Source organism: Lytechinus pictus, chromosome 4 (assembly GCF_037042905.1).
Source record: "Lytechinus pictus isolate F3 Inbred chromosome 4, Lp3.0, whole genome shotgun sequence".
Taxonomy (NCBI): Eukaryota; Metazoa; Echinodermata; class Echinoidea; order Temnopleuroida; family Toxopneustidae; genus Lytechinus; species Lytechinus pictus.
The window spans coordinates 5,480,580-5,590,700 of record NC_087248.1 but is presented as its reverse complement, the minus strand read 5'-3'; the positions used below and the strand labels follow the sequence as shown (position 1 = coordinate 5,590,700).

The following is a 110,121-nucleotide window of genomic DNA, read 5'->3' as shown; positions in this document are numbered from 1 at the left end:
AATCAAGCCTTAAAACTTTCACTGATTTTATTAGTATTGTATTATTTAGCAAAAATATGCAATTGTGCCGGAGTGAATAGATGCGTCATGCCGTCACAGCATGAAAAATTATCCCCTAGCCTCCCAGATATATGAATCATACATCATGTTTTTATAATGAAACAGGAAAAATTAGCTAGGTTTAATGACTGCATTACCTTAGGCTAGTCGTCACCCCCCTCCCATTCCCCACCCATATAGGGATGACGACTAGCTAGGATCGGTCGTGATCTTTCTTTGTAAATAAATATAGTTATTACAGTGCGCAGATACTTTTAACTGCATGTATATAGTCATGCTCGCTAACTTTTCGTACCTCCTCATCCTCCCCCCTTTCTTAACACCCCTTTACCTGTTTTGCCCGGATATGCCTCTAAAAATCGTTCCTAGTTGTGACTAGTATGGAATGCAGGCCAGTTAAAGGAAGTTGAAGCTGATTTGAAGTGATGATAGCTCATAGCGTGGGTTGCTGTATAGTTCTCCCCCTTCAGGGATTGGAGCAGTAACATAACAAACTTTCACTCATATAGAAATGAAAACAATCTGAACTGATTTTAAGGTCAAATTTTACCAAACTGATTATAACGTTCATTATTCGTAGATTCGTAGTTCATGTCATTTAAAAATATAGATATTAGAGAAATCAAGTCCCGCGCAAGAAAAAAAAATATTTTAAAGGAGAATGAAACTCTCGGAGCAAGTTAGCTTGTGTGAAAGCAGAAAAATCAAAGAATAAGATCAACAAAAGTTTGAGTGAAATAGGACTAGCAATAGAAGAGTTATGAGCATTTGAATGTCGAGATCACTAATGCTATGAAGATCCTCCCATTGGCAATGCGACCATGATCTATGAGGTCACAGATGAACAACTCTCCCCTTTTGGACACTGAAAATATACCCCAAAACATCTCTTTTTGCTCATTCTAATCATATGACAAACGATTCATCAATGATATAATGTTGTGAAACGTCTGTACTTGTCCTCTCATAAAGAGAACATCTCACCTTGTGATAGACTCTATAAAAGTGAGAATATAAGTGAAATAAGTACTAAAGTAATGAGGGAGTTGTACGTGTGTGACATCACAGATCTTGGTCGCATTGCCAATAGGAGGATCTACATGGCATTAGTGATCTCAATATTCAAATGCTCATAACTTTCTTATTATTCGTTCAATCTTCCTCAAACTTTCAACAATATGTGTCTTTGATTTTTCTCTTTGATATGGATTCAGCTGGTTTCAAGGGTTTCATTCTCCTTTAATAGAAGGGGAGCTAATAGTGATAGAATAATGTCTGAGTGAACTCATTTGAGATAAGCAAAAAGCTCATTGTTAATATATTTATTTCGTTCTCCAATATACGTCATGATGTAATTATATTTGTGGACGTCTGTATTGTAGCTTTAGTATCCTCACAACAGGATATGGGAAATTTGAGGGACTTTCCCCAAAAATGTATCGTTCTTCATCAAACCAAACATTTCGCCACGATTATACAGTATATGAATGTTGTCGAAGCATAAATCTATAAATGATTTTTTTTTTCATTTCATTCAATTACAGAATGAATACGATCGATGACAATTAATTTTTTAAAAATTAAGAGAAAAGGAGAAGATGAGAAGAGACTAGGAGGCAGAAGAATACACAGGAGAAGGAGGGAAAGGGGTGCAATGGTGCATACGATGTAAAATAGGGAAAGGGAAGAGAAGGAGGAGGAAGAAGAAGAAGAAGAAGGAGGAGGAGGAGGAAGACGAAGAAGAAAGAGAAGGAGGAGGAAGAAGAAGAAGAAGAAGAAGAAGAAGAAGGAGGAGGAGGAGGAAGACGAAGAAGAAAGAGAAGGAGGAGGAAGAAGAAGAAAAAGAAGAAGAAGAAGAAGGAGGAGGAGGAGGAAGACGAAGAAGAAAGAGAAGGAGGAGGAAGAAGAAGAAGAAGGAGGAGGAGAAGGAATCCGAAGAAGAAAGAGAAGGAGGAGGAAGAAGAAGAAGCAGAAGAAGAAGGAGGAGGAGCAGGAGGAGGAAGATGAAGAAGAAGAAGAAGAGGGAGGAAGAGGAGTAAGACGACAAAAAATAAGAAGGAGGAGGAGAAGGTCCCCAGTGACCACATCGCCTTCAGGAAAGCCATTGAGGGGGCAGTTTATAATCACTCGCGTCGCGTTCTGGTTCGTAATCACTCGCGTTTTGAATTTTTGGCGATTTTTTTTATTTCGGTGCGATTTTTTTTTAACGGTGTCTTCAATGGGACAGACATGCAGGGAAATTTGAGTTTCGTTTTAAGCCGGCAATTAAAGAATAGAAAACAAGCTTGATCCGCCCCAGACAGCTGGCAGCAGTCTGTTTCGAGGAGTTTTTTTCAAACATTTTTTTTTTTGGGGGAATTTCTCTGTATTTGGTGAGTGGAGCCAACGGAGTTCAGCGGAACAACCAACATAATAATTAATAGACACAAAGACCGAAGCTTTTGGTCAAGATCCGCCCCTGTGGCTGTGCGCGCTCTCACGGTAAAAATTCGCGCGACGATCAAAGCCAAGGTACCGTACCGTCCCGGTGCCTTCCTGAAAACAGAAGTTGTCGGCTACGTCATTTATCCAGGCCCCTTAAACAACTCCAAGCACGAGGTAACTCAGATTGAGTCAGAAATAATGGATTGGAAAACAGAAGACATGGCTTCAGGGAGTCACAGTAGGCTGGATACATAAACATAAATAAAACATTGTGATCAACAACAAATATACACTTGTAAATACATTACAATACAAATTACAATACAGTGTAGATTTCTTGTCCTTGATAACCCCCAAATTTTTTCATATTTTTCACCCTGCAACGTCCTGCAAGATTAATGAAAATCCATTTTACCATTTTTAAATTTTGTTCAGTGCACCATCATTATATGAAAAAAACTTATATCACACACACACACGATTATTTGTATAAAGGAACAATTTTGTTGGTCCCTCGGACTTCTTTATAACCAGAGTGCACTTTACTCCCCCTCCTACTTCTCAGTCTTCTTTTTATTCCCATTATTATGTCATCTTATTCTTCTCCCTGTTCTTCTACTTCTCAATTTCTTCCCTTTCTCCTTATTGTTCATCTCCCTTCTCACTTCTTCCTTTTCTCTTCTCAGTCTTCCCCTTATTTTATCTTCTCTTTCTCTTCTACATCCTCCCCTCAATTTTTTCTTTTTAGTTTCATTTTTACCCCCTTATGTCCTCCATCTTCTTTTTTCTTCTTCTTCTTCTCCTCCTCCTTCCTTCTTGCTTTTCTTCTTCAGCACTTTTTTCCTCCCTGATTTTTACGTTAGTGTAGAATAATTCACAAAGAAAGGGAGAAGCAAATAAATAGTGATATTATGAAATTGTAGCACCTCGCTATGCTTTATAAAGAATACCACAGACTTCAGGAAAATCCTCCAAAGGCAAAGCTAAATCGAGAGTAGCCTTTCCTCCTTTTTCTTCTTTATTCCTTTTCTCCTTTCTTTCTCCTTTTTTCCTTGCTTCTTTCTTTCTGTCTGTCTTTTTTTTCTTTCTCTTTTCTCCCTCTTTCCCTTCCTTTCTCCCCCCTCTCTCTTTTTTTAGGGGGAGCCCCCCCCCCGCTTCCGCCGCCTATGGCTCTAAGATTTAAGATGTGGAATGTGATTATGTTAAAACAGTAGTCAAAATTTGCTTGTTATCTTAAAACAGTGGTCGAGAACGTTTTATTTAAGGCACTTACCAGCTTAAAATAAAACGAAACTCGAATTTCAATTTCATTTTATTTTTCCAGTACGTTTGTCCCATTGAAGACACCGTTAGAAAAAAAATCGCACCGAAAAAAAAAAAATCGCCAAAAATAAAAAACGCGTGTGATTACCAACCCGACGCGAGTGATTACGAACGCGAGTGAATATAATAAGCCATTGAGGGCGAGGTGATGCTACTCGGTTACTATCCGGAACCGTCACGGTTAACCTCAACCGGGGTTGAAACCACCTTCCCTTGTTGAAATACTGAATAAACCTTGACCAGATAGACATCGTCATGGTTAATACAAGAACATATACCGTGACAGTTTTCACCTTAAAGGGGAATCCAGCCTTGGCCATAAAATGTTGTGTTGGGAAGGAGAAAAATAAATTAAACAGAATGGTGAAAGTTTGAAAGAAATCGGACAAGCAATAAGAAAGTTATAGCTGCTTTAAAATTGAGATCACTAATAGTATGTAGATTTCAAATTGGCAACTGGGCAAGTAAATTATGACAAGGGGCAAGGACAACTTTCCCATAGGCCATGTACTTTATTATCAGGGATTTGTGGTTTTCTCCCAAGTGCCCATTCCCCTGGGGCAGTAATCTAAATATAACCCAGGTAGTGTATTGTTTAATGTCCTCATGAAAGAAAAAATATAATTTGAAATAAAACTTTTGGGAAAAATGACAATTTAGCCATAATATGTATTGGAGTACATGGAAGAGTAGTCCTTGCCTTACATCACTATGACATCCCATATGCGGCCAATTTTTGAAGTCCCCATGAGTATAGTGATTACCAATATTTACATATTTTAAAAATTCATAACTTTCTTGTTGTTTGTCCAATATTGTTCAAACTTTCACCTATCAACTTGTCTGATTTTTCTTTTTCTTATAAAAACAAGTTTTTCTTTGGGTTGGATTCCCCTGGGAAAAGCATTGCCTGAAGATCGATTGGCGAAATTAGGAGGAAATGTACTTGTCATAAGCCTGCACCATCGGTTATATATTATATACACCAAGACCGCCTATTCTTTTGTTTATACTTAATTTTTCTCCCTTCCTTTCTTCATTCTGTGAATTTTAGTATGTCCAGGTATCTTTTTATCTCACTTTTCTTGATCTAGTTTCCTGCACTTTCTGCATGCACTTTCCTTTTCAGGGTGGATTCTCTCAGAATTCTGCAATGTTTCACTGAACCATCATCCAGAACTATGGAGTGCGAAACCGACTTACAAACGATAGAGATGTATCATTGTTGATACATGTCATAAAGATAATGATACATTTATATCTCTGTGCTCGACCGACCAAAGTTTTATTTTTTTTACATTATTTCCAATGGCATACAATCTTGAGTCGTCCTCATTGGTATTATTGTAGTATGACACTTCAGTTATGATGATTGCACGTCTGTATTGATTATGATCATTGTCAGATTTAGAAGGTTGCGATTTTTGCACTTGTTATCATGTCTTACACAACAGAGATGACAAGGATAAAAACGATGTCCCTCAAGATTACTCATATTACCATGTAGAAATAGGTGGTGTAGGCCAAGTCGCCGGTATAAGTCTCAGGAGTATGCGCAGAATACGTCATCGTGCTTCTATGCCTTTATTCATGTACATAATTATACAGCAAGGACATGTTGGACTTGACGAATATTGGCACAGACCCCCCACCCCCCCCCCCCACAGACCATTGTAATTTTGTGGCCAACATTACATGACGATATTTCCAGGGGCACTTTATGTAAGATTCATTCCTAGCTATCACTTCGTGGGGTTTTTTGGCCTGACGACGCACAATATGGGAAGAATATTATGAGAAATCAACTAAATGGAAGTTTCAGTAGACTGATATAATATTGCTAATGTTCATAACACTATAATGCTAGGCATAGTAGAGGTTAGATGAGACTCCAAAGAAATTTGGTCGTCAAATATAGCGAGAGGATTTAATTTTTCATTGGATATAAACACACTACAATCCGACCTCAAACTTTGGTCAGTTTTTCCAAAATTGCAAATTCCTGATCTAATGCAAAATTTGATTTTATAGAACTTGGGAGATTTTGGAGATATTACTCTTCTTTCATGGACTTAGCATTATCATATATGCAAAAAAAAATTAAAAAGATAGACAGCCGAGTATTCCTTGTAGAAAATTTTGATTACAGTATTAGACTCTCGTGTTTTCTTTTATCTTCTCTTTTTTTTTTGGACCATTACGACCAAGTTGACGGGATGTTATATATTTCCGCCTATCCAGGGTTCCATAACAAAATGGCGCCACAACTTGAGTCGTGGTGCATTACACTTTCTCGTGTAGGCTTACTTCTCTTGTTTATGATCTAGGGAGATATTGGCCCTTGTTTCCATTGCATGTATCTTGTAAGCCAAAGTTTGGGCAGATATCTGCGATGATAAGGAAACGGAGTAAATTGATGTAGTCCCATCTGTTTCAGAAGTTTGACGTGCCTAAATTGCTACTTGTTTCCTGGATAAGCATCTCTGCATCTGATCGCAATAGACCTCATTCCGGTATATGTTCACACTATTTTACTGGAGATATTGGAAACATGATTTGGATTAATATAGCCCCATAAACATGCTAAACCCTCGGAGAAACATCGGCGAAATTCAGGGGCCGCAAAAATATTGTGAAACGAGGAGGGGGGCTGAATCTACAGAAGAGAGCTTGCAGTTTCTGATGGCCAAGATTTTTTAGAAATGTCACCAAACACAATCGAGTTTAAGCATATTATAAATAAGCAAAATAAAAATTGTTTCTTCTGTACCGCTATACATGCAAATAACATTTCTCTGAGACCAATATCATGAGCAAATCAGGAACCCGTTGGAACTCCATGACGCATTTCAGAAATCTTAATCAAACATTACCTGTCGTTTATTGGATACTTGGCTTGATAGTAAACTCGGTCATGGCCAGGTTGGCCGTTTCATCCTTCCGATGACTGGCGTACATATGAGGGGGGGACGGGTCTGCCCCTTCCCAGTGGGCCAGTGGCCGTACACAGCAGGGGGGAAGTTACCCCTCCCCCTGAAATTTTAAAAACTTTTTTTTTTTTTTCTATTCCTTCTCCATTTATATATCCCTCCATTTTGTGGCTGTAGAATGTAGAATTTGCCTTTTGGCACCGAGACTGATCAGAATCGACAGATAAAGGTCCCTCCAAATTCCCCTTTTTTTTCTTTCAAAAACATTGATGGGTGATTAATGTGAAACAAAAATATCTTTAAAATTGTCAGTCAATCCATTCATTATAGATGATACACATTTCATGACGTATACGTCACCATGGCAACGCCTTAAAATCATGGTCAGACAGCAAAATAAAAAGTGTTAAAATTGGTTAGTCGTTTTCTTCTCCTTTTCTTTCTCTGAGCAGAAAATGCTGCAGACAGTGGGGGTGTTGAATATTTTATTTATTGGCATATAGCGCATGTTAATCTACCCACGATCCTATCAACATGTTGTTATTTTCTCATTGCTACGTGATCTTATTGATAATAATGGCAAAGATCCCACAAAACTGGGAGGACAAAACCACAGTCCCACTGGTTGGTTAGATGGACCGATTTCACTAATGAAAGGATTTCCTGGTTTTAACACATGAAGGGCACAAAAATGAGATATGATATGAGCAGAGAGATTGAAGAGGGCTCCAGAATTTGACACTTTGATCTTGTTTTGATGTATCGATTCCTTTCTCTTTTCTCTCTCTTTTTATTCTGCTTCAATGAATGTTTTATGCAACACGATCGGAGCAATTATTGTCGCCCGAAGTAATGTCATAGAACCTATTTTACAGTTACATGGCCCATGCCTCTTCTAATTATATCATTTTCTTTCCTTCAATCTTCCCTTTTGGCTATTTTTTTTTGGGGGGGTTATATTTTTCTTCTCACTATACTTTAAAAACCATGGTGTGGTTACCCCCTACCCCCCCCCCCCCCCCGTAACAAAATAAGTTAACAATGGAATTTCTAATCTTATTTAGATGTATCAACCCAATGACTGTCGTTCTATCAGACTGTCATGTTTGTCTCCCTATCTCTTCAATGTTTGCTGCCAAGATGTCTTATACTTATATTTTCTCCTTATTTTTTTTTCTTATGCAGCATCTTCCACGTACATGACGTCTTCACTCAAAGTCCATTACAACGAAGTAAAGTCGATAATGAGACTCGCCTTACTTCGAACCAGCAATGTCACGACTGTGTTCATAAAAAATACTTAATACGTGTAATGTAGCTTTCCAAATGATAACGAGAAAGCTTTGCATGCATTTCTATCTTTAATTAGTGCGTTAATGAGCGATGTGTGCCAATATAAAGGTTATGGAACGAACAGGACAAAACAGACCCAATATAGCGCGTTGCCTTCAAGGAAAGGAAAGACTTCGTTAGTAGACGATATCCGTCCGCACGTATCTTGATTGAAAATCAAAGGATTTGTATTTTTACATTCATGTTAACCATTTGTAACTGGAGAAGGTGCACGTTGCCTGACATATAAAATGAAGTATTTTGTGGCGAGACTAAGTAATGTAAGCTGTACGTGGAGGCTACACTTCCAAGGAAACGCAGTTATTTTTAAACATCATGCTAACTTCATGAAAATATAAAGAACAAGAAAATCACCCTTTAACTGTTGCTTACAGTCTATGTTTGAAAACGAATGATCTTGTAAAAGCTTCAACTATGTGTCTTGTCCACCCCCCCCCCTCGTGATCCAAAAAGTTTGAGGAGCCGCGGGCATGGTGTATGGGGTAAAATTTCTATTTAAAATTCAATATTGAATTTTTATTTTAAAAAGTTGCAAATGAGCGAAGCGAGCGAGCAAATCTTTTACCAGTTTGATACAAAATTATATTTTGTGAAAGATTTTGACATAATATTCAAAATATTATTTCGTATTTTACCATTCTTCCTAACTGCTCTTCGTTTTGTTTTGTTTTTTATTAGTCATGAAACCTTTAGGGGTCCATGGCCCCAGCCTCCCCCCCCCCCCATCTAGTCGGACACATCACCATTTTGACCAATTCTTTTAAGTAGTGTATCCAGTGGCGTACCTAGGATTTTCCACAGGGGGGGCAAATTCGTCCCCCAAAAAATTTGACAAGCAAAAAAAAAACAGGTCTTCAACCACAAATATAGGATTTCGTACCAGAAAAACAATTGACAAGCAAAAAAAAAGAAGAAAAAAAGGTATTCAAGCTCGTCAGGGGGGGCAGGGATACGTCCCTTTCATGGGTTGTGACTCGTCAGGGGGGCAGACTGTCCCCTTGCCCCCCCCCCCCCCCCCTCCGTAGGTACGCTAGTGAGTGTATCACGTGGCTAAATCTGGCTTTTGTCATTTTTATCATGATTGTCCCTTTGAAAACGCAGATAAACAGCTTTACAAGTTAAGTGTTAAAGAAATATGCCTTTTATTCTTTTTGTTTATTCAGCTGACGGCAAGTTTCAACCGGCTAAGGATCGCTACCATCTGTATGTCTCCTTGGCCTGTCCGTTTGCTCATCGCACCATCATCACGAGGAAGCTAAAAGGCCTAGAAGATGTGATAGGGATGACCATCGTAGACTACCTTCGAGATGACAACGGATGGGCATTCACTGATCAGGTATAAGAAGTGTTTGTTCTGGCTATTGAAATCTAATCAAGATATGAATTGATATCACATCACGCATGCAGTCATATAGTTCAAACATGGTGAAGTCACCGGCCCGTGGCAAAGCTCATTGTCACTGGCGTTCAAACTCGAGGCTTGGGGACATGTCCTCCACCCTTCCCAAAAATGATAATAATAAATAGATAAATAATAATGATAACAATAGTAGTAGAAGTAATAGTAGTAGAAGTAATAGTAGTAGTAGTAGTAGTACACTCTAAATTACAGGGATTTAAAACAAGTCCACATGGACTGTAGTTAGGGACCAATCGAATTCCGGATTTAGTTTGAATCCTTAAGATTCATTTTTAAATCTCGAAAGATTTAAATTTAAATCATTTGAGATTTAAATTTAAGTCGTTAGGATTAAAACTAAATTCAGAAATCGATTGGTCCCTAGCTACAGTCCATCTGGACTTATTTTAAATCCCTGTAATTTAGAGTGTAGTAGTAGTAGTAGTAGTAGTAGTAGTAGTAGTAGTAGTAGTAGTAGTAGTAGACGTAATAATAAGAATAATAATAATAATAATTTATAATAATAATGATGATAATAATAATAATAAGATTTTTAAAAATAAGTTAATAGGTAAGTAGGTAGGTAAACAAATACATAAAGTAAATAAATTAATGAATAAAAGGTTCCACGAGAAAGGAAAAGGAGAAAACAGAAGAGAAGAGGGAATGGGTAAGATGTGAAAAAAAACTATCAAAAAATTACATTCTCATTTGACAAAGGTAAAAAAAATGTTGCTCTCTCGCTTCGCTTTCTCTGGAATTTGTGCCCCCTCTTATTGTGTGCTCATTACGCCCTTGCTCACTGTTGGTTTCCTGTGTCATCATGCATAGTTTTTAAGTCTTTGAAAAGGACTTAAGTTATTTTTTTTCTATTAACCCTTTAGGTTCATTTATTCAATATCAACACAGTGATATGTTTAAATAATGTATAATTGAAGAAACATATTTCTTTTCACGTTTGATAGACATAGGTCTGTACGCTATTTCTTGAATTGTTATATATCTATAAATCAATTTTATATAAAATATTTCATTTGCAGGAAATATTGTGAAGCCTAACAATATCGCCTTTTATCAAGGCTGTATAGCACATTGGCTTATTTGAGTGGTATTTATTTTCAGAAATGATTGCAAATTCGTGACAAACAGAAACCCCAGAAGAGAGAGCGAGGTCAGGGATATCAATATCGCATGAAATTATTGCCAGTATTGTTAAAATTTTCAATTTTTGTGAAGATGATTAAAGAAACCTGACGACTGTGATGAAACCGTATAAAGATACCATTTCCAAGAGCACATTAGTAGAAAGAATATTGACCAAATTCTACATTTTTTGCATTATTGAACGGAACATGCTGATTACGTTTACGACAGTGGTCAGATGGTGCAGCCCCACACCGTATTCTTGTTTAGAATGTACCCTTAATATACATGAATATCATCAAAAAGAAATGTATCATTTAGAGGGTGGTTTTGCTTCGTTTGTCATGTTTGTTGTAATATTAGTCAATTTAGATTGGTTCGAGAGCATATTTATATTAGGTACATGAAAGGGATCATTTTCATTTTAATAGCTTGGACTCGAGGGGGCCAGTGGGGCATACTGACACCCTGCAACATGCGGCATGTTGTATCACCTTCATGCACAATTTCATATTGAGTCATGGAGATGTTGAGCCTTTGGCGGGAAAACTTGGAATCGTCGAGCTATCAACTGCAAAATATATGAGAGGGGATTTGGTGAAAGGATGTGTTAAAGGGAATCATGGGAAGGGAAATAATAGAAAATGAAAAAAAAAACAGTTAATTGAGAGAGTGGCAGGGAAGAGAAGAAGAGCTGACTACAAAGGGTTGCGATCTCAATGGACGTCCCCCCCCCCCTTCCTTCGAATTTCAATTTTTTTATAGCAGCCTGTAAGGGAAAGGGTCGCCCCCCCCCCCCCCCGAGGGATCGAGCTTTACACTGGCCTTACGAGTCACTGCCAATGCTGACTACTACCACTATGACTACTATGACTACTATGACTACTATGACTACTATACTACTACTACTACTACTACTACTACTACTACTACTACTACTTCTATTACTACTACTACTACTTCTACTACTACTACTACAACTACTAATTCCACTACTAATACCACCATTACTACTACTACTAGTAGTACTACTACTACTATACTACTGCTACTACTACTACTTCTTCTACTACTATACCACTACCTTTACCATCAAGTAAGAGGAAGAATAGAATAAGATAAAGAAAAGTTGTGCAATGGATTCTTGTTTTCCCCTTTTATTCATCTAATCCTGCAGCGCCCAAAGACTTCACTAGACACTGTCAATAACTGCAAGTACCTCCGAGAGGTGTACAGAATCGCAGAACCGGGTAAGATTCAGTAAACAATCTCTATAAACAAATCTATTACTTGTAGAAGGTAGAAAATGAGTTAAATTGGATTTTGAATATTTATTAGTGCTATTTTATATTGATTAGTAATTTGTATAAATTTGTCGTACCGCAATTGTCCTGGCATTTGCAACGTTAAAATCAATTAACTACAGTCATGTATAGTATTAAAATTAAATTGTTGTAAAAAGTAATAACGGTTTGGATTCGATTCCATCGAAATGTGTTTATTAAAGTTTCGTCTTAGTTACAATAGAACACACAACTATTGCCCCGTATAACAGTCCTAACGATTTTCCCCCCTTTCCATTCTAAACGATTCGGTTCCGTTTATTCCGTTCAGGTTACGATGGTCGCGTGACCGTACCGGTCTTATGGGACAAGCAGAACAGGACTATCGTGAACAACGAATCCGCTGAGGTCCTTCGTATACTCAACAAGCAGTTCAATGCCTTCTCAGCTACGGAGGAGCAGCGAAATCTAGATCTTTCTCCAGATGACCTGATGGGAGCCATTGAGGATATCAACTCCTGGATTGCTCAGTGCGTGTACTAGTGTTGCTCATTATTATGACAAGTTTGAATGAAAATTATGTCCCTTTTTACAACTTGCCATATTTTTCTATTTTTTAATGGTGTGAGAGGACCGTGACATTGACGGCTTGCCGTGGTTTCTATATTATTTTTGGTCCTGTAGCAACTTCTCCAAAGGGCTGAACCGGGATGCGGAAAAGGAAAGAGGGTGAGAGAGAGAGAATGATACAAAAATCAGCTGCTTCTGTAAAATCCTAGTCGATAAATAGATTACAAATTGCAACGTAGATGAAAGAAATCAGATTGGTCACTACACATTTCTGACAAGACCTTTAAAGAAAACAAATATAACGAAGGAAATAGAAACAGTTTTGAGAGAGGGGAAAGGAAATGAGACAGGGAGACAAAAGAAGCTGAAATAGACAGTAAAAGATGAAACCGTTGAAAAATTCAGGAAGGGAAAAATCATTGTCTCATCGTAATTGAAAACTTTTCCAAACTTACAATCCTGCACTAATTGACGAGATTTGATTTGGAACGGAAGTGATCAATGAAAAGACCTAATGAAGCAGATAAATTAATTGCGGTTTGGGACATCCCATTGATATACATATGTACGTTCTAATTTGTTTTCATTGAAAATAGAACGCGCCGTCTGAAGGGGGAATGGGGAGACAGATAATCTAGAATCCCCAAGGTTATAAATGCTATTGAGTGAATGTCATGAATGATGATAGGAATTATTTCCTGTGAGTATATAGACTATACAAAATCTATTAATATATACATAGTGATTTTTTTCAAAGAGAAGTAAAGATCTATCATTATACAAATTTGTGACTTCATTATTTTTTTCATAAATCATGAAAGAACTATATACCCACGGTGAATTGTTGTGTTTAGAAATATATTAGAAATTGAGCCATATCATTATATCATAATATTTATTAAGATAAACTGAGGGAACATTAAAAAAAAGGGAAATACAGATTTTATATGGAATGTATTTTCAACAAGTTTCCATGGCATTTGAAAGAGACGCCATGCAGATAGAAAGATGTTTTAACTTTAATCATGGGTCGCCTCGTATATTTATTTTCAAGTAGGAGCTCGTGTCAATTAGACCTTAATTACATATAATTGGTGAATACCCTTTGTTGATTTCGACTCCAATTTCTCCTAAGAGTTAGTTTAATGTCTGTCATTTGCTTTTAGCAGCTGCGATATGAAAACTGTTGCATATGCCTGTTTTGGTGTTACTATTGCTTCGTAGTATATGATTTTAATTGTTTTTCTTTTGATTCAGCTCCGTACTAATGAGGACATCTAAAAACAAATGAATAAAGTTGATTTCGGATGACCAGATGTAATCAAATTATTTTTGTCAATCCTTCGTTTTGACTATTGATTGTGAATTTGTTTTAATGGTTTTCGGTCAGCTATGGTCATTTTATAACTGGTTGTTATCCCCGGGGTAATTATATCAATAATTATATTGATTATATTGATTTAAAATTGATATACACGTTAATCTATATTTGAATTACTTATTGAATGTTGAATCTTGTTCATGCTTTTGTTTAAATTGAATCAATTATCTTGTACATATTTATATTATGTTGAAGAATGAAAAATAAATTTGAATTGAATTGAATTGAATAGTTCAGTCATCCATCTGCTATAAATTATTGCCTTTTTTTTTTACATTTAATTTCAAGTATAGTTCCATAGTGAGGAAAATCATATTTAATTCTGTCTTTCTTTGGTTGAAGCCGATAGAGGAAAAGAGGAAAATGAAATTTCCACCTTTGTCCTTATCTCTGTGTTGTTTTCTCTCGCTGAAAATTTTCGCGTGATCCCATTCTGACTGTCCTCTCTCCATCTACGTCTATCTCTTACTCCTTTTTATATCCTTAGCCGCCCCCCTCACTCCCCTTCTCTCTAACCCCCCTCTCTCTCTTTGCCCATCACACTCTTTCGATATGCTCTTTAACTCATTCACCCCTCTCTCTTTCAGAGATATTAACATAGGTGTATACAGTGCTGGTTTCGCCACCACTCAAGAAGCCTATGACCAAGGCGTGATCAAACTCTTCAAAGCTCTGGACAGGGTAAGTCATCATATTATCATCAAGTTCAAAATACTTTTATCTCTCCTCAAGAGATCAACAGACAACAAAACACACCAAAAAATAATTATGTAGCAATGTACATAATATTTACAGAAAGTGAATAAGATAATGGCCAACAAGGAATAAACCTTGAAAGAGTTCTACTGAAGGAAAAAAAATACATGTTATACCTCAAAACGACTGCTTTAGGTTTTGATATTCATCTTGCATTCAACTCCATCTAACTCGTGTTATATGAATAGAAAAACAAGGAAAATAACAAAATGAAATACGTATTAGAAGTTTTCAGTTCTCTCGCTAGTTCAAAACTTTGATGTATAATGGTAGGCCTATTATGTAATAAATTATGTGCATGTACGTGAATGAAAGTTGTAATAATATGTAAACAAAATATACATATTTGCATATTGCTCCAATAAATTACCAAGTATTTTATAATCTATTTTATTGCATGAATAAAAGATTGTTTTTATAAATGAATTATTCATAAATACTCGTTTGTAGGTAGATGATGTATTGTCTAGGTCTCGTTATCTATGCGGAGATCGTTTGACCGAGGCCGACATCCGTCTCTTCACGACACTGATACGTTTCGATGTCGTTTACGCTCATCATTTCAAGGTATGTCAGATCTTATGAAACAATGCCGCCATCATCATCATCATTATCTTCACCCTTACACCATTACCATCACCATCATCATCATCATCATCACATCATTACCATCTTCATCATCATCTTCATCATCATCACCATCATCATCATCATCATCACATCATTACCATCTTCATCATCATCTTCATCATCATCATCATCATCATCATCATCACCACCATCATCATCATCATCTTCTTCATTATCATCATCATCATCATCATCACCACCACCACCATCATCATCATCATCATCATAACCGGTGTGTTGGCTCATTTGGTAGAGCGTCCGTCTCACTATCGGAAGGTCGAGAGTTCAAATCCCGGCCGCGTCAGACCAAAAGACGTTTAAAGATGGAAATTGCTGCTACCCTGTTTGGCTCAGGGTAGAGCAACGTCGATATGGCGCTGCACAGTGGCTGCTAGGCCCACGATTGATTGGGCAAATGAATTTTCGGAGTATTTCTCTTTCAGATTTCTATTTCGAACAATAAATGATGGCTTTTTATTTTCATTTTCATCATCATCATCATCATCATCATCATCACCACCACCACCATCATCACCACCACCATCATCATCATCTTCACCAATGCCACCACCACCACCAATGCCTCTCTTATCGGCAAGTCATCCCCGACACTATATAGTACCATAATCTCCATCGCCACAACCATCATCATCTTCACCAATACCACCACCAACACCAATGCCTCTCTTATCGTCAAGTCATCCCCGACACTATATAGTACCATAATCTCCATCACCACAACCATCATCACCATCATTACCACCACCACCACCATCATCATCAACATCATCATCACCACCACCACCATCATTATCAACATCATCACCACCACCATCATCATCATCTTCACCAATACCACGACCACCACCAATGCCTCTCTTCCTCTCTTATCGTCAAGTCATCCCCGACACTGTATAGTACCATGATCTCCATCGCCACAACCATCATCAGTATCATCACCAACATCAGCCACAACTATACCACCATAACCTCTCTTATCACCATCATCGGCACCATTATTATCATTATACCATCACCAAATCAAAATCACTCTCATCATAACCATTGTCATCATCATCGTCATCGCCATCACTCACCATTATCCTCATAGTCATCTTCACTATCATCATCCTCATCATCGTCGTCGTCGCCATCATCGTCATCATTATCACTATTATCATCACCTACATTAATTTTCCTCATCAATGAACTGCGTCTCCTTTGTCTATCAAAACAGACCCGTCAGGTCAACAGCCGGTACAAGAAGACTGGAGAGGAACACATAAGATAGGTTGCCAAAATATTATAGGAGTGAGGATAAAGGGTTGGTTAGATGTGAGTGAGAGTTCCTCCTCCCCTTTTACATGTACAAAGACAGAAGTATACATTTACTAAAAGAACTCCCAGATGGTCTAAATAATTATTTTTAAAAAGTTTATATGTATATGCTAATACGAATATCATCAATTATTACGGTTGTTTGTACTTATATCCATCTGGTATGATGTTGTCAAAGAAGAACTATAACGTGATTAGGGGTGTGTAGGCCTATTCCTATTCCAATTTGCTATCTCAATTCTGGCTCCTCATCCCGCCGTTCGTTACCCTGATAACTCGACTGTGAAATTCCCGAACGTGTAATGATCCAGTCTCGAGTGGCTGCTCAAAATTCATTTTGCATAGGAAAGGTGATTGTCATTTTAATGATACATATCCCATCCAGCGTCATGCCGTCATGTAAGCAATGAATGATGGATGAGGAATAGGGTAAATACGGTAAAAGAAGGGTCAGGGATGCGATCATGTGGGCGTCAGAAGGGCGTTACCACCATGCGTTGTGTATGGGCTAACGTCCTAATGGCTTTGAATGGATGCATGTGTATGGTAATATCTAATTTGCTTGTTGCTCATTATGATGACGTAAGGGGAGCAGATCACAAGGTGTCTAGTCTCTCGAAGTGATGTTCCCATGTGACCCATTTAATATAGGAGGATGAAGAACGGGAGCGGGATACGACAGAGGCACCATCGAAGAGACAGATGGTGTCGGGATGAGGTGGGCGTGGTTGTTTGGTAGACTGGTGTCATGACATTTGAGATGGAGATAATGGGGGAGCAATCGGATATCCATCAGGTCGGGAAAAGGGTGCGGCAATGCACAAAATGTTGCTAACATTGAAATGGTATCCTATTGCAAGCCTCATTCCGTATAGCAATTATATTTCCTAAATTACTACATTAATGAATTCCCGGGTTGAAGATAATTACTGCACATAAACTTTATGCAGAGCCCACTGGGAGTGCAATTCATAAGAGCTGAAGTGGGTACACTGGGTAAATACGAATTATAATTCATATTTTTAAAGGCCGAGTCCGCCTCAGATGAAGATCTAACAATCTTTGTTTGTTTGTTTTTAATTTGTTTAGTGTAACAAGAAGCGGATCGTAGACTATCCCAACCTGTGGGGTTTCACACGTGATCTTTATCAGACGCCTGGTATCGGAGAAACTGTAGACCAAGAACATATCCAGAAACACTACCAGGTAAATCGACATCTTTTAGATCGAATTTGAATGACACTTTCTAACTTCTTATGTTTCTTTTGCTTTCTACACAAACTTTGTTTTCGTATCGTTTAACGAAAAATAGAGACATTGTGACTAAGTCACAATGTCTATATAAGATTTATATTCTTGTCATTCATTCCTCTCTGCATCTTTCTTTGATTCTGTCTATTCTTGTATACTCTTTCGATTTTAACTCCGGTCCGTACAAGCTTGTAATTTTGTTCTCAATCATTGTGTTGTTACAGTATGAGTTATTCGGGAAAAAAGACTTGAAGGTTTGGAACATTAATTGAAATCATTGTGTCTGATGTTTCGAATATACTCCACTTGACTGGATGATTCATTTTGTTTATAACTGTCATGTTTGGTACATATGCATTTTGATAATGTTTATAATTTGACATAACGAATTTTATGACAAAAATAATTATTTTCAATCAAATCTGTTCTCTCTCATTTTCATCTTCGTTTGTTATTCAGATGGTTCACCGACACATCAATCCTAACGGCATCGTCGCAATCGGGCCCGATCTCGACTTCGATTCTCCACACGGCAGGGGTGCTAAATTCCAAAAGTAGAAGGATTGGAATAAGGAATATCCCAAAACCATGGAGCAAACAAAATTTCCTAACAAAAGAGAAACAGATTGCCATTGGGGGTCAAAAGTAGATGTTCTCTGTGCCCCCATATAGAGTATAGATTCGATACATTTTGGTCATCACATTACAATGATACAGCTTATTTGAAATGTCTTTTTCTCTTCTGTCTAATAAGAAATAAGTAAAGAAAAAATGTATTCATGTTATGTAGTGCCTTGTTTGTGTTTTTTTTTGTGTGGTAGATGATAATGTGAACCAAGTAAGACCAACTTTTCCTCTGAATGCAACCTACGGTATCCCTGTTAGTTATTTTACTTTTATTATTTTCGCTTGTTTATTATTTTTTCTTGTATACTTGTCTAATGTCATCATGCATGTCATGAATTATTATGAACTATTTGTAATTATTACAATTTTGATGATTTGATTTAACAAAACGTATACAAATATATTATTTTCCTCTGAACATTAGTTAACTTTAAAAAAGGGGGGTTCATAACTCTACAACGATCGCCCATGGAGGTCCCTGGACAATCAATGATTTAGGATAATGTAATGTAAATGAAGATGTCATAATTTTTCCATTATATTTGTTTTCATCCAATATTTTACATGAGTGTAAGAGAACCGTACAAACATATTTTGGTCAATATTCGTTTTGTCTGCATTTTTATAAACTTGCTTCAAATTATCTTGTAGAGTTGTAGGTCTAAAAAAGTAAAACACGATTTCCACAAAAAAAAACTATCTCATAACACTGTGTATGGTAAACTGAAGGCCAATGTTTATGTGCATGTTGTGTAGATAATAAAACACATTCCTTCCTATTCTTCGGACCAACATCTAAATCAGAAGACGCATCTGAAGCACAATATGTCACTCTGGTAGTACCAGAACATTCATTTACAGAGGATACGGGAAGGGACAGGGGGAGACCAACCCTACTTTTTCAAGAATAGAGTAAAATGAAGACATGGTGACAAAAAAGAGAAGTGGGAAGAAAAAAATATAAAATGAATCCTGGCTCCTGTACCTCTATAGAAGAAAAAACAACATAATCTTTAGGTCGCCTTTCCCCCTCCCCTATCGAAATATACTGGCGCCCCCCCCTATAAGTTCATATGGTGATAAAGCATTTGCTAATTTTGTGCCCAAATTATGGAAAATAAACTGCCTGTAACACTAAGATCTGCTGACAAGTTCAAAACGACTAAATCTCTGCTTAAAACACATTTATATGGTCATTGAAACCTTTTCTCCTTATATGATATTTTGGTTTAACTAGTGGTTTAACTATTCATGTTAAGTTCTTTTTTTTTAGGATGGGGTGCTTTTGTGAGTTGGTTTTGAATTAGGGTTAAGCCGGATTGCCTTTTGGGCAAGTTCCTTAAACTGTGGGTGAACAGGGCATTAAGATCAGGCACCTGGCTGCCCCCAGGCCCCCATAGATACATTTTTAAGTGCTGTTCAATGTAATTTCATTATTATGTAGTTGTTCATAGTAAAGCGTTTTGATCACATTTTGATAAAGCGCTATAGAAGCGCCTGTTATGTATGCATGTATCATAACCATCTTCCATAGTTTCATTATACCAATACAGGATTTTATATATATGTCAGGGAAGCGTTTCATGAAAGAAGTTGTCAGACAAGTCCCCTTTTTATCTGACAGGTACTCTAGTAACAAGTTGTCGGATCTGGAAACTTCCCTGATTTTGATTATCAGCCAATCAGAATTAAGCAAGTTGTCAGATCCGACAACTTGTCCGACAAGATGTTGATGAAACACTCCCCGTCTCACCTATTGTGGTAGGACAGAAACTGACATTCTTATTTTTTCAACGTTACAAATATCTGTCATTTTAGTGCGAATTGTATACCAATACTCAATCGATATTTTTATAGAACTTGTGGTTATTACATGTCGAGGAATTGTGTAGGCTTCGATTGTAGAGGGCGCAAATGCAAATCGACACCAGTCCTTTCCTCTGAACTCGATAGCACACAGACATCACTGATTGGCATTGAACTCCGGGATTGAACTTGGTCATCTATAAAGTTCTTCCAGTTCAGGGCCGCAATAAAAGTGGATGTAGTAAGCCATAGACGGCGGAGGAAGAAAGAAAGAACGTAAGAAAGAAGGAAGGAAGGAATGAAGGAAAGAAAGAAGGAATCGGAATGAAAGAAAGAAAGAAAGAAAGAAAGAAAGAAAGAAAGAAAGAAAGAAAGAAAGAAAGAAAGAAAGAAAGAAAGAAAGAAAGAAAGAAAGAAAGAAAGAAAGAAAGAAAGAAAGAAAGAAAGAAAGAAAGAAAGAAAGAAAGAAAGAAAGAAAGAAAGAAAGAAAGAAAGAAAGAAAGAAAGAAAGAAAGAAAGAAAGAAAGAAAGAAAGAAAGAAAGAAAGAAAGGAAAATGAAAAAAGATAACAAGTATATAATACTGAACCGGCTGAAATATAAATCTATTGAAACCTACATTATATAGAATAGCGAAAATGACAGTTTTTACTTCGGAAAATACACAAATTTTAAACTAGCTCCCAATGGGATTTTGTTCAGAAAAAATGACAAGCAAAGTAAGTAGTTTTTGCACCGAAATGACGAATATCTTGGTCAAATCTCTCCACAATTTGGAAAATCATTATTTAGAAACGTTGGTGACATCAATAAATTAACAAATTCCTTTCCTTCTAATATTTTACTTAGTTTATATAATAATCTCATACTCCCATACTTGAACTATGGGATATTAGCTTGGGGTAACTCCTCTGCATAGAATTTATTTCGACAGAGTATTGCTAATTCAAAAGCGTATTATAAGGATTATAAGTCATGAAGATTGATTAGCCCACACCGATGAACTTATTTTTATCTCTAATACAATTTTGAAAATAAATAACCTATACCACCTTCGTCTTGGTTGTTTTATGGATCAATTAAATCGCGGCGAATTGCCCTGCCTACTAAGTTTTATTTACAAAAAAAACGATCATTTCCATAGATATTCCACAAGACTATTATCATCATTTCACCTCCCTGTATTGAGAACATTATTTAAACAGAAAACTATCATTTATACTGGTCCTCATTTATTCAATTCTCTGGATGAAACTCACCAAGCTTATTTACTTTCAAACGCAAACTCAAATTTAACCAAATTAATCGTTACAATCTAAAACTTAATTGCAGGATGATTTTGTTGTCTGTCTAAGTGTTTCCTGTTCCGTGTTGTTTTGTATAGTGTATCTTTTCAAATTATGAATAATGATACCATTATATAAGTTAACTGGAACCTGTTTCACAAGCTCTGCTTTCTCAAGGTTTCCTCCAAATGGCAGTTGTTTTTTTTAATGAACATTTCACTCTCTCTTCGCGCTCACATTCCCTGTTCAGAGAGATAATCTGCTCACGAGGATAATTATGGAGCTTTAAATATCCCATTTTAAAGTAAATATGCACAGATTATTTGCTTGCGATTCGAGTTTTCATTGCATTCTGTTCATGCTTAAAAAAAGGACTGAATATAAGAATAATCAGCTGGCGCTACGCGATCGCATTGTTTGAAAGGCAAATTTAGGAAGATACGTAATCTCTTCATAAATTTCAGCAAACGGTGTACACTGGCGTAAATCCGGTCCGAGCAGTCGGGGTGAAAGCAATATATTGACCTAAGAATTATAAATTGGGGGACACCCCACACCTAATGCTATGTATATATCAGAAGCGGATCTAGAGGGGGGGTTGGGGGGTTGCAACCCCCCCAAAAAAAAAAAATCCGGGGACCATTTTTTTAAATCTTATCTTTTTTTTAAACTTGTAATTTTATTTTATTCTATTTCTATGTATTTATTTTTCAAAAATTTTCCCTACTGTGGGAGGGGGGACACCCCCTCCCACACCCTCCCCCCTCGCTCGCTCCGCTCGCTTGGACTCGGTCGCTACGCTCCCTCGCATACCACCCCAACCCCCCCCCCTTTATAAAAAGCTGGATCCGCCCCTGTATATGGGGGTATATAACCATGTACATAACCATATTATCTTTCAGTTAAAGGCCTCTGAGGATTTTTTTTAATGGCTATTATAATGAATTTGTTGTGTTGTCAACTACTTAAAGTGATTGGTTAACATTGGTTTGACTTTTAAAAAATCCGAGCTAGAAGGTCACACTTGTCACCTGTGTCTGTGATATGTTACAAAAATGAAGCCCAAAAAATAATTATTTAGTGCTTCAAAAATTGAAATATAAAGTGACCGAAAACACCATCTTAATTTCATCCCATACACTTATGTGTACTATTTAGGCGTCTATAAGACGCCTTTTTACAAAATCGGGGTTTGCCTTGTAGTTTTAGCTTTTCATTCTCAATAATGGTTGTTTTCAGGGTTTATTAGTTCTAATACATGCACTTGTACACATGTTTCATCTTGGTTTGATAATTTTTTTAATCGGCTGCTCACAAAGTTAAACAATACCTTTAAATGCCTAGGTTTATGATTACCAAAAGAGCTTAGAATGTCCAAATTTAAGGTCAGAATATCACTTTTTTCCAGCTAGCGCTCCGCGCTCGTATCAATTGTTTACATAACCTCGATACCCATCCTCTTCATGGTCACAAGAATCCAAAGTTTTGGGTCGGAATATCAAAAATTTTCAATTCGCACTCGCATGAAAAAAAAAGTTTATTTAGATACCTATCCTGGGTCAGAGGGTGTGCCATTTTTCGAAGCACCAAAGTCAGGTCGGGCCACGGGGCGCAAAATCCTGGATACCCGCCTGCCTTATTAGATATCTCATCTTGTTTGTAAGAAAAAAATAGATGTACATAAGATTTCATACTTAAGTGGGGACTAACCCCTAAACAAAAATCTAAAAATCAGCTTTTAGAAGCTGACTTGGAAATATGTCGGTAAAAATATTTGTTCCACCCCCCCCCCTAAATTTTGATACTTCCGTCGCCAATATAATAAGCAATAGGATTATATTCAGGAATCTCTCATGATCAAGATTGGTTTTTTCTGGTAAATTCTCATACATGTGTACTTGAATGAATTTTCTCCACATGTTTTAATTTACCATTTTAATCTCCTGAAGATGGGCCTAGAGCACAAACATTAACATTAAATGTTATTGTTTTGCATGCGATTGGGGATTAACTAGGTTAAAATGTAATAATTATATGTTTCTTGACACTTGGAATGTATTTTGTTTTATTATTTTATTCATACGTATCTTTTTTATTTTGTATTGTGGCCAATAAACAATATTCTTATTACCTCATAAATTCAAGATGGTGTTGTTGTCGCTGTCATCTTTAAAACTACTTCCCCATCTTTCTCTGCCCTCTTACCTCCAATTTCCAGCATAGAGAGACAAAGAGAGAGGGAGAGAGAGAGAAAGAGAGGGGAGAGGGAGGAGGAAGGAGGGGATGAAAAGGGGAGGGGCAAGACTCGCGCGTTCCAAAATAACAATTTTTACCTGCTGTCATCTTATTTCCAGTCTCGAGTTTATTTTCCTCATTCATTTAGGACCTCATCTCTTCATGTTCTTCCCATTCTTTATTTTATGGCCCCTTATATCATGTAAAGTTATAAACAGGTATTCAGGTCGAAAATGATATGATTTGAAAAAGTAGAGTAAAATGAAATGAGCAAACAATCTGAGTTATTTCATTTTCAAATTTTCATTATTTCGCAGATAATAGTTAATACATGTATGTTTGTCTTCATGAATATGCAATGAACAAACTGATAATGTTAACGCCCCTGCTTTCTTTTTTCTTATTTTTGGGGTACGAATATCTTTGTGAATTTCTTCTCTCGTCTTTTTTACGTGTATGAAATTCTTTTTAAAATAATTTAGTAATAATACGATTTGAATAATTTAATACCATTTGATAAAATACCAACGAAACAGTGGGGAGAAAAATGACATAATCAGCTAACTCATTGTATATTCTATTCAGGACATCATGCATAGATGACACGTTTCAGCGAAATAACGCAAAACTTGATACACCATGACTTCATTTTCGTCCAATTTTGAAGTAAGTTTCTTCTTCTTTTTTTTGAGGGGGGGGGGGGGGCTTAGGCCTACTCATATTATTCAGAGAAGCTGGGAGGATACTTCTATCGATATTCACCCAACTACCCCCCTCCCTCCTTTTGTCTTTTTCACTTGGTATCATTTATATACGTGTATTATTCACCCCCACCTCCCTCTATCTCTTTCATTCATGCTCTTATAGTTGTCTTTTAGCACATCCCTCTCTTTCATGCTTTTTTCCACTTTCCCGTCTCTCTTAATTTCTCTTAATCTTTCCTTCTCTGTCTCTCCTAGTTATCTTTTATCACATATCCCTCTATTTCGTCTGTTATTTCGCTTTCCCGTCTCTCTTTAATTACTTCCCTCTCTTTTATCCTCTTACTCTCTCTCTCCCACTTTAAACTTTCGTTTCCCATAACACCTTTCTCTCTTTCTACTTCAAGGACGTTTGTTGAATGTCACATTAACCCATTTCAGTAGCTGATATTTTCATTTTTCACATTTTATTCATATTCCAGTGCTAATGTAACATGATTCAACATAAATGATTTATTTACCGTAGTAGCAACATCAGCTTCAAAACTGTTCTTCCATTGGCCCCTGCATACTAACACAATGCTATTATTAACCTTCTCTCAACTTAATGATGGCTAAACTAGAAGGCAGAACGCCTCATTTTTAAAATTTGTTGGTATGGCTCCACTGGGATCAAACCCAGGACCTCCTTTTCTCGAGGTGGGCACTCTACCAATAAGCCATCATTCCTTGATGGTATCTGTATCTTGTTTTCAGAAGAATATTGCACTCCTTTTGTTTAATTATTTGCCTATTCAAAGACACAATCTGAGTTGCTTCAAACAAGGAAAAACAGGTATAACTATACTTCAAAAATTATCGCTTTTATTGAAGATGATTGTAGCAGAGAATCTTTACCATCTCCACTCAGAGCAGCTTGGTGCTGAACTCTATATGCAGTCTACACACACTCTGTAGAATGACGCGTTCATCCTGAACCAAGAACTGCAACAGCTTTGTCCATCAGAGTTGGTTGCAAAGGCAAGCACTTCATGCAAACTGCCAGTCTCTGCCATCTACATCCTGTGCAGCTGGGTGATAAATTCCAAAATGTACTTCTGAATTTGTCACTCTGCAGAAGCATGGGTTCATCTGAGAACAGAAAATCATGCTCGATCCAGGAAAGTTTGTTACAAATAATATCAACAAATCATTCAAGATCATGCTGTCTTGCAGTCTTTATCATCTTCATTCAGTGTCTCTTGTCAATAAATTCCATGATGTACAACTGCAGTCTACACTCTTTTAAGAATCACTGAATCATCCTAAACCACAAACTGCAACAGCTTGTCCATCGGAGTTGGTTTCAAAGGCAAACACTTAATCAAATTATTTCATATCATGCTAGCTGCCAGTCTCTGCCATTTCCATCCTGTGAAGCTTGGTAATAAATTCTAGAATGTACATCTGTAGTTTACATTCTGTAGAATCATGAGTTCGTCTGAAACCAGGAACTCCAGCTTTCTCCAGTGTTGTCTGTTGTTCTGCAGCACAGGTGTCCAGCTCTATCAATATTCTCTCATCCATTCTCTTTGCTTCTTCAGATATTTTCTTATCCAGTGCCTGTTGTGAAATGACAGGAATTATTGAAATATTGAATCAAGTTGAATATTTTGGGACAAAAAGAGATCTGTCTCATTGTTTTAGTCTGAAAATTTATTTCAGTTTAGGCAATTAGATGTAATTTAGTCATTTTTTTACTTACATAAGGTCAACTCATGCCCAACTTCAATATAATACATTGAAACAAAAACTTCACTATTTTCAAAATTGAATTTTGTAACTATTGTCATGGAAGATACATCACTTTGAGATTTGCGCTGGTACATGTGCAAAGCCCAGATTTCATTTTTTTTACTAGGAGTAATTCGTATGAAATTGAAAGTCGGTCTAAAATACTTAATCCCATTATCCTGTTCATTTATTTTCAGAAATCTGTTGTTTTGCAAAATATATTATCCCCCACCCCTCTGACAGATCTCAAGCCCAGGCCTAACATGGCATCTCTGATCTAAAAAAATATAGATACATTGTAATACACCCCTACCATTCATGAACAGCATATATGATATGAGCTTAGTTAGCTAAAGTCTCTATGTGCTTCCAAATGCCCACTGTACATCCATAGTGCCCCTTCCAGGAACTCATTTACTTTCCATGATTTTTGTGACATAATTATTCAAATTGATCAAATGACACAATAAGATTACACATTTTTACCTACCTCTTTTTCTTTCTCATTGGTGGCCTTGATACGTGGAATATTATGAGGTCTGCTCTGACAATCCTGAATGGCTACCTGGTGTTTCTTCTGCATCTGGTTCTTCTGGGCTGAAAATAAATTTGATAATACATGTACATAAAAGTGAAATTCTCACTACTTTTGACAAAAAGCTATTTTATATCTGGGCCCCGTCTTACAAAGAGTTACGATTGATCCGATCAATCATAACTATGGAAATCCATCAGTGTCATAATTTTTTTCTACGAAAAATATGCACAATGACCTTTATATGCAAATTAAGAGAAGTGCAGTGAATTTTCAAGAAAACAATGAATGCATGAATATACATCACAGCTAGAAAACATTTTGAACAAACATGCATAATAGATGTTGACGTTGCTGGCCGTCCATAGTTGCGATTGATTGGATCAATCATAACTCTTTGTAAGACGGGGCTGTGAACTATAACTATTTTCTTTGACGTAATAGGACTGGGTCCTGTCTCAGAAATAAAAGCAAACAATCTGTTGGGACCACAAATATTTGACCAACTTCGGCAAAATTTGACTTGGTGTGAGTAAATAACACATGGGCATTTTCACCACAGATGGACACAGAGGCAAAAAAATAAAGTTGATATTCATGTCAAATGCTTTATGTATTTCAATAAAACAAGACCTGAAGTTTCTGAGAAATTTTTTTTTCCGACTCTGGCAGCCATTTTTTATTTCAAAATGGCTGCCAAAGTATGGATACAAATTAGTGTTGAAAATAGTATATTGAAACATATTTTGTTTTGACAGATTTTTAAAGAACAGGTTTGATCATGATGTTTTCACCTGTGATTTAGCTTGCTATTATAACACTTTTTAAAATCCCACAGAAAGAAACACCAGTAATTCATTCATCTGATAAAAAAACATTGATGAAGTACATGTATGTGATATGATATGTAATGTCAGTTACTGAAAACATTAACTTTTTTTTTCATTTCCTGGAAAAGAGGATATATTATATGAAACTTGGTAGATTTCCTCTCTAGGTAACACCCCTCCCTTCTACACCAAAATTAAAGATTACCAATTCACAATGAAGCCATAGGGTACCATTAAATATATGTAATGTCAGTTACCAAGTGGATAATGTAATGTCAGTTACCGAGATGTAATGTCAGTTACCATGATAAAATGTTGGTTATCAATATTGAAATGCAAATATGTGGTCAATTTTATGGTGAAGAAATATTGTATACTTGTTATTTAAGTCTTTCACTTTAAAAGTCACACCAGAAGGAGCTTGCTATTGACTTTTAAAAGGTATAGTTCATAAGGAATACAATATGAAATTATGAAGGAAGTTGCATTCCCATCATGCAAAAAAAATTACTATGAAATTGTTTTGTACATGCACTTACCAAGTACCTAATTGTTTGTATCAGACAATTTTTTGTTTGGTTTTCGGGGGGGGGGGGTAGGGGGTACTTTTCCCAACCTATTGCCTAAATCTGCAACATTTTTTAAGCTTAACATTGTGATGAAGGGGATTTCCAGGGTCCCTTTTTTAGTTTCTAGGATTCTTTTGAGCATTGCCTTGCTATAAGTAAATTCCTGGTTTTTATACCTGTTAGTAGTGTGGATGTGTGATACAATTTTGTTTTGGGTTTACAACTTACAAGTATAGATGAAAAATTAAATTTGACAGTTCTTATCAATGTTGCATGGACCTACTAAAACTGTTCTTTTTTTCTAATTTACAAATAGTTCAGTTTCAGTTTAGAAGCTGGAGTTTATTTTTTGTTGACAGCTTAAAAAAGAAATTAGCAAAGAAAATGATTAAACAAATTATGAAGAGAATTGAAATTCGACAGATAAGCATTGCTTGCACTGACCAGAATAGAAATCAATAAAACTACATGGCTGCATGAGATTCGGGGGAGGGGTACATGTAGCCTAGGGAGGAGACCCTTATTCATTTTTGCCTTTTTGAGGGGAGGGGGAAGTTGGAGAAGGAAAAGGTTTAAAAAGTCAATATAAAACTGATGAATATATTATGGGTGTATAGTCAGAAAAATCCATGTGTACAGTCAATGCAATATCAAATTACTATAGGAAAACATGTAGCTGCTATGACCCCATCCCCCCCCCCCCGAGTAAGTAAACATACATTTCTTATCTTTTGACAATTAAAAATGTGAAGTATTATGAAACTTTTATGATTTTAAAAAGCCTTACATATAAGTACCAAGAAAATTATGCCTTTGAAAATCATATAGCACTGGTAAATGTTAATGTGTATTGTCAGTTACCGACAATTAATGATAAAAAATGTTCAAATCAAAGAAAGGAATTAAGAAAAAAAAAAAAAAATTTCATTGAAATGTTCCTAGAAACTCGGGTATACTTCCACATCAAGCTCACTTTCATGTGAAGCCCTGCACAGAAGATACAATGCAATGATTCCACACATTTGACTTCCATGTGTTATCTCTATGGCAAATTAAGTGTAATGTCAGTTACCGTAATGTCAGTTACCAGCATGGTTGTGGAAAAACTATCATAGCCCCCAAAATACAAAAACGAATTGTTTAATATTTTGACACATCTTAACCTAGTTACGGAGGTATATTTACATATTCAAATTATTACTCTATCTACTCAGGGACAATGAGATATTTCAATTTTAATGAACACCCTGAAATTGCATGTCCTTTTGCGTAATGTCAGTTACCGACACATTTTTGCTTGCTGATGCGTAAAAAAATGTGGTTACATAGGAAAACTTAGTATCAGAGTATACAGCAAGGTTCACTTTATTAACTCTATCAAATGCAAACTCCCATCATTTGTTGTTTTAGAGATACACACAATGAAAGGTGTGAAAACATTGTGCCGTGAAATGTCAGTTACCGTGAAAATGCCCACATATATTTTGAATGGGCCCCGTCTTACAAAGAGTTGCGATTGAGCTGATCAATCGCAACTATGGAAAGCCAGCAAAGTCAACATATAAAATGCATGTTTGTTCAAAAAAAATTCTAGATATGAATGTATATCCATAAATTCATTGATTTTTTGATGATTTGGTGTGTTCTCCTATGTTTACAAAGAACATTTTACAAATTTCCTGTAGAAAAAATTATGACCCTGATGGATTTCCATAGAGTTACGATTGATTGGATCAATCGAACTCTTTGTAAGACGGGGCCACTGATAATTGCTACATCTTAGGCAATCATTTGGCTTATTGAAGGTCACCTTAGGCAGGGTCAACTGTACTTACATTTGTGACTACTATGGAGTCTTGCTCTCTGTTCCATTAGTTTTCTCTCCATCATCTGTTGTATCTCAGAGAGATGTTGGACAATCTCAAAGACAGTTCCATCCAGCAGAGATAAAGCTAGGTTAGATATGGTTGTGTAGGGTAGCCGCTGCTGAAAATTCCTGTTTATAGAAACAATTAGTGCATACCTGAATTATGTATCCATGATCCATTCAAATAAAGTAAAATCTGCATTTAAGTTGATCTCTTGGGACTTTAATAACACATGTTTTGCATTTTCTATTGTCTGAGAAAATGCCTCAACTCAGGGAAGGCCCTGTAACAAAATATCAAATCAATTGTAAATATGAATCATCAATGTGTCTAGATGAAAATCCATCCTCAGAGTTACAACTCACTATAATTATTCTTTTTTCCGGTTAAGCATCTAGGAATCATAATTCATATACTAGAATTGCCATTAGTGATATTACATCTCATAGATTGATTGAAAAGCTCATTATTTCTGAAAATTCTGAAATATGCTTCCTTTTATTTCAATATTTTAATTTCACAAATTGAATTAGCATCTTTATTTCAGCACAATTTATTGGAACAAAGAGAAATCTGTTTGACTTGTAAGGCAAATTCAACTTGTAGATATGTAAAATACACCTTGCTTTGTAAATTATGATCTAAAAATTGCTTTAACTTCTAGAAGGTTGACCAAGACAGACTGTAGTACTGTACTCACATAGGAATCTGCCGAGCCATGTCCTGTAGCTGACTCAGCATGGTATAATGACGTTCTTGCTTCTGTCTTTTGATATCCACTTCTGATATCATGTAGGCCCCTTCTTGAAAACTCTCCTGCCCTTCATCCCTAGGGTCCATCTTTATGAATGGCCTTTGTCTCAAGTGTGTACACCAGCTGTTGGGATACTTGAATTAAAGGCAAACAAGCATACATATTCATCACTATAAAATGCATATCAGATGTAAAATACAAAAGTTATAAATGTAAAATGTTTCATTTTCAAGAAAGAGTGATAAGCACAACAAATGTTGCTGCCCTCTATGTCTGTTGATCAAAACAAACCCCAATTATCAAGTATAAATCCGAAGTACTCACAAGACTTATGCGACAGATGTTAGTTATCGAAAAATAGCTGTCATACATACAATGGTTTTATTCCATTAGCCTGGTACACTACACAATCAAACAGCTAGGGCAAGAACTATTGGCATGAGTATAATCTCGTATGACAGTCATTACAAATCACTGTCAGTCACATAGCTTTTTTTTATTAGCGTTGTGTCCCCATCGTGATCAATAGCTGGATGGAGCTCGTATGCTGCCGAACGTGCACGTACATGTACGACCTTGAGGCTACAGAATAGCACTCCATGACACAATTCACAAAATAACAGGCCATATCAATGCATTAAGTAACAACACACACATACGCAATAGAAAAAAATGTGGAACTTGGTGCATGCTTGACCTTAAAGTTCTTGTAAAATAAAAAAAGCAAAAAGTTTTCAACCAAAAATTTAGGGCATTTCGTCCACAAATTCTTTTTTAAAGGTCTTCACTTTCAAAATGGGGGGGGGCACACTTGTATTTTAACAGAGGTAGAGGTGTTGTGGCTCAGTGGATAAGTCTCTGGACTTTGAACCACAAGGTCCGAGGTTCAAACTCCACTGCAGCACTCGCATCCTTTGGCAAAGCGTTTATCTACATTTGCCACTCTCCACCCAGGTGTAGTTAATGGGTACCCGGTAGGAAGGAATTCCTTGAATGCTCAAGCGTCTGATCGGGATAGCCGTGCTAAAGCCAGGGTAATAGTATGCAACGCTTAGAAACATTTGTATTAAAGGGGAATCCAGCCTTGGCCATAAAATTTTGTGTTGGGAAGGAGAAAATAAATTAAACAGAATGGTGAAAGTTTGAAAGAAATCGGACAAGCAATAAGAAAGTTATAGCTGCTTTAAAATTGAGATCACTAATACTATGTAGATTTCAAATTGGCAACTGAGTAAGTAAATTATGACAAGGGGCAAGGACAACTTTCCCATAGGCCATGCACTTTATTATCAGGGATTTGTGGTTTTCTCCTAAGTACCCATTCCCCTGGGGCAGTAATCTAAATATAACCCAGGTAGTATATTGTTTTATGTCCTCATGAAATAAAAATTAAATTTGAAATAAAACTTTTGGGAAAAACAACATTTTAGCCATAATATGTATTGGAGTACATGGAAGAGTAGTCCTTGCCTTACATCACTATGACATCCCATATGAGGCCAATTTGAAGTCTCCATGGGTATAGTGATTACCAATATTTACAACATTTAAAAATTCATAACTTTCTTGTTGTTTGTCCAATATTGTTCAAACTGTCACATATCAACTAGTCTGATTTTTCTTTTCCTTATAAAAACAAGTTTTTATTTGGGTTGGATTATTTATCATTAACAGTATTTTTACATTACAAATTTTAATCGTGCCTCTCAAAATGGGGGGCACGGGCCGGCTGTGCCCATTCCTGGATCCGCCAGCGTATCAGGCCACACCAACGCCTAAACAATGCACACACACACAATGGAAAAAAGTGTGAAAATTTGTGTGCAATCGACCTCTTGGGGTAATTTTAATAGCCTCATAAGACTGATAAGACTGTGCTGTAGCTCTACCTAGCTGATATCAACGCTAGAACTTCTAGAAAAAAATTACGCCATTTAGTGAAAAAAGTATTATAATCTCCCTATAAATGTGTTATGAACGCCCAAGCCGTCAAAACCTTCTTGGCAGGTACATTGTGAAGGCAGATCAAGGACTCGCTTGCCGAAGGTCCCAGCTAGATAAGGATTCTCTCCTTCATTTCTGATCAATTTGTTGCATTTCAGTGAGCAAAATTAATTTCTCAAACTCCTCTCCCGACAGTGACAGGCATAACAAAGGAGCACAAGAGAAATAGACCGATCAAGTGATTAGAGGCCGGGATATGGACAGAGCAAGAGAAAGTGTGAGAATGTGACAAACACCACCCCCCCCAAAAATAGACTCCTTATAAAGTTATAGATCTAGACTACGTATGGCAGTGTATCCTATTGCCGGACACAGGTACCTTGAGAATTTCAGCCGTCGACGATCACCCACAATACACAACATTCGATCGAAGGAGCGGAAGAGATTGAAATTCTACAAATCAGGCCCATATTTCTGTCAGAAAATATATCGATTGTTATATAATATTTTAAGCATTTTCTCTCATTTTTAGCCTTGTTTTTGCAATCTTGTTCTTCTATGTATTGTTCTGTGAAATTGAACTGCAGAAGTCTTGCAGTACAAAATTGCTTTCGTACGCAGTAATAATGCACGTCAGGAATCATAATCATAATAGTGTCAGGTAATACGTGACTAGACTATATAGTCTAAATATATATTCAATTTCTTTTACAATAACCAAGAACATTCCTGTGCACGTCACGCGTCATCGGCATGCCCCATTTTTTCTTGGCCTCGGGCTCTTCCCTCAAAATTATTAAGTCAACCTCATCCAGTCCAATCAATCCAATAAAAAAATAGTCCTTTTTAATTTTAGTTTTTCATCAAATTATATGGTCAATTGGCTAGTCAAAGTCTAGATCTAACAAACGTTAGATCTAGTTGATTTGGGTAGCTGTCACAAAACAGGAACTCTTTCCCATATTTTTATGGTTACTTATTACTTAATTTTAGCAATCTCTAGTAAAAGTCTGACTCTGATTCTGAACAATCAATGTCGCGCGCTGGCTACTGACAGTGACACTCAGCACTAGCTAGCTCTGGCAACAGGCATCCTAGCGCGAATTGAATGAAAAGTCCCCCGAAACTCAAGGCGGCCTCATCTCAGACGTCGCCTCGCCCTCGGTCTTGCCAGCATGAGTCAGACATTTTATAATGATACTCGCTCTCTCATACTACTCAAAATCGTATAATCAAAATTATTAAATCGTTTGAATTTTCTTCTGTGTGTTTAAATAAAAATTTACCTCACAAATCTAACACTAACTTTAGGAATGCCTGAAAAAAGACACGTCTAGACTCTGGCTCTTCCTTTTTTCCTTTCTTGTTTGCGCATGTAATCTGAATGATATCGATCATGATTATCGATATGCAAATTAATTATGCACGAACCTTTAAATTTCAAAAATCGGTATGAAAACTTAGTTGGAATTCTATTTCCTTGCATCTAACTCAATAATATGTACTTTTAAAATATTATATAGCTATTTTAACGAATAATTCTACTAATATGTAACTGATTAGTTTGTTCTAAAATCACAAATCTTATGCAAATTGCCCTCATGAATATTGTTATGATGATCAGCCAATGAACAGCTTTCTTTTTCGGCTCTTTAAATAAGGCGCATCATTGGAACTTCATTTCAGAGTTCGATATCGGCACGAGCAGGTGAGCCTCTTTGTCTCCTTAAATTTGTTTCATATTTTTACTAAAAAGAAAAGAAAATTGATACGAATTAGTTTGTTTTGAGATTATAGAAACTACTGTAAATAATATGCTGCTTCATTTTTTTGTTTTTTGGATGTGAATTCAATGATTTGATGATGTTTTCTGGCATGTCTGGGAGACTTGATTGAACTTCGTAGGAATGATCTGCAGATCTGTGACTGTGGTCTGTGTGTCAGAAAGACTGTGTGAGTGTGAAATGCATGACTGCGCTGTCTGAAGTTTTGGAATGTTGGGCAGAGAAGTGAGAGAGTTCAAGTTCGTCTTTATTTATCCATAGGCCTATTGGAAATCTGTTTTGTTCACAAATTCAATTCAAGTTTACAAACATAAAAAAATGCCTTAATATAGGGGCCTAGGCCCTATATAAATTAATTAGGCCTAGGCCTATTAATAAAACCATATTATTTCATGAATAATACTAGAATTTTCAACAGTGAAAGTAACTTGAAAAAGACCGAACATGAAATTTGAATTTAAATTCTGGATCAAACCATTTTAGAAGGTCTATCTTGTATGCCCAGTGGTTGTGTGTCCGGACGGGTTGGGTGTCCGGACACATGACTTTTACTCTCAATTTTGAAAAGTTTACAAGCAATGTCTTTAATTCTTTTTAGCACAGAATATAAGAAAATATTATAAAGAACAAATATTGATGGTGAAAAAAAACTATTCAACCTATATTTTTGGTTTATTCCTGAGATAAAAACAAGGCTTCATTTCTGTTACGTGTCCGGACACCCAACCCCCCATCCTACTTAGGATGGGGGGGTCGGGTGTCTGGACACTTTATATTTTTGAAGCCTTTTTGGATTAGGGGTCTACACAAAAAATATGAAATCAATCAACTTCACTCAGTTTTGCTCTGACTCTGTAACTAATATTGCTTAATGCCTTAAAAAGGGCAAGTCCACCCCAACAAAAAGCATATGCTGCTTCAACTGTCTACTTTCAACTGTTAACATGTATAATTTGTTTTTAGCTGAAATTTCTTGTCTTCCTATGTATTTTCCTTAAGCGCTTAGAGACATTCTTTGTGATAAGCGCTATATAAATGATGTTAATTATTATTATTATTAAGAAGAATCTAACAGAGAATAACACTAAAAAATTCATCAAATCAGATGTAAAAAGAAAGTTATGACATTTTTAAAATTCAAATTTTGCTTGATTTCACACCAGTTATCCTGGTCGGTATGCAAATGAGGGGACAGATGACGTTACCCACTTACTATTTCTTTTGTATTCTTTTACGTGACATTTGACATGGTCTGATTTTCTCCATATTATCCTTTGAAACAAAGTTTTATTCCTCCCTGAACATGTTGCATTAACCCCTTTATTAAAGGACAAGTCCACCCCAACAAAAAGTTAATTTGAATAAAAAGAGAAAAATCCAACTAACATAACACTGAAAATTTCATCAAAATCGGGTGTAAAATAAGAAAGTTATGACATTTTAAAGTTTCGCTTAATTTCACAAAACAGTTACTCAGTATATGCACATCCTGGTCAGTATGCAAATGAGGAGACTGATGATGTCATCCACTCACTATTTCTTTTGTATTTTATTATATGAAATATGAAATATTCTAATTTTCTCCTCATTGTCAAGTGAAACAACGATTAATTCCTCCTGAACATGTGGAATTAGGATTGTTTAATACTATTTGGTTCAGTCAATTAAGTTGGTCCTCATTGTCAAATCTGTAAAAAATGAAATATTGTATAATTCAAACAATAAAAAACAAAAGAAATAGTGAGTGAGTGACGTCATTGACTCTCATTTGCATGTCACTGAGTTGTGCATATCACTGTTTTGTGAAAAAATAAGCGAAACTTTAAAATGCCATAACTTTCTTATTTTACATCCAATTTTGATGAAATTTTCAGTTCTGCTAGATTGATTTTTCTCTATTTATTCAAATTAACATTTTTCTGGGGTGGACTGGACCTTTAACATTGTTTAACATGTGGTTCAGTCAAGTTTTACATTGTCAATTCTGTAAAAAGTAGAATATAATAATTGTGTAATTGAAACAAAAAACAAGAGAAATAGTGAGTGATGGACATCATCAACTCATTTGCATATCACTGAGTTGTGCACTGTTTTGAGAAAAATAAGCAAAACTTTAAAATATCATATCTTAATATTTTACATCCGATTTTGATGATATTTTCAGCGTTTATTCTTGCTCGATTTTTCTCTATTGATTCAAAAATAAAATTAACATTTATCTGGGGTGGACTTGACCTACAACAGCTTATGCTAAAAATTGATAGAACTTTTCCAAATGGCTGTTTAAAATCGATTGTCTGGACACACGAACTGTCGGGACACACAACTGGGTAGATACCCAAAGTACACATTGCCCTTTTTCTCGACATTCGATTATCTGCGGCACTCAAATTATTTTTGACAGGGATGTGCATGCCTCACATTAAAGGGTACTCTGGGTTGAAAATATTCATAAAATAAATAGAGTAAAAATTCACAGAGCAAAATGCTGAAAATTTCATCAAAATCTGATAACAAAGTTATATTGCATTTTAAATTTTTATTTAGCAAACAGTTGTATGTCATGAATATTCATTAAGTGGGCTGATGTCACATCCCCTGATCCCCACTTTTTTCTTTGTTATTACATGAAATCATGTGTGAATGAGTATGTCTCTCAAAAAATAATGAAATAAGTTGCAGCTAAATGAATATCTAATGCAGATCAGTTGTCAATCCAAATTTTTTTAGTTCTTGGATAAACAAAATTGAATAAACCTAATTTCATATAATAAATGAAATATGACATCAGATTGCTCATTGAATATTCATGAAGAAATGCATAGAACTGTTTCAACCGGAATAATGCAAAATGAATCTTGTTAAAGGGGTACTCCAGGGAGGCGTTTCATGAAAGGACTTGTCAGACATTTTATCCGACAAGTACCAGTTTATCCGACAGTTACCATAGGAACAGTGCCTCTCAGCCAATCAGAATCAAGGAAAGATGTCAGATCTGGGGAGTGTTTCATCAATATTTTTATCCGACAAGTTGTCAGATCTGACATCTTTCCATGATTTTGATTGGCAGAGAGGCACTGTTCCTATGGTAACTGTCGGATAAAATGGGACTTGTCGGATAAAACGTCCGACAAGTCCTTTCATGAAACGCCCCCCAGACAACTTGTCGGATGAAAATATTGATGAAACGCCCCCAGGCTGAAAAATAATGACTTAAAGAAAGAAAAATAAGACAAAACACTGAAAATGTAATCAAAATCAGCCAAGCCCAAGGAATAACAAATATTTTTGAAAATATTTTTAAAAATCAGTTATAATGCTGCCTATATCCTTTGTTTTCTGATCACCATTTTAATGATTTTGTTGCTTATTGCTATTTCTCATGCAATGGTCACATGGTACAAAAGTACATGTAATAGGCCTATTCATGAACATCTGAATCTTAGATATGAAAGCATAACTTTCCAAAAGTAAAAAGTTTTACTTGAATGTTTTTCATATATTATTCATGAATTTTCTCAGATGAAATCAATGTTGGGGAAAAAGATACTATTACTAAAATTTAATAACAGAGTAGGACAAGTCCACCCCAATAAGTAGACTTCAATAATAGATAAAATTTGACATTTTTATTTAAAATTGAATTTTGTTAATGAGAAAGATGTCTGGTTTAAAAAAAAATTCTGTTACGCTATTTTATTGACTATGATTTTTTTTTTTAAATTCAACTGCCTTTTAAATAAATGGTGCTAGATTATTGATCTACATGTCATGTACATAATGTATGGTACATTGGAGAACAGTTTGGCAGGTGACATTGTGTCTGTATTTATCATACAATGTTGGGAAAATGGGTCACATTTTATGGGGGAAAATCTATAATTCCTTTTTTCTATTTTTGTTACAGATAAATTTCAGCTTTGAAAATACCACCAAGCAACTAAGGTCTATTTCCCAACATAATTCAAGTTCTGAATTCATTCCTGCAATCTTCATTTACTCACTGAGCTACATAACTGAAACAACATGCCTGGAATTGAGAATAACAGGATTAAGGCCTTTAAGAACAAGAACAAGGATACTAATGTAAGTGAAAATGTCATCGTTGACAACTTGAAAGCTTTGAATTACATAATGTTCAAAGTTAATTTCTAGATAATTGGCAGTATAATAGTGATAGTACAGTTTAATGGGTTTTTTTAATATTTGAAATTCTTTGATCAGTACTTCAGTAGTTGTAGGAAGTATATGGTGAATTAGAATGTTATATTTGAGTCACTTTAGTAAAGTTAGTGCTTAGTCTTTGTAAGATATTTGAGGTTCAGTATATTCAATTCCAAGGAAAATTATGCAATTGAAATTTAGACTGTACACACTGCACTGACTGCAGTGTACTTTCTGTTGTGAATTCTGATCTTATTTCAATGAATGGATATTTGGGGGAATCTACTTGTGAAATCTTGTTTACTTACTGTTGTAAAACTTCCATAGGATGGTATTCTGATAATTAAACCTAGGTTTATCCCTAGCCTAAACTAGAATTTTAAGCCACACTTTATGGAATGCTGGGCTTCATAGTATTTCTTCCGTATTTGTGGCAAATAAAATGTACCAATTCATTACGATTCATGTGTATTTTCATATTCCGCCCATTTCACAACTTGAATAATTTTTTGACAACTTTTTGCAGCAGGATAAAAACAATTTTCAAACAACTTGACAACTGACACTCCATAAAAGTATACTGGTAGTCTGATTTAAACTAGGCTTAAATAAACCATGTTTATACCACCCATACCTTCTAGTTTAAATGAATATTCGCACTTACATTGGTATTTTTATATACATGATTAATAGGAACTACGAAGAAGGCGTAATGACATGAGTGTTGAGCTACGCAAGGCCAAAAGAGATGAACAGATGCTCAAGAGAAGGAATGTTAACACAGAAGAGGAGCCAGTTAGTCCCTTACAAGAAAAGAAACAGGTTATTCATTAAGATGCTACTTATCAATGATGCATGCAGATTCAGATCTCGGAAGTCAAACTACATGTAGTATGCAAATGTGCATGCACATGAGTTCTTTATGCGATCTATCCTCACTCGAGTTGAGGCTCTGTTCAATCCGTTGCACGAAGCCATTAGGCTGAAAGCGATGGGTTGCACAGAGCCTCAACGAGAGTGGATAGGTCACATAATGGACGAATGAAGTTTATACGACTCTTCTAGATTGTGTTATTGACAAAATAGAAAAAAAAAATTCAGAAGCAGATGGAATTAAAATATTTTGCTTTGTCCAGGAACTCATTTTTCTCTGATAACAAGATTATTTTCCCCATGTATGAAAGCAGTAAATTATTTTCATTATTTTGTTGACGCGCTGTGATTAATGAATCTTAATGCGCACAGTCAGCCTTCTTAATGCGCTTACTTCGATGCGCGCAAACACACACACACATACAAAATGTACATACACACACATGCTCAGTGGTACACACAGGGAGAGAGCTCAACCGTGCAATGGAAAAATTAAAAAAAATGCATTGTAGCCGTGCAATGGAAAATAAAATTTGCATGCAGCACAAAATGGATCAAATATTGAATGGCTTTGAACCAATCAAATGACATGAATCTTTGTACAAGTTATATTAATATTGTTTCTTGATTCTGCTGTGTATTGACAAGAGTTCTGTATTGAATTAATCAAATTTTTTATTTAAAAATTACTTCCAGCCCACTGTTCAGATGACCATTCCAGAAATCTGCAAAGCAATTGCTTCAAGTGATTCCACAACACAGTTCAATGCTGTACAAACAGCAAGGTAAACCCACATTTTTTCTCCAATGTTGTGCATACTATGAATTTAAGCTCTTTTCTCTTTATGATATTAGTTGCAATTATCTTTGCCTTGAAACATTGATAAATCTCTATTTTTGTTTTCATACGGAGTTCATTTATTTATTGTTTATGTGAACAGGCGAATGCTGTCTCGTGAACGTCAGCCTCCAATTAATCCAATCATCAAAGCAGGACTAGTGCCTAAATTTGTCAACTTCCTTGGCCACAGTGATAAGTAAGTAATATGATTGCACTAGGCCATTTAGTCCCTTTCAAATTACGCAAGAAAATTTATATTTTTTCTTATGTTTGTTTTATCACAGCATGTATTCTACTCAAATTCGAACAAGTTTCATGAAAGTAGGAAAAACATAAATCAACAACGATAAATGTAGCTTGAATGTTACTACTTTGACAGTGGTTAATATACTTTGTGTATTTTTCATAGAAAGATGTGATCCATTTGATTAAGTTGCATTCATTAAAAAGAATTATTTCTTATTCTGTCTGCATGTGTAAAATGTAGGACCAAGTACATGTATTCTAGTTTGAAAAGTTTTAAGACTTGAAGATATCACTGACCGATGTTTTTGTTATTGATCTCTAGCCCAACAATTCAATTTGAAGCTGCATGGGCCTTGACAAACATTGCCTCTGGAACCCCAGAGCAAACCAAGGTTGTTGTCAGTGAAGGTGCTATTCCAGCATTTGTCAAGCTTCTATCATCATCCCATCAGAATGTGTGCGAGCAGGCTGTATGGGCCCTTGGCAACATTGCTGGTAAGTTTCAAGTTTATATTATGTCAGTGTTCTTTTCACTCCTCAAGAGAGTGATGACCCTTGCAAGAAATGCTCCTTTTTTTCTTAATTTTAGTCTGTTCAAGTCGACCCTTTCTTTGATAATTCAAATATTCTGCTAATTTGAAGCAATGTTTCGTGCCAGAACATGCGGAGCATGCTTTGATTACATCTTCAAAAGAAGAAATCAAATTTCACCTAATTTAAACTGATTTCTGTAGTTCTAAGTGATTTAACTTGGGCAGATTCCCCTGTGGAAGTAAACTACTGGTCATGAAATCTACAAGAAACTCTTGGTCAGTTTCCAGTGATCCCTGTATACTAAAATTTACTACCACAGGTTTTTCCACCAAATTCTGTTGTACTATAAAATCTATGGTCATAATTGTAGGTCACATAAAAAAGAAAGTGCAACATGTTCTAATCAGTTTTTCTTTTGTACACCAGGTGATGGTCCAGAAATGAGAGATGTAGTGACACGCCATGGTATCCTCCAGCCTCTGTTGGAACTCTATCAACCTTCCACCCCTGTAAGTTTAATGTTATAATTTTTAAAGGTTCAACAGTTGTTTGTAAAAAAGTATATTGCACATTTTTCGTTGGGGGGTTGTGTATTTTAGACCTCCTTCAAATATTTGTAAAGTCAATTTCCATTGATAACCAGGCAGAAATTAATACCAAGCAACATAATTTCTGATCTTCCCATTGGATTTTTGTACTGAAAATTAAGACTAAAGAAAATAATAAAAATTTAGCAAGCCCTATCTGAAACATGTCTTGAAAAGCTTTTGTGTTCATAATTGAGATTTTTTATGCAAGATTGTGTATTGCCTCCTTTAAATTGGAGACTGTGTTCATTCGTGTTGTATGCATTTATGATGTAATTGTAAATTAAATCCTATACAAAATTCCTTTATATCCTTCCAGGTTCCATTCCTGCGTAACGTTACCTGGACATTGTCCAACCTCTGTCGCAACAAGAGTCCACCCCCATGTGATGAGGTGGTGTCTGGTGTTCTCCCTGTACTTCAGTCCCTCATCCACCATTGTGATAAAGAAATTGTTGCAGATGCCTGTTGGGCTCTTTCTTATCTCACAGATGGCAGCAATGATAGAATTGAAGTAAGTGCCATCCTAATTTTTTTGTAATTTCTCCATTCCTTTTATGAACTACTCATGTATATAGTCATATATTTAGAAAGACAGAATAATTTTCCAAGTATTTCATCGCACTTTGATCCCTTATGCGATATAGTAGCCAAATGTGAGCTTATGTAAAATTATGCAAGTTGCACAAATACTGAATTTGATTTTTGTCTCTCATTTCCCTACAGCTTGTCATCAAGGCTGGTGTTGTGCCTAGAGTTGTTGAACTTCTGAGGAGCAATGAAATCTCAGTAATAGTGAGTATTCTTCTAAGAGCCTTCCTAGTGATCTGTTCTGTTAGATTAACCAGGATGATGAATTTTTCACGTATAGCATGTTAGTGTACATATTGGTTTTAAAAGTCTTATGAATAGTATATTTGTACTCAGTTTTCCTTGAGCTCTGAAAACAATATATTTTGACTTGCACCGTGTAGTGTTATACAAATTTATAGATATTTGTAAGTAATATCACTAGTGTAATTTCCTAGACTTCAGGTAGATTTCAGCCTTGTTTGTGCTAGTGTATCTTTCATTTCCATGCCTTTTTTTTCTCAATTTCTCCCTTGTAGACGCCTTCCCTAAGGTCAATAGGAAACATTGTTACAGGAACTGATGAACAAACACAGGTAAGACTGCAGCCATGGTCCAGTATGACACAGAAAAACAAATAAAAATGTCAGTGTAGAATAGATTTGTGTGTAAATGTTGGAAAAACAGCAGTTGTCTATTCATTTGATATAGTATTGGCTCTACTTGTTTGTAAAATCGAGGTAATGTAATTTGTCAAATTTAACCCTATCTAGCCCAGGGTATTTTGGGAGATCATATGGCCGAGGATGGAGGGGCTCACAGCCTGAGATCTCGGCTATTGATTGCGCCAAAATTGGCTAGCAGGTAGTCTGGGACATAATCTATGAAATGGTATCGTAATTTATTTCCTGCAAATCACTATTAAGTGATTAAATTATGCTAATTTATGGGTAATTAGTATTCAGTATTAGTATATTAGTATACCCCCGGCCTGGATAGGGTTAATGCCCCTTATTGTTGATTGCAGGATGAATTTAGTCACATGTATGTAATTTGTTGGTGTAGTGGCTTGTACCCAACATCTTGGGCATTCTCCTTTATTTTCACTTTTTTGTGCCGCACTAGCTCTTCAATTCATGATATTGTTCACTCTTCAAGTGATGAGAATAAATAATGTATTTTCTTCATCCATTTCTTGGCAGGCTGTAATTGATTGTCAAAGCTTGCCAGTGTTTGTCAGCCTTCTACAACATCCCAAGCAGAACATCCAGAAAGAAGCTTGCTGGACCATTAGTAACATCACCGCAGGCAATGTACAGCAGATTGAGTCTATCGTCAATGCTGGGCTCCTTCCCCCACTTGTTGGTGTTTTAGAAAAGGTAAATCTATCATTGGATATCCAAACAACTGAATAATTATTTAGTTTACACCAATAGCTGGCAGATAGCTAAATGGTTATTTTGGGGGAAGTTCAGAGTTTAATGGATTGTACAATACAGTCGAGTCTGCTTGAATAAACTGAGTCTGACTAGTAAGCAAATGTCTTCTAATAAGTCCAAGTCAAACTGATTTTATGTGTGATTTGAGCTGATTTACTTGGACTTTCAATGACATTACAGTATCTAAATAATTTGTTTAGATATTGCTTTAGGTATTTACCATCCAAAATATTGAGTTAGTATGTTTTTTATTGGTATATTGTCGGTCAAGGCCCTTGGAGTGTCTGTCCAATGGGAAGGGAATGTTACATCATTTGCTTTTACCTTCTTTCAACCTCTTTTCTTCCAAAGGGTGAATACAAGAGCCAGAAGGAAGCATGTTGGGCAGTGACCAACCTGACCTCAGGAGGGTCAGTAGAGCAAATTGTACAGATGGTCCAAGCTGGTTGCATCAAACCACTCTGTGATCTTCTAAATGTCAAGGAGGCAAGGATCATCCAAGTCATTCTAGATGCCCTCAAAAATATCCTCTCTGTAAGTATTCGTTGCTTCACATTCCTGCAGAGATAAATTGCTGACCTGCCCAATTTCATATTGGCTCCAGAAAATGGCCCTGACTCATGCCCTTCTATCATCACCTTCTCCAGAAAGTTTTTTTTTTTACCCTGATACTCCCGGGGTATTTCAAAGCCTGTTATTACCAATGGGGGGGTACTATGGCCCCCCCCCCCCCTCCCCGAGATCTTGGCGCGATAGCCTAAAAATTTTGCACAAGGGTCGAGAATTATGTAATCTACAAAGTCGTATAACTAAATTTATGAAAGTCCTTGTATTTCTTTTAATTAATTTATGCAAGAAATCATAGATTTTGTTATTTCTCACTAAATAAAGCCTCAGGAATAGCAATTTTTTATACAAATGTCTTTCATAACTCCCTCATCAACTCCTGAAAGAAAAAGATAGGTTTTGGTAATTGTTTCGTACATGTATATTCGACATGGGGGCGGGGGCATAATGCTCCCCCCCCCCCCCCCCCCCCCCCCCCGGAGTATTAGGGTTAACCCAGTTGGTAATTTGTCACCACAGAGCAAAGGTAGAAATGACTGAGCCCTGTTTTTAACTTTGTTTGCATCATTGATTTTTTTTTTTGTAGGCTGCTGACAAGCTTAAACAGCTTGAGATTGTCTGCGAAATGATTGAAGAAGCCGAGGGCCTGGATAAAATTGAAGCACTTCAACAGCATGAGAATGAAAATGTCTATGAGATGTCACTAGAGATCATCGAAAAGTACTACTCACCACAGGTACGTGTATTAAGTTATATATATGTTTTGGAATTATTTGCAGTGCTTGTGCAATCAGTGATGCATTGGCTGTATTCATGAGACTTTCGATTAGTACAAGTAGACAACCTTCATTATAAGTTGACTGGAAATTATAATGTCTTAATGTTCCTTATACATTGTTTGGCTGATTGCAGATCACATTTACACTGTTCTGCATATTCCATTGAGAAACGTGTTGGGGAGGGGGGGTAACCGAAACCTTTGTGAAAATTTTTTGACAAAGATTTCATTGTCATTACACATGCATTTTTGTATTTTGCATCCTTTTCTATGAAATGTCTCATTGCAAGTTTGTTATTTTTCATTGACAGGAAGAGGAAGACGTGACAGTTGCCCCATCAACAACCAACAGTGGAACATTCGAATTCTCAGCTCAGCAAGCCACGGCTCCACAGGATGGTTTTGCATTTTAAACCGAATCTGTCTTTATGCTTCCTTGTAAAAGAAGTGTGTGTTTTCAGATGGTGATGAAAAATATTACATCTTGTTCAGAGATATAACATTTGTGGATGTATTTGTCTATTGTGTATAAATATATGGAAGCATGTTGTCTCCTTGCAGTTCCAAAGTCGTTTTCAATTCTATGCATGTGGCGAAAGGATTTGTAAATATGAGGTTATCTCCAATTCGTGTACAAGTCACACCTTGTATCCTGTCTTGATCAGGATCAGAGTTTGAAGATTATCTTAATTGTGATTTCATTGCTAGGTTTGACCTCAGGATTGCTAATGTGAAGCAACATGCCATATTGATTCCCAGTTTGTAATAGTATTTGGTCTTTTAGGCATTTGTATAAAATGTTGTATGTGGCACATATGACAAAGTATTGACTGCTTGAATTATTCTCAGAGTATATTTCGAAAGTGCATTTGGATTGCATATGTTTATAGAAAAAGTCCTTCTTTGGTGAAGAGTTGTAAATAGATAGTAAATGGTTGAGCACAGAATAATAAACTTGAACAAAACAATCCTGCCATCAATAATCATTCAAACATGACAATCTAATATGATAGACTTTATCAAGCTGATGAGATGACCTAGAATTGATGAAGAAAAGATAAAGAAACATGAATGTGCAGCTTTTATGGTCTTCAAGTTGTGTCTCGTCTGTATTTAACGATCTTGAAAAAATAGATGGATGATGCAGATAATGCAAGTAAGCCAAGTATATTAATATGTGTATGTGTAACATTCATTTGGTGCCTTTTTTTCAGTTGTATGAAAATCTTGTTACAAATTATTTTTTGTGTTGCATTTATTTCCAACATGATGATCATTGATATGAAAGCTCATACTTTACTGACATTCCTTAATTTTTTTCTTACAGGATAAAGACTGAAATCTTTTGCATTTGTTTTTTCTCTAAACTATGATCGGCTAACACAAATTTTCTCTCCACAGGTTTTGTACACTTGTATATACAAAACATTATTTTGTACAAAAGAGCAATATTTATTAATTCTGACAGTCAGAAATTGAAAACAAAACTCATTCACTTGCAGAATAGCAAGAGCAATAAACCACTTCATAATTTCTAAAGAATTTGTGTGTTTATCATTTATTTGTTTGTTTTGTTATGTCATAGGCAAAAGATAGAAAATCTGCACATTATACATAAAACCTAACCTCTAAAACTAAATAAACCTTAATCCTTATCTTTACATTGTACTGAACCAAAATTTCTTATTACAATCCTAACTCTAACCCTTATGCCCTTGAGATACAAGACCGTAGCAAATGTCGCATGAGCAAATATTGTCACCTTGTAATTATTCTAATTGTCAGCAAGTCAAAAATATCTCTGTCTTGGTTCTGACTTTGTTCATCAATTATATCTTGGTCATACTTAATGTTTTCAAAAAGGCGACACGAAATTTGCTCTGGCGACAGTTGCTCCGGGCTTTATTTCATCAAAGATATAGGGTTAGGGTGCAATAGGGTTTTATGTTAGGTTTAGGATAGGGCATAGTGTTCAATCCAGTGTTGAATTTGGCCATTCTGTTAGTGTGTGGAATTTCCAGCAGAACAAATTTTTCTGGAGCAAATGTCAAGAACCTTCAGAAGACCCAATTCTTCTAGCAAGGTTGACTACATTGTGAGAGAGGGTCAGCGATATGAGACAAGTATAGCTTTTCAGGGTCATTATAAGTACATGTATATTGCAATGTGGACTAATGTAAAAGAGGAATTCACTTTGGTACAAGAACCTTCCCAACAGCAAGTCTAAACAAATCTTGTTTGCACACTATAGAAATATTCACTACATTTGGGTTGGTTGCACCACCTCTTTCTATTCCCAGAACCATGCAGTGCTCCTTAAACTTTAATCTCATGAAAACCAAACACATAGGAGTGAGGTAGCAATCTGGATTGTGCCGTATAGTAAATGTAGATGATCATGTAAATGAAAACTAAATAGAATTGAGGACATTCAGAGATGAGAGAAAATAGAAGAGATTTCTTCAAGTTTTATGGCATATCCTCTTTCCTTCCTCTCACTTTGGATAGGGTTAAAACTTTGTAAAGGATGAGTAATATGAATAATCCTGGAGTATCATCTAACATTCCAGTTTTTCAGCTGCTAGAATTCAAAGTTGGCGTCTTGCACCCTCACGCTTGAGAAGGTATATTATGTCAGCAAAACTTCAAATCAGAATGAACCATGACATGCCATTTGAGAGATTTTTATACCAAAAGGAAAGATTTGCTATTCTGTTTTACATTTACTTAGCTGTGGCAGTGATCCTTTCTCTTGAATAAAATTTAATTCCAACACATAAAATCACAAATATAAAAAACAACCATTGGTGTTTTTGTACAATTTATTTACAAAACAAATATTACAAATTCTGGATACTTCCATACATTTATATTTGAGCAGGTACAAGACAACTTGATTAACATGATCTTGAAACACATCTTGAATTCGTATGATACATGTAGGTATAAGCTTTTCCCCAAAATTAGCACAAAAAACGGCCTACGGAAGCCTTGGATTAATTCAAACCTTGCTGTTGATTTTATTAATCCAAGGTGTTGAAAACAGTTCCAGATAATCCATTTTACCATTAATCGTTTGGAAATCAATGGTACCTTGTATGGTTTATTTGATTGGTCTAGTACCATTTCGTCAAATGACCAACTTGTCTACTATCTTTTGGTCTACCATCAGTTCATCCACTATCCACATGGTCTAATTGCCATTTTGTCTAATAACCAGTTGGTCCAATAGCCATTTAGTCCATAAACCATTTGCTCTAATTGGATTCAGTGTTAACTGGGCGAGATTAATGAAAAGAAAATGGGTATAAGACCAACTGGTTATTAGAAGAAGTGATTTTTGGACCAAATGGGTGTTAGGCGAAATGTTGATGGATGGAATTGATGAGTTGGCAGTAGACGAATAGAGCAGTTTACCCCTCATATAGCATGATTTCATTTCAAGTCAAGTACAACTATTCTCAGGAGTTCAAAGAGGCTTCTGCTTGCCAAGGTTACTTAGATGTTCAACTTTATAATCACCCGTTTACATATTAATCGCAAAATGTTCATACTTCTAGCTTTCATGTATTTAGACATGATGGCGATAAGTTTCTTATAAATATGCTTTTCACACTGCACATATTTTCCTTAACCGCAGGGAATTGGTGGGGCTAAGGGGGGTCTTAGCCCCACCAATTTCCTGGGGTAAGCTTAGCCCACTTCAGTTTCACACGTTTTAGCAAAGTGCGCTAGCACGGTAAATAGTACAGCACTATATGGCCCTGCAAAAAAGCAGGGTAAGCCGGGTTATTGAGGTGCTAGCACCACAATTGAAAAAATGAAACAAGTGGAATGCCTCTGGCCGTCTCACCTGCATCACGCGATTCAATATAGCAGCAGTGCTGATTTTGAAAACTACTATAACTCGCACAAGATGTTCAGTGATACTTGGTTACTCTTATTTCCACGTTTTATGAACTAGACCAATACACTTATAGAGATATGATGGCAATTCAACAAATACCCCCAACGTGGCCAAAGTTCTTTGACCTTACATGACCTTTGACCTTGATCATGTGACCTGAAACTCGCACAGGATGTTCAGTGATACTTGATTACTATTATGTCCAAGTTTTATGAACTAGACCAACACACTTTCAAATTTATGGCTGTAATTCAACAAATACCCCAATTTGGCCAAAGTTCATTGACCCTAAATGACCTTTGACCTTGATCATGTGACCTGAAACTTGCACAGGATGTTCAGTAATACTTGATTACTATTATGTCCAAGTTTCATGAATCAGATCCATAAACTTTCAAAGTTATGATGGTAATTCAACAGATACCCCCAATTCGGCCAAAGTTCATTGACCCTAAATGACCTTTGACCTTGGTCATGTGACGTGAAACTCATGCAGGATGTTCAGTGATACTTGATTAACCTTATGTATAAGTTTTATGAACTAGGTCCATATATTTTCTAAGTTATGATGACATTTCAAAAACTTAACCTTAGGTTAAGATTTTGATGTTGATTCCCCCAACATGGTCTAAGTTCATTGACCCTAAATGACCTTTGACCTTGGTCATGTGACATGAAACTCAGGCAGGATGTTCAGTAATACTTGATTAACCTTATGGCCAAGTTTCATGAACTAGGTCCATATACTTTCTAAGTTATGCTGTCATTTCAAAAACTTAACCTAAGGTTAAGATTTGGTGTTGACGCCGCCGTCGCCGTCGGAAAAGCGGCGCCTATAGTCTCACTCTGCTATGCAGGTGAGACAAAAATGAATGAAAATCCATAATTTACCGGTATTGTTCGAAATAGACATGAAATGAAATACTGTACTCCGAAAATTTGCTTTGCCCAATTGATCGTGGGACCGGCAGCCGCTGTGCAGCGCCAGATCGACGAGGCTCTATCCCTTTAATCGTTGAACGCCAAACAGGGTAGCAGCAACTCCCATCTTTTAACGTCTTTTGGTCTGATGCGGCCGGGGTTTGAACCCCAGACCTCCCGGTTGTGAGACGAACGCTCTACCAACTGAGCCAACACATCGGTCAATTGCGGTGCTAAGAGATGCAGTGTGAAACGAAACCAGGCTATGGAAAAGTGGGGCTAAGCATTAGCCAATCACAGAAGTCGAAATTGCACAGTCACGCTCTGTGTGGCAAAATCATCAATATTCACGAGCTGGGCATTAACCCTGGCCAAGCAATTAGTATGGGGTTAAAAGACTGAAACAAAAAAAAGATAGTATTGGGTTAAGGAAATGCAGTGTGAAAAGCATATTATTGGATGATCCCTTTAGAGGATATAAACACAAATTGCTATAGAGAAGTCCTATTGACCGACAATCACCACATAATCATCTATGTCCATGGATCTCAAAGGCATTGTTTTCACTATAAAAAAGGAGTTTTCGCACAGCGGCGCAAAATCAATCCTTCAACGCAGCAAATGCAGTGAAAATGCAAGTCAAACGACAATGAAATCTTTGTCAAGTGTCGGTGAATTGGAAAAGCAGTTTCGTCCAATGTTTCAGAGCTGACGAAAAATGGCAAATATGAAGTTTGTCCAGAGTCAGACGAAACAGCTGTTTAGATTCACTGACCCTCAGCAAAGACTTCAATGTGATTTGACTTACATTTCAATGAATTTGCTACACTGTAGGATTCATTCTGCGCCACTGCAAAAACTCTCTAAAATCTGAAAGGCTTGGTCTATATAGTATCTGAAATACACTGTCTTTCACCATATTTTAAAAGGAATGGATATGTTCAAATATAGTTCGTGTTTTTCATAAGAGAGCCATCTTTTTTATCTAAGTCTCTGTCGCTGGTGTCTGTTGTGAAATTTACATGTAGAAACTTCCTATGGCACATAGCCTGATATGATATCTGCAAGCCATGGAAATTACCCATCCTAAATCAATTTTCACATATATAATTATATACATGTATGTGAAAGGATATATCTTTTACCACAGAACATGTTTGGAAAGTAACATCTTCCAATGCAATGTTGTTTATTCGACTGTTATGAGCAATCCTTTGTTGATGTGCCTCTGTCGATGCTGGTCTCTCGTGTGATTCAGACGCTTCCACTGGTCCGTGCCATGATATCCACATGCAACATAGAAGGCCTATTCTCTGACGATACATAATCACCTATGTACACATATCTGAATGGAGTTGTCTTTTACCATAGTATATGAAAAGTTCTGTTCATATTGTGTCTGCAGGTATTGTCTCTCACCACAGTTCATATATCAAAAGCAACATATTCCAATGTTGTTCATTTCTTGAGTGTTTTTCGTATAAGAGCCATTCTTTGCTTATGCGCCTCTGTAGATGCTGGTCTCTTGTGAGATTTGGGTGCCTCTTCTGGTGCATAGCCTGGTACCCACATGTTCCAATTCCTCTCTGTGTGAAAAATACAAACAAAATGCATGTGTGGACATTCTATTAGTCAAATATTCACTTAAGTGCAATTCCAGAAAATATGTACGTCCAACCCCCTATATGTGGGACCTTCATGAAATTTTCTGTCTCTGATTTTTTTTCTTTTGACAATCTGTAATGTTCTCAAAGGACCATGACTTGGTCAGTTTATGAAGTAAAGTAAGACTTGAGAAAAATGGGGGTCGGACGTACAAAAAAGGTTGATCATTTTACAGACCATAATAGAAATCAACACCCATGTTTCAAGTTTCTAGTTTATTTTATTGATTCCATATCCGAACATAGAGGATTGATAAAGAAATATTTTTTTTCGCAAATGATACAATGGGGATCGGACGTACAAAAAAGGTTGATCATTTTACAGAATTTCCCTTAAGTCGAAACAAGTTTATAGACCTAACATTGTTACACAAAGAGTTAAGTGTGCCTATAATTCATGCTAAAATACCGATGCACACATGATATTTGACACATAATCTCACTGATGAAGACATGTTGGTACTCATGCCCTGAGCATAATCTGATCAATGTAGCTATTGTTGTATTCCACACACAACTGTGAATTTCTGTCAGACATATTTCTTTAAGAATCGCACATCCCAGGGGATATTTCACAATAGGCCTGGGACGAATGTCAATTTACCGTTTGATTATTTCCTGAAAAAAAAACAATCAAATCATTCGATTGTTCATCGGGAATCATGTCTTCTAAGCCAATAGTTGACCTACTTGAGAAGACCTCCCAAATAGGGTTTTTTTTATTATTGAACATCTAGGGTAGAGTACTATCTGTTCCTCATAAATGAAAGTAAGCCTTTTCTCTTTCTCTTTCATTTCTATTTCAATAGAAACTATATGAAATGAGATTAAAACTTTCACTTTATTGTTCCAATGAAAAATCTATCCTAAATCAATGCTTGTATTATGCATCCCTCCAAGTGCAACACCCCTGCATATGAATGAATCAGCCTAGTCTCGGGTGATCCAAATTACAATCCATTTTACGTCTCTGTAAACAACTCGTTCATAAAGTATTCCTTGAGACAGACATCCATGTGGTGCCTTATATGAATTGAAAAATTTCATCCATCGCCCACACCATGCCCAAACCCCCACCTGTGGTACTGCCCACGATGTTAAAAATATTTTGCAAAATATTTTTCATTTGAAGTACCTTTCAAAATTACATTTTTATCATTTGACCTATAACTGGGTCTATTTTGGGAGACTAGTCGACATCTGGAGTTACTAGTAGTAGGTGATGGCGCGTGTCGGATGTTATTTTGATTGTGTGAGTGGGGGAGGGGCAGGGGCTAAAAGAGATTGCATTGTTTTGAAACATGAAAGAATTCTGCTCCCACCGCTATCTTTCTCTCTCTCTCTCCCTCTCTTACACACACACCCACAAACAGAGAGTTCGGGAGGGGTCAATTTTTTTCTGGGGTCACGACCTTAATGGGAAGGCACGTCCGTGGCTTCTTCTCTGTCTCCCAATAAGTTTCATTGGCCATCGAATATCCAATCACATATCGGCTCAAGTCAGCCCGTTGTGTGTGTGTGTACTTTCTGTTTTAAGCACATAGACATGCAACCATAGAGTTATAGATGAATACAACATAAATTGTGTATCGAGGGCATGCAAGGCCGGGTGGGATTATAATTTTCGGACCTCTTTCAGGTTGGTGTTTAACTGTGAATGTGATAGAAGCATTGTTCATTTTTGGCAAATTACATCGGTAACATCAATTTTTAAAACTGCATCAAGTATTTTAAAAACAATTTTTATCACTGTTCTTGTCATTTTGTTATCTATTACTTGAGTAATGGAGTTATCCCAAGTGTCTAATCGGGATCTGCCGAACATTCGATTAGTGTCAATTTTGCTAATCGATTAACAATCGGCGGCAAGCCATTCGATCAATCGATGTTTACTGCCAGGCCTATTTCACAAAGATTTAAGTGTGACTTTGACTTATTTAAATCCCAACCTGATTGACCGATATGCGGTAGTGCGCGTCCTGTATGCATGATCTGACCAATGCCGTGATGCAATTAAAATTAACGTGCAACTATAATTCACACTCAATCGTTGTGAAACACCCCCAATTACGAAAAACATATGCTATTCACCACTTCAAAATTAAATTTCTCTTCAAATCAAAATGATTCCCATGATCACAAGAGATTTGACTTCGAGTTGTGGAGAGGTTCCTCATGAAATATCAATTGTCATGTTCTATTGAAATTTAGTTTCAATATCAAGGAAAGTAGAGAGTAAAACAAGATTATTATTGTGTAAATGAAGTTTGTCAAAAAATTATCATTCATTACAAGGTTTCACCATGTAGAGCCAGCAAATAGCAATAAAAAATAAGAAAAAAATGTAAGAATCAACCAAGTTCATTTCGAGAAAATAAAAAAAAATCAAAATTAGTTATATCCATATTTTCATTCTTTTTGGGAACTTCTGGGTGAAATTCCAGGATACAAATTACTTTCACTTGAGAGGGGAACGACCTCAACCACTCAGACTATATCACAGCATTAATGTTTTTAAGTTACATTGCAGCTCACACAGTGGACTATATGTAAGCACCATGACTCACCTAGATGCATAAGGATATCTTTGACTTCAAGGGTTGAAGACTTTCTATGTTTGGCCAACTGACAGCCTGCAGTCACTATGTTCTCTATGAAATCGTCAGCTATTTGAAGCAACATCTGGAGAAAAAAAAAAAACATTGAGAGTGAGCATCCTTCATCTATCATTGTCAAGGAGGCATTAAAAAGGGGTATATAACATGTGAATTTGCTAAAATATCATTGCATACACTGTACTTCCATTGTTCTATCATAGTTATTCTCAAATTCGAACACACATAAAAATAATTAACTTAAATAATTATTTTCTTCATAAATAAATATAAAATAGAAGAAAAAATATATATATGCATGTTCACTGAAAATCAATTATCAGGCACACAAATAGACACATACTAAAATTGCTCAATGAAGACTACACCCTAATTTCTGAAGAAAGAAATTATTTTGTAAATACAGTCAAATCTACCCATCAATTCGAGACATTACTGGATTTTAAAGTTTGTTTAATAAAGAAAATTTTGTTCTCTATGAGGTATGTATCAATTTAATCTAAGATCAATGGGGTTTAACATGTTCTAAGCAATCCATATTGCTCAAAGCTCAACAGATTCATGATAATACTCTAACTTATGCTAACACTCTAAGTCAACCAAGACAGAAATCAACAATAATTGATTTTCAGACCAGGATAGATTGTCACAAATCTGTTATAAAAAATTCTTGGGCAAGCTACAGCAACAGAATGAACATTCAATGGAATGTTGTTTTTTTTTTTGCAACTTTTATACATGTAGACTCATGATCAGGCCTTAAATTTCAATATTTTAAGGGCAAGGCAACTTTTCTATAAATCAAAAGGCCAAAGCCTTAGATGACTTGGATAAACTTGTGCCCTACATAATGGTCTTGTAAGACATAGTACTAGTTGTAGATGAGCTGACTTACCTCTTCAACATCTTCATCAAGCTGTGTGTTTGGATCAACCTCTCTCACAAGATCTTGGATCTTCTTCTTGTTCAGGATCTTCAAAAATATTACAACAAATAAACCTTGGTAAACAATGCATAAGTCGTTAATGATAAATTTGATCCTTCACAAATGGTAGCAGTAATCATGACAAAAACAAGATTCCATTCACCCTCACAATAAAGGTTTTTTCATAAAAGTATTAAAATTAGATAGATCTGATACTTAAGAAAAGATTTGAAAGAGAATGCATAAGAGAATATGAAAGTTATTAATCATTTTGAATTTGTGACATCAAGCAACTACCTCAAAGGGCATGTAGTATAAATTCTATACGTTCACATTTTTGAAATAGTTCATAACTGAAAATAATTTACTTATGAAAACAGGTATGAAATTGTATGTCTGATAATGTAATGAATACACAAATTAAATTTTCTGAGAAAATTGCATTTTTATCCACCCTCCACCCAGTCAAATGGGTACCCTGTAGGATACAAGAGCCTATTAGGTATGCCTAGCAATTAAAGTGTTAGAACTCTTGCCGGAATGCTCCCCAGGGAGTGGAGAAAGTGCATACATTCTCTAAGGGCATGCAAGGATCTGATGACCAGGGTAATAATAATTACATTTAAAAAGCTTAGAAACATTTAGTATTGAGTGCCATATAAATGTAACTATTATTATTATTACAAAAGGGTTTGGATGTTAACTTCAAGTTCCGCTCTGCCATGAAAAGAACTACTATCAAACCAATAAATCTGTGTAGGAGACATCTTTGACAAAGGATTTCATACATTACCACAATTAGCATATACATAATACCAATAAGATATCCCTACCTTAGATGAATCTCCTCCTGTATCCCCACCGGCTCCTATAGACATTGAGATGGGGGATTCTCTAGGCGTATCACGTATACTAGATGACGAATGCTGCAGTGAGTGAGAGCTGCTACTACTGCTACTACTCGCACCAAGCTGAAAAAAAAAAAAGGGGATTTTTCCTCAAGTTACTCTCAATTATGCATCTGCTGGATTAGGAATGCTGTGATTAGTGAGAGATGTATTATGACTACCACTGGCACAAAGCTGGATTATGATAAAGGAAATTCATGATTCCTTGTGAACGTTCTGCGAGAGAGTTCATGGTAATATATTTTTACATCCAATTTTGTCCTGTTTCATTTATCTGCACAGAGCTGGCAAGACGTTGTTCCAAGGGGCAGCTAGGATCTCAAGAGCAGCATACTCTAACCCCCCCCCATACTATTAGCCCCCTGCCACACAATCTTCTTGAAATATACTCCATGGAAGGAAGCAGATAATAATAACATTGATTATGTGCTCAAGGCGCTCAAGGTCACAATAAAGAGGGGGTTATGAACTATGTCATAACATATATGAATGTGATCCAAAATGCAAGTTTTGCACTGTGTCAGAAAGGCAACAGTAAACAGCCTTCCTTTTACAGCAAGATTACCAAATTCGAAAGCTGAAAGATCAATAATTTGATACTATTTATATCCCAAAACAGTTTTTTTTTCTATTTGTCAAAAAAATTGTATAATGTGACCACTGAATGATTGAAACACATCTGCTATCCATACAGAATTACTGTTTTCATAATTTTCTGACTTATGCACATGGAAATGTTGAGAGGAAAGACTCCTTATTGTGGAAAGAAGTACAAACCTGAACATTGCTGTTGTTGTTGCTGCTAGATGCTATAGACTTGATTGCCTGTGTAGCCGAGTTGGGTTGCTGATGAATAGGGGTCATACTACCATGCATCTTCTCAACTCGGAGCTAGAAATTAAATAGGCAATCCAAAAGTGTAACAATAATAATAAAATACACAATTCTGCAGAGAGCACATGACACAATGTAAGAATGGAGAACAAAATGTATATATTGAGAAATTTAAGAAAATCTCAATGACAATCAAGTATAGGGATAAATAAATATCTTTATGTTATGCATGTATGTACATATTACAAATATATCAGTTATATTTATAATTCACAAGATACCTAGTTAAATGGATATACTTTATGGAATAGATTTCTACCTGGATGATGTGGGAATGTCATTCTATGTATGTACAAAACAATAGTGGAAAGTTCCAGTTGATATTAATGTATGACTACATCAATATCAACTGAACTTTCATGCTAACTATTTTCTTTTTCCTTGTTTTCTTGTGACTTTTATTTAATTTGAGAACTAAGTAATTTAGAAGAAGATCATATCAACTCCTTACCCTCTCTTGTTCCTGCAAAGCCTTCTGATGAAGTTCGCGAAGCTTAGTCAAGTCACCTTCTTGCTTTGATGAAAGCTGACCAATCTTCTCCATAATCTTACGAAAGAAATATCAAAGAACATATTACCGTTAACATGGAAGTATTATACTAGAATTAAAGAAATTAATTCTTTCTTTTTTTAGTAGAAAGTAAAGTCTTGTCCAAAAATTAGTCTTCATGAACAAACTATGTTAAATATATTTTGTTTCATATACGGTATATTGGTTCAAATCCTGTTATTTTTCAAATAATTTTTATTTTGTGTTTTTTTTCTTTCTGGATCTTCATCTAACAAATACATATCAAATGGTGAAATGTATGCTTGGGTTTTCTTCTTACAAAGAATTGTAAGAGAATATTTGAGAGGCATTTCCAATACAGGCCAAAGAAATGCAACCTGAATTATGGTGTATTTGTAACCCTTAATAAAATAATCTAGTAAATAATAAATGGTGGCTATTTTTTACCTGATTGCTAAGAAAGCACGAATGCTTGTAAGCAAGCAACCTGGCGGCTTAAGGTCCTCTCTGAGGGACCTGGTAATGAGGATAACTGCCTTACCAAAGGGCACTAGCCACTAGGGCACAAAGTGGGAATGATGGGAATCGAAACTCCCGCTCTACCGACTGAGCTATAAAATCAGAAGTATTAATTTTTAAAACTATTTCAGTCAGAACCTCTCATACATACAGTAAAATATAATTTCACATGAATGTAATATTCAGTTATATGTTCACTTCATTTTCATCAAAATCAATGTATGGCACGTGGAAAAGAAATAATTTTGTTTGTAGTATACTCACGTTAATCTGAGTTTCAATGGCCTTGATGGTTTCCTGAAGTGTTTTACAGGGTACAGCTGCTTTGGGAACACCTCCTCCTCCTCCACTTCCTTGAACAGCTGAACCTGATGTAATTGGTACCAAGGGTGGTACTGACTGGTTGGTTGATGTCTGAGGATTCATGGTCAAGAACTAAATGGAACTAAACAAAATCAAAGAGAATGTTATTTATGCAACACCTGATCCTGATGAAAATAGTATCAAGGCAGATACAGAATGGGTAGATGACTGTCAAGACCTACATGTAGTGTATATGGAACAAAAGAAAATCGTAGAGAGCACCTAAACCAGGCTCGAATAAACCCACAGCAAACCAACGCAAAAGCCTCTCAGACTAATGCCCTCACAATGGCATCGATGCCCTTTTAAATATTTACAGAATTAGGGCTAAAATTGCAAGCCCCTTTTTCTTGAGGCGTTGGTGGCCTGTCTAACCCAGTGCAAGTGTCCTATTGAAAAGTACGTTTTACTATTGATGCCCTTTTAATGGCCTTGGATGCCCCTTAACATGAGTATCACCTTCCCTCTTCATCAAGTGCCCTTTTAAAAATGGTTTTGCCTCTCTGGCCCGTATTCTGAAGTCAGGTTTAACTTAGACCATGGTCTAACTTTGTGCTAAAATTATGGGAAGCCAAATATGTCAAAATTATGTTTTCATAATTTCATTGAATGCTTCTAATGCAGAGCTGCCAACATTGGGATGATAGAATCCAGTAGATTTCGCGGAGGTATGATTTTGTGAGGGAGCGGCGGAACGTTGTCCCACGGATGGGAGTTTTGGGTAGCAAAACACATTAGGAAACAACATTTGATAGTAACCGACAGCTGTCTAAACCATCAAAAAAAATTCTGATAGATTAAATGCACATTAGAGAGAATTCATGAATTGTCATTGACTAAATATACACTTCAGGCAATATACAGTAGATTTTTTTTAATAATTCATAAAAGAATGAATTCAACATGAAAATACCTTTATAATTGGCCAGAGGGGGAAGGGGCTGCAGAAGTGGTAAACATGGTAAATGAGCTTTATATGTGGACTGTTTAAAGTCTCTGAGGGATTCCTGTGAAAATTGTCACACAGTCCCATTCTGCTTGAAAACTATCTTTATACTTCGACAAGTATTTTGTCGTCTTGGATGACTCCATCTCCATGATCTCCATGGTCACTGGCGATGCGATTGTAGTGTGGATGAATCGGGACGCACAGCTCAGCCAGCCAGCGCCAGGCTAGCTCACTCACGAAACTCGAAAGAGAAAATGTTCGAATCCGATCAACCCAAGTGAAAGTAGGCGAAAAAATCTCCACTTTGCTTCTAATTCTTCAAGATTGTCAATAAAATTATTCCTGAAATTGAAAGTCGAGGTGTAAAAAAGTAATCCACTTGTTAATCCCATCGTTGATCCACAGTTTCAGCTCGAATAAGGCGCACGCAAGCTTACGAAAAATGCCTCGCAGTGCTCGTGAACTTTAATTCTCGGAGCTTCCTGGCGCAGCGCGGCGGGCTGGAGCCGCGCCGGGGCGCATCGGGGGCCATGTGCATGGAGTACCGCTGAAGAGTTTTCATCACACACACATGCAGAACCCGGAAATAAAATGGCTTGTTAGACTACTTCACCAGTCGTTCAGTAAAATTATCTTTATTTACATGCGAAATTAATGTACGATTATACAAAAACTGGTAGAAGTTACTGGGTAAAATGAAAATGTGATAAGGTGGTTCCACGTTGGTGTTAGGGAGTTGAACATGCTAGACTCGTTAAACAGTCGTTTGTACGAATTTTACAATTTAACAGCTAAAAATCCTGATTATCCGGGAGATTTTGGCATGGGGTCGGGAGAACGGGAGATTGGATCGTAATCCAGTATTCTCCCGCAGGATCCGGGAGACTTGGAAGCTCTGCTAATGTTCACTGTGCTCTTTCCTAATTGCGTTATGGTGAAGACAACTATCTTATTCATCCTTCCCAGACAATTAAGAATTATTTGAGACTAAAATGAGCTGATACATTCAACCTCTACTTTTACAGAATTATGCGACAACTGGCTTCCCATAGTTAAACCACAAATTTAAACCAGAGTTTAAATTAAACCTGACTTCAGAATATGGGCCTCTGAATTCTTAATTCGAGCCCTGCATACATGTAACCCATGATGATCCAAGTAAAGTAAAACAAGCGTTCTGGAGAACGAGGCAGGAGGAAAGTTAGGAAATAATAAAAATTCAAGAGGAGAAAAGAGAAAAACAAAGGAGATGAACAAACTACATGTAGATTGAATAGATTCACATGATCTATCATGTGAATCTATTCAATCTACATGTAGTTTTTCTCTTTTCTCCTCTTGAATTTGTATTATTTCCTAACTTTCCTCCTGCCTCGTTCTCCTTCTTCTCTTGTTCTCCACCTCGTTCTTCTTTGTCTTGATTTTCTCCTCATTTTCCTAGTATTATTATCCTCCTCCTCCTATTTCACAACCTTATTATTGATTATCATGATTTATTTAAAGGTCAAGTCCATCCCAGAAAAATGTTGATTCGATTAAAAAGACAAAAATCAAACTAGCATAATGCTGAAAATTTCATCTAAATCGGATGTAAAATAAGAGTTATGGCATTTTAAAGTTTCGCTTATTTCCCACAAAACAGTTGTATTCACAACTCAGTGACATGCAAACAAGACAGTCGATGATGTCCCTCACTCACCATTTCTTCTTTTTTTATTGTTTCCATTATACAATATTTCATTTTTTACAGATTCAACAATAAGGGCCTACTTAACTGAACCATATAGTATTAGAATAATGCAAATTCCAGGTGTTCTGGGAGGAATTAATCTTTGTTTCACTTGACAATGAGGAGAAAATTAGAGTACTTCACATTTCATTTAATAAAATTGGGATTGCCTCAGTTTACAGGGACGGTCTCAGTTTTCAAAGATTTCTCCACACAAGAGAATAAGGAAGTTCAATCACCTGTCTAGTGCCAACACCAATCAGTGTGCTAGTCAATGTAAACATATATCAGGTTTCATGTTATATAATAATTAGTATATACTACTAATTATTTATAATTGCATATCAAATTTTAGTATTTGTGAAATAATAAATTTTATCTATAAATTGTTCTTCAAAACGGCATCGCTGATCGGATGTACGTCATGACGAAGCGGTTCAAGGGTCAGGCCTATTGTCTTTGCTTTGTTGACAAACGGATCGAGGGATCTACAGGAGATCGGTCTGGTAAGAAACGTCTCATTTTTACCATTTATAGTGAAATAATTTTTATCCCTTTATACGCATTAGGCGCATGAAGGTTCATAGATAAATAAAGTTCACCCCTACAAACCGATTTCACCCTCTAACTATGGATTTCCTAGGGAAATCCATCTTTGTGTACATGTGTCTCTTAATACTCATATTATTAATAGTATGGCCGGCGGTTCAAGACTCCATTTTGAAGTATATGTCAAAATATTTAAAAAACATCATCATGGAGTCCTCAAGACTAGGCTGCACGATCGTGAGCCATCTGTACTCTGTGTAAGACCTCTTAACTTTAGACTGTAAGACAAGAGGAGAAAAAAAAAAAAAAAAAAACAAATTTAAAACTCCTCAAAACAGACGGCTGCCGGCTGTCTAGCTAGTGCTACTGCTAGCGAATAGCAATCAAAATGACCTCTTGCCATCCTGAAATGAAAGTAATATAATCAAATTGCTAAAATTGTAAATACTAGTATAGTCACGTATTGTATCACCGGACACTATCATGATTCCGGACGCGCATATTACTGCGTTCTAAAACAAATTCGTACCATAAGACTTCCGCAATTCAATTTCACAGAGCAATACATAGAACAAGATTGCAAAAACAAGGCAAAAAATCCAACGTTTACCTAATTATCTCTAAAAATGACAGAAAATGCTTAAAATATCATATAACATAGTTTTGTATTAACAATTGATATATTTTCTAACGGATATATGGGCCTGATTTGCCGAATTTCAATCTTGTCCACTCCTTCGATCGAATGATGAGGTGTGGTGTATTGTGGGTGATCGTCGATGGCTAGTTCTCAAGGTACCCGTGCGCAAGGTTTACCGTGAGTAAAGCTAGAGCCGTCGATCGGCAGCGCATCGATAGAACTTGATGAGCGTCACGATCGAACGCGAGCATATTATTATTGGAAAGTGCCATGGAACATGCAGCTAACAAGACAAAATAAAATAAGTTATCAAACACGAATTTATTACCAACATCTGCTCAGATTCGATACAAAAAAAACAAATAGGGAGGCCTAATACTTAGATTTACTCATGATATGATATAAGAAGAAAAAAATCACACAAATTTGCTCTTACATCATTATAATCAAGGATATCTTTACCCGTCCGGCGCGCGTCCAGAATCATGATGTAATTTGTCGCGCATGAAAATAATTGTTTTTCGTGGAGGGGTATGCGGCAAGTGCGATGCAAAGGCAAAGCCAAAGAAAATGGTTGGTAAATATAAAATAATTTTATCATATTCATAATTTTCATATTTGGAATAGCAGGTGTGAATTTTTCTTGAATGTATTTCCTCTAGTTGTCATTTTTAAAGCACTGAAATAAAGGTGTCCGGCAATAGGATACACTGCCATACTTAAGCTAATAGTGCCAGTGCCTGGTTAGTCCAGTTCACAGCCCTGGGGCGGTATTCTGAGGTCATTTTATCTTTAAAATATTTTATTTTATCTCTTAAAATGAAATTGGTATTCTGAGATGACATTTTATCTCTCAGATAAAATTAAAAATTTTATCTTGAGTATAAATTTTATCTTGCGTATCTATGATGATACACAACAAAGCAGTGGCTGCGTAGACATACCCATCGCGTATCTGGCCATTGCAACGCGGGTGATGTGCTTGCGCCCAAGTTACTTTGAAGAAAAAAATAAAATAAACTTAAAAGAGGGTAAGGGCTATTTTATCTCCGCAACGTTGATTTCGTCGATATTTCTAGGTGAATTAACTCCAAATGTTAGCATGAAAATTAAGAAAAATGATATATTCATTGAGAACAACACCTTAAAGTTATTCCTGTACAATCAGGAAGCATTTCATAAGACTTTTCTTGACTAATATTGTCTTTGAAATGATGCTTGAAAAGATGCGATATAGACTTCGAAAAAAAGATGAGATTATTTCCATTTTTGTTAAAAAGAAATCTCTGTAAGGACGCGCAGGCGTATAGTGCAAGCGTATTGAAGTCAATAAATTGACGCAATCTCACTCCTTCGCCACACCTCCTAGCGGAATGGATTTCCATTGGTTGAGTGATATGAGAGAGCTATAAAAGCGCGTTTCTAATTGGATATTGATTAAAAAATAGGTGTGTCTTACAGAGATAAAATGGAGATAAAATTGTTCTCAGAATACCAATTCGGAGAGATTTTAAGGGTATTTTATCTCACTGATTTTAACGGAGATAAAATATTTTATTTTATCTGAGATAAAATGGATCTCAGAATACCACCCCTGAGCATGCAGGGTTGGAGCAACCCGGCGCCGGCCTGGCCCCGCAGGCGGACTACCGGAGTCCCGGCGGGGACAGCTGTCGAGTGTCGTAGCAAGTGCACCTTCGACCACGCTATTGCCGCTAGAAACATGAAAATATAGACTTTGCACTTCTTTAATCTAGTATTTCTAAATGTCAACATCTAACATTTTACCTAGATCTGGCAGACTTTACCGACAGAATACTAGAAAAAGGTGTAAATGAAATTTTAAAAACCTCACCACTGACAGAAACTGGCAAACAACAACGACCCACAACTACAAGCCACACCAATTTGCAATTTTTGCTCCGATGTAGTCGAATATTCGAAGCAATAATTCTAAAAAAGTAATACTTTTAAAATTAATGATAATAATAATAAAAACTTTAAAAATTTATGAAATATTTTTTATTTCATTATTTTTGCTGATATAAAATTTTCCTCTTCGTATTTTTTATTTGAAGATTTGTTTAATGTAGAGCGAGGACATTATTTCGTACAACAATGGCAGCTTCCTGTGATCAGGTTAGAATTTATTTTCATTATTTTTTGTCAGATACAATTAGTTCTGGTAGAGTAATTATCATCATGGCGTGCTAGTTATCTCTGTATAGTGTATTTTAGTAATAAATGTTGGTATTTGTGATGTTCATGTTATTGTTGATGGCCCTGGCTTCGGCATTCCTACTCGTCGCGATCGCGTCAACGTCCCAGAACCTCCGCAGATTTCATCTGTTCGAGGCGCAAGCCAGCCGCGCCGGGGAACTAGCGGCCCAGGTTCTGGTCATGATGAACACTGCTTTATTTCGGCGGGGGTACGAAAGTGCACTAGCGCCATACTAATCTAAAATCTGTCACCTCTCTTCTGTAAAGAGCATGACTGCTAACGTCTAACGATTTAAGTCATGTTTCACTATAATACTGTAAACAGGAGAAAAGGAAGTCTGCAGTGTTTTGGAGCAATTGAATTATAATACTATAAATCAGAGCTGTGACTCTTTTGTGAGCTGTGTGAGGTTTATCACAGGACAGGTGACTACACATCTCGCAACCCAGCCCCAGGCAGCATCACCAGCATGAGAGAAAAGCTAAAACACTATCCTCAAGACGACAAGTCCTGAACTTCTGAAGTTATCTTCCTTCTTCAAGGTGGTCGAGGGGTTGGTCCCAGCTAGCCTGGAGGCGTCTGGAGAGTAAAAATCATGGTACTATACGTACCCTCACTCTCCAAACGCCTGGAGCGGCTTAGTATGCCTCGCTATAGAGGCTAGGATTACCCAAAAAATTTAGGTCTAGTTTCACCAATTTCTATTTTTTGTGAATCGCCCAAACTTTTGTACATGGGCAAGTTTTATGTTTACCCCCATTTTTTATCAAATTTGTATATTTTTATTTCTTTATTATTCTTAAAATGGAAGAAAATTAAGAGCAAGAGTATTCACTTACCCCGTCTGTTTACGTCGCCATTTTGCAGTCTTTTGTTATCGATACCTAGATACCAAACGCGTGCAGAGCTGCAACTTAAATTTTAAAATTACTTGCATTTGCCGATTAATATCACGATTCATAAAATATTTGTTTCGGTTAATAAATATCATAAATTAATTTATGTGATATTTATTGATTAAAACAAATATTTTACGATTCCTGATATCTATCGGCAGATGCAAGTAATTTTTTAATCCAAGTTGGCAGCTCTACACTGTAGAGCTGCGTTTGGTATCTAGGTATCGATAACAAAAGACTGCAAAATGGCGACGTAAACAGACGGGGTAAGTGAATACTCTTGCTCTTAATTTTCTTCCATTTTAAGAATAATAAAGAAATAAAAATATACAAATTTGATAAAAAATGGGGGTAAACATAAAACTTGCCCATGTACAAAAGTTTGGGCGATTAACAAAAAATAGAAATTGGTGAAACTAGACCTAAATTTTTTGGGTAATCCTAGCCTCTATAGCGAGGCATACTAAGCCGCTCCAGGCGTTTGGAGAGTGAGGGTACGTATAGTACCATGATTTTTACTCTCCAGACGCCTCCAGGCTAGTCCCAGCCCTTCCTATTGAGAATTTCTTGACTAAAATAAGGCCAAAACGGAAAGTCAAAACAAAACAATTTAATGACTTTCAAGCACAGAATATCTTAGAAAGACAAGTACTAGTGAACCACAATAAAGGTTACACTATTCAATCAACAAACACTGAACAATTAAAACAATCTTTTTTGTGAGTACCCCTCTGGCTTGGAACCATCTCCCACCTGACTAGAGGTGTTCAAGTCAAAGATCGAAAAGAGCTACCTACGATACGACTAAATATCACCGTGCCTTCTCTCACCCGCTGCATTCATACCAATTGGTCCAGCAGTGTACACATCCTGATCCAGAATTAATACAATTTTTTTAGTTACAAAATAAAAAAGTTCAAGTTCGTCTTTATTTATTTAGGATCTATCAAAAGTATCATATAGACTATCAAAAATTTGTTTTGTTCACAACTTCAAGTCGATAAACGTGAAAAATGCCATATTAAACATATAAAGCCATTAAAAGTAGATCTAATACATCATTATAAGAAATCGAAAGTAAATACCCGTTTACATAAAGACTAAAGCCATAACCATAAAGTCAGAAGTGATAACATTAATTCCAAAAAGTTACTGTACTGCCTCCAAAGAGGTTTAAAATACATGTGTGTTATCAGCATTTCATTAAAGTTTAAAAATGTCCTTCCAATAAAAATAGCATGAAGTATTAGCATGTTAAATCCTAAAAGCTATACTGTTTTGCTGTCAAAAAAAATTAAATTAGATGTGTGTAATCATTTTATCACAAGCAGTCTAGCATTTCAAAAATTCATTCATTTCAAATTCATTGAAGCATGAAGTAATACAAAAATACCATGTTTTCCAATAAATGAACAGCATCTTTTTTCCCGCTTCATAATCTTGAAAAGTCAGTTGCGGTTTATCCAAAGAAACATTTAATTGTCATCAATAAGCTGACTTTAACTGTTAGGTTTCTTCATTGTTTGAATTTTCTGGAACAACCAAGAAACATAGAATGTTTAAAGGGAAATCCAACCCAAATAAAAGTTGTTTTATAAGGAAACAAAAAATCAGACAAGTTGATAGGTGAAAATTTGAACAATATTGGACAAACAACAAGAAAGTTATGAATTTTAAAAGTTGTAAATATTGGTAATCACTATACCCATGGAGACTTCAAATTGGCCGCATATGGGATGTCATAGTGATGTAAGGCAAGGACTACTATTCCATGTACTCCAATACATATTATGGCTAAAATGTCATTTTTCCAAAAAGTTTTATTTCAAATTATATTTTTCTTTCATGAGGACATACAACAATATACTACCTGGGTTATATTTAGATTACTGCCCCAGGGGAATGGGTACTTAGGAGAAAAACACAAATCCCTGATAATAAAGTACATGGCCTATGGGAAAGTTATCCTTGCCCCATGTCATAATTTACTTACGCAGTTGCCAATTTGAAATCTACATACATGTAGTATTAGTGATCTCAATTTTAAAGCAGCTATAACTTTCTTATTGCTTGTCCGATTTCTTTCAAACTTTCACCGTTCTGTTTGATTTATTTTTCTCCTTCCCAACACAACATTTTATGGCCAAGGCTGGATTCCCCTTTAATATAATTATTTGTTGGTTAATAAAACAATTAATTTTTGGTAAGACAGTCTTTATTGAAAAAATTCTTTATAAAGGTTGTTTTATTCATTTGATTACTATTGATTTAATGTTTTTCTTTAAAAAAAAACCTGGTTGTTTTGTGATGAAATTGAAAACTTGTTTTTTACAGCTAAAACTGCATGGAAAATGCTCTACAATTTGCATGTAATCGTAATCGGTTATAAAAAAAATGCAATAAATTATGTCCTTTTTTCTTCATTTATTTTCCACCTTTTTCTCTCAACAATTTTTTTTTTTACTTTTTCCCTTTTCATACTGTAACTTTGATATTCAATACTGCCATTTCATGATCTTTTTTCTTTATTCTACAAAGAAATAATTTATATTCTTCGAAAAATAAAAAAATTTAAAAAAGTTTTTTAAAATACCAAAATTAATGATATACATGTACAATGTATCGTCTGATCTTTGAATGATTAATCAGTAAAAATGTTATCACCTGCCAATATTTTTTTAACCACCAGATTTTTGGGCTGCTGTTTATTTTCTGGAAATTATGGTAGTTACATCATATATTGTGCCTATGTAAGACATAAAAACACCACTTTTTGCTTTGGATTTTCTTGAAATTCATGCATTAAATGGCAAAAATAAATACTTTTTTTTTTTAAATATTGTCCGAGACTGATAGTGATACTAGTCCACTAGTCTACAAGTAGTAGCAGATCTAGTAAAAATGTAATTATGAAATGGTGATCACAAAGTTCCGAAATTACTTTCTTAAAATTTCTGTAAATTTTATGTAATTTTCATCGTTATGAGGATTATTTTGATATATTTTTTATGGCAAATTATGAGCTTTCTAAATATTTTTGTTGTACAAACATATGTACCTATGCATGTATTGTAAGGAGGGTTGGGCTAAATTACAAGGTAATTGATCCATTACATTAATTTAATTTAATTTTGTAAGTAATTGTAATTGTATTTGGAAATTTTGAAAGGGAAAGTAATTATAATTGAAAAAAATGTAATTGGACTTCAATTACTGTCAATTACTTTTAATTACATCAATTACTTTACAATAAATTACTTAATTTATGATTTGATTTCATGACTTTTTACATGTCAACTGATTCAGCATCAAAGAGTGTAATAGGCAGAATCCACGCTCTTTAACTTGTCAGTTTCTTTGTAACTTAGAATTGTGTTGAAATACATGTACATGTAGGTGGTGTTAGTAGATATAGATAATCATACAGAATACAAATTTATTTCATTTATGAATTTTGTAGAAAGTATTTGAAATTGTAATTGACAAAAGTAATTGGTTATTTTAATTGACGAAAAAATGTAATTTAATTGAAAAGTAACTTGTGTAATTGTAATGGAAGAAAGTAATTAAGCCCAATCCTGATTGTAAGTGTAAAGTTTGTGGTTGTTGCATTTCTCCTTTTATTAGAATTGAAACTTTATGCTCTAGAAAATCTAAAAAAATGTACATGTATCTTCCAGTACTGCAATTGTGAGCAGAAGTTTGCTGATGGGATAATAAGTAATAACGCATTTTATATTTCCTGAATTTTGCTGCTCCAAATCTGAAGCATGTTGCTTGAAAGTCATATTCTGATACAGGGCATTAACCATCAAAAAACCAATACCAAGAAAACTGTTCCTTTGACTGTAGATGGTCAGATACACCTTGGTACATGTAGTTGCGATACATGTAGTGTCAAATCACCTGTATGTTCTCATAAGAATTAAGATGCACTTAATCTTACAGTGTAAGTCAACAAATCTTGTTCATTCAAAGAAAGAATCGGGTTGAATATCCATCAATAATAGGTCCACGCTTTGACAATCGATTTATTTATTTGTTTATTTTACAGGAGGCAGCAGAAGCTACGTTTTTAAAGAAGTACACCCACATTGATTTGATTGGAACATGAGTTCAATAACATTAACAGTATTTTTTGTTGATTTATTAATTGATAGACCAAGGATGTTCCATCCTCTTCCTCAAGCAGACCTGGGTCATCGTCCGGGTCAGCGTCAGGGTCAGGGGTAAAATCAGAGGCACAGAAGAAGATGGAGAGAATGAACAGAATTAAGAACCTTCATCTCAAGAGGGTGAGTGATCAATATCACATCAAGCATCATGTTTATTTATTTATTTATAAGTATGTTTTTTAGTAGGGTGGCTCCATCAGTAATTGGTATAGGCCTACTGTTGTCCTTGGAGGCCCTACAACAAAAATACAAATATAAAAAACATGGGTATGAAAAGTGCACAATGTAAGTTAAGACAAACAAACTGTAAAGAAGAGAACAATACAAAGGGCCAGTTTATAAATTAAGGCTATTATAATGCCAAAATAAAAGACTAAATGAGGAATTGGATTTAACTTACAAACTACTGTTATAAGCTACTGAACAATTGTCATTTTATTGACTGAGACCAAATTTTTCATTTTGTAGAAAAAAAAGAAAACATTTTCATGAAACCAGAAACTCTTTAATGCCATAGTTTGAGTTGTATGACTTGTTTCAGAGATATATTGAAGTATATTTGAAACATATGTGCATAACTTTTCAATGGGAACATATCATTGAAATCACTTGTAGTTGAAAATAGCCTTGAACAATATGACTATTTGTTTGCTAATTTTTGTACAATAAAGCCACTGTAATAGTTTTGTTATTTTGTTTTTATTTCTCAGAATGAAGCGAGAAAATTAAACCATGTGGAGCTTGTTGAGGAGGATAGAAGGAACAAATTACCGGTTAACCATGAAGCGCAGAAGAGAAGAAATGAATGGATTCTTAAAGATGAAGAAGATAGGAAGGTAAATATATTTGTATGTACTTGAGATAGAGCGCCATAATCCAATGTACATACATGTACTCATTATGACTTAACTTAAACATCTATCTTCTAAGCAAGACATAGTAATCACTCAAATTAATTTTTTTAAGGGCATTTTTATTGGATATTTCGGGGGAAAATAGTCCCTATTGAATTTTGGAGTATTATTAAAGACCATCAAGAAAAATGTATTTATTATCCATGAGCAAACCTGGATGGTGTGTGTGCTCAATAAGTTTACATATCATTGTTAGTATGAGACTAATATTATTATGATCATCATCACCATTCCACATCATCATGATCATTGGAATCATCGTCATCTGACATCAACATCATCATTATACTTTGAATCCTATATTTATTTTGATCATATCCTAGCAAGCTGAAGCTAGAGGGGAAGACTATGAAAGAGTGAAGATGTTAAATATGTCAGCAGAGGAAGCGGAGAGGTTTGAGAGGAAGAAAAAGAAGAAGAATCCTGATCAGGGCTTTGCAGGTATGTCATTATCTCATCGTTAAGTTGATCCGTTATTGCAACCTTTGCTCACTACTTTCCTCTCTCCCTCCATCCCTCCCATATGGACCTTACATCAATTTGATTAGGATCCACTTCATCATCTTGAAATAATATTCAGTTCGGGCCTGTTACATAAACCTAAGTGATTGATCAAGGAGCTGATTGTTATGATTGATCATATACAATAACCAATGCAATCAGTCATAGAAATTTGCCCTGTGATCGATTGCTAAGCACCATGTCACTGGGCCCTGATCAATTTTTTCTTCTTTTCCTACGAGACTATGAGCAGGCAACCTTCCGTCATTATCAGTGTCTATTAAAGCAAACAGATTAAGCCAGATTTTGATGGTTATGAGAGACAGAAGAGAAGCTAGGAGATATCTATCCTGATCAATTCTATTTCTTCTAATCTCTATTCCTACCAGACTATGAGCAGGCTACCTTCCGTCAGTATCAGCGTCTAACCAAACAGATGAAGCCAGACCTAGATGGTTATGAGAGGCAGAAAGAGAAGCTAGGAGATGACATCTATCCTGATCAAGATACTCTCACACAGGTTGAATTCAAGGATACAGAAGAAGGAATTAATAGGATGGTGGATGACCTCAATAAACAGTGAGTTTTTCTTTCATTGAGGTGCCTCATAAACTCATTTGACAATTTGAGCAATGAGCAGTTAAAAAAAAAAGGAAATTCATTTAAAAAAATAAACACCAAAAAGTATATTTAAAACATAATCATTTAATAATATCAATAAAGTACATTCTAAAACCTACAAATGGTACCTCATATAAAAATAGCAGTTTTAGTGCTTGTTTTATTGCATTAGAGTATTTTTTATGCATATAGATACTAGCATAATTGATTATCAAATATTTTAGAGCAATTGACCATGCAATTTATGTAAAATCATTTCATGGGTAACATGAACAATTTTTATCTACTTTCACCATTTGCAATGGCCGAGACTTGGCCATCAGAGAAATGCTCATTATAGCCCAGCAAAATAAGAGTTTAGAGAAGAGAGACTATGTTTTCTTTAAGTTTAGGAACACCTTTCAGTTAATCGTTGGTTAGACTTTGATTTAGGGCTCTTCAACTACAGTGGACTAAGTTAATTGCTTCTTTTTGTCTGCTTATTTTCAGGATTGAAAAGAGAGAAAAGTACAGCAGGAGAAGAGCGTTTAACGAGGAGGATGACGTTGATTACATCAATGAACGTAACATGAGATTCAACAAGAAGATTGAACGTTTCTATGGAAAGTACACTGCAGAGATCAAACAGAACCTTGAGAGAGGAACTGCTGTGTAGTAAAACAAAACTCAGAGGACTTGAATAAACATTTAGATAACTGTTTATTGCCGTGGTGAAATGTAAACAGGCTTATTCTACTACGTAAGATGACTCTGAGGTAATATTAGAATTGTGATCTTGTAACCTATGATCTGTGAAATCCAAGTTGGTTAATGAATTAGTCCTCATAAGTGGGCTCCTCCAAAGATGTCTAAGTATCTGTAGCACTCTGTGTGGTACGTACAAGCATGGACATCCCTTATGCGGTCTGATAAAACAAACAGATGTGCAATGTTTATGCAGTGTCAGCGAGTACAATCTGGTTCTCTCTTTCATTGATATTTACCTATTGAATGAACTCACCAAGAAGATGTCCTCATTACTCGGCCCCTCCGATACGATGCTATTGGTTATCTGCTTCCAGGTTCATAACGACATAACCAAGTTAAAGCGCCAGTGCCATGGTATTAAACCTCAGTACATGGCCCCTCGGAGATGACTTGATAAAATTGTTCTTCTGTTAGTTTTCCTACAAGTATACAAATAAACATCTTGGCTCTTGTGCCAGTTTTCAGGAAAAGTTTTGCCCCTTGGATCCGAGCCTGGTTTCATGTCTAATGTTAGACCAAAAGCTTTGTTCTCTGTTTATTGGTTGTTCCGCTGAACTCCATTGGCTCCACTCACCAATTACAGAGACCGAAGTTCTAACTTGATCTGTACAGGGACTCAATGGCCATATGTTTATGTATTAAGTTCGGATAAACCAGGGAAGTGGGAGTTGCGCAACAGCCGAAGTAAGTCACTGTTGTGTTTTTTTCCTTTTAAGTCTATTTTTCCCCATTTTGGTGTATTTCAGGCGAAAACGGAATCTTAATCTTTATTTTGGTCCAGTTCTTTTCATATATTTTTATGAAATAAAGACAAAATTCGATGAGCCCTGTCGGGGGGATTTTCCATTGTTAACCCCCTAGTGGCGGCTGCACGATCGTGAGCTGTCTGTGTACGAGGAGAAATTAAAAAAAAAATCAAAAATATTAAAAAACTCCTCGAAACAGATGGCTGCCAGCTGTCTAACGTTTGCCTTTGATACTGTACCTTAACACCATTCAAAAGGATTTCTATTGTGAGGCCACCAGGCATAATTTTTCTCCATGTATCCACAGATTTTGAAATCCTGCATAATTGAAAATTAAAAACTAAATATTTTTTAGGACTAGTAGATACTTGATATGTCTTTCTAGAGCCCAAGTATACTATAATCTGTAGTTGATGAACCATGAGTGACTTATATATACTTAATCAGTCATTTTGGCATCATATGAAGCTGCCCAAAACACATATTTGGAATGGATTTTTTTTTATCAAACTTCACAACTGCAATATGTATGTAAAGTCAATATTATGGATTTGTATACTGTTTTAGGTTTATACTGTATGTTCCATCCTCTTTATGGGCACTTGATGTATAGTTCAGTGAACCATTTAGAAGTAAAACTGGCCTACTAAATGATTTAGAAATTCTGGACGTATGTTATTTTTACCACCAATTCCAGTCTCTATAAAGGATTTTGGATATTGACATACTAATCTTTATCCTCCACCCCCAATCCTGCTATATTTACTTAGCCTTTGGGAGAAATTATTTAAAAGTGATTCTTATGGAATAAAATGGAAACATCCACTGGCTTTTTAGAGGGTATTGTTAAATATATAGACATATCATTTTATAAAGTGTAAAGATTTGTATCATTTTCAGGATTCCCAGCCCATCAGGGAAAGTTATTTTGCTTTTTTCCAGTCAGGGAATTTGATAAGAAATACCAAAAGTAGGGAATTTTGATCAGCCCAAAAGTTGAAAGCACGGTAGTCAGTCAGACTCTGTTATATTTTGTTGCATATCGAAACAAAATCCATTGAATGACTGGTTATGGTGGTACTAATTAGTTTTACATTATTGTTTATATACTGAAAATACATGTAATTCACTGCAACAACTTAGAAAACATGCGAAACTGGGAATGGGTTTAAATAATTATCAGGGAATTTTTAAACTTCATCTGGGAAATTTTTTTTCTTGAAAAGCCGGGAACCCTGATATTGATTCACTATTGCTTGCTTGTAATCCACCTTCCCATAATCAGAGCCACATATTTCCAAAAACCCAATTCATCATCAGCAAAGCAATGAGCATGCCAGTAAAAATCAGCTGGCAAAGACTTTGCATTATTCCTGCTATAAATGCATTATGTGGATTTACAGCAGCCCCAATTGTTTTGTATTCAATGAAATTTGGATTAGAAGAACCTGGCAGGATTTCTGTGAGGAAAAGAGTGGCTCAGACTATTGGAAAGGTTCATTAGGTGCCTTTTCTGTTCCAGATATTGGTACTTTAATAGTAAGTCTTCATTTTAAGCAGGAGGTAGACATTTTTGTATAGGTTTTATGCCTCGGATACATTCAAATTTGTGGATTTATTTGGATAGATTTCCAAGTAATGTCGAACTACATATTGCATCACCTCCTAGTATCGTACCTATACATATACTCTGTAGATATCCCCCCCCCCCCCAAAAAAAAGTATATTAAGTAGGATAAACCATGTCCTTAATTATGTATAGAAGGATCATTGCACACTATTATCTAATTACTTATTTTATAACTTGTATGTATGTCTGTCATATGCCATTTGTACAAATCCCAATAAATACTCTATAAATGATTAAATTGTGTTAGATAGTTGCTATTTCGTTTTTTTTTCAAACTCTGTTTTGTTTCTTGTATTTTTGTCCTACCATACATTCCTTTTATCACCAAGGTTGGAACAAGAAGGTACCTTCTTAGTTGGATTCCTCTTTAAAGGACAAGTCCACCCCAACAAAAAGTTGATTTGAATAAAAAGAGAAAAATCCAACAAGCATAACGCTGAAAATTTCATCAAAATCGGATGTAAAATAAGAAAGTTATGACATTTTTAAGTTTCGCTTAATTTCACAAAACAGTTATATGCACATACTGGTTGGTATGCAAATGAGGGAACTGATGACATCACTCACTCACTTTTTCTTTTGTATGTTATTATATGAAATAGTCTAATTTTCTCCCCATTGTTCTGTGAACATGTGGAATTACCAATGTTTAACATTTTATGGTTCAGTCAAGTTTGTCCTTATGGTCAAATCTGTAAAAAATTGAAATATTGTATAATTCAAACAATAAAAAACAACAAATAGTGAGGGACATCATCGATTCTCTCATTTGCATGTGACTAAATTGTGCATATAACTATTTTGTAAAAAAATAAGTGAAACTTCAAAATGCCAATTCTTATTTTACCTCCAATTTTGATGAAATTTTCAGCCTTACGCTTGTCTGATTTTTCTCATTTGATTCCTATCAACATTTTTCTGAGGTGGACTTGACCTTTAAAATGTCTTTCTCTGCCAATCCTCCAAAATCTTTATGGACAAAATGTATTCTTATCAGTCAACCCCGAGCATTTTCCTTAATCTCTGCCTCCCCCCACCCCATTTAATCTCTCCCCACTCCCTCCATTCTTTCTCCTTCCCTCCCCCTTTTCTTTGTCTCTCTTTCTCTTTCCTTTTTTCCTTTAAGTTCTCTATCACATCACTTTATTAGCAGATAATACCGATACACTGTATATCACAGAGAAATAACCGCTCTAAATGAAAGACAAATTATATGTACAATTTGACAAGATGTCAAAAATTTATTTCTGCACATAATTGAATGATTGCTCTTAATACTTCATATACAATAAACATACCATACAATCAGTGACGCTCATGAGACTGTACTTTACAACTCTTCATTCTATTTTCCAGATCTTTCAGAAGTGATTTTGACAATGCAATACCTCTAACAAATACGCACCCTACTGCTTGCATACCAAGGAAATATATAACAGAATTACAAAATGGTGAAGCTAAATGTAATGCATCCATCCCACCCAAGGTGTGAATCTTTGAATCTCAAATTGACAGATAATCTTATGTCCTGTCAAAATTCTCACTTTTTGATCACAAAAATGAACCAACTGCTCAAAAAGGCAGCCTTCTCATTAAATTCAATACATGTACGATGTTACAGCAGCCATGTTTTCTTCCCTCCCAATTTCTTTTTACAATAATTTTAGCAGTAATAAAGCACCTTATGAATAAGAGCCAATTTCTTATGCATTTCTCAATAAGAACCCCATCCAGCTTCAGATGAATTGAGAAACCTGGTTTACATGTAGAGTAACTGCAATATCATATGTTATCAATAGTATACCTCTTGGAAGCTTTAGCAAAGACACATACAATAAATATTTTTTTCATGAAGAAATGTGTATCATGCATGGACATTCATAGGAGAAATATTTTATAATTCATGGTGATGACTGACAAGGAAAAGGCGTAAGATATCTGTACCAACATGCAGACCTTCAAAGATATATTCATAGTGTGTATGATTTACTGTAATTCAATTTTTAAGCAGAAAATTCAAATTTAGAAATAACTGTAAATAAACAATTAAAAATTCCTAAAATGACCTTGATTTAATTTATTTTAAATTAGATAATAAACGTCGAACTCAATGCAGCCCAGCGTTACAAATTTACAATGCCAATTAAATCAATCCCGTATTATCTATGGAACAAAGAAATTGTGTCGTTTTCCTGTGGAATCATACAGCATGGATGTGATTCAGTTTGATATGTCTACAAATACATTTTAAAATACCTGGGAAGTCATATTACTTGAATGTCTCCAACATCGTTATATAATTTCAAAACAAATAAAATGTCCAATAAAAAAATGTAATAAAAATTTTAAGAAACAGAATTCTAATTTAATTTGCATCTCACTCAAGAGTTAGCAAGAGTACTAGATTATTCTGACTAAAATGAGAATATTTCTACCAAAAGTACTTGGCTTTTTTTCAGTGAGTGGACCCTTTTCAGGACCAAATTCATTTGACAAGATAGTGTGCTATGAAGCTGCAATGAAATAAGAATTTTGCAATTATCATTAGATGACTAACAGTCTGAACTCCTAATTAATCTCTTCATAAGAAACATTGAACGAGGGAGTTCTGGGCCCCGTCTTACAAAGTGTTGCGATTGATCCAATCAACCACAACTATGGAAAGCCAGCAACGTCAACATCTAAAATGCATGTTTCTTCAAAATATTTTTCTAACTCTGATGTTTATTCATACATACATTATTTTCTTGAAAATCTCAGCGTGTTTCTCTTTGTGTACAAAATGACTTTTAAAAATTTCTTGTAGAAAATATTATGACAATAATGGATTTCCATAGAATTGCGATTGATCGGGTCAATCGTTACTCCTGAGGGGTATCTCACAGAGACTTAAGCAAGAATAAAACTTGCACTTAAATTCCAAGTTGCATGTGGCATATAACATATCAATACAATAGACAAATAGCAATCATGGGATGCTCTACCCAGAATCAATCAATGAGATAATGCATCAAATATCAAATGCACCTTGGTACTTGTGCATGACTTAAGTAAGATTTAAAAAACAACTCCCCCCCCCCCTGTACTTTCATCATCTTTGAATTAAAACTTCGGTCCAGATTGTTGCATCTCTAACTTGGTAATCTGTGCGCTGAGCATCTCTCTTTCAAACATGAGATCAGAGTAACGTTGTTGGAGCTCCCGCTCTCGGTCACTCTGACGCTTTACGTCTTCTCGAAGGGACTGAAAAGGAAAGCAGAACGAAAGGGTAATTATCGCAATAGTCAATAACATAAAGGAAATGTCCTGGGGGTGTTTAAAGGAGAACTATATTGATTATGAATGTGGTCTTATTATATGTCAATGGAAAGGTAATGATGTGGGGATTATCAGTGGGTCATTCAAAAATAAGGAAAATAATACATAAGGTGAAAATCGCCGATTAAAAACGCTCAAAATGCCTCTCCGAAATATGCCTCGCATCGGTCTCTGAATTGACTTGAATTTGATGACGTCACTTTCTGTACGAGATGCGTGATTGGCTCTCCCACGTGAAGCTCCACTTGCATGCAAAACCTGTTGCGAGGGTACGTTTTCTCCACACTGTCACTGAATACTTCGATCACGAAATGAAAGAAAACCCAGAATTTTCAAATTGATGATTTTTAAGATGAAGAGAATGATGATGAAATGAACAACAAAGTGACGTAGTTTGAGGTAAATTGGGGGAATTACGCCGATGATGATGAGTCGGACAATTCAACTTGCAACACGATCACATGCCAATTCGCTACCTAACTCATGAAGCTGCTAAGTGCTAGCTACACCGCGCGGGCCAAATTGAATTCATGAAAATGAATTACCACACTGTCCAGACAGAGTCTCTTACCTCTGTGACTATGAAGAAGGAAAATAATGATAAAACTGTACTTACAAACAAGTGAATGTAATCCGAACCTGAAGGCAACTCAACGAATAGCAGCAGACGATATGCACCAACGATAAACTTCAAGTGGCTGGGATAGATTGTCACTCGTTCTGTTAGATGTAATTTTTATCTCATTAATTTGACAAAATTACGAAACTCAGGGAATTATTTATCTATATAAAAATATAGTAACATCTCGTATTATTTTTTAAATTACGATAAAACCTTTTAAAAGCACGTATATGTGATCGTAATCAAAATCACAAACATGCCGTATTGCTTGCTCGCCTTGGCTGAGAGAGTAGATCTATGCACGTGTTGCACAGCTCTCAATCAAGCTACGCATGTTGGGGATCTTTTACATCTAATTTTAATTTACCTCAACGTTTTCCTTCAAAAAACGTTTTATCGTAATTTAAAAATTATACGAGATGTTACTATATTTTTATATAGATAAATAATTCCCCGAGTTTCGTAATTTTGTCAAATTAATGAGATAAAAATTACATCTAACAGAACGAGTGACAATCTATCCCAGCCACATGAAGTTTATCATCGGCGCAGTGCATATCATCTGCTGCTATTCGTTGAGTTGATTTGCCTTCAGGTTCGGATTACATTCACTTATTATTAAGTACAGTTTTATCATTATTTTCCTTCTTCATAGTCACAGAAGTAAGAGACTCTGTCTGGACAGTGTGGTAAGTCATTTTCGTGAATTCAATTTGGCACGCGTGGTGAAGCTAGCACTTAGCAGCTGCATGAGTTGGTAGCGAATCGGCATGTGATCGTGTTGCAAGTTGAATTGTCCGACTCCTCATCATCGATTCCCCCAATTTACCCCCAAATACGTCACTTTGTTGTTCACTTCATCATCATTCTCTTCATCTTCAAAATCATCAATTTGAAAATCCAAATCTAGATAAAATTCTGGGTTTTCTTTCATTTCGTGATCGAAGTATTCAGTGACAATGTGGAGAAAACGTACCCTCGCAACAGGTTTTGCATGCAAGTGGAGCTTCACGTGGGAGAGCCAATCACGCCTCTCGTACAGAAAGTGACGTCATAAAAAAATCCCCAATTTCGCGGACGTAATTCTGCGTGTTTGAAGCATTCAGAGAGAGAACTTTAAACTATCAATTAACTGAGTTCCATCGGTCTCCATGATAAATGATGTACACCATCGTGTTCTCCTTATTTTCTCCTTTGATTTGATATATGATTCTCCATTTTTACGATTTTCAATATATTTCTCCTTTAACAAATATTTACGTATGACTTAGAATCGCACTTAAATTCCAACGCGTATGTGATATGCAACCCGCAATCTTATTGATTAATACGCAGTATTAAGCGCCCTTTTGGCATGATCTGACCAATGTGGTCATGCTTTACATACGGCACACAACTAGGCATTTAAATGCAATTTTTAAGTGTGAAACACCCCCTTGGGCCCTATTGCTTAAAGGTTATTATCATGGTAACTATGATGGTGGCAATGCTCTCCAGCCAATCAAAATCGAGCATTTCATGGTAGTTAGTATTGGATGCCAAAGTTACCATTACAGTAGAGTTTGTGCAACAGGACCTAGAAATGCAAAATTACTTACTACAAATAAGAAATCAAAATTAAATTGAGTTTATTGCTAGGATTCATGCAACACCATCTCAATATATTATAAGATAAGAGAAAACATCACTGTCTAAACATCTTACTAAGGCGATTTGTTGCATCCAGCAAAAGGATATATTGAAAACAAGGAAACTTAACATCTCTACATCACATGACCATCCACAAATCATAAATTTCTTGTTTTGACAAATCATAACTTTCCCAGTCTCCCAAAATAAATTATTTGAATTACTAACTACTACAATTATCCTTGCCAGTACCCATACATGGTTCATACATAAATACAAATAAAAGCCCTACAAAAAGACTTTCTTACCTCCATCCTCTTTGGAATAGCAATTTCTTCATTGCTCTGTAGTTCTTGGAATGTACAGAGTTCTACAAACGCTTGCTCAACTTCCTCTTGGATCTCAGCCAGCTGTTTGGTGAGTCCTTGAGCTCGGGATTGGTAGCCTCCGAGCAAGATCTTTAGTTTCTTCTCAAGCTTAGCCGCTCTCTTTGCTTCTCTTGTCATCACACCACGATTAGACTGGATAGAAAAAATATATATAATATCAAAGGAAAATTATGTCAAGTGAAAATGATGTCCAGTTTGTTTTCTAAAATATACAGAGTAAGCTCTTTGGTTTCTATTCAAGCTAAGTAGCACTCTAGTCACTGAAATGAATAGTAGAGGATATATTTTTACCACTTGTGAGAGGTGATCAATAGGTACTAATGGCAATAAAATCCATGGCTTTTCATTTCATCATACCTTTCGGCCCCAATCTCCAGAGATCACAAATCTTAAAAAACTTATTACAATGCATACAACTTGTGTCATACCTCAAGTTTCTTCTCTGCCGATTCAATCCTGTCTTTCTTACTGGCCATGTTAGCTCTGGTGTATTTGTTCTTAGATGGAATGTACAGCACCTGACCAAGGCATTCCTCCCACACCTGCGTATAGGCCTCTTTAGGGAGGTCACCGTGGGCCATACCAGCTTTCACGACTTCCATCTCAGCTTTTAATAACTCATTGGCCTGTGGAGAGAAAACAATGGACAAATAAAGACAGTAAAATAACAGTGATGCAAGAAAAGATACATATGGGCAATTCCATAAAATATGTATGTCCGACCCCATGTTTGTTGGACCTTCATAAAATTTTCTGTCTCTGATTTCTGGTTCTATCGACAGTCTGTCATGCTCTCAAATGATCATGACTTGGTCATTTCCTGAAGTAAAGTAAAACTTGAGAAAAGCGGGGGTTGGATGTACAAAAAGGTTGATTATTTTACGGAATTGCCCATATGAATACCAGGGGAGCATTTCATCAATAGATTGGTCTGTGATTTTTCATGTACCATTTTGCTTTCAGCCAATCAGATACAAGGACTTTCAGTAGCTTATACAACATTTGTGAAAATCACTGACACAAAGAATTGTTCTGCTGATTTCTAGTTCTTCATCGTACAAATCATTGGCACATCTCTATAAGAAAAAAGGGTAACACCTGGTTTTAAGGCAATGACTTGCAACTCAAAGAAACATAGCGAAGAAGATATGTTTTGAAGATCTTTACATTATCTGAATCACTGTAAAAGACAATATCCTGAGGATATGAACGACCATGATTATTCACTGCAAATTAAATCCATGCAAATAGCAACACTCACAGAGAGAAATATTCAAATGTAGACAAGTGTAAACAAAATGTGAATATACCATTGAATCTTGAATCTAATTCGTGTGATCATACTTCTTTTCAAACTTGTACATTAGTTAAAGTATTGATATTTTTTACATTTTGCTCAAAGATGGAAATTCAAAGGACTTTATTTCACAACAGAGTATCACACTTTCATTCAGGTTGTAAAGTTTATCAGACAATGCATTTTTTGTATAGTGTTTTACATTATTCAATGTGTGAACGGTCCCATATCACGGCAACCATATGTCAACATTCATGGATATCTAGAGCTACTAACCTGAATAAGAGCATTTCAGTATTTTAAAAGCTGAAAATCAGTATTTTGGTGAGGAAATCAGTATTTTCAAAGAAATACCATAGGACACCACATAAAACTGAAAACTTATAAATCAGTATTTTGCATGAAACCATCAGTATTCTTCTCATTTTTCAGTACTAAATATGGAAAAAGGAAGCAGAGATCAACCCTACAACACACGTTTTACTGGCTATCCATACAAAGTAAGAATTCTGGTGGTTTAACGAAACAAGCCCCATATTCTTATGATTCCTGTGCTTCATTTAAGTTGACTACTTACTTTTTTCATATCTTCCTCCTCATACTGGTGATATGGACGATGTTCAAGGTATGCTGCATGTGCAGCTGGGTTGGTCTTACTGGTTGGTTTATCACCTTTCTTCATCCCTGGCTGATCCCCAACAGGGTTCTTCAAGGAGTCATAATGCAGCATCGTTATCATCTCCACCTTGATCATCTCCTCAGCCTGCAAGGTATATGATATTATTCAGAATCAGTGAAAGGTATTGTGGATATTAAAAACTTCATCAGTTGCGACTGAATATATATATACCATTATTCTAAAGGATTCCTTCCAAACTATACATTCATCCATTCCATCCCTAAATCCCATTGTCCATCCATCAACTCATCCATTCATCTCTCTGTTCACCATTCTATCTATTCATGCAATCTTTAATCTATCCAGTCATCAATTCATTCATCCATCCATGATCTAACCATTCATTCATTCTTTCATCTATCCTTTTATTCATCCATCAACCCATCTATTCATTCATTAATCCATCCATTCATCCTTCCATCTATTAGTTCTTCTATCTATTTGTCCATCCATCCATTCATCCACACATCCACCTATGCCTTCATCTATACATTCATCTATTCATTTATCCTTTCATCCTCTCATTCATAAATTCATCCACAAATTCATGCTGTCAGTCATTCATCCATCCATCAGTAAAAGACATGGCCTTACAACTTTTAAACAAAATACTCCATTTATTCAAGACATAAGAAGATCAGGAAAGGTCCCTCACCTTCTGTAGCTCTGTAATAGGAGTCTCAAGGTCCTTTGGTCTCAGGATAGATGTGTTGATATCCACAGGCCTTGGAAGACCTCTCTGGAGTGGCTGAGATCTACTCCTTAATTCCTTCTCTCCTGCAATATTCATAATAAGGAATCATATTTAAAGAGACATGTCTGGTCACTATATCCATGATCGTATTTAAATATCAAAACATGCAAAGCTTTCTAATTCTAACAGACAGACTAGTGCAGACCTGCCAACCTCTGGGAATAAAAAACTGTAGTCTGTGATAAAAAAAACTGTATTTTCCAAAAAAAAGTGTATTTCATAACAAAATACTTGGCGCACTCGCTCATCGCGGCGCTCAAGCTGCATGCAAGCTAAAATGCGCACTGCTCTTGCAGATGGAAAAAAAAAATATTAAAACATGTGTATATCTTCACCCTGGTTTTAACAAAATGATTGAAAAAAAAAACAAGTTACCTGAAATTACATTGATCTAATAACCATATTTGTGACGTTTTATGAAATAGAGACATATAGAGATTATTTTTTTTTTTTTTACAAAAATCATATTTTTCAAAGAAAAAACATACTGCCGTATTTTGGTTGCAAAAACGTACTAAATACGGCTAAAACGTATTGGTTTGCAGGTCTGCTAGTGGCAAACACCCACCATATCACAGAGTATCAATCAAATTACAGTCATTTTTGTTTTGGTCCCAGCTCTTCCATTTTGTGCAATTTCCAATAGTCGACCTCGAAAAGATAAACTTAATAAGTGATCATGGTTTTGACATCCTTCAACCTTGTTATCATAATATTTTAATGTCATTTATTATGGTGAAATGAATTCAGTATCAGAGAGTTGGATTAAAACTTATTTTAAAGCCGTGTGATAGATTCCAGTCATAACATATCAGTACTCTAATCATTAAAGGGTGAATCTAAAAGGAGTGCATTTGAGTAATTCACTTAAACCTTCTGAGGAAATGAAAAAAGTTTACTTGAGCAGACAACCTTAATCACTTGCTTTTTTGCTAAAAAAGAAAATATGTCATTCAAAAGCCAAATCATGGTGCTAAAGATTTCACAGCAAAGACACCAAAGAAGGACTCACTCTCTTCTGCCAGCTTTGCAAGTCGTCTATTCTCCACATCCGATGCATCCTCAATGAGGTTTGAATTATCCTGAGGCTCTTCTAACAGCTTCTCATCATTCTCTGGTATCACAATCTCAAAATCATTCCTTGGAGCTGGCAGTGATGATAGGCCTCTTCGAAGGCTGGCCTTCAATTCCCTCTGAAATAAACAAAATAATTCATGCAATGTCGTGTCATTCACAATCTCAAAATCATTCCTTGGAGCTGGCAGTGATGGTAGGCCTCTTCGAAGGCTGACCTTCAATTCCCTCTGAAATAAACAAAATAATTAATGCAATGTCGTGTCATTCACAATCTCAAAATCATTCCTTGGAGCTGGCAGTGATGATAGGCCTCTTCGAAGGCTGGCCTTCAATTTCCTCCGAAATAAACAAAATAATTAATGCAATGTCGTGTCATTCACAATCTCAAAATCATTCCTTGGAGCTGGCAGTGATGATAGGCCTCTTCGAAGGCTGGCCTTCAATTCCCTCTGAAATAAACAAAATAATTAATGCAATGTCGTGTCATTCACAATCTCAAAATCATTCCTTGGAGCTGGCAGTGATGATAGGCCTCTTCGAAGGCTGGCCTTCAATTCCCTCTGAAATAAACAAAATAATTAATGCAATGTCGTGTCATTCACAATCTCAAAATCATTCCTTGGAGCTGGAAGTAATGATAGGCCTCTTCGAAGTTTGGCCTTCATTTCCCTCCGAAATAAAAACAAAGCAATTTGAAGGGAAGGTATCATTGGCATTTTAAGGGAAATTCACTACAAGTATGATACACTATGAGAGGACTGGGCTCCATCTTTTACAATAGTTTATACTTTAGCCTGTTTATCCAGGTGCTCTTCATCAAAATAGACTAGAATTTAACTTTATAAGAGAGGAAAAAGTTAAGTAATGTTATGTACACTGCATATTCTTCTCCTTGCCTCATATGGTCATTATCTCCCCATCCCTGGCCCGAACTTTACCATTTTGAATGAGATCAAACTGACATAAGACAAAGTGGGTGTAGACCAAATGGCAATGTAACATACAATCTAGTGTTAATAACATACCTGTTGTTGTTTGGCACTGTGTACATTATCAAATTCCATAAGAGCTTCTTCGGGATTGATGTTGAGTTTGTCACGTAGCGGAGTCTGACCTGGGGTTTGGCCTCCACCAGTGCCCATCCGTGGGGTCATCCGAGGGGTCAAACCTGATAAGTTAAGATAAATATAAGATAAGATAAATTAATAACAATAATAATAATAATAATAACGCAGTTCACCTGGGTAGTGTAGCACAATGTGGATAGCCATCTTGCCGAAGGAAATGAAGCGATGGCTGGCATTGGAACCCACGACCCTCTGTTTATAAGTCAGAAGACTAATCCACTGGGCCACAATGCTCCAAAAATGTCATGTCCTGCTTTTTTCTCTCAAATGCACTTATGAGAGAGAATCAGAGAGAAATAATAGATCAAATCGTTAGAAAGGGATATATAGACTTGCAGTCTTGGCCTATTAGGGAAATTAATTGATGTTTTATTTGATTAGCTTTTTTCTTCAAATGGGCAACACTATATTTCTTTCATTGCTGCATTTTTTTCTATTCAAGTTCATGAATTAATTATAAATAGAGAAAGTTAATAAACAATGTCCTTATGAATCAAGTGATTAATTCTCCTTTTACAAAAAAATGGCATTGAAGGAAAGATGCAGATGCATTAAAATAGGCATAAAATATGCAGAGCTTATTTACTCTTTCTCTCATAGGACTTTTAAGGCTCTATATCAAAAGAAATTGGACAAACAATGAACTCTGAACTCTAAATATATCTCCATGCGTAACTGTCTCTACAAATTTGAATGTGAAAATGTGAAATTGAACATACTTGCTTGTGACTCATGACCTGGTGTTCTGAATGGTGTATTGAACGCCATGTTAGGTGTCTGTGTAGCTTGTCTCTTGGGCGTGATACCATCAAAATCACTGCTTCCTACTGCTGTGTTCAAACCTCCTTTCAATGGCGTTTCAACGTTCTGCAGTGCAAGGATGTTCTGTGCCTCCTGAACACAGATAAAAGAGTAGAAAGATAAACAATTGGAGGTGCATCTCTGGATCTATTATACAATATCAGGTATCCAGTGTATGGGAAAAAATTGACAAGTATATTTACTTGAGTACAACCTTTGACTTTTGAATTCTGTCATTCCCATAGGCTTTGTACATCGACTAACCAGTTCCAGAAGGTAATGGATTAATCCTTAATCTTCACTACCAGATTCCTATTACCCTCCTCATAATTATATGGCACTTTGTCAGCCAGTATAGAATAACAATAATATGCAACATTTACATAGGGCTTAATGCAAGTCCTCTTACTATTACCCCAGCTATAGCACAGCTATCCGATAAGGTGCTCATGCAAACAAGGAATTCCTTCAAGACATTTCTCCAAGAATTTCAAGGAATTCCTTCCTACCTTACACAGATTCATGAAATTCATCAAATGCAAATAGAGAAGATTTTACTCATCAAGATTTAACACACAGATAGCCACTGATCCTCGACAATCGGGGGGGGGGGGCAAGAAAGGAAGAATGTCAAGGTGATGATTACCTGAAGTACTGTATCATGTGTTGCAGGAGTACGGGGAGTTCTGAGATTGGCTGGTCCTGGTGTCATAGTGTAGTCTGAAAGAAGAGCATCCGATGCACCATTGACAGCTCCCTCCTCAGCGATCTGACGGGCATTCTCACTAGCCTGACCAAGCTTCACAACCTATATGGACAAAAGATTTGGTGTTACTCCATTGAATAAAAGAAGTCTTTGATACTCGTACAAACCAAACGAATAAAAAACACATTGGACATTTACCTATTTCAATTCAATTCAATTATGGTTTATTTTGTATAAAAACAATACATGTTACACAGCCAAAAGGCTGAAATTAGCATGTTTACAATAAAATATTCACAAGTCATACATGGGTAAAAGCAACAATAACAATTTAAATAGGTACATGTTAGGATTTGTGATGTACATAGATAATGAATAATTTTGAAGGAGCAAGTGAACATAAAAATTAATTAAATATAATGAAATAGAATGGAAAAAAAAACTATGTAAATACAATATTCAACAGTGATGAATATTAGACAATTAAAATTCAAATACTAATTGGATTGAAATGGAAACTAAAACAACTGGATGCTTTCAAACCTTGGCCATAAAAGGCCTGGGCCCCGTTGCACAAAAGTTACTATTATGGTAACTTTGCCATCTAATGGTAACTACCATGGTAACACTGATCAACAGCCAATTAGAATCAAGGATTCCACGCAAATTACCATTGCATGGCAAAGTTATCATAATGTTTACTTTTATGCCACAGGGCCCTGAAGTTCAAATAAATGATAAATTTCGTGCCTTGACCCTATGATCCCTGCTTGTTTTCATAAACTTGCGTTACTAAACATTGGATAAGGCTTCAAAGAGAAAAAACTTAAAAAAGTGAAGGCCAAATCTACAAATTCAAATCCTAATTAATACTCTTGAATAAGATGGAAAATTCTCAAGGGTATAATTCTTTCAAAACCTTTCTATGCTGCTAAATATACTAAAAATAGGCCCAAGTTTACACAGAGTAGATATATATATAATATCATTTATTCATCTTGAACTTACCTCTTCTAACTCAGCATCAGATATTTGTGGAGTAGGCAAGACAAGTTTGCTACGCTTCTTCATTGGCTCAGCCATCCTATGAAAACAAATGAAACAGTGCATAACATAGCATGAAAATAAGTCAGACCATGGAATATCTAATAGCAGTGAAAAGCTTATTCACTATAGGTCATTCTGAAAAGAAAAAAAATAACATATTAGAAAATGCAATTTGCTTGTCTCAAACAGGATGAGCAAAGAAAGATTTTGCATTTAATACTATTAAAGATTTTTTTTCAATGTTACCATGCTAATAACTTCAGTGTTGGATTATTTCATACTTTGCCATTTTGATGAAATATCTTGGTAAACAAGCTTTGTATCATTACACTTGTACACGAATTTAAATGACAGTTCTACACTTACTTGTTTGTCATAGCGATAGCTCCAGGCAAATCATTCTCTTTCCTCTTCTTCAACTTCTGTCTATCCTTCTTTCGTTCTCTCTGTCAGAGAAATTGAAAAAGAATTGTTTATGAAAATATAGATGTAACCTATAAGGTCATATGGTTCATCTAAGACATTAACATGAAGTGCTCAACAAGACAAAAAAATGTCATCTGAAATAGTTTATTCATTCATATTGTCATTACATGGCTGCTTTACCCATCCATTTGGTAACACAACTAGCTATATACTGTACATGTAATACCAATTAAAGTCAGTTTAGAAATGAATGAATTTTTTATTCCCAATGAAATTATAAGCCTGGGAATTTCCAGGCAAAACTGGCATTTTTGTTTAGCATAAGTATAGCGTTAAACAATTATTATACAACAAATGTCAATTTTGGAATGTTATTCAGTTCTTCCTCCCATTTTAAATCTCAATCTTCTGCAACTTGTTTTTATCTTGTTTTGTTATTAAAAAAAGAAGGCTCTCTTATCTTGTCATGTACACGTACTGTCTTATTCTATCAAGTTTCTACCTTCTGACTGATTCCGTTCTATTGTTCTCCATTCTTTTCCATTTTTGTGTCAAACAGTTCTTTCCGATAATTTGACTTCATAATTTACACTTTTAACAATGGTTTACAAATATATTGAAAAGGAACATTTTCTATCATCCAATCAACCCATCAATGATCAATTTATTTAATAATCTAATCAATTAATTAATTCAAATAATCAGTCAATAAATCAATTCATCAATCAATTTATTAAAAACATGAAATGTACCTCTTCAATTTCATCTCTACGAGCAGAGTCCATATCCTCTCTCCTAAGCCGCTTGAAGTTTGGATCCACAGGTGCGACCATTTCATCAGCTGTGTTGTAAAACCCTGGCGCTGGCTTCTTCTCAAACGGAATCTCAGCATTGTAATCAACGCCTCGCTTCTTGCGCCTCTTCTTGTTGACCTCGATACCTGCTGCCCGGAGTTCCCTACGCTTCTGAAGAGCTGCAAGACGTCGCGCTTCCTCAAGCTGCTTTTCACGAGCCTTCCGTTTGGCCTTCTTACCCTGCGTGTTGGCGAGACGAGCACGGGCTTCTGATAACATCTCAAGTTCTATATTGAGGACGTAAACAAACAAAACAGTTGTAAGAAATGAGATCAAATTTACATTCAAGTTTTTATTTGATACATCTGTTACTATATCCACATAGAGATGTACATTACAAACCCTAACAAACTTTAAACAGGCAATAGTGCACGCAATACTCCATTTGATTTATCACTATCCACATTTTACAAGTTATTTAGACCTGAGATGAATCAACAAAACAAGTTACAATGTTCCTAATATAATGATAACATGTAGTTTACCAAAGCAGGCAAGATCTTCACCATTTGATATCTTGTTTTTTTTTTTATGTTATTAGCTAAATTTGCATATATCAATGTGGATAGTACGAGTTATTTCTATCTCAGATTAACATTTATCTCATCTCATTTAATGATAAGTTCAATTTTCCTCATCTCCTTAGGCTTGTCTAGTATCATATTTGTATAAGGTCTATTTTGAACCAGGTGAGGTTAATGATCATCTGTCAGGAATTTATTCCTAGAAATGTTTGTGTGCTATAAAAGTATGCAGGCTAAAACCAGAGTAATAATATCAAGTCTTTTGAAAGCACATGAGTTGTTACATGATAATGTGAAATGCCCTATTAATGTACAAGAATGGAATATCATTATTTTAGTTTGTTTCAGGAGATGATTTTTAATCGTTTCATTCCTTACCATCTTCATCCATATCAATAGGATCAGGTCTAGCTGGTTTAGTCTCTGGATTAGGATCAATCTCTCCTGGTTTCAGCTTCCTTGGATCATCCATCGTATCCCCATCACCTTCCTTCTTCTGCGCTTGATCACTGGTCATCAAAATGATACCAACATCTCAAATGTAAAACTGTTCAAGAACTTAGTTCTAAAAGAAACTAGTTACTCAAGGTTAAAAACATCTTTCTAAAATACTATATTTCATACATGTATCTATCTAAAAAGGTAATATTAGGAAGTAAATTTCCCATGTGTGCTCTCAAACTTGAAGTCAAGACTTTCATCTGTATTCATGAGACTTTTGATTTTACAGATGTGTATCGTACAGGATTATTTTATCTTGGACGAACCTTTAAAGTAGCCATTCATAAGACATGACAGGGCAGTGACAATAAATTGCCTTGCTCAGAGGCACATGTGCTGTGGTCAGGTTTTGAACCCTGTACCTTCATGTGTAATAGGGTTCCTTTGACCACTTGAACATGACAACTCCACAAAGGCTGTTGCTTTATTAAAACAAAGGTACGAGCCTAAATCATAGTTTGATATCAATACTCATTCATTTTCCATCAAAAGTTAATGTTATATCTATTACAACCAAGCAAGCAAACAGTATGGCCTCTGTGTCTCAATTTCAATGCGAAATACATGCTGTATGATTGGTTTGTTACGCATGTGTTCCTCAAATCTCTGAATACATAACTGTTATGTATTCAGAGACACTTAAACATGTATAAGTGATGATATAGATACCAAAGCCAATACATCAATAGGTTTGCAATAGATAATGATACATTCATAAATGAGTTACGACAAATTGAATCTCATTGCTTGGCAGAGCAATTGTGAACAAAACTGCACAATACAGAAGTAATCAGAGCACAAGAATTACAATTTGATAACCATTTCAAACTCCAAAGGCCTATAAATTAGATTTAAAATCTCACTGAAGAGTGAGATCGTAACTTACAGTAAGATTTCATATCTTTCCAGACACTGTGCTGCAGTACGTCCCACAATGGGTGCAATGGTCCTCCATTGGGTAGGCATGAGCTTAGCCAGGTGTAGGAGCTTCTCATCTTCCTCTCGACTCCATTCTGTTTTCTTGATACTCGGATCCAGCCATTCAAACCTAAGATGAAGAACAAGAGAAAAGCTGAATTCTAATTTCAACGCACAAGCAAATGAAATATCTACACATTTGATAAGGAATTAGGAATACCTTCCATATGGACAGTTTTAAGAAAACACTACATCCCCATGATAAATTGATGTAACTTACCATCTTGCTTTGCATTGTTTAGCTGATTTCCTGTGTAACAGTGAAGCAATTCTAGACCACTGGTTTTTGCCATATTTCATCACAGCTGCCTTGAGGATTTCATCCTAATGCACAAAAGAAATAGGATAATAGGTTATTGAAAAATAAAACCCTTCAAAGTTCAATTATGAAATCATACTAATAAATATTTCTAATTTATATCGAAATACATCTTAATCCATGTGGATATACATTGATTACCTGCACTTAAATGTACTTAAAATCCATGAATAAATTCTCACCAGAAGAGTAAGTCAAGCCTCACAAGCAGCAGACATGTGGACTGAGGAGGACTGAGGTCATTTAATCTTTAAAACAGGGTTGTATTATAACATTAAAGTTTTTTTGTTTTAAAACGCCTTAAATCCTTTTGTTTAAAACATTTTTACCCCAATAAACAAATTAAATTTTATGATGAATTAGGGGTAAAACTGACCTATTTGTAGCTAGACAAAATATTCTAAAAGTTACACGGATTCTTTTCCGTAATCTCCGTAAAAAAAATAAAGAGTGTCCCATAAGATCTCCCGTCTCGACGTGATGTCTTCTATACTTGGTGCATTAAAAAAAAATATGTTCATATAATGTATTTCAATTTGATGGCCCTTGTTTTTAAATTCTCTGTTGGCCATTTTTTATGAAGGCCAAGGGCCTGGCCCTGGCCCAGTAACGTCCTGGCATCGGGACGGTCTCCACTTCGAATCAAAATGACTGAGTGATAGTGACTGATGACTGAAATAAATTAATTTAACTTAAATTAATGAGGCATGCCATTAATGATGGGTGTTAAACTTGCCACAATAAAAGTTAAAACCATTTCTTTTTCCTTAATTCTGAATTTCTGATCCTTCAACACCTTCAATTTTGAATTTTCTTTCTCACACTACCCTAAAATGCACAATACACACTCAAAAAGCACGTCATACACTGCAAAACATGCAAGTTTTTTTTGCAAAGATCGCCGATTTAACTGAAATTTCTGATGGATTTTAACTCAAACTAACATATTTTTAAGGGAGAATAAGACTAAAACATAAATATTTACTTCAGTGTTCCTCCAAACACCTCCTTTAATCTGGATTCGTGGCATTTTCACAGTCTTTCTTGTCAAAATTCAGGTTTGAGAAGTGAAAAGGGAGAATATCACGCAACGAGTTGTAGTTTATTCTCCTAGCTATGCGCTAGGCGCTAACCGGAAAAGAAAGAGAGAATGCACGTACTTTTGCGCCGCGCATTTTAAAGATAATTGATAAAACGACTGGACAAAAATCTACGTTTTCTCTCGCGACAGTTGAGTGCGCTGCGACTTTTCCAATAACAGTTAGATTTACGAAAAATGTTCGGTTTATCTATTCGTGAGGTAAATATAATTTATGTTTCTGTTATATCTTTTGTTCGGCTCTTTGTTCATGTAAAAGTAGTATGTATTTCTCTGAAGTAAATGTTTAAATTGACTTTTTTTTTTTTAATTTACAGGGAATTATTTTGTTCACCTCAGTCCCACAAACTCAAAAAATTGTGAGAGCTTATGTTATTGCAATATTGATTACTCTTCACTCGTGAATTTGTTGACTTTGGCAAGTTTGGGCCTGGGACTGCAGCATGTGATCGAGGGGAAAGGGTGGGGGCGGCATATCATAGATCAGTATGCAAATCTATCAGTCACTATAGTCTATGGCCTAGATCTATATCACCATACATACATGTGGTTAAGACTTAATTAAGTTGATGTGTGTTCGGTTAATTCCATAATTTCTAACTAAAAATTAGAATAAGATCTACATAAATGCCAAACAATTTGGGATCTAAATTATTTCCTTACCTGTTTAAAAACTATTTTCTGGGTATACTATAAGTTAGTTGAGCTTGAGCCTTGAGGGGCTAATAATCGCCTGATGGGTGATCACTTGATTTATTTGATAATTTTGTTCTTGACATAATCCACTCAAAGTCAAAGTTGCGGAACATAGATATACTATAGCCTTAAGACTTAACTTTATTAATATTATTTTCCAGATGTAAATATACATGTAGATTGAAGCATGAAAAGTTTATTTTTCAAATCAAAGTTTCATTTTTTTAAATTTCCATCATTGCAGATTGCTCTTCGCTTACGTGATGGTCGGCTTTCGGTCACTGAGCTCTGTTCCAGATGTGCAGAGAGGGCAAGGCGCTGTAAAGAGCTGAATGCTATTGTAACAGAGTGCTTTGATCAAGGACTGGAAGATGCAAAGAAAGTCCAAGACAAAATAAATAAAGGTAGTTTCACTTTTACTGTTACAGTGTTAGTCTTAAATTTTCCAATGGCTAAGATTGAATTTTTTTTATATGAATCTAGTTTATTTGTGTTATTCATTTAAACTATCATAATCTCTATCTTTTCAGATTTGACTATGTTTACATCTTCAGAAGATGAAAATATTTTTGGTGGAAAAATTTATGTTACAATCTAGGTAGATTTTGTCAATCTTTTTTTTATATTTTCTTTCACACAACTTTTAATTCATAAGAGACTGCTGATTATGTGAAGGTTTTTTTTTTTATTCCAAATACAAATTTCAATTATGGAAAGCAGATTTCTCATTTTCTTAATGGTCAATAAATTTTTCATTCTTCCATTCAGTGTTCAATTGTTTAGATTTTTTAAAGTTAAAATTCATGGTAAATTATAGTAAATATTCCAATCTTGCTTAGAGCACTATGCACAATATGATTCATGTTCCAAGCAAAGATTCCATCGTTGTGTTTGTCAGTGTTTAGATAACAAATGATGCCATGAAATTTCAGGTTTTCAACATTTTTTGTTGATAAGCATCTGTGTCTCTCTTTTCAATTTGGTTTATAGAAATTTGATTGAATCTGAATTGGCCAGACATTCTGTGTAGTCAATTTTTCAATATTTCATTTTATTTTTCATCTTCATAAGATATCAAATTAGTCAAATCAGAAAAACAATGAGATACTGTAATGAGAATAACACAGAATCAGATGATAGATAAAGGTCAACAAATAACATGTGGAAAATATTAATTTTCAAAGCATGATGTGTTATCTCTCCTGAAGTTCTTGGATGATTCAGATTCATGCAAGATTAAAATATTTAAATTTTTTGTGTGTATTAGTGTTACTCAGTTTTAAACTTTCATAATATCTTGGTTCAGATTTAACTATGTTTACATCTTCTGAAGATGAAAAATTAACTATAACTTATTGAGGTGAATGTTTTTTCAATGCTTTTTTTCATACAACATGTAATTGACTAAACAGGAGTTTACTTGAAAGGGAATTTTATTCCAAATACAAATTGCTAACATAGAAAGCAAATTGCTCATTTTTTTAAAGAAGATAAAGTCCTAATACTGTAATCTTTCATTTTATCCAGTTTTTGTTTACTGTGTTTCCATATGAAGTTGGCTATTATTAAAAACAAGTTGGATTCATATTTGATCATGGTAAATATTTTATTATGCATATTGCTTACAATTTAGTTTACATTATGTTTCCTGAAGGAAATATTATATTGTGCATTTTCAATAACATACCATGTTTTGAAAATTCATATTTTGAATGTCACATATATTGAAACACATTTCTATTAATTGAATATGTTCATCCAAATTGTAGAAGTAAAGTATTAGAGTATCATAAACTCTACGTTGTTAGATTCACCTATGTTTACATCTGATGAAGATAGGGAAAATGATGAAGGTGTAGAATTGTGCAAGCTTTATTTTTTTCTTTTACCAAACTTTTTATTATAAAGATTTTCATGAAGTAATTAAAGGTTATTTACGGTCTTATCCAGAACTTTTTTTATGTTACAGCTTTGAGTATTTTTGCCCTATTTTTTCCCCAGATTTCAGCTGTAACCCACTATTATTTTAATCCACACTATTCTCCCTTTTCCAAATCCCTTCACCCTCCATATATTTTCTTCTTAATTTACCCTAAAAGGCTTAAATTTCATTAAATGCATTATTCTTACATAGATGTTCAGGTTAGCGAGTTTATGCCTGGTAATCAGATTTGACAAGTAAAGGTTGCTATATGATTCTTCTTGGATTTAATAAGTATATTGATACTAAACTGGACAGCAAAAGAAAGTACCCACCCCTGTCAAAGGCCGCACACAAAAATTTACGACATAAATATAAACAATTTTTGTACACAGGTGTGCTACAATACCCATTACTAATCACATGTACATAAGCAATTGAATATCTTCATAACAAAGAAGAACTTGGCATGCATAGCATCTTTGTCTCTGAATCAAAAGTCCCACACAAAAGCACTTTCCACCAAGCAAAAATGGCCACTGAATGGACAACATCTTTTAACAACCAATATGTCAAAGTGAATGGACGGCTCATTCTGTTACATTTTGTGACTTTTGATTCAGTGACCAAGATGCTGTACATGTCATTTTATTTCTTTGTAATAAAGATAATCACTTCCTGTTGGGTATGTGATTACTAATGGATATTGCAGCATACCTGTGTACAAAATTGTTTATTTCTATGGGGTGAATTTTTGTGTGCAGCCTTTGATAGAAGTGGGTACTTTCTTTTGCTGGCCAGTTTATATTCTAGAATTTCAATTATGTTTCAAAGAGTGACACTAAATGAATCAATGATCCAATTTGTCATTTATCAGGTGCATCTGTAGGTTGTTTAGGTGGGATACCTATAACTATCAAGGACAACTACAGCACAACAGGGCTTAGAACAACTTGTGGCTCAAAAATGTTAGAGAGTAAGTAAACTTTGTGTAGTTGTGTCTTCTGATAGTATGGTTTGCATTACTTTTCAGCACTTTTTAGATGTACGATAAGTTTGCATAGGAAGAGGATTACCGGTATTCATTTTCTTACCCTTGACTATACATGTATGTGAAAAGCATGTAATGAGAGCTTCTTATTGGATGTACAGCTAAGAAGCTTTTACACCATAGAAATTCTGGGAATTCAGCTTTTGGCATTTCTGGCCAGGTTAGCTACTAGTTTAGAGGACAGTGTTTTAGATCATAGCTAATTAAATCATACATAATAAATGATAATAATAATATACATTTATATAACGCTTAATACAAATGTTTCTAAGCACTCCATACTGACACTGAGGCCTTCAAGGAATTCCTTCCTACTGAGTTCCCATTTACTACACCTGGGTGGAGAGTGGCAAATGTAGATAAAAGCCTTGGCAAAGGCTGCGAGTGCTGTGGTGGGAATTGAACCCTGGACCTTGTGGTTCAAAATCTAGAGATTTATCCACTGAGCTATAACACTTCTACATTTATTTCATTCTCATTCCCCTCTGGATGATGGACATCACCTTTTACTGGTCAACAACCAAATGGTGTCAAATACCTATCAAAGCCGAGTACAATTTTCAATGATTCATTGATTCTTTATTTTTCTTTATAGATTATAAGCCACCATACACAGCTACGGTGGTAGAAAGACTTCAGGATCATGGTGCTATCCTTCTGGGAAAAACTAACCTTGATGAGTTTGCCATGGGGTAAGCTGTTTTATAACATGATAATAGAATCATTACTGTCCTAAATTAATGTATTGGAGTACAGTATCGTTATTTCAGCAGACAAGACTATACAGAACAAATAAATTAATGAATTGATTGATTCCAGGGCTACTTTTTTTTTACTCAACAACCATTTTTTTACATTGTGTCATAATTTACATTGGATCCTATGGGAGTGTTAGGGGCTCTCTTAAATTTTTCAGGGTATTATGATATATTTCAGGGGTGAATTGGCCCCAAGCCCCCATTTTATTTATTGCTGATGGATTTGCATGAGCATACAAGCTGTAAAGAAAGTGCTTACACTGCACTCCTGATCTGTTCCTACATTTTGAACAAGTCAGTCAGCTAGCTTCCCATCTGGTTTCGCTGCTGATTCATTAATACCATTCTGTGTTTAACAGATGAGACCTGATCCAATTCAAAATTATTTTTTATGGTTACTTTGGAAAGGACTTCTATAATTTATTATTTGATTTGATATCTATAAATGTGTGCAATTTACGTTAAATTACTCTATTCCTGGTAGAGCTAATGATGTAAGAAGAATATTCCCTTTGTACTTTGTTAGGAAGCATTTCACAAATTAAGCCTCTAATTACTTTTAGAGCACCTCATTGATGTCAAAGATGATAATGGTGAGCTAGATGATTTAAAGTGCTCCAGCTTATAATATTTAAATATTTTAGAATGGAAATTTTTTATTACACATTCTGAAATTCTATTGAAAATACCTAAAGTCCTTTCATCGTTTCATCTTGTGATATTTGTCTGAAGGAGTGGTACAACAGACAGTTTGTTTGGACCTACACGTAATGTATGGAGGTACCCCTTTCATCGGGTCAGGAAACGTCAAGCCCAGAATACTGGAGGGAGTTATAGTTCTGAAGATGATATCATTGATTCTGATTGGTTCGTTAGTGGAGGCAGCTCAGGAGGAAGTGGTGTCGCAGTAGCCAGTGGGTCGTGCCTGGCGTAAGTCAGTTATTTCTCCTATCTTAGTGTTAGCCCTTTTTCCAAGTAGATTCATAACACTTTCCTGGTTAGCTTGTTTACAGTATTTTGTCATGCACATCTTATTTTACACAATGTGTCTTTGTCTATGTTTTTTTTAATTCTTTAACAATGATTTTAACACCATAAAATTACGTGTTATCAAATCAGTATGTATTATTTTAGAAGATTCATTTAATCATGTGTGCATTCCCTACTGACTGCATCCTTGAATACTGTATTTTTTATAAATTTCTTTACTATAATTTTACATACTTATTGCCCATTATGCCTCCTGGCATGTATGAAAGATCTCCACTCCTGACAGTTCTATACCTTCTTCTGGACACTCCTTCAGGTCATGTTCATTGACTTTATCTTCTCAACATTTATAATTATTTTAACCAATATTCTATTTCTTCCCCCTTAGAGCTTGATTGAGATACAGAAGGATCTATTTATCTTCAGGCATCGTTCTGTTGTGAAGTTGGTCTTTGATAAGACATTGATCATTTCTTGATGACTACTCCATTTTGTATGTTTATTTGTGTTCCCCACAGAGCTCTGGGCTCGGATACAGGTGGCTCAGTCCGTCTTCCAGCATCATTTTGTGGCGTCGTCGGTTTGAAACCTTCTTATGGTCTTTGTTCAAGGCATGGCCTGATATCTCTAGTCAACTCTTTAGATGTTCCTGGTATCTTCACCAAGACTGTAGATGATACAGCAACTGTATTAGGTATTATGAGATCAGTCGCCTTAAAGGGATGGTCCGGGCTGAAAATATTTATATCTTAATACATAGAGTAGAATTCACTGAGCAAAATGCCGAAAATTTCATCAAAATCGGATAACAAATAATAAAGTTATTGAAGTTTAAAGTTTAGCAACATTTTGTGAAAACAGTCGTCATGAATATTCATTAGGTGGGCTGATGATGTCACATCTCCACTTTCTGTTTTCTTATCTTGTTACATAAAATCACAATTTTTTCATTATTTCATACTTGTGTGAATAATATGTCTCCCTTATAATGAAATAAGTTGCAGCAATAAATATCTAATGTAATCAGAAATGTATATATATATTTTAGACCCTATGAGTAAGTCACTCACACTAGTATGAGGTTAGTATACTATACTAACCTCGTACACCGTACCGCGTTTGACACTGGATGGCAAACATCGCTTCATTGCAGAAGTAATATTTGCCGAAACTCCTTCCCGCTACTCATCGGGGCTCTTTACGATAAGTAGCAATACAATCATAATTTTATATTGAAATTCAAAATAAAAAAAGTACAAAAAAGAGCAAATTCGCTTACCTCGGCCTGGAAAGTGACTTCGCATGTCTCTTCTACGGAATACAAGGAAGCCCATTGGTAACGCTAATAAATTTCACAACCTTGATTTAGCTCCTCGGTAATTTTATAACTGCCTTAATTCTTTGAATGCGCAATTCTTATGATTACTTGACTAATTATGGGCACCAATAAATGGAATACCTTCATAAACATAATTCAAGATTATTATTGGTGATGATAACACTTTTTTTGCAAATAATTTAAAACGATGACTAATAAAAAATTAAAAAATCTACGTACCTGGAATGAAACCAGCAGTACAAGCTTTAACAAACGTCAATAATACGGTCTACCGAAGTCTATACGATGAAAAGATTGGACACTTCACGGTCTTTGCGTAATGCTTTGCGTCGATTTGCGTGTAAAATAGTTTAGGTGCCTAGTCTTTCCCTTGTCATGTCTTTGATATGAATATAAATCGCGCCCTCTTTAGGCCAAAAATTGAGGTTGTTGTTCGACAAGCAGCGCGACGCCAAGAGCAAGAAAAGATGAGGAACAGAGGGGAATAGAGTGCTCAAATAGACTTCATATGGATCGGTAAGTGAAATTGAATTATTGTATGAGATTATAATACATGAAGCAAGATCGATTCATGCAAGTGCATGGAAGTGGTTTATCTGGACTCCAGGAATCTCCAAATTCTGTGGAAGGATCAGCTCATAGAGAGTTGCATGCGTCGTGCCTTGAATTTACCGTGCACGGCGGCAGCGATGCACCCATGGGTGTGAGTAAGTATGATTATGGTCATTAAAGCATTTGAAAGCACTAGGTTTTACTTATTAATTCTATGAGATTGAATAATATTTCTGTGTTCCTCGTTATTCTATAACAGGTGCTATGGCAGGTCATGACCCGATGGATTCCACAACCGTAATGGATCCATTCACACCGTTTACCTTGCCAGATGAGATCGATGTGAAAGGGCTTCATATAGGTATACCTCAAGTAAGTATTGCAAGATTAAGAATTAACTATATCAGCAAATATTGAGGAATGAAAACTTTAGAAGAGCAGAGTGATTTGCAGGTCTTATATTTGTACATTGTTAGGGCAAGACTATTTGTCTAAAGGGCACATTTATATGTTACAGCAGAAACGGGAAAAGAAACAATAATCTGAGCATTAAAGGGGTACTCCAGGCTGAAAATAATAAGATTTTAACAGATTAAGAAAAATCATACATACAAAACACTGAAAATTTGATCAAAATCGGACAAGGAATATCAAAGTCCATAGGGCACATATATATTACAGCTGAAACGGGAAAATAAACAAAGGACACAAATAATATGAGTATTAAAGGGGTACTCCAAGCTTAAAATAATAATATTTGAACAGATTAAGAAAAATCAGACAAACAAAACACTGAAAATTTGATCAAAATTGGACAAGGAATAAAAAAGTTAGATTTGTATTATTCCGGTGAAACAGTTCTTGGCATGTCTTCATGAATATTCAATGAGCAGACTGATGATGTCATATCTCCACTTGTTCTTTTGTATGTTATTATATGAAATTAGGTTTATTCTGGTTTTTTCGTTCAAGAACCAAAAATAGTGGAATAACAACTGATTAAGTGCATTAGATATTCATTGCTGCAACTTATTTCAGTACAAGGGAGACATGTCATTCACACATGAATGGAAAAAATGAAACAATTATGATTTTATGTAATAACATAAGACAAAGGAAAGTGGGGATGTGACATCATCAGCCCATTTAATGAATATTCATGATGACCTGCATAACTGTTTTCACAATATATTGCTAAAGTTTAAAGCTCAATAACTTTGCTTGTTATTATCAGATTTTGATGAAATTTTCAGCCAATTGCACTGAATTTTCCTCATTTTATTTAGATATAAATATTTGCAGCCTGGAGTATCCCTTTAAAGCCAGTCAATGGGGCATCCACAGCACTGACCTAAATTTACTACGGTAACCAGAAAACACAATCACGTTTATCTCAAAATATGAACCTATTAACCCCTCAAATATTAATGTACTCCCCCCCCCCCTCTTTTTTTTTCCTTGCTGCAGTGATGTGTTCTTTATAGATATGCTTGTGTTGTTGATAATTGTATATTTTGTTATTTGGTGCCCCTTTTTATAAACTTTTTCTCTAGGGTCACCTTACCATCATTGTATTTTGTCTAAAATTTTGTTTTTAATATGTTAGTATTGTGTTTTTTTCTCGCCTGCATAGCAGAGCGAGACTATAGGCACGTTTTTCTGATGGTGGTGACTTTGGCATCGTCAACATTAAAATCTTAACCAAGGTTAAGTTTTTGAAATATCATCATAACTTAAAAGTATATGAACATCCTGCCTGAGTTTCAGGTCACATGACCAAGGTCAAAGGTCATTTAGGGTCATTGAACTTTGGCCATGCTGGGGTATATGTTGACTTGTCATCATAACTTTAAAAGTTTACAGAGATAATTTATGAAACTTGGACATAAGAGCAACCATGTATCCTTGAATATCTTATGTGTGTTTCAGGTCACATGACCAAGATCAAAGGTCATTTAAGGGCAATTAACTTCGGCCGTGTTGGGGCTGTTTGTTGAATTGGAATCATAACTTAGAAAGTGTATGGATCTAGTTCATGAAATTTGGACATATGTCTCGGGATGTTTCGGAGACCCAGTTCTCATCTACTTTCTTGAACTGATTTCCTTTAAATTAATCAGTTTAGAAAACCAGTTTAGAAGATCGTTTTGCTAGCGTCCTCATCACAATCTCCTGATATGGTTTCCAGGACCACTTCACGTAGAGTGGTCTTGTTGCAATGGGAATGCTCTCAGTGCGGTTATATGTTTATCACAAAATTTGAAATTGCAGCGTACACATAATCATCAGTATTCTACACACCGTGTGTACTGAGTAGCCACATGATCAAGATCAAATATCAATGAACGTAGTATTGTATCATTATATGAATGGTGTTTTTTATGAATAATTATTTTATAGTAGTTTACAAGTCAGCACTGCTTTATTGAATCGCGTGATGCAGGTGAGACCGCCAGAGGCATTCCACTTGTTCTGGCATGGAATCACTCTAAACTGGTTTCCTCTATTGGTGTAAGAAAGTAGATGAAAATGGTTCTAAATCATAATTTCCTCAATCAGAAAGAAGAACATAGCTTATAATGGGATAAAAATAGGAATTATTAATTTTTAAGTACTTTGGGAGATTTCCAAACTTGTTTCTTTCAAACAAGGATATACTTGTCTTTATAATCTTTATCCTTGTGGTGTATTAAAGTGATACCACCTTTCATATTCTTACATTCACAGACCTGCAAAAAACACTTAAAGTGTTAGTGTGGTTTTTTTTTTCTTCTAGTAATATGATATATTCCTCTTTGTTATGAAAGTGGATTTGATTAGTTTATCTTGCATGTGTGCCAAGTCAAACAAGTGTTGTGCAAGCTCGCCATGGGGACATTTCACAAAACACTTTAAACTTAACCTCTCCTGGGTTGAGTGCAGCAAGATACAAATTAATTCCTTGCAGAAGTGAATTGATGATGTGGTTGGATGAAGGCAGTAAAACAGAATCACTTGACTCAGACACTTCTACTTATCATAACACAGCATAGAAATCAATTTAACAGATTCATATTGACAATATATTGATAATGATACTCATGAATTTCTATTTTAAGATGTGTAGTAGTGAATAAGATATGCCTATTATTTAAAAAAAAATGTTTCAGAACTGTAAAATAAATGGTTACATGCAACATGTTTTCTTTACAAAGACTAAGTTGAAAAAATAACTTAAATTAATGGTTCTTCAGAAAAGCTGAAGAGGAAGAGGAAACTAAAATGTTTTAAGTGTTAGAAAAACATGTAAACAAAATACACTGTATAAAGGAGAATGAGGAATAAAAAGTAAAATAGAATAGAAAGTTGACGGAAGAATAACATGAGAAAAAACATTTCTCATATTCATATTCTTGAATATATGCCCAGATCTCTCTCCCTCACTCCTCCCTCTCCATATCTCTCTCCATCTCTCTCTCTCTCTCTTATTCCTTAATTTGCTGAAAACCCCATGTATCTGATTTTTGTCTAATGTCGCCCTCTCTCTCTTCTTTGTGAAAATATATTGCGACAGACTATTTGATTGATGCACACTATAAAAACTTACAAAACTATATACTCCCTAATTACTTAAAATCTCCGAATCTGCTTTCAGTTCTTTCTCTTAATGACAGCCACTTTTCATCCCACCCTATCAACCATTGTCTACTTCATAATGTTCAGTTTTAATTGCAATACTGAAACAAGATATGCCTGGGATTTATAAGTATGTTAGATAAAAAGCATAACTCTGCAACATGATATCTGCAACGATTGAAAGTTAACTTTTATGGGAATGATATTAACACATTGCTTCTGAGTATATTAAAGCAAGGAGTTTTAAGAGATGGAGAACTATCCAACACATTCCCTTTAAAGCCACTTTGATGCCGCAAGGATAAAACATGTTAGACATGTTCTTCATTAGATTTGTCGTGTAGACAAAAGATCCCCACCCAACAACAGATGTACTGGCCAGATACAATAGGAAATATGCTTTTGTAATGCTGCCTCTGTTGGGTTTTGATGAGCAGATTCATTGCTAGTTTTTATTGGGAAAGCAAAATAAATGTTCCAATATTTATTGAAATATGATTTGAAATTACTCGACTGGCCGCATGTGTCTGTATTACTATGACACATAACATAATAAATAGATATATTCACTGAAACTAATCTTAATTTTTTGCAATGTAGCATTGTGTGGCAGGGAATATTTTGGCTTTACAAATTTGAATAGCATTTTTGGTCATGAGAGAAAAGCTCTCAACTAAGTAATGTACAGTCCTATGTAAAAATATGCATTACAAAAGACTTTATGCATAGCAGTCTTTCAAAAATATGGAGCAAATTGCGATGCGATATCAGGAAAATTCTCTCTGTGGAAATTTGTAAAATGTTGATTTCAAAATTGTCAAATTCTGAAACTGTTATCATACAATATTTCACCCAATTTCATGACATAAGGCTTTGAGATATATTTTGTCATGTGTTTAATTTCCACATTTTGTGATCAAATGAAATTGGAAATATTCGCAATTATCTACTTTTAACACAGATCACTTTTTAGTTTTTCCATGAAACTGTATAGTGGCATCACATGGCACCACCAAAGGCTACATTTGTAAAATGTTGATTTCAAAATTGTCAAATTCTGAAACTGTTATCATACAATATTTCACCCAATTTCATGACATAAGGCTTTGAGATATATTTTGTCATGTGTTTAATTTCCACATTTTGTGATCAAATGAAATTGGAAATATTCGCAATTATCTACTTTTAACACAGATCACTTTTTAGTTTTTCCATGAAACTGTATAGTGGCATCACATGGCACCACCAAAGGCTACATTCTTTTGTATTTCTTTAGAAATCAGAAGCTACATGTACATGAATTAATTTGCATTACATTGTCACTCCATCTCTTAAAACTTCTTGGTATAAGTAACACCTTTAAAAAAGCAGTTTAATACCTGAATTTGATAATAAATAGGTCTAAGATATTTTTTTTTCATAGTGATGCCTGTGAAATATCAAATGCTTATTCTCTGAAGCTATGAAGAATGGAGTCACCATATGTTAGATTCAGACTCTTCAAATATTTTTACTGTTTGCCTTCTAGAAGTAAATTGTTTTTGTACAAAGCCTAAGAGAATTTACATGGTTCTGTCCAAAGTTTAGGTAAAGGTTCTATATTTTGAATTACATTGGACTATAGTTCTAACATTGCAACCTTTAAAATGTGTATTGACTGTTCATTTCATTTTTTGGTTCTGTATGAAAATTTGATTTGACCAATTTCATCTGACATTGACAACCAATTTGAACCTTGAAAATTAATGAATCTTTAGACTCACAAAGATTGATACAGGTATTTTAATGACATTGTTTCATTTCTTTTCTGCTTGTCTTTTGATATTGAATTATAGGAATACCATGCCCCGGGATTGAGTGAAGACGTCTTGATGGCTTGGTCCAAAGCTGCTGATCTCTTTGAAAATGCCGGTGCCAAAGTGAGCCCAATATCCCTCCCCCACACCCAGTATTCCATAGCTGTTTACTCCGTCCTCAACACCGTAGAAGTCGCATCCAATATGGCCAGATATGATGGAATAGAATATGGTACGTATTCTTTGTTTTTGAAATATGAAATGTAAAGAATGACTTTAACAACAGAGATGAGAAGGCCTAGTAGTGACACTTATAATTGACAGTTCAGGTAGGAATCTGAATAAGGGCAAATTGTCCACTGCTGTTCAACTAAAATTGTAATTTATATGGAACACCACTCATTTTTACAGTTTTCTTGCAGTTTACAAATATGTGCCATTTCTGACACATTGAGGGCCAATGGCCCTCTGCCCGGTGACTTTCTTTGCTCTGCTCTGAACTATGTTGCACAATCCTGCACTTTTTCATTTTTCATTTTACATATTCATTAGAGTAATTCTTGATTTATTCTTAATGGTACCTAGCTTACATTTTCCCTTGTAAGATAAAATGCATTGTCATTTATTATTATTCACAAAATATGTATTGTGTTTATGATATTACACTTTTTAATAGATATTTCACTAGTTCCTGTAATTTATAGCTTAAGAGATAGAAACTTTAAATATAAAGGTTTTGAAAGTTGATTATATTTTGTGACAAATGGGGTTTTGCATGACACTTACCTTCAATCCCCAATAAAGTGGGATTCCTGAAATAACAATAATAATTCATTACAAGAAAGTTGAGTTGCAGGTGAATACAGATGAGTGATAAATTTGCTTTTAACTAGAGGTCTTGTGCTCGATTTTGAGACTTGATCGTGATTTCAATTGAACATGCATTTATTGCAAAGCTCCTCTAGACAGGTTTAACAGTGATTATGAAGGGAATGTATATGATATGCATGCTTTATTCGTGACATGAATATTTTAGGATTGCATGAGAACAATAAGTGAGTGGTCAATGAGTGGTCATTCCTGGTTATGAGTCAAGGGATGTAAGAATTGAATGTTACACAGGAAATGGTCATCTTTATTGGTCAGTGGTCAGAGTGTCAGACGGGAGGCCCTCGTTATACATAGCCTAACTTATTTAAAGGAATTTTCCTTCTAACATCAATTACGTGTAGGTTTTTTTATCACTGGAGATTTCACAAAAAAACAAATCGAGAATAACATTTTTTTTTTTGCATTAGAATTCAAACAGCTGTCCCATATGTCATGTCGTAAATTTCTTAAATTCTTATTTTTTTATGATTTTTTATCACTGAAAATACTTCTCTCATAGGAGTGTGTATGAATTAATGTGACTGATGCAGAGCTGCCAAGTAGTACGATTTTTCCGTATTTAGTATGTTTTTGCAACCAAAATACGGCAGTACGTTTTTTCTTTAAAAAATACGTTTTTTGTATTTTTTTTTTTACAAAATCGAAATTTATTGAGAAAAATCATCTCTATATGTCTCTATTTCATAAAACGTACACAAATATGGTTATTAGATCAATGTAATTTCAGGTAACTTGTTTTTTTTTTCAATCATTTTGTAAAAACCAGGGTGAGATATACACAAGTTTCAATGTTTTAGCTTGCATGCAGCTTGAGCGCCGTGATGGGCGAGTGCGCCAAGCATTTTATTATGAAATACACTTTTTGGGGGAAAAATACAAAATATTTATCTCACACGGTAAAAATACTGATTTTTTTTGTCAAAATACTGATTTTGGGGGATAAGAATACTGAAAATGCAAAATACAACTTGGCAGCTCTGCTGATGATATATTGAAGGCATTGTTGTAATGATCTTCAATTTCTAAAAATATCGCAAGTTATGGAATTTATATCACATGACATATGGGGGAAGCTGCTTGCATGCGATGTCACAAATTGAAATTATTATGTATGAAATTTCATAACTATATTATTCTTTCATGTTTCTCTCATTTTTCTGTTCCAATGATTTAAAAAAAAAAATTTAGCCCTCCAAAGGCCTTTTATTGAGTCAAATAATTTCAAAATATGCACAAGCAAAAATTATTACACAATCATTAAATGAACTCAAACAATAATAATACTTCACATTTCTCTCAATTAAATAAAGAATGAAGTGACATCCATTTCGTATTAAATTTGTTAAAACAAACCTGATACGATTGAGAACTCTCTCATCTTCATAACTTTTGTAGAAACAAATGTTGTCTGATTATACATACCAAACATTTCAATGCATCATTTCTTTTTTTCATCAAAACCAAAGATTATATTTTCCAAACTAAACTTAACATTTACCTTAGAACCTTCATTTATCAAATTTTCTGTTTCTTTCCAAATTTTCTTACTAATTTTACATTCTTAAAATTGTTTGATGTTTCAATTTAAAAGAATGTAAATATTTCAATTTAAAACATATTTTATCAATAATGCCAAGATGGACTCTCCCCTTTAATGTAATTGGTGATGGATATGTACATTTATCATCCCTATACCAGTAGGTGAATTTAGTTTCAGTTTTCAACCATACTTTCATTCTCATTGTTATCTTGTAAGATGACTTTCACTCTACCTCTTTAATATTCATTTCTACTTTTGAAGACATGTTTTTGTTTGAATTTGTTTTCATATGACTTTAATGCACTGGGAGAGCAAATCAGGGTTGGTGATTTTTTTTTTAATGAAAAATTATGAAACTCAGATTTGTTTGATTTAAATCAGATTTTTTTTTTTTTCAAGACAAAATTTTTTAGAACAAAGCGCAAACACCAAAAATATAATCCTTTACACTGACATAAACTTTAAAGTCTTACATTTCACTACTGGATCACTGAGATCTGAAGAACAGAATCTACCAAGAAATACCGCTTTGGAATTGCATAGGCTGCATTATTCTGCAATTTTATTCAATCTGTATAGAAGAAACAGAAATGAATGCATCATAAGTATTTGTTCAATATTTGCACAAATAAATGTTGACTTTGATTTTACATATCAAATATCTTGAGTCCTTTTGTCATTTATATAGAAAATGAACAATAAATTGTACGTCAAAGGCTTTCACCTAAATAAGAACAATTAATAGAGATGAGGCCTCTAGTCTTAGCCATGTCATAATTTGCATGTGCTTTTCAAATATTGCGGAAAAGCAAACGTTCGGCGTATAACAAAACACCTTAACTTTAGGTATGCTTTTTGCATAAATTAAAGAACTTCATCCTTATTGAAGCTCACACAAATGATTCTAAATTAGAAGAATCACAAGTGCTTCATCTCGTTAATTATGCTTATTTAACTTGCCTGTCATATTAATATGACTGACTTTGTGTGTGTCACTTTAAAATTAAGTCTTGCATCCAAAGACACATTCATAAATAAACACACCAGTCTTGAATAAGACTAATCAAATAAAACCTGCATTACACGCATTCCATTTGATCATTTAAAGCTAAAAAATATGGCTTGCCAATTTCTAATTACATGAGCCTATTTCCTTAAGCTCAAATAGCATTCAACCTCCCAAAGAAACATTTGACCTTGAGCTAACCTTCATGCCCAAAAGACCACTTGAAGGATAATCCAAATGTGACCAATGTAAATGTGTATAAAACCTAGACGTATCTGCAACGCATCATTTCTATGCTTAACCCTTGTTATAGAGTTTGTACAAAACAATACACAAACTATTGTTTCTATCTTTTGGATAAATAACTCACAATTGCTTGGCTTTTATCCTTTGTATCAAAGCTAATATAAAAGTTAATGGCCTATTATCAAAAACCTATCCCTAGACAAGTAGGCTTTCATTAATAAATTATAAGCCTCAGAATATCAATACGACACTTCATCGTTCATATTAAGGTAAAGATCAAACTTCCTTTTCTATCTGTTTCCACAAATTAATCGAAACCTTCAGTCAATATGACAAAACTATCGGTATCTGTTTATATGAAACGACTCATTCATTATTTCATGTTTGTTTATCTGAGAATGTAGTTTTCTAACCACTCTGTTTATACAATAAATAATCATTCTTTCAAACAGAATGCTAAACTACTTCTAAATTGACCTTATGGAGTTCAATGTCTTTTATCATAAAATGAGCGACATTTATCTTCATGTCATGTCTGTTTACCAAATTGATACATGTTATAATTTCAACTCGACCTACGTGTACGAGTACCAATATCGGTCACGTATCGCTTCATTGTTTATGCACAGCGAATTACCGTATCGTACTACGCTCACATAGGTCAAGTAAATTCCAGTTTTCTTCCATATCCAACAAAAATATACATTTATGGTTTATACATAATTATTCAATGTTAGTTTATCTTTACACTCACTTCTTGGGCGGCATTTCTCGGCAACTAAATTTCATCATAAGATGACTTTCATCTTTCAAACATCCCTTCAGCTTGAACATCACATGGCTTCTGCGAACACGTTTCTACAGGACAAATTAG

General features: G+C 35.3%; 7 protein-coding genes across 11 annotated transcripts; 4 read left to right on the top strand and 3 right to left on the bottom strand.

The window, feature by feature from the left end:
* Positions 1-7,313: 7,313 nt before the first annotated feature.
* On the top strand, positions 7,314-20,561 carry LOC129259659 (glutathionyl-hydroquinone reductase YqjG-like). The gene is made up of 8 exons (XM_064098918.1): positions 7,314-7,365; positions 9,254-9,426; positions 11,810-11,882; positions 12,247-12,445; positions 14,454-14,547; positions 15,073-15,189; positions 17,680-17,796; positions 18,301-20,561. The coding sequence occupies exons 1-8, from the start codon at positions 7,314-7,316 to the stop codon at positions 18,397-18,399; spliced, it is 924 nt and encodes a 307-aa protein (XP_063954988.1). The 3' UTR covers positions 18,400-20,561.
* Positions 20,562-24,945: 4,384 nt separating this feature from the next.
* Positions 24,946-34,154, bottom strand: LOC129259135 (protein DGCR6-like). Of its 3 annotated transcripts, none has more exons than XM_054897421.2 (5): positions 34,055-34,154; positions 30,771-30,958; positions 30,038-30,198; positions 26,759-26,865; positions 24,946-26,097 (listed from the first exon to the last, which is right to left on the bottom strand). In XM_054897421.2, the coding sequence occupies exons 2-5, from the start codon at positions 30,908-30,910 to the stop codon at positions 25,879-25,881; spliced, it is 627 nt and encodes a 208-aa protein (XP_054753396.2). In that variant the 5' UTR covers positions 30,911-30,958; positions 34,055-34,154; the 3' UTR covers positions 24,946-25,878. The 3 variants fall into 3 exon arrangements, with proteins under 3 accessions (XP_054753396.2, XP_054753397.2, XP_063954267.1); XM_054897422.2 differs by having other exon boundaries at positions 34,075-34,145; XM_064098197.1 differs by lacking the exon at positions 34,055-34,154 and adding an exon at positions 33,824-33,883.
* Positions 34,155-34,375: 221 nt separating this feature from the next.
* On the top strand, positions 34,376-47,127 carry LOC129259134 (importin subunit alpha-1-like). Its single transcript, XM_054897420.2, has 14 exons — positions 34,376-34,476; positions 38,460-38,638; positions 39,410-39,538; positions 40,286-40,374; positions 40,531-40,626; positions 40,999-41,171; positions 41,637-41,719; positions 42,117-42,311; positions 42,524-42,592; positions 42,907-42,963; positions 43,570-43,746; positions 44,158-44,340; positions 44,960-45,109; positions 45,463-47,127. The coding sequence occupies exons 2-14, from the start codon at positions 38,579-38,581 to the stop codon at positions 45,562-45,564; spliced, it is 1,563 nt and encodes a 520-aa protein (XP_054753395.1). The 5' UTR covers positions 34,376-34,476; positions 38,460-38,578; the 3' UTR covers positions 45,565-47,127.
* Positions 47,128-47,955: 828 nt separating this feature from the next.
* Positions 47,956-64,160, bottom strand: LOC129259136 (transcription initiation factor TFIID subunit 12-like). Of its 3 annotated transcripts, XR_010293313.1 has the most exons (9): positions 64,101-64,160; positions 58,280-58,460; positions 57,437-57,532; positions 56,869-56,982; positions 56,017-56,154; positions 55,154-55,231; positions 54,211-54,325; positions 50,265-51,565; positions 47,956-48,815 (listed from the first exon to the last, which is right to left on the bottom strand). XR_010293313.1 is itself a non-coding variant. In XM_064098195.1 (8 exons), exons 2-8 carry the CDS (start codon positions 58,439-58,441, stop codon positions 51,438-51,440), a joined length of 831 nt encoding a protein of 276 aa, XP_063954265.1. In that variant the 5' UTR covers positions 58,442-58,460; positions 64,101-64,160; the 3' UTR covers positions 47,956-51,437. The 3 variants fall into 3 exon arrangements, 2 of the variants coding, with proteins under 2 accessions (XP_063954265.1, XP_063954266.1); XM_064098195.1 differs by having other exon boundaries at positions 47,956-51,565; XM_064098196.1 differs by lacking the exon at positions 64,101-64,160 and adding an exon at positions 64,034-64,054 and having other exon boundaries at positions 47,956-51,565.
* Positions 64,161-64,312: 152 nt separating this feature from the next.
* On the top strand, positions 64,313-74,777 carry LOC129259137 (pre-mRNA-splicing factor SYF2-like). Its single transcript, XM_064098194.1, has 6 exons — positions 64,313-64,384; positions 69,526-69,660; positions 70,251-70,376; positions 70,778-70,895; positions 71,345-71,534; positions 72,066-74,777. Exons 1-6 carry the CDS (start codon positions 64,364-64,366, stop codon positions 72,229-72,231), a joined length of 756 nt encoding a protein of 251 aa, XP_063954264.1. The 5' UTR covers positions 64,313-64,363; the 3' UTR covers positions 72,232-74,777.
* Positions 74,778-75,908: 1,131 nt separating this feature from the next.
* Positions 75,909-92,927, bottom strand: LOC129259660 (cell division cycle 5-like protein). Its single transcript, XM_064098193.1, has 16 exons — positions 92,733-92,927; positions 91,649-91,752; positions 91,337-91,498; positions 90,328-90,458; positions 89,324-89,652; positions 88,512-88,591; positions 88,107-88,182; positions 87,039-87,200; positions 86,311-86,485; positions 85,490-85,632; positions 84,400-84,580; positions 83,289-83,410; positions 82,532-82,717; positions 81,086-81,283; positions 80,577-80,789; positions 75,909-77,942 (listed from the first exon to the last, which is right to left on the bottom strand). The coding sequence occupies exons 1-16, from the start codon at positions 92,775-92,777 to the stop codon at positions 77,802-77,804; spliced, it is 2,448 nt and encodes an 815-aa protein (XP_063954263.1). The 5' UTR covers positions 92,778-92,927; the 3' UTR covers positions 75,909-77,801.
* On the top strand, positions 92,590-108,651 carry LOC129259662 (glutamyl-tRNA(Gln) amidotransferase subunit A, mitochondrial-like). Its single transcript, XM_054897926.2, has 9 exons — positions 92,590-93,047; positions 93,787-93,946; positions 96,341-96,439; positions 97,110-97,206; positions 98,005-98,202; positions 98,781-98,956; positions 100,413-100,525; positions 105,604-106,972; positions 107,431-108,651. Exons 1-8 carry the CDS (start codon positions 93,024-93,026, stop codon positions 105,829-105,831), a joined length of 1,095 nt encoding a protein of 364 aa, XP_054753901.2. The 5' UTR covers positions 92,590-93,023; the 3' UTR covers positions 105,832-106,972; positions 107,431-108,651.
* The last annotated feature ends 1,470 nt before the right edge of the window (positions 108,652-110,121 follow it).

What these genes read in the sequence shown, in the direction of transcription:
- LOC129259136 (XM_064098195.1), bottom strand. Translation starts at nt 58,441, where the DNA reads ATGAATCCTCAGACATCAACCAACCAGTCAGTACCACCCTTGGTACCA. An exon ending in CCATTGAAACTCAGATTAAC is followed by an intron (nt 57,533 to 58,279) that starts GTGAGTATACTA and finishes TTCTTTCGTAAG; the next exon opens with ATTATGGAGAAGATTGGTCA. An exon ending in TTGATGAAGATGTTGAAGAG is followed by an intron (nt 54,326 to 55,153) that starts GTAAGTCAGCTC and finishes TTTTTTCTCCAG; the next exon opens with ATGTTGCTTCAAATAGCTGA.
- LOC129259660 (XM_064098193.1), bottom strand. Translation starts at nt 92,777, where the DNA reads ATGCCACGAATCCAGATTAAAGGAGGTGTTTGGAGGAACACTGAA. An exon ending in AAACAATGCAAAGCAAGATG is followed by an intron (nt 91,499 to 91,648) that starts GTAAGTTACATC and finishes TCTTCATCTTAG; the next exon opens with GTTTGAATGGCTGGATCCGA. An exon ending in TGCAAAGCTGGCAGAAGAGA is followed by an intron (nt 83,411 to 84,399) that starts GTGAGTCCTTCT and finishes TGAATATTGCAG; the next exon opens with GAGAGAAGGAATTAAGGAGT.
- LOC129259659 (XM_064098918.1), top strand. Translation starts at nt 7,314, where the DNA reads ATGGCAAAGATCCCACAAAACTGGGAGGACAAAACCACAGTCCCACTG. An exon ending in AACCACAGTCCCACTGGTTG is followed by an intron (nt 7,366 to 9,253) that starts GTTAGATGGACC and finishes TTGTTTATTCAG; the next exon opens with CTGACGGCAAGTTTCAACCG. An exon ending in GTACAGAATCGCAGAACCGG is followed by an intron (nt 11,883 to 12,246) that starts GTAAGATTCAGT and finishes TATTCCGTTCAG; the next exon opens with GTTACGATGGTCGCGTGACC.
- LOC129259662 (XM_054897926.2), top strand. Translation starts at nt 93,024, where the DNA reads ATGTTCGGTTTATCTATTCGTGAG. An exon ending in CTTGATGAGTTTGCCATGGG is followed by an intron (nt 97,207 to 98,004) that starts GTAAGCTGTTTT and finishes ATTTGTCTGAAG; the next exon opens with GAGTGGTACAACAGACAGTT. An exon ending in GCCAGTGGGTCGTGCCTGGC is followed by an intron (nt 98,203 to 98,780) that starts GTAAGTCAGTTA and finishes TGTTCCCCACAG; the next exon opens with AGCTCTGGGCTCGGATACAG.
- LOC129259134 (XM_054897420.2), top strand. Translation starts at nt 38,579, where the DNA reads ATGCCTGGAATTGAGAATAACAGGATTAAGGCCTTTAAGAACAAGAAC. An exon ending in GGCCCTTGGCAACATTGCTG is followed by an intron (nt 41,172 to 41,636) that starts GTAAGTTTCAAG and finishes TTTGTACACCAG; the next exon opens with GTGATGGTCCAGAAATGAGA. An exon ending in GCAGCAATGATAGAATTGAA is followed by an intron (nt 42,312 to 42,523) that starts GTAAGTGCCATC and finishes ATTTCCCTACAG; the next exon opens with CTTGTCATCAAGGCTGGTGT.
- LOC129259137 (XM_064098194.1), top strand. Translation starts at nt 64,364, where the DNA reads ATGGCAGCTTCCTGTGATCAG. An exon ending in AGAACCTTCATCTCAAGAGG is followed by an intron (nt 69,661 to 70,250) that starts GTGAGTGATCAA and finishes TTTATTTCTCAG; the next exon opens with AATGAAGCGAGAAAATTAAA. An exon ending in TCCTGATCAGGGCTTTGCAG is followed by an intron (nt 70,896 to 71,344) that starts GTATGTCATTAT and finishes TATTCCTACCAG; the next exon opens with ACTATGAGCAGGCTACCTTC.
- LOC129259135 (XM_054897421.2), bottom strand. Translation starts at nt 30,910, where the DNA reads ATGGACCCTAGGGATGAAGGGCAGGAGAGTTTTCAAGAAGGGGCCTAC. An exon ending in ATGGCTCGGCAGATTCCTAT is followed by an intron (nt 30,199 to 30,770) that starts GTGAGTACAGTA and finishes TTCTATAAACAG; the next exon opens with GAATTTTCAGCAGCGGCTAC. An exon ending in ACTCCATAGTAGTCACAAAT is followed by an intron (nt 26,866 to 30,037) that starts GTAAGTACAGTT and finishes ATTTATTTTCAG; the next exon opens with CCCAGAAGAACCAGATGCAG.